Source organism: Papio anubis, chromosome 13, assembly GCF_008728515.1.
Source record: "Papio anubis isolate 15944 chromosome 13, Panubis1.0, whole genome shotgun sequence".
Taxonomy (NCBI): Eukaryota; Metazoa; Chordata; class Mammalia; order Primates; family Cercopithecidae; genus Papio; species Papio anubis.
The window spans coordinates 75189949-75334127 of NC_044988.1; the positions used below are offsets into that span (position 1 = coordinate 75189949).

The 144179-nt window shown below is 39.3% G+C and overlaps 2 long non-coding RNA genes across 2 annotated transcripts; one reads left to right on the forward strand and one right to left on the reverse strand.

Annotated features, from left to right (window-relative positions):
* Positions 1-19191: 19191 nt before the first annotated feature.
* LOC103878172 lies at positions 19192-47362 on the reverse strand. The gene is made up of 3 exons (XR_638200.4): positions 47321-47362; positions 44200-44364; positions 19192-19879 (listed from the first exon to the last, which is right to left on the reverse strand). It is a non-coding gene; the product is annotated as an uncharacterized LOC103878172 (long non-coding RNA).
* Positions 47363-47405: 43 nt separating this feature from the next.
* LOC103878170 lies at positions 47406-96591 on the forward strand. Its single transcript, XR_001895687.3, has 5 exons — positions 47406-48342; positions 57543-57621; positions 62863-62961; positions 66985-67054; positions 95164-96591. It is a non-coding gene; the product is annotated as an uncharacterized LOC103878170 (long non-coding RNA).
* Positions 96592-144179: the final 47588 nt, after the last annotated feature.

Consider the following 144179-nt stretch of genomic DNA (forward strand, 5'->3'; position numbering starts at 1 on the left):
GATCTAATTCAGCCTCTGACCTGGATTCTCTGAAGCTTACTGGCAGGTCACCAAGCCCCTCTGCATTCGCTTCCCGGCTTGTGAAAGGTGATCATGTTGTTGACACTCTGGTGTTATATTTCTCGTGGAGTGAGTTCTGACTCAGAATCAGGCAACCTGGGGCTTGTTGCACACCCTTGGGCGAATTCACTATTCCTTTCTGGGCTTTAGTGTCCTCAGCTATAAAGTGAAGATAAGTAAGTCTTTATAACCAGGTGTGGAAAAAGTTAAATGAAGTTATGTTTGTGAGAGCACCAAGCTTCGTAAAAGGTAGTTGAATTGGTGTATAATAAACCTTGTGTAGGTCTTGCAGGGTTTAAGACTACGGCTCATGTAAAATTGCAGTTCATCAGAGTAGTGAGGACTAAACTGACCTTTTTCTTCTCTTGCCCAAATTCTTATTGAAGGGGCCTAGGGAGTCACGCCCTACAAACCATAAAGTCTCATCAGAAGGGTTTTATTTACCCCTACATAAGGTGGATTACTTTCCAGTCTGACTCTGGCATAACATTACATGATAGATAAAGAAGGAAATAAGAATATTTTAACCCCAAATATGTTTTCTTTGCCCTATCTTGAAATACTCCTGCAAAGCTGACTCTTCTGGGGAAAATCTACAATCTGAAGAGAATCCCCTTCCTTTTCTTTCCTTTTTACTAATCCAGGAGAGAGTCAACTTTGAGAAGAAACATTTTCAATCTGTTCTCTCTGAAGCCTGCTACCTGGAGACTTCCTCTGCTTAATGGGAACTACTGGTCTCCACAAACCCTTCTTTTAATTCAGACATTGCTTTCTATTGATTCTGAGTCAGTAGATAGTAATTTAAGTATTTCAACCAATTGCTAATCAGAAAATCTTTGAATCTGCCTGTGACTTGGAAGCCCCCACTTCCAGCTGCCCTGCCTTTCCAGACCGAAGCAATGAACATCTTACATTTATTGACTGATGTCTTATGTCTCCCTAAGATTTATAAATCTAAGCCATATCTTGACTACCTTGGGCACATGTTCTCAGGATGTCCTGGGGCTGTGTCATGGACTGTGGTCACTTATATTTGACTCAGGATAAATCCCTTCAAAATATTTTACAGAGTTTGACTCTTTTTATTGATAGTAGAAACAGCTAGCTTTAAATGAGCATTTCCTACATGCTAGCTTCAGAGTTATATTATCTTGTTCATTTTTTATATGAGTTTCATATGAGTGAGATGTTTACTTTTACAACCCAACGAGGAAACTAAGGTACAGAAAAGGTAAGTATCTTGCTCAACGTCCTGGGATTAGTAAGTGGTGGAGCTGAGGTTTGAACTCAGGCTGTCAGGTACTGCCTCCATGCTGCTGATAAATGTATTCTTTAAATGAGTATTATTTTGCTCTGAAGAATCTGAGTACTGATGAGCTTGTGCTAGAGACATGCTGCTTCCTTCCCAGTCCCTGGAGAACAATGCCTGTTAGGAGTTACATGCATAGTGTCTCCCCAGCCGTGAGGAGGGTCTTTCTGATGGTCAAGCTCGATCATTGCAGGCCCATGGAGACCCCCATTGTGGTGCAGCTCTGCATAAATCAAGATCAGCACAAGTGAGACTTCCGTTGAACTAACAAAAGAAATTGATGACAGAATTACATTGAAAAGATTGTAAGTTAAAGACACAGACTTGCTAAAGCAAAGCTATTTTGAGTTAAAAAAATGTTCATCACTAGTAAGAAATTGAAAAAAATAATTTTTTAAGGAGGCATTTATATGAGTCACAATTTTCTCTAATCCCTGTGATTTTCTCCAAATACACATCACTAACGAAATAGTTTTGTTTCCTTACCTACCCATCTTTTTCTTTTCTGATTTCAGTGCAAAGTTAGAATAGGGAAAGGAAGTGATGGTCCTTTATTGGTTTAAAAATACTTAAGTGTTTTTACGCTGTGGGAAACTTGAATTTTCATTTAAATGCAGTGGAAAGAACACTGGGTTGTGTTAGAGATTTGGCTTCCAGTCCTGGTTCTGTGTGATGTGACCTTGAGGGAACCACATTCCTTCTCTGGGTCTTCTTTTCCTCATCTGTTGGGGTTGGTGAAAGTGATTTTTAAAGTTGTCTAAGTCTGAATGCCACTTGTCAAAGTGGGTCAAGGCAAGGCAAGGCGAGTCAGTTTAGTCAATCAACACCATTGGAGTTCCCATTAAGCATCAGACCTTGTGCTGGGTGTAGGGATACAAACAGTGAAAACAAAGACACGGAACTTCAGACCAGTGTAGTTGTAAATGGGATTATATCCTACCACTGTGTGGGATTATATCCCACCACTGCCTCTCGTAGCTAGGGAATCACAGTTCCGTTGTTTTCCTTTTGTGTTCCCTTTTCCTCATGAGATTGTTGTGCTAATAAGTGAATACATGTCAAGAGATTTCCATGGTGCCCGACACTTAGTTAACATTTAAATAATGTTGGCTTTTATTAGAATTATTATTGGAGGAGGGAGGCAGCTGCTAATCAAATAATCACATATAAGCATAACAAAATCAATTTCCTAAATGTTCTAAGAGCATATATCTGAAGGATTTCCTTAGCCTGGGAAGTAGTGATTGAGGTTAAGCTCTGAAGGATAAATTCATTAGTTGAAGGGAGAGTGGAATAGAGTCCTAGGCAGGTGGAACAACATAGCAAAACACCTATAGCGGGCAGAAGCACAGACTTCTGGGAACTTAAAATAGGCCAGAACAAAGAAGAACAAGGAGAAACATGGCAAGAAAGGCATTTAGAAAGGAGAACAGGGACCATTTGAGCCTAAGATGTTAGAAAACTATTTTTCATTTGCTTACTGGAGGTCAGGGTTCCAGTTGTAGCCATGTCTCTGATGCCCTAAAGTGCTGTTTGACAGGGGTTTGGCTTCCTTTAGGGTAGAATCTAGGAGGAACCAGCTTCTGAGGGACAGTGCATGTGATGAATGATGGTTCAGAAGGGTTGTTATCACCTGGACCATCATGTACTTAGGTCATGCTTCAAGGACCAACCCAGACTATGGTCTCATCATTTCAATGCCCTCTTCAACATGCTATGACTGGTCAGATCTGGATAGAGTTGAAAGGCCAAACTGAATTTTTCCCTGTCTATAGGGAGACAAGTCTTAATGGGTCTTCAGCTATTGGGATCACATTCATTATTTAAGAATCTGAAGAAACCTGTGGATTATCTATCTAGGGAGATGCATCTACATGCTCGAACCCAAATTTGAGTGCATTTTTAGTTTGGGTTTGTAGGTCCCCATGAAACTCATTCATGGTCCCAGGTTATGTATCCTTTCATTGTGTCTTAGTGCATTTAGTGTTGCTATAAAGAAATATCTGAGGCTGAGTAGTTTATAAAGGAAAGAGGTTTATTTGGCTCATGGTTCTGCAGGCTGTTCAAGAAGTGTCATGCTGACATCTGCTCAGCTCCTGCTGAGGGCTTTTGTGTTGTGTTGAAACATGGCAGAAAAGGTCAAAAGGGAAGAAGGCATCTGCACAGGGGGATCAAACCCAAGGGGCGTCCTGGTGTTATAACAGCCCGCTCTCTCATGGGAACTAATTCATTCCCCTAAGAGCCAATCTAGTCTCACCAGAGCAAGAACTCACTCCCCTGAGAACAGCACCAAGCCATTTATGAGGGATCCACTCCCTAGACCCAAACATTTCCCGCGAGGCCCCGCCTCCCAACGCTGCCATTTTGGGATCAAATTTTAAAATGAACTTTGTTGGGGACAAACAAGCCATATGCAAACCACAGCATATTGCAAGGCAATGTCTGGCATTGAAGGCTATGAATCCTCTTTCTCTGTCTCCCTGCTCTCTGGTCTGTCCCGTCCTTTCCTTTTCTACTGTTGTTGCCTTGATTTTGGACCCTCATCACTATCCACCTCGGCTATTTTAATTTCCTCTGGATTTGTCTCTCTGCATTTAGTTTCTCCCCCTCCAAATTCATTCTCTACATAATCTATAGAAGGAAATTATATTGAAATGGTGTATGTGAGATGAAAGTTAATACAATTATAAACTTTTATTTTTAGGATAGAGCAATAAGGTTTATTATAGATACTTTGGAAGATACATGTAAGTTTAAAAAAATTCATAGTTTCAGTACCCAGAAACAACCAACGGTAAATTTTTCTTTCAGTGGTTTTCTATGGAAAATTTCTTTTTAGTAGTTGTGATCAAGCTATGTGCCTGTGTAGTTTTACATTGAAATGTTTTACTTGACATTTATTTTTTCGTTAACTCAAATGCACATATTAAAAAAATTTTTTTTATTATGGAAAGGTTTTTTTTTTTTTTTTTTTTTTGACAGAGTTTTGCTCTTGTTGCCCAGGCTGGAGTACAATGGCACGATCTTGGCTCACTGCAACCTCTGCCTCCTGGGTTCAAGTGATTCTTCTGCCTCAGCCTCCTGAGCTGGGATTACAGGTGCCCACCACCAAGCCCAGCTAATTGTTTGTATTTTCAGTAGAGACAGAGTTTTACTCTGTTGGCCAGGCTGGTCTCGAACTCCTGACCTCAGGTGATCCATGCACCTCGGCCTCCCAAAGTGCAGGGATTACAGGCGTGAGCCACCACGCCTAGCCTATGGAAAGCTTTAAACATAAACAAAAACAAAGACATTATTATAATGATCCCCTCCCCCACATACCCAACATTTACCTTCAGAAATTATCAAACTTTTATCAGTGAGCTTTTGATGTAAAACAGGTGGCCTCAAAATTTAGTGGCTTAAAATAACAACTATGGATTTAGTTCATAATTCTCTGGAGCAGCAATTTGGGCTGGGCTCAGCTGTGTGGTTCTTTTGTTAGTCTTGGTTGACCTCACTCATGCATCCGTGTACATCCCTGTTTTGCTGCCACTTAGCTAGATGACTGTCCTGGGATTGCTGGCTGATGTCAGGGGTGACAGGAAGAGCTAAGTCCTCATATCTCTCACCATCCACAGGCTATCTTTGGACTTCTTCATGCTGTGATGGAAAGATTCCAAGTATAGTGAGAGGGCAAGTATCAATGCACAAATACTTTTCAAGTCTTTGCTTGCATCTTGTTTACTAATATTTTATTGACCAAAGCAAGTCACAGGGTCAACCTACCCTCAAATAATTGAGAAATAGATTCCACTTCTTAAAGGATGTCACACATCAATTGCAAGGGCATGAGTGTAGGGTGGAAAAAAATTTGTGGCCATTCTTAAACTCGTCTACAAAAGTATTACTAATCTTAACGTTAGTACGTCATCATTTTTGATGTTATTGGTAACTTTTCGTAAATATGATTTAGATGGCTAAGTAATATGTTACCTAGTGGATGTACTGAAGGTTGCATGACCATTCCCTTATTGTCGGGTAGTGAGAAAATTGCCATTTTTTCCTGCCATTATGAGTAATGCTACAATGGATGCTTTGTCACAAAGCTTTTTCTGGTTTTAGGATTATTTCCTTAAAGTAGTCACAAAAGTGATATTACCGTGTTAAAGATTTTTAGAGCTTTTAGTATACTTCGCCAAATCGCTTTCCAAAAGGATTGTATCAATTTACCCTCCCACCAGTATGTGTGAGTACCCCACAGGGATCCTTCTACAATGCAAATCTGATTGTCTCATGCCTGGTTTAAAAACTGGGCTCTGTTGCCTTCACAATAAAGACTAAACTATGTAAGACAAAACTATACCTACTGCATGATTTTTGAATAACTAAAAGACTATTTTAGCTTGATAAGACCCTATATTCGAGGGTTATAGAAGCTAGTAGGAGACAAGACTGGGTAGGTTCAGAATGCAGTTTTCATATTTTCCTGATGGAAACCTGAATTTCCGTCATTTTCATGTTTTTTTCAATTAACATGTTGTTACATGTTTTCAATATGTAAGTATATTATGGAAGAGAAAACTGAGGGTCAGAGAGTTCAGTGCTTAAAGTGGAAACTTACTTATAGCTTTCTATCTGTGGTATCATCTGACTATTTTGGATCATATAATCTTTGAAGAGGAATTCACATACATAAGCTTAAGTACATATTTAACCAATATAAATACATTATAACATACATTTGTTTTGCTGGTTAGAATTCTCTAGCTCTTAAAAATTAAAGACTAAAATTTAGAGTGAGACAGATCTGGATTTGAATTCAGGTTCTGTCATTTACTAGAATGTGAGCAAGACTTAACATCTCTAAGGCTCAATTTTGTTATCTGTAAGATGTGGATAATAATACCTAGGTCTTAGGGGTTTGGTGATGATTCAACCTGTATTTCAGATGTCTAGCGGAACCATTCGACAGTTCTTCTTCTTCTTATTTGAGATGAATATGTAAATAGAAGGGAAAAAAAAATAAATATAACCAAAATTAGGAGTCTTTACTAATTTAAGACTGTAAATAAAACTGTGTGATTTTTTAAAAGTTACCATGGTTTGGGACCTGCTTCAGTCCACTAGTTGGAGTTCTTGCCTTTTCTGAAGTTTGCCTGTTCTCAATATTTGTGTTAACCCCCAGGGTGATGAATCGTTGGTCCTCCTTGATGCTCACTTATCCCCTGCCTGAAAAGCAGAGCAGAGACCAAAATGACTACCTTGAGGTGAAGTTCCTCAACCAAGGATTTCCTGGCAGTTCTGGCTGTTCTGGATGCCTCCAGCACCCCATGGCCAGGGAGGAAGGCAGCTATTGATAAGAGCAGGGCTTACACTTTATTATTTCTCTAGAGGAGTATGTGATGAAGCTTTCTCTGGGCCCCAAGGGTCTCAGGACTTGCCTGTTATCCCACTGCAGATAACATATCTATACATTTACTCAGGGCCACCTGGTTTTCTGCTGCTTCCTTTCTTAGGGATGTTCTAGAATGGCATCATTCAATAGAAATATAGTGTGAATCACATACATAGCTTTGAATTTTCCAGTAGATACACTAAAAAAAGTATATATACACATAGATGAAATTAATTTCCATAATGTGTTATTTAGCCCAATATACCTAAAATATTATTTCAACATGAAATCTATTTACAATTATTAATGAAATGATTGACATGATTTTGTTTAGAGGTTTTTAAATCTGGTGTATATTTTAACTCTGCAACACATTTGAAGTTGGACTAGCCACCTTTTAAGTATCGAGTAGGCACCTGTGGCTAGTGGCTACTATATAAGACAGCACAGTTCTAGAGGAAAACTACCTGGGCTCCAAGTGATACAATGCTCCAGGAGTATAGGTCTTGTAACTATTTTTCCTGAAAACCTACTTCTGCCTCCAGCTAGGCTGGGTCTGTAAGGATCTTGGTTTATTACATATTGGGTCTAGAATTTGTCCCATTAATCTATTATTTACTGTGTTTAGTTTACCAATCAAGACAATATGTCCCATTCAGTGAATTCCCTTTCAGTGGTCTCTTGTGTCTCCCTTCCTATTTTGATTGTTCCTACCCTGATATATTAGAGAAACAATTTTTTAATCTTTGAACATAAACATATAGAGGACAAGAGAGTCAGAGTCTTAATTAACTTCATTTCTCCTACGAGGCTCCTTTGCTCCTATGTGAATTTGTGGATACAAAGTGACATGTGGGAATCTGTAACCCAAATGCTGTACAAGGATATGATGGGGAATGGATGATTCTTAGCAATAGCCAGCAGTGTCTGAGCCTTAGGCAATGGCCTAGCTAAAATTTTCTGATACGTAAGTAATAATGATGTGCTCAAGGATGTGTGATGTTAGATGGAGTATAAAGGAATGATATGGAGGCACAGAGAGCAAAAAGTTCCATACTGGCAGAGACCTCCTAGAGGAGGCATGCACTGGGAAGAATTCTCAATAGTGTCAATAGGGTCATCTAGGTCCTACCGAAAACAAGAGCTTCACATGCCTTATTTCTTGCTGTAGGAATTATTATCCTTTTTTCAAAGATGAAATAGTGAAATTCAGAGAGGTTAGATAACTTAGCGAAGGCCAAAAAAAGAAAGGGCCCGGTCTGAGGGTGGGGGGTAATCCAAAGATCCTTTTCATTGATTTATTGCTGCCTTTGACTATTAGGCAGTTAAGGATTGACTCAAGGGATCACTTGGAGTGTACCTGATGAGACTTCATTAGAGAGCAAGAAGTATTTGCAGCAAACATTTATAATTTCCGAGGCCGAGACGGGCGGATCACGAGGTCAGGCGATCGAGACCATCCTGGCTAACACGATGAAACCCCGTCTCTACTAAAAGATACAAAAAACTAGCCGGGCGTGGTGGCGGGCGCCTGTAGTCCCAGCTACTCCGGAGGCTGAGGCAGGAGAATGGCGTGAACCCGGGAGGCGGAGCTTGCAGTGAGCCGAGATCGGGCCACTGCAATCCAGCCTGGGCGACAGAGCGAGACTCCGTCTCAAAAAAAAAAAAAAATAAAATTATAATTTCCTACAAAGGATATACTATAGCATATCATTGTTCTAGCTGCTATTGCAGTGAAACAAATTACTTCAAAACACCATAAAACAAACCCTTATTATGCTCATGACTCCATGGGTTAGGAATTCAGACAGGGCAGAGTGACGTTAGCTTATCTCTGTTCTATGTCATGTCAGGCCTCAGTTGGAAGACTCAAAGGCTGAGGGCTGGAATGATTTGAAGACTTATTCACTCAGGTATCTGGTGGTTGAGGTTGGCTGTTCTCCATGTAACCTCCCTGTCTCTCCAGGAAGAAAGCTTTGGCTTTCTCACAGTGTGGTGGCTGGATTCTAAAGGCTAGAATCAGATAAGAGTCACATTGCTTACCATTGCCTTGCCCCAGAAGTCGTGTACCAGGTACTCATATATTACATTCAGCAAGGTGGTCACAAAGCCCTGTCTAGTGTCAGCGGGAGGTGAGATAGACTTTGCCTCTTGATAGGAAGTGGTGAGATTCCAGAAGGGCATGTGGGATCAGAAATATTGCTGGTCCCAATGTAAGGAAAACACAATCTGCCACAGTTATTATCAGTGTTGTTGACCAATTGCTGGATAAGGAAGGAAAGATAGATCGGTAACTGGGAAGAAAATGTTTTATTGGAATGCCAGGCTTTTTTAGCAAATGTCAAAATAGTGAAAGGGAATTAATTAGGAAAATGATGGAAAGGCAAATTAGTTCAAATGCAAATGGGGAGGCTTCCTCCTGCTGAAGACCCCTTCAAGAAAGCTATGATGTCACTCTTGACTCTGTCCCCTGGCCTTATGCTCTTCCTTGCAGCCTCCACTGGCCAGGGCTCTGTGTCCTATGTCCTTTGAAAGCTCAGTCCCAGGTAGAGCCATGACAGCTTGCCTTGGGCCTACCCTCCTTTCTTCATGGCTTAACCTCAAGCCCTCTTTCACTAGAGATTTGGAATTTCATTAAATCAGGGCTTGAACTGAGAAATAACGACTGTCTTTATATGCACTGGCTCTTTACTGGCAAGCTATTATATTAGAGAAAAGATAAGGTTCTATAACACTGCAGGAATAAAGCCCAGAAAATTATGCGAAAAGCTCCACCATCCAGGATAAATGTTGTAGGAGGCATTAACCTTCCATAAAAATCCCTTTGCTAGGCAAGAATTTAAATGACAGTCAGTGTGAGAGGAGATATTTAGCCTTAGAAACATATTATACTGCCACCTCCTCTTAAAATAGCAAGTCCTTTGGTTATCAGTAGTTGAATATTGTTCATCTTTTTCAAAGACATGCTCAGAAATATAGCAAATGTGTATATGTAGTTTTGTGGGTGTACCCCATATACCACTTCATAATTCAATAAATTGTATGTACAATCTCTACTTCTATTTGGGAAAATTGAATAAGAAACTAATATCCAAGCTAAGCTGAATCAAACTCTTATTACAGGCTCCAAATTACTTGCCTTGAGGAAAAAAAAATTTTCTCCCTAAGGCATAAAGCATGATTCTACAATGAGAATGTTAGGTCAGAAATTACAGAGATTATATAAAGTTGGATCTTCCAGTGAATAAACTGACAAACCAAAGATTTTATAGAGAATTTTAAACACGTTTTCAATATACGTGTTTATATATGTTTGGTGAAAATCTCAGGTGATCTTCTAATAATGATTATTCTGCTTTAAATCTTCATTCTCTGTGCCCCAACATTGGAAGCATTTGTAGCAGAGTGAGAAACCAGACTCTTCCCTATTATCTTAGAGTCTCACTGAAGCTCTAGAGCTGCTTGCTGTAATTCCAGAGTTTGGCATGAAAAAGATGCTGAATTTCTTAATGGGTTGAGTGGGTACAAGTTGTTAATGTTTACCCTTTTGTGATCTACTATTCTTCCTAAGTGGTTGCTCCCTAGGAATTCACAAATGAGACATTATTTTTCTTTCTGTTGAGAGAACACCTTTGAAAATATTGTTTGAGGACCCAGAACTGAAACTTATAATGGATGGCTGACAGCTCCACAATTGCCTTTTAGTTCTTTTAACCATGTTGGCATATTCATGAGTTGATAACTTTAAGAGTTTTAAGACTTTCTCCAGACTAAATCACAATAAAATGAACTGAGATTAACTCTGAGAGCTGGAAACAGCTACAAAAAATGAAAATAGACTTAGAGATCTATTAGGGAAAAGTCTATATGGTTTTTCCTAATAATAAAATAATGATGCACTCTACTAGTTTGTATTAGAAAATACTTATTTAGAGTATTGGAAAGCTTTATGCTTTGAAGTGGACTAAGTAAAAAAAAAAATCTTCAGCACATCATATGTAATCCCAAATGAGATTTGTTATTTTAGGAAGAGTGAAACTATTTATCAAGGGCCACTCTGTGCTGGGCACTATTTCGTTAAATCCATTTGATCAATGGACAATGTAGGTGTTATTATCCCACCTTGACAACTAAGAAAACCAGGACATAAAGAGATCTACCAACTTGCCTAGACTTCACTTTACCTGGAGGAAACCAGAGTTTGCCACCTATCACCCCAAAATCATTTTAGATCTTTAGAATTTCTCTAAGTTTCAACATGGCCAGCCCGTAAGTGACAAACCAAGGTAAAATAACAGATTCTTCCTTCCAGTTAACCCTAATCCATTGACAAATTCTCTGAGTTCTGTTCCTACATTGATCATAAATCCACGTATTTCCTTCTGTCATCACTGGCATCATCACTGGAGTCCAAGGAATCATGATCTCTCTCTAGCCTGACCCCTGCCATGGTTCTGACGTATGCTCTCTGCTTCCTTGCTTGCTCACCTCTCATTATCATCACAAAGTAGCCAGAATGATGAGGGAAAAATGCATCTCTCTCCTGCTTGGAACTCTCCTGACTTTCTGTTGTACCTAGAACAAAATAATGAATGTCTCACCTTGGCCCACAAGGCCTTGCAGGATCTGCCCCGGCCCTCCTGTCTCTTCGCACCTCTGACAGTCTCTGCTTTGCTCCCAAGCTCCTCTCCTTACTGACATCTCACTATTTCTAGAGAAGAGCAGACTCGTACCTGCTTCTTGCTTTTTTCTCCCTCACCTTAGTATTTCTTCTCCTGGCTCCTTACATGGCTGGATCTTGCCCCTGTGGTCTCAGTTTGAAGGCCAGTTCCTCTGCGAGGCCTTCCTGGACCATCTTATTTAAAGCAACCTTCTCCACTGTGTTGTTTGTTATCACAACACCTTGTTTGCTTCCTTTGTGGCACTGGTGACAAACTGATTTTTTGGTGTATTTGCTTACTTGTGTGTTATCCCTTCTTGCCTCTTATCCTGCGCTGACTAAACCACATGAGGGCAGGAAATCTGTCAATCCATGCCTCAGTGCCAGACACATGGAAGGGATTCAATAATGATTTGATCAATCAATTAGTCCATACTTGGGTGGTCTTTCTGCTCTTAAAGGCCCTCACCATCCCAAGTCATAAAGTCTATTCAATGATCATTTACTTTTTTAGTGTCACATTGGCAAAAATATTGGAGTTGGCTTTAAGTCCTCTTGTCTCCTCTCCCATTTCCACCATTAATTTGCTGTGTAACATGGAGCAAGTCATTATTCTTCTCTGGTCTTCATATTTCTCCTCTGGTCTTCATGTTTCTCTTCTGCTAAATGAGGGGCGGAACACAGAGATTCTCTAAATTCCTTCCCAGCCCTGATTTCTGATATTTCCCAATTTCCCTACCACTGTCTTCCCAGAGAAACCTCAATTGAAGTAGCTTGGTTTTAACTAAGTCCTTACATTGAAATACAGTCTACAATTTATTCAGGTGGGTCTCAGTGTTTCTTTTCCGTTTGGAGACTTTTGGTTGATGTTAAAGGAATGTGCTAGGTGCTGATGTCTGTCTGGGTGCTGACCCTCTTACAGTGCTGCCCAGGGAGGCAGATGGGTTTATTGCTGGCAGCCACCTGTAATGGTGCGGAGAAACCCATTTGCCTCTTGCAACCCTCAGCCCGGTCAAAGAAGCACTGAGGAGAGACCAGTACTTAATACATAGCGTCCTCAGCTTCTAATTCTCATCATCCCAGGAGGGGATCCTGGTCTGAAAAAGGTGACTAGAGGCAGAGAATCCTGGTCTGAAAAAGGTGACTAGAGGCAGAGAAGACAAGTTCCTGAGTATGGGCTGGATCAGGACTGTGTGGCAGGGCCCAGTCAGCCACCTGTAGGAATCTGCTTTCTTCTGCAAGGATTGTCTGGGGATGGAGGAGGAGAGAAAGGTGGGTGTTCTTTGCTGTGCTAGATGCTGTATGTGCACTGCATCACTGAACACTGTGAGGAAGTTAGAATTTTCATGCTATCCCCATTTTCCAGATGAGGAAGTTGAGGTGTATAGAGAGGTTAAGTAACTTGCTTGAGGTCCTAGTGTTAGGAAGTGGTAAGGTTCTGGAGTGTTCCCACTGCAATCCCTACCCCTTTCTTGTCTCATTGGACAGTTTCTGGTATCACAGGGGATTCTGAACCCTTCAGAAGGAGCCATTCTCAGGAAACTGTTTGATAAGCCAGTGTGGTGGTTGGAGTGTGCTGGGATGATATTTGGCAGACAAATTCCCAAATTCACAACAACTGAGCTTTGCAACTTAATTTTTTTTTAAAAAAAATTAGGCAAATTGCATCAGATGTCAAGATAGAGACAAAGAAATGAGTACAGAGAAGAATCCTTTGCTTAACAGGAAAAAAAAAAACAACCCAATAATGTTCAAGTAAACTTTAAAAACAGAAAAATATTTTATTTATATCTCTGTTGACATCATGGCTTTTGGATATTTTAAGAAAGCTAAAATTTCCTCAAGCCAGCAAATCAATCTTCCAGAAGGTAGCTGAGAGCCAGAGGGAGGAGATATTCAACCATGTTTTGGAGTGCCAACATTGGGCCAAGCCCTGCTGGTCACTGGAGATAAAAAGGTGAAAACGACACAGCCCTTGCTCTTGCAGAGTCAGCCTGAGGGTGGAGGTCGGAGATCGACAAGTAAGTGGACAATTTAATATGCTGTGGTTCAGGCTATGACAGGACTGAGGACAGGAGCCTGTGGGAATAGGGGAGAGAAGGTTCTGCAGAGGAGATGAATTTTGAGATGGGGCTAGAGGATAAGTCAGCAACAAAGCGGGAGAGTGGACGGACTACGACAGGCAAAGCTGTGGAACCACTGGACTGCAGAGTGTCTGGGGAAGTAGGAAAAGAGGCTGGAGAGATGGATTATAACCTGCTTGTAAAGGGCTTTGAATTTCAGACTGTGGAACAGACTAGAGGGAGGTTGTTCTAACAGTCCAGGTGAGACTGAAACAGTCTTGAACTTGGCCAGTGGCAGTGCAGGAAAGAAGAGAATAGGACAGTTTTCAATTGCATAAAATTTCAATTTTCAATAGGACAGTTTTCAATTTCAATTCTACCTGTAGAATTCTTATATTAAGATGGTAGAATGGCACAAAGTAGACACTCACTGTTTGAATAAAAGCCAGGTATTACAGATAGATTGCATTACACATATGATTAGATATTTACATAGAGATACACATTCACATTCACCAGCTATATAATTTTCATGATAAATAAATATACCTGGGAATTTTGAGTTAAAATATTTATTTTCATAACAGAAAGTGAATGCAAATTATGGTGATTTTGAGGCATCTAATGCTTCGTACATTAAGATGACAAATTGTTCTTTCCAAATAATTCATATTTAGTAACAAAGTTTTCTGCTTGATTGCCTATTATTTTATTGTACTATTACAGATATTGTATTTGATCTTAGAGTGGAATTTGCTGTTCCATGTCATTAAATAAATTTTCAGGAATATATTTTATTTCATTCCTCAGAGAATTGAAGGAGTTCAGAAGCTTTGAAGCATGTGCCTGTCTTCCAGAGTGTTAGAAAAACACAAAACACCTTGTTGCAATTCCCTTTTTTTCTTTTTTTCTTTTTTTAAAAAAAGATGACATTGAAGATGGGATATGCTCATGGTGTGATGATAGGGGTGGGCTGAACTTGAACAGCTTATGACTCCTTGTCCTTCAGGGCTAGAGAGAGTCCATGGCTGCCTGCCCTCCCAGTGTAAATTAGATTCTCTTCCCTGCCTGTCCCCCAGTCTATCTCCTGGCACCCTGTTTTCATACTTCACAGTGTTTATCACAATGGTGAATTATATATTTGTGGTAGATTAAATATGGCTGCAAATTCTCATTCCATCAGGAAGAAGTGGGGTCTGTGTACTCTCCTTTGAGTCTGGGAAGGCTTCTGTGGCTGCTAGACCAATAGAATATGGAAGACATTATTATGTGGGAGTATCCAGGCTGAGATGTTAATAAACTGGAAGCTTCTGCTTCCTATCTCTTGGAAGACTTCCTGGAATCTGGAGCTCCTAAGCAAGAAGTCTGATTACCCTGACACTGCTCCACTGAAGAGTTCCTGTATAGGCTTTCTGGTCAACTGTCCTAGCTGAGCCCTGTTTTCCAGCCATCCCTGCTGAGGCATATGATGTGCTGGTGAACTGCTTTAGACCCTCGAGACTACAACATATCTGCTAGTTAAATACTGACCTTCATCCACATCATGTGGAACAGAACTGTCTAGCTAAACTCTGCCTGAATTCCTCACCCTCAAAATTGTGAGATGTAATAAAATGGTGGATGCCTTAAGCCATTACATTTTTGAGTAGTTTGTTATGTGGCAACAGACAACTGGAACAACATTCATGTTTATTTACTTATTACTATCTGTTTTCTCCTTCAGACTGTAAGCACCATGAGGACAACAGGGGCCATGCCTGTTATGTTCACCATTGTGTATTCACTTAGCCCACTCTTGGCACACAGTAAGAATTTAATAACTATTTATTTAAAGAATGAATGGAAGTTCTATGACAGAAATTGGACAGAGTAGTTAGCCTAAAACCTAGGTATGGATCCTCTACTCAGAGACTCCTTGGGTTTCCTCCAATGTGGTCTTTGTTCTGATATTAAAACTCTTTTGCTTTGTTTGCATGGGATGCATTCTGAAGCTAAGGGTGTTATTAGTTTCGATTGAGGGATATATTCTTTTTCCTAGCACACATCACATGCCCAATTTTTTTCTGGGAGCCAATGGCAGAAGTGTGAGCATTATTTGATTGTAGAATTAATTAGGAAGCAGTATCTATCTGTCTATCATCTATCTATCTATCTATCTATCTATCTATCTATCTATCTATCTATCTTCATCCATCTAATCATCTCTATATCTTTCTATGTATCTATCATCTATGTATCCATCTATCTGTCTACCAATCATAGTTTTGGTTCTGAGGCTCTGATGCGACACTTGAAAAATAGTTCTTGGGTTTATTGGCATTTGATACCTCACTGTGTACAGAGAAACGAGCGTGTTTACAGTGGAAAGAATGGCTTCCTTGCCTGACTGTCTCTGATAGCCAAGCTTCTGCTTTCTCAGTGTCCACAAATTGTAACCATTAGTAAGGCATTCATTAAAAAGTGGAATGCTGGCACGGATTGCTTTATCTTTTCACTACACAATTCTATATCTGTGCCAGCAAATCTAATTATTATTATTTTGTTTGGTTGCAATTTCACCTCCCACACCACAGCATATGGTAAACATTTGATGACTCTTGAAGCATCTTTATTAACTTCTCCAAGAATCTTTTTCATCCCCTAGATGATAGGTCTTTTGGAAAAAGCCCAGCAGATGTGACTGCTGAGGTGGCTTGACAATATCCTTCTGGATGGTTTTAATAATAGTATTTTGTTTTCTTAAGAAGAGCACTTTATAGTGAATTTAAAAAAAATGCTTCCATGACTTCTTTGGCTGGCTCTGTTTTAAATGGGCTGTCCTGTGTGTGTGCATATCATTAATACAACCCCTTGGCTGGGAGGTGGGTGTGTATTAAGACAATTGGATGTTGGACTGGATACTTACTTTCTCACAACTGAGCATTTTATATTAGGTAGATCAGAATCCTAAAAGCCCTCTTGTTTCATTATTACATATATTTTTCCTTGTGGGGATTTTAAAGAATTTGATGGTATAGTCAGAGATAATGCAAAAAGCAGTGTCTGGTAATAATTTATTAATGTGATTAGTTCTATGGAAGACTCAGGGAACAATTACTTTTAGGGGGTCCAATGGGTATAGGTCTGTAAGTGGATTGAAAAAGGGGTGCTCATGTTGTCAGTGATTTTGGTAAAAGCTATGTTGTACCAAGGGAGTCTTCACATTTCATTCATGATTGAAAGTAATCAAGGAAAGCTGGTGTTTCAGTCAGGATTCATTTGGTTATAAATGATAACAAAACAAGTCAGACTATCTTTAAAAAAGATAACATTTATTGACACATGTAATTGAAAATTCTAGTTCTTCAGGCATAGTTGAATCCAGGTGCTCAAATCACGTTACCATGTTGGAGTCATTCTAAGGAATGCTTTTTCTAAATTGTAGTACAAAAGGCCTCTAGCAACTCAAGGCTTTCGTAGCCCTTACAACTTAACATTTTAGAGAACCCAGAATAGATTCTTTTCGAAAAGCTTCAGCAAAAATCCAGCAAAAAAAATTAATCTCATTGGCCTTATTTAGGTCATTTAATTATCCCCAAACCAATAACTGTGGCCAGAAGGAGGATGTGTTCTAATTATCCAGGTCTGGGCTATATTCTTACCCCTGGAACTGAGAAGTAAGGTCAACTCCAAGTGCTGATTAAAAATGGTAGCAGAGTATTTCTTTCAGGAGAGCTTCAAGACCTATTTCATTACAATTACTTGTTAGTCTTCTGGATCCTAAGAGCAAAGAGTGGGATGCCTCCTGAATAGAGTTTCAGGTGGGAAATTTGAATCTAGACCCATTTTGTGGTTTTCACTAAATGATCATGGGTGGGTACTTTCTCTCATAGGGTCTCATATTCCTCATTTGTAAAGTGAAGAGCTTGGATGAGGTGATTCTGATAATCCTATCTGGCTCAAAGCTTCTACAATTTTCTTTACCCTTGCTAGAAGGATTATTGTAAACATTCAGGGGGAAAAAGTATGTAATGTGTTCCAAACTGGAGGGATTTCTGATTCTGATATTGATGGTGATGATGATGACAGCAGTCCTGCACTCTATTAGAAACAGCCCCCGGTCCTCACTGCTCTCAGAGACACTGCTTCAGAGCTCTTCCTCTCACTTTCCCCAAACCTCATCAGCAATGCTGGCAAGAGACGTTCTGGTTGCTGTAAGGTCACTGGGATAAATGGGAAGGTTGGCCGATTGCCCGAAAATGAGTTTGGCTTAAAAGTTTCTTGCCCAAGAAATGGAAAGAAAAAACCTGCTGGGATAGCCAAGGGGAAAGAGAAGAGTGAGTGACCTCTTTATAAAGAACTGCAGCCCTGGAAATCTGACTAATGGTTGGAGAGGGTATGTGATGATAACTCACAGCGGCCACTTGGATTTAATTATAGCAACATTTGCAGACAATAAGTGGGTCTTGAGTGAAGCCTGCCTGATGATATGGCAGTGACAAAAGCTAATCTGGATTTCTAGCCAAAAGGATGAATGAGAAATGACTTGGGAACATTTCCTGTAGAATTTTTTTTTTTTTGTTATCACCATGGCCAAATATTTATTAGGGTTCTTGGGATGAAGATGATACTGTTCTCAATTGTAGAAAGAGAAGTGGACTTGGAATTAGAAAACCTGGGTTAACTTCTGGAGATTTTACTTCTTTGCTGGACCTCATTTTCATTATTTTCAAAATGGAAGCTTTGTTCTTTGCAGTCTTGAAAATTAGTAATTTTGAGACTACAGTTTCGACTAAGGTACATTCTATTTTTTAAAACATTCTCTGGTTTTTAAACTTCTCTTGCTTACACGTAATAAAAGAAGATAAGAGTCTTGACTTTTAGTTACTCCTAATAAAAAGGACTCATAGAGGATGTAGTAGAGAAATTAAAATTCTTAATAATAAGCTGTCAATAGGATCCTAGGAGAAAAATCATGATCCGAACAGCAAAGTCAAACATTTTTCCAACTTGCTTTCTGTTTATTGAGTATTTATATGTCAGCACTGTGTTTGGTACTTTATGTACAGATCAATACTGTGGGGTAGGTTTTACTAAACCTGTTTCAAAGGTGAGGATACTGAAGTTCAGATAGGCTGAATAATTTGCTCAAAAAATTCTAGTGTTTAGAAGGAACATTAATAAATCTCTAATCTCAACATTGACTTTCAAGGCTGCAAAAAACAAAGGTCTTCATTTTGCAAATGATGAAAATGAGGCTAAGTGAATAAAGAGGAACTCTGGAAGTGAACCCAGGTTTTCTAACTCCAAGTCCAGTAAGCAAACTTATAAGGGATGGAGTGGGAATTCAGGTCAGTCTGAATCCAAGGGTTGTTCTCCTAGCACTATGCTATGCTTTGGCTCTGTTTCTTTCTCCTTACCTCCTCTCTAGGTCTCATTAAATGCAGGCAGCTTGGGAGTTTCTGGTCTTAGAAACCATCCTCTAGAAGTAGGTTTCTGCCTGGTATCTGGGATGTTTGAAATCCAAGCTTTGAGAATAGTGAAGGCAAGGCTCTTCTGCAGTTACACAGAGTGTGGAAGTGTCTTGGGAATGGGACCCTAGAGGACGTGGAGTATTGTGGTTAGTAGCTTACAGTCAGCTAGCGCTGCAAGAATGTTGGTTGGTGAGGATGTTTGCTCCTTTTCTCTTTCAAGTAAACTCCATTTTCTTATGTGTAATGGAGTTGTGCCTTCCAAGAGGATGGTCTTAAAGAGATTCTGATTATATCTCATATCTATGTACTATTCATGACTGTTAAATGATTATTTCCTTTGGCTGAATCATGCCTTGGGAATGAGCTCAACCACTGTATCAGTGAACTTTTTCTGGTTACAGACCTTTCCAAATGTAATGGCTTAAACAATAAACATATATTTAGATTATGATTCTATAGATCAGCAGCTCAGGCTGGACTCGGGAAATTCTTCTGGTCTTGGATTGCCTCAGTCTTGCATCTACTACCAGTCACCTGGGTGGCTTTCTTTTGGGGACTAGTGGGCCATTGGCTGGAGAGATGGGGGAAACCAGGCCCTATGTCTTTCATCGTCAAGCAGGATAACCTGGGCTTGTTTATCTGACGTTTGGACAGCATTTCAAGAGAGAGAGGAGAACTGTGCAAGTTCTCTTGGCTCTCAAAACTGTCTTAACATTACTTTTACTGTATTCTGTTTGCTGAAACAACTCATAAAACCCACCATGATTAAACAAGTTGGGAAATAACTTTCATCTTTTGATGGGAGGAGCTGCAAAGATACAGTACAAAATATGAATTCATACAAAGAAGCACTCTGTTGTGTCAATTTTTGTGAACAGTCTACCATAGCCATTCCTATTGATGTTGAGCTGATGAATGTCCATATAGATGTCACAGTTGCTGTAGAATAATAGCACCCTGCAATAGAAAATAGGGCATTGTCTTCAGGAATAGATGGAGCTTTCATTGCAGATTTTTGTCCTTTCTCATTTCAGAAGGAATTTGGGGTGGCTTGCAGAGATACATGTAGCAGGACAAGGTCAAAGAGAAAATAGAAGGCTTAGGATACAGGAGCGTAGTTAGTATGAGAATACACAATTTCTTGTGTAGTTGCTAGAGGTGGGCTACACATTTGCATCTGGGCTCCTCATAGCCAAAGTACAGAGGAGAACATGATCAGTTGTGTGAACCGTGGTATCCATAACAGAGAAGGAGTCTAGCATCTCAGTTCAGTGTTGGGTGTGACAGGTCAGAGGTGGTATGAGTGTAGCTTAGGGAGGGAGCTTTTCTTTGAGCCTCATGGGAAAACTTATGGGGTAAAATGGACTAAGCAAAATTTGAAAAGAGGCTGAGTCAGGGTACTCCAACTCAATATGTATATATTGAGTATATTTGATAATAACTAAAACTCACAGTCACATTTTACAGGTTATAGGTGTTTTACAAGTTCGAAAGTTCTTGTGCATCATCATCTTTTTTTTTTTTTTGAGATGGAGTCGCCGAGGCTGGAGTGCAATGGCGCCATCTCGGCTCACTGCAAGCTCCGCCTCCCGGGTTCATGCCATTCGCCTGCCTTAGCTCCCAAGTAGCTGGGACTACAGGGGCCCGCCATCACACCCGGCTAATTTTTTTGTATTTTTAGTAGAGACGGGGTTTTACCGTGTTAGCCAAGATGGCCTGGATCTCCTGACCTTGTGATCTGCCCTCCTCGGCCTCCCAAAGTGCTGGGATTAGAGGTGTGAGCCACCGTGCCCGGCCTTATCTTTTTATTGCCACTAACTAAGTTCAAGATAAGTAGGGAAGATATTATAATATAACCCTTATTTAACCGATAAGGAACCTCAGAGAGGCCAAGTGACTTGCTCAAGGTCATATGGTATAATAATACATGTTGTCTAACTTCTGTGACACTGGGTTGTGTCAGAAATATTGGATGAGATGCTTTGGAAGATACAGAGGAGTGGCATAGTCTCAAACTATGAAATATCCAGGGGGGAAAATATTTAATAATGGTAATAATAACAATAAAGGTGCTTTTTTCTTGCCCTCTTTTTAAATATGTATTATTTCTCTTAATCTTTGCACAGCCTCTTTGAGTTATTATCTCCATTTTACAGATGCTAACCAGAGGCTCAAAGAGTATAAAAACTTGACTATCTTCACCAAGATGGTCGTGGCAATGTTGGTTTGTAAGTCCAGGTCTCTCTTAGGTCAAATTATGGAGACTTCCTTCTAATGGATGCTGGCTGAGACACAGGCACACTTGATATTAGCAGGGGACACTATAAGATAGTGTATAACAATATGCAAATAGAGTCTTAGGAAATCAGAAGAAGCAGAGGCCAGGACAAATGATCTTCGCAGGGGAGAATTCATGAAGGAACACAGAATTTGCCAAAACTCAAAGGATTGACAATGATGCCCATGGGAACAGAAGACCAAAGAGTAGGCCAGGCAGGGGAATGGCACCAGGATAGTGGGTGATGTTCGTTCAGAGTAACCATGAATGAGCAATGACTTTTTAAAATTTGTTCAACTTATTGAATGAAGACTTATTGAGTACCAATGGTGAAAACAAAGATGAATTAGATTTGACCTGGTCCTCGAGAAACTCAAGACAAACATCAAAAACCATAAGGAAGGTGGTGGGAACTGAGGCAAAGGAAGTACTGGTTAGCCAAATAGTGATAGAATTGTCAGGATGAGGATCTTGAGCTTGATTTTATTGAGATAAGGAAGAAAGAAAACACACAAACAAAAACAAAAAGAATAAAAGAGAAAAAATCTATATGTAAATATAAGGATTCTGTAAGTCAGATGACAAGTGTAAGGAGAAAACAGTCTTAACATCAACTATTGAACAGTCGGAATTCAATTATTGAATAGACTGAAAACAGTCTTAACATCAACTCTGCTAGCTGAGTGTCTCGAAGAGGGTACAGGTCCAGATACGTGGGCTAAACTGTGGCAGAGAGTTCAAGCATCTTGAATGCAGGAGATGGCTGCAGATTACCTTGGCACCATCATGAGCCTTGGCGTGAAAAACAGTAGTTACAGCTAAAATATGTATTTATGTGACTTTCTTAAAAAAAAAAAGTCACATTGTTTTCTCTGATAGATGTAATACATGTGAATTGTAAAAAAATTTTTTAATATAGAAAAGAGCAGAGGTAAAAATCATTCATAACTACACCATCCAGAGAGGAACATTGTGAACCTTTTAAAGAGCTCCCTCTGGACATTTTTCCTAGTCATGTGTCTTATATAGCTGTATTCATCTATTTCCTCTTATGTGTGGATTTGAGAGTGGTAGCTCAATCCTTGCTCTTATCTCTGAAAACTTTTTTAGGAGTCTTAGAAATTGAATCGCTTGCTTTCATTAAGGATAGTCTTATTACTAAAATTATTTCTAGGAAAGGTTTAGCAATTTTTACTCTCACCATATATGAGAATACTCATCTTAATGCACTGATGCCAGTCTTGAGTTGTATCATTAAAAATAAATCTGTTCCCCAAACCCCATAAGCCCAGTATAATCATGTATCAGGCACATCCAACAGGGAGACAGTCTACAAAATACCTGATTAGTGCTCCTCAAAACTGTCAAAGTCACCAACAACAAGGAAAACCTGAAAAACTGTCACTGCCAAGAGGAGCCTAAGGAGATATGATAACTACATGCAATGTGGTCTCCTGGATAGGATCTGGGAACAGAAATGTTAGGTCAAATCAAGGAAATCTGAATATGGAGTTAATAATGTATCAATATTGATTAATAATTTGTCTCAAATTTATCATACTAATGGAAGATGCTAATAATAGGGAAACTGGGTGTGGGATGTATCTTCACAATTTTTCTATAAATTTAAAGGTGTTCTAAGTTTACTAAAAAATAAAGCATGTGCACAAGCAAAAGTGTAACAAATGAAGTCACTGATGTGAACAGATAACTATGAATGCATTTCTGAAATTTGCTAATATTACTAGTCTATACCTAACATAATGAGTCATTTGTGATCTCTAAGGTTTTCTTGAAATAACCAGAGATCACACATGAAATTGCAGAAGATAATCATATATAATATATATTGGGTTGAAAGTTTGGTGCTTAAGAACATAGAGACAGGAATCAGAATGCCTCAGTTTAAACCCTGGTGCTATTATTTACCAGCTCTATGATCTTGAGTTAGTTATCTCATTAATCTGTACCTTGGTTTTTGAGTCTGTAAACTAATGATAAAATGCTTCAGTGGGTTGCTCTGAGGATGAAATATGTTGATATTTGTACAACAATGCGAGGCAGTTAGTGTTATAAAAATGTTTAATAGTGAGAAAAAATAAATCTGTTAATTTACTTATTGAGCACCCTGTGTACCAGGCATTATGTTAAGTGTTAAGGACAATTGTGAAAAAGAGAGACAATGCTCCTACCCTCAAGGAGTTTACTGTTTAATTGGCAGAGACAGACAATAAACAAACAAGTAATTGTAGATTGCAATAGTGCTAGGAAAGAAACAACAAGCCAAAGTTACGGTAAAAAAGATGCTTTAGACGGTCGGGCACAGTGACTCATGCCTGTAATCCCAGCACTTTGGGAGGCTGAGGTGGGGGGATCACGAGGTCAGGAATTCGAGACCAGTCTGGCCAACATAGTGAAATCCCGTCTCTATTAAAAATACAAAAAATATTAGCCAGACGTGGTAGTGTGTGCCTGTAATCCCAGCCATTCGGGAGGCTGAGGAAGGCAAATTGTGTGAACCCGAGAGGCAGAGGTTGCAGTGAGCTGAGATCATGCCACTGCACTCCAGTCTGGTGACAGAACGAGACTCCGTCTCAAAAAAAAAAAAAAAAAAGAAAAAGAAAGAAAAGATTGTTTATTTATATTTCTTTGACTCCTTGTGATAATGAATATGTATTAATATATTTTTTAATGACTTAGTTTTCTTCTTTTGTCAATTGTGTGTGCCTTTTGTCTGTGTTTCTGTTGTGTGATTGTTGTTTACACTGATTTGTAAGGGCTGTTATTTATTTATTAGTGGTACTAATCTTTTCCCTAGTTTTATATTTGTTTTCTATTTTTTTGAGACAGGATCTCACTCTATTGCCCAGGTTAGTGTGCAGTAGAATGATCATGGCTCACTGCAGCCTCCACCTCACCTCACCAGTAGAGACAGAGTTTTATTACACCATGTTGCCCAGGCTGGTCTCAAATTCCTGGGCCCAACTGATCCGCCCACCTCAGCCTCCCAAAGTGCTGGAAATACAGGTGAGAGCCACTGTGCCTGGTCTATTTTTGTTTTAAAAATATATACATGCAAGATTTTAATTTTCATGAGGGCCACTTTATCCCACTTTTCTTTGAGACGTCCTCCATTACTTTTACAAGAAAAGTGTAACATTTTTCTTCAATCCCCAAACATGTTTTCTAATACATTTTTCTTTCAAATATTTCCTGAATTCGTTTTTTACATTTAGCTCTTTTATTCATCTGACTTTTATTTCTGGATAAGTGTGATGTAAAGATTCAGACTGAAATTTTTTTCTAAATCTGGTCAATTTCTTGAATAATCCTTTTTCCTTCTATTTGTGATGTTATCATTTCCTAAATTCTTTTACATACTAGAGGTTTATTTCTGTAATTTCTATCATATTTCTCTGGTTTTAAAAACATTACTGTTTTGATTACTGTAGCTCTATGGAATATTTTATTATTGATATGGCAGGTGCTACCTCCTCACCTTTTCTCCTCCAAAATGTTCAGTTATTACTACCAACTTTTTCTTTCAGATAAACTCCTGAGTTACTTTGACGAACTTCAATAAAAGTCCAACTAAGTGATTGGAATTTTATTAATGTCTTATACTATATTGAATAGAGTTTTTATGTTTCCAACACTACAATTAATGTTCCACCGAGGAACATATTACATTTGTTAATTTGTAAGATTTTCCTTCTTATTTCTATATAAAATCTTCCCCGAATAAATTATTAAATATTTAACTCTATTTTCACTTATTTGAATTGAAATGTAATTAATATTCAATGCTTATGTGAATTTCAACCTAGTATATCTACTCACTTTTATTTATTAGTATGTCTATTCTGTGGTTTCAATCATACTTGTATAGTACATCTTGATATCTGGTGGTGCAAGTTACCTTTTATTATATTTACTTTTTTTCACTTAAAAATTGATACATAATAGTTGCACATATGTAATATCGCTATTTGTTTTCAAAATAGAGATATTCCATTCATCTTTTTCTTTTTTTTCCTTCTGCTATGAGATTTGCTTTGCTGTTCTTCATTTCTAACTTCTTTTGCTAATGATTAGTTGTTTTATTTTCAGTCTGTCTTGGTATACTTTTTAAGGCTGTGAATTTGGCTCCAGTTATAAATTTGGCTGCACTGCATAAATTTTGTAATGTAATATGTCCACTATTTCTATTTTCTAATTACACTGTAATTTTGATTTCCCATTAATGATCATTTACAACATAATTTTTAAGATTTCAAAGCAGTTGTTTTTCTTTATTTGCATAAACATTCTTTTAATTTTAAATTTCATTATGCTGTAGTCAAAAAATGTGACTCGTATAATTGACACTTTGGGGGATTCATATGGTTTTTCATGATTAAACTTTGTTCCCAACATAAAAAATATGATAAATGTTTGCGATAATGGATATGGTAATTACCCTGATCTGATCACTATACATTGTGTGTATCAAAACATCACTATGTACCTCATATATACAATTGTATATACATAATATACAATTATGATGTATCAATTATAAAAACTTCCAAGGCCGGGCACGGTAGCTTAGGCCTGTAATCCCAACACGTTGGGAGGTGGGCAGATCACTTGAGGTCAGGAGCCTGGCCAACATGGTGAAACCCTGTCTCTACTAAATATACAAAAATTAGCCAGGCGTGATGGCAAACGCCTGTAGTTCCCGCTACTCAGGAAGCTGAGGCACAAGAATAGCTTGAATCTGCAAGGCAGAGGCTGCAGAGAGCCGAGATAGTGCCATGGTACTCCAGCCTGGGTGACAGAGTGAGACTCTGTTTCAAAAAGAAAAAAAGAAAAAACAAAAAACTTTCAAGAAAATTTATACATCTAGAAAAAATTAAACAGCACAAATGAGTTTGTCTGAAAAGCAAGAGTCAATCTGTCAACCTTTTCTTATTCTTACTCTCTCTCTTGTCTTTGTGTTTTTACTTTCTTTGGGGATTGTTTCCACACCTCGTTATAATGTGTTTATGCTGCCATTACTTGATTTATCAATTGTAGGTAATATTAATTGACTCTGCACTATGGACAGTGAGAATTGACATCCTTACACTATTTATTTTCCCTTTCCCAATTTCTAATAGTTAAATGAATCTTTTCAGTTCTTTTATTAATTACTGTACAATTTTACAACATTAAATATCTTTCTCATGTATAAGTTTTGTTTTTAGATATTTTGATATTATTCACCACTTATATAATCATGATTGTTCTACCTTCAATATGTATTGTGACCATTATCAGTATAAATTGGCATTTTCTCTTATATTGCATTTTCTGCCTTAAATTCTCATTTTTTGATATTATTAGTCAACTCTGCTCTTTTGTTTTTCTCTTTTTTGACCAATTTTTTTGTTAATCTCTCCAAAACATTCTTGCTGAGAATATAAATTTTATCTCTTACCTAGTGTTAAGAATTTTCTTAACATATTTTAATTTAGACTTATCTTACCTAGTGTTAAGAAGATTCTCAACACTAAGTAAAATTCTAAACTAGGTATATTCTAAATTAGGTATATAGGAAGTCTAAATTAGGTATATTTTGATAATGACATGTCTGTCATTTATTTATTTATTTTTAAACTTTGTTCTGAATTCCAGTTTTCTGCTCTATGGACATTGATTTCTTTGTTTTTGGTAATCCTACTTCTATCTGTATTACTCTACAAATCAACGTAACAATTTTAATTTTTCCTACATATAGTAATGAAGTAAACATGTTTTTACTACTCTTACCTTTTCCCCTACCCACTTTCAGACTCTGATAACACCGTCTATCAACACAGAGCTATTATTAAATTATCTTTTTTACTTTTGTATTCATTTTCTTTCAAGATAATATTCTATTTTCTAGCCACATTTATAATAGTTGGTTATCCTGAATTCTGTGTTTACTGATTTAATATAATACTCAGGTTTTTATTATTTAATACTAAATATTTAATATTCAGTTTTTTAATACTATGGAAGTCGCATTTTTGACTTCTTTGATTTAACTCTTAATGAGTTAGGGTCTATATTCAAGTACTTTTTCTGAGTTGTATCTGGGTCATAATCTCTATCAGTCCTGTTTTTGTCGAGAATATCTTCCTAGTTTTTCTGATTGACTCACTTTTAATCACTGTGTCGTTATTTAGTCATTATGTATATAAACATATTTATACACATATTTATTTATTATATTGATATATTTATTACGGAAAGTGGCTCAGGTGATTATGAATGCCAAGAAGTTTCACCATCTGGCGTCTACAAGCTGAGAACCAGGAGAGCTGGTGATGTAATTCAGTTTGAGTTCAAAGGCCTGAGAACCAGAAACTCTGACGTCCAAGGGCCAGAGAAGATGAATGTCCCAGTTCAAGAAGAAAGAGGGAAAACTCACCCTTCTTTAGCCTTTTTGTTCTACTGAGGCCCTCAATGGGTTGGATGATGACCGCCCACACTGGTGAGGGTGGATCTTCTTTACTCAAGTCTACTGATTTAAATGCTAATCTCTTCTGGGAACACCTCCACAAATACACCCAGAAATCTTGTTTTACCAGGTATCTGGGTATCCCTTAGCTCAGTTAACTTGACGCATAAAATTGACCATCAACAGTTACCATGTTTTTCCTTTAAAAAACTGTGAAGACTTTGCTCTATTTTATTTATTTATTTATTTATTTTTGGTGTTTAGTTTTAAGGAGAAATCTGATTTTATCTTTGAAAATAATTTATTTTATGTTTGGCAATTGTTTTTTCTGACTGTCAGTCTCTTTTTAATCAGTGTTGACTGGTACTTTTAAATCTTTTTATTTAGTAGACATAAATTTTTCTTTAATGCTGGAAGGCTTTTTTTCCCCCACCTTTATCTTTGATTTTTGCTCTATTTCAATTTTGTTCCATTTGTTTTGGTCTCATTTTTAGGAATATCAATTATCTGCAGATTTGATTTCTGTTCTCACCTCTACATCTATCCATCTTCTCTCATTTTATTTTCTTCTCTTCCCTGCCCTTTACATTTTTGAAGGATTTTCTAGGTTTGTTTTTAGGCAATTAATTTGATTTTCTACAGTGTCTATGATTATATTTTCTGCTTCTAATGCAGATTTTCATGGTGTTATTTCATTTCTATTTTCCTTCTCATCTCAGCAAGCTTATCTTTATGTCTCTGTATTTCATTCACCTATTTTTAAAGTTGTGTCTAACACCTGATACTCCCAATTTTTATTTGCTTAATGGTATCCGTATTCTCTTGAACCTAATTAAAAACTAAAATTTATGATTTCTACATTTCTTTAGTCTTCTGTATCAATAATTTTCAGAAGACAGCTGTTTGAATCAGTCAGGGATCTTAGTTTAACGTGGAAGAAATTGACTTTGGCTAATTTAAGTTGAGTGTATTGATGTTGGGTAGTCTCTGGATTGTTGAATAGAGGGCATGCGCTGGATAACTGAACCTAGAGGTGACATGGCTGGAATCCTGTCAAAATCACACCACAGAACTGGCCAGGTGAGCATTCTCTGCTATTTTTGCCAAGCACCCAGTGCCACAGCTTCCACCTCTGTCATTATTTCCTCCAGAAACTATGTTGCTGCCATGGTTGCCCTTCTGCCATCCGAATGGATTCTCCATTGTTCTGCTTTTTGCATTACTAGACACTGGTTCATAGTTCAGGAAGCATGCACATGTTTGGCTGAACCTAGATTACATGTCCATGGTCTAACTGCAAGTAAGTCTGGTAAGCAAGTTTCTGATCTTTTTAGCACCTGTAGTAGAAGGTGGCCTCTGTCTCCCACCAAGGCCTACAAAGAGTGAAAACATGAACAAAGAATGGACAGTCAATACAGTAGGGTCCATTATATTCTTCTTTGTATCTTGAGTGCTGTGCTATTTTTCCTTCTGTTTCAGAAACTTGTACATTCTCAAGCTTGATTTTTACATTTTTTTAAATGAGTATATTCCTTTTAACAAGGATATATATAGCAGAGCTTGCATTTGCCAAAAACAGTGAGTAGATTTCTTTGGTCCCTGGCACTGCTGGTGATTACTTTTCAAAACCTTCTTTTGCCTTTTGAAATACTAAGCATGGTGGGTAGAGTGGGAGAAAGCTTTCCCACAGGAATAATTAATATTTTTTATCCACTTTGGTTACTGTTGAAGCATCAAAGGTGGAGTGAAAAAGGAGAGGTATTTCTCAGCCTGAACTGAAACAGCTATCTTTTGGAATAAGCACATTAGGTTTCTTCTTTTAATGGCCAATATCATTCTGAATGGGCAAAAGCTGGAAGCATTCCCCTTGAAAACTGGCACAAGACAAGGATACCCTCTCTTACCACTCCTATTCAACATAGTATTGGAAGTTCAGGCTATGACAAGCAGGCAAGAGAAAAAAATAAGTGTATTCAATTAGGAAGAGAGAAAGTCAAATTGTCTTTGTTTGCAGATAACATGATCTTATAGCTAGAAAACCCCATTGTCTCAGCCCAGAAGCTTCTTGAGCTGATAAGCAACTTCAGCAAACTCTCCGGATACAAAATCAATGTGCAAAAATCATGAACATTCCTATATACCAACAATACACAAGCAGACAGTCAAATCATGAAAGAACTCTCATTCACAATTGAAATAATATTTTAGTGGGCTGTAACCTTATTTTAAGTTGAGGAGCATCTGTATTATGTGAAGTGTCTGTTTAATTATTTTGTTCACAATTCTGTCCATTTTCTTATTGAGCTGTAAGAATTCTTTATGTATTCTGAATACTAGCTGTTTGTCACATTACAAATATTTTATCTCATGATATGGCTTGTCTCTTCATTTTTTTCAAGATGTCTTGATAAGCAAAAGTTTCAAGTTTTGATGAGATCTAATTTACCAATTTATTTAAATGGTTTGTGGTTTTGTGTCCTATCTAAGAAATTATTACCTACTCTGAGGTTGCAAGGATTTTCTTCTTTGCTTTTCTTTTGTTCCATCACATTTAGGCCTATGGACAATTTTGATTAATTTTTCTTTATGATATAAGATAAGGGTCAATATTCATTTTCTCACCTAAGGGTATCTACTTGTTCCAGCACAATTTGGGGAGAAAACTTTCCTTTCTTTTTCAAATTACCTCAGTACTTTTATTGAAAACTAATCAAATATATATGAATTTATTTCTTGGTTCTATATTCTATGCAAATTGATCTATATGTCTATCTTTCTGGCACTACTACATTGTTTTGATTACTGGGTCTTAAGAGTAAGACTCGAAATCAGGTAGTGTAAATATACCAGTTTTTTTCTTCTATTTTGAAAATGCTTTTTATTTTCTAAGTCATTTTGATTTCCATATAAAATGTATAATTAACTTGTAATGTTCTACAAAAAAGTTCTGTTGAAATTTTTTGGCATTGTGTTAAAACCACAGATACATTTGGAAAGAGACATCTTAATTATATTGTCTTCTAATCCATGAACATGGTATACCTCTCCATTTATTTAGACCTTTGCTAATTTAACTCAGCAGTGTTTTGTTCTTTTTGTTATAGGAATCTTGTTTCACTTGTTAAATTTATTCCTAAAGATATTATATTTATTTGGTGCTATTATAAATGCAGTTTTGAAATTTGTATTCCAATTGTTTGCTGGCAATATGTAAAAATTCAATTAATATTGATTTTATCTTGATTTTTAAAAATTTAATTCTATAATCTGAGATCTTGATAAATTTCCTCGTTAGTTCTAGTAGGTTTTTGGTATCATCCTGAGGGTTTTCTACGTAAGTAGTCATGTTATTTGCAAATAGAGGCAGTTTTATTTATTCCCTTCTAATCATTATGCTTTTTAATTTTTCTTAATTTGTTAAATTCCTAGCACCATTAGCGTTGAATAGAATTGGTGAGAGCAGATATCAGTGCCTTCTTTCTGATCTTAAGGGAAAAGCATTCATTATTTTATCATTAAATATAATATTAGCTATACATTTTTTCCTAGATATTCTTTATCACATGGAAGAACTTCCATAATTTGCCAAGAGTTTTTGTCATGAATGGGTGTGAAATTTTGTCAAGTGCTCTTTTATTCAGAGGTTAAAATATCACAGGATTTTTAAAAAACTTATTTTAGGTTCAGGGGTACATGTGAAGATTTGTTACATAGGTAAACTTGTGTCATGGAGGTTTGTTGTACAGATTATTTTACCACTCTGGTACTAAGTCTAATATCCAATAGTTCTTTCTTCTGTTCCTCTCCCTCCTTCTAAACTCCACTTTCAAGTAGGTCCCAGTGTCTGTTGTTCCCCTTTGTGTCCATGTGTTCTCATCCTTTAGCTCCCATTTATAAGTGAGAACATGTGGTATTTGGTTTTCTGTTTCTGTGTTAATTTGCTGGAGATAATGACCTCCAGCTCCATCTATGTCCCTGCAAAAGACATGATCTTGTTCTTTTTATGGCTGTGTAGTATTGCATAGTTTATATGTACTACATTTTCTTTATCCAGTCCACCATTGATGGACATTTAGGTTGATTTCATGTCTTTGCTATTGTGAATAGTGCTGAAATGAACATATGTGTACATGTGTCTTTAGAGTAAAATGATTTATATTCCTTTGGGTATATACCCAGTAATACAATTGCTGGGACGAATGGTAGTTTTGGTTTTAGCTCTTTGAAGAATTGCCACACTGCTTTCCACAATGGCTGAACAATTTACACTCCTACCAACAGCATATAAGTGTTCCTTTTCTCCACAACCTTGCCAGCATCTATTATTTTTTGACTTTTTAGTAATAGTCATTCTGACTAGTGTGAGATGATATCTCATTGTGGTTTTGATTTGCATTTCTCTAATGATCAGTGATAATGAGCTTTTAAAAATATGCTTGTTGGCTGCACGTGTGTCTTCTTTTGAAAAGTATCTTTTCATGTCCTTTGCCCACATTTTAATGGGGTTGTTTTTTTCTTGTAAATTCATTTAAATTTTTTATAGATGCTAGTTATTATACCTTGGTCAGGTACATAATTTGCAAAAATTTTCTCCCATTTTGTAGGTTGCCTGTTTACTCTTTTGATAGTTCCTTTTGCTGTTCAGAAGGTATTAATTAGATCCCATTTATTAATTTTTGCTTTTGTTGCAACTGTTTTGGCGATTTCATCATGAAGTATTTGCCAGTTCCTATGTCCAGAATGTCATTGCCTAAGTGGCTTTCTAGGGTTTTTTATAGTTTTCAGTTTTACATTTAAGTCTTTAGTCTATCTTGAGTTGATTCTTCTATATGGTATAAGGAAGGGGTCCATTTTCAATTTTCTGCATATGGTTAGCCAGTTATCCCAGCATCATTTATTAAGTAGGGTGTCATTTCCCCATTGTTTGTTTTTGTCAAAAAAAGTCAGATGATTATAGATGTGTGGCCTTATTTCCTGGCTCTCTATTTTGTTTTATTGGCCTATAACCAAAACAGCGTGCTACTGGTACAAGAACAGTTTGACACTGGGCAACATGATGCCTGCAACTTTGTTCTTTTTGCTTAGGATTGCCTTGGCTATTTGGGCTTTTTTTTTTTTGGTTCTACATGAATTTTAAAATAGTTTTTTCTAGTTCTGTGAATAATTTCATTGGTAGTTTGATAGAAACAGCATTAAATCTATAAATTTATTTGGGCAGTATGGACATTTTAAATATATTTGGTTATATTGATTCTGCATATCCATGAACATGGAATGTTTTTCCATTTGTGTCATCTCTGATTTCCTTGAGCAATGTTTTGTAGTTCTCACTGTAGAGATCTTTCATCTCTCTGGTTAGCTGTATTCTTAGGTATTTTATTCTTTTTGTGGTGATTGTGAATGGGATTTGTGTTTCTGATTTGGTTTTTGTCTTGGCTCCTGTCGAGTGTGTAGGAATGCTAGTGATTTTTGTATGTTGATTTTGTATCTTGAAAATTGCTGAAGTTGTTTATCAGCTAAAGAAGCTTTTGGGCCAAGACTACGAGGTTTTCTAGATACAGAATCATGATCATATCATCTGCAAACAGGAATAAGTTTGTCTTCCACTCTTCCTATTTGGATGCCCTTTATTTCTCTTCCCTGATTGCTCTGGCCGGAACTTCCAATACTAAGTTGAATAGGAGTGGTGACGGGGGCATCCTTATCTTGTGCCAGTTTTCTTTTTTTTTTTTTCCTGAGAAGGAGTCTCACTCTGTTACCAGCCTGGAGTACAGTGGCATGATCTCAGCTTACTGCAATCTCTGCCTCCTGGGTTCAAGTGATTCCCCTGCCTCAGCCTCCTGATGATCTGGGACTACAGGCGCATGCCACCATGCCTGGCTAAGTTTTTATATTTTGGTAGAGACAGGGTTTCACCACGTTGGCCAGGATGGTCTTGATTTCCTGACCTCGTGACCCGCTTGCCTCAGCCTCCCAGCCTGCTGGAATTACAGGTGTAAGCCACCGCGCCCGGCCATCTTGTGCCAGTTTTCAAGGGGAATGCTTCCAACTTCTGCCCATTTAGTGTGATGTTGGCTGTGAGTTTGTCATAGATGGCTCTTATTACTTTGAAGTATGTTCCTTCAGTACCTAATTTATTGAGAGTTTTTGACATGAATGGATGTTGAATGTTATTGAAAGCCTTTTCTGTATCTATTGAGGTAACCACATGGTTTTTGTCTTAAGTTCTGTTTATGTAATGAATCACATTTATTGATTCACATATGTTGAATCAACCTTGCATCCCAGGGAATAAAACCTATTTGGTCATGGTGGATCATGATTTTTGATGTGCTGATGGGTTTGGTTTGCAGTATTTTGTTAAGGATTTTTGCATCAAACTTTGTTAAGGATATTGGCCTGAAGTTTTATCTTTTTGTTATATCTCTGTCAGGTTTTGATATTAGGATGATGCTGGCCTCATAGAATGAGTTGTGGAGGAGTTCCTCCTCAATTTTTTGTAATAGTTGTAGTAGGAATGGTGCTATCTCTTGTTTGTACATCTGGTAGAATTCGGCTGTGAATTCATCTGGCCCTGGGTTGAGTTTTTTTTGTTTTGTTTTGGTTTTGGTTGGTAGGCTATTTATTATTGATTCAGTTTTGGAGCTCATTATTGTCTGTTCAGGAATTCAATTTATTCCTGGTTCAGTCTTGGTGAGGTGTGTGTGTCCAGGAATTTATCCAACTCTTCTAGTTTTTCTGCTTGTGTGCATAGAGATGTTCATAGTAATCTCTGATTATTATTCATATTTCTGTGAGGTTAGTGATAACATCCCCCTTTTCAAGTCTGATTGTGTTTATTTGGATCTTTTCTCTTTTATGCTTTATTAGTCTAGCTAGTGGCCTGTCTTATTAATTTTTTTTAAAAGCCATTTCCTGGATTTCTTAATCTTTACTTTTTTTTTTTTTTTTTTTTTTTGCTTGTTTGATATCCTTCAGTTCAACTCTGATTTTGGTTATTTCTTATCTTCTGCTAGCTTTGGGGTTACTTTCCTCTTGCTTCTCTAGTTCTTTTAGTTTTGATATTAGATTGTTAATTTGAGTTCTTTCTAATATTTTGATGTGGATGTTTAGTGCTATAAATTTCCCTCTTAACACTGCCTTAGCTGTGTCCCAGAGATTCTGGTATGTTGTATCCTTGTTCTCTTTAGTTTCAGTGAACTTCTTGATTTCTGCCTTAATTTCATGATTTATCCAAAAGCCATTTAAGAGCAGGTTGCTTACTTTCCATGCAATTCCATGGTTTTGAGTGACTTTTTTCCCTCAATTTTGATTACATGGTTGATTTTAGAGTATGTGACATGTGGCAACAAGAAGAATGTATTTTCTGTTTTTTTTCTGGCTGGAGAGTTCTGTAGAGGTCTATCACATCCATTTGTTTCAATGTTGAGTTTAAGTCCTGAATGTCTTTGTGAATTTTCTGCCTCAATGATCTGTCTAATACTGTCAGTGGAGTGTTGAAGTTTCCCACTATTATTGTGTGGGATTCTAAGTGTCTTTGTATATCTCTAAGAACTTGCTTAATGAATCTGGGTGTTCTTGTGTTGGGTGCATATATATTTAAGATAGTTAGATCTTATTGAATTGAACCCTTTACCATTATGTGATGCCCTTACTTGTCTTTTTTGATCTTTGTTGGTTTAAAGTCTGTTTTGTCAGAAATTAGGATTGCAACACTGCTTCTTTTTCTAATTTTCATTTGTTTGGTAGATTTTTTCTCCATCTCTTTATTTTGAGCCCATGAGTGTCACTGCATGTGAGATGGGTCTCTTGAAGACAGTATACCATTGGGTCTTGCTTTTTTATCTAGCTTACCACTCTGTGCCTTTTAAATGGGGCCATTTAGCCTGCTTACATTCAAGGTTAGTATTAATATGTGTCTGTTTTATCATGTCATCGTGTTGTTAGCTGGTTATTATGCCTGCTTGCTTGTGTGGTTGTTTTATAGTGTCATTGGACTATGTACATAAGTGTTTTTTTGTATTGGCTGGTAATGGTCTTTCCTTTCCATATTTAGTGCTCCTTTCAAGATCTCTTGTAAGGTGGGTCTGGTGGTAACAAACTCCCTCCACATTTGCTTATCTGAAAAGAATCTTATTTCTCTTTCACTGAGGAAACTTAGTTGGGCTGGATGTACAATTCTTGGTTGAAGATTTTGTTTTTTAAAAATGCCGTAAATAGAACCTCAATATCCTCTGGCTTGTAGAGTTTCTGCTGAGTGGTCTGTTGTTAGCCTGATGGGGGGGTTCCCTTGCAGGTGACCTGCCCTTTCTCTCTAGCTGCCTTTAACATTCTTTCTTTCATTTCAACCTTGGGAAATCTGTTGATTATGTTTTTTGGGGCTGATCCTCTTGTGTAGAATCTGGCAGGGGTTCTCTGAATTTGACTGTTGGCCTCTCTAGCAAGGTTAGGGAAGTTTTCATGCACTATATCCTGAAATACGTTTTCCAAACTGTTTGCTTTCTCTCTGTTCCTTTCAATGATGCCAGTGATTCATATATTTGGCCTTTTTACATAATTTCATATTTCTTAGAGGTGTTGTTCATTCATGTTTATTTTTTCTTTATTTTTTTCTGACTGTCTTAATGCAGAGAGGCAGTCTTCAAATTCTGAGATTCTTTCCCCAGCTTGGTCTATTCTGCTGTTAATACTTGCAATTGCATTGTGAAATTATCATAGTGTGTCTTCCAGCTCTGTCAGATCAGTTAGTTTTTTAAAAAATACTGTCTATTTCATCTTTCAGTACCTGTATTATTTTGTTGTGATTCTTAGTTTCCTTGGATTGGGTTTTACTATTCTCCTGAATCGCAGTGATCTTCATTCCTATCCATATTCTGAATTTTACTTCTGTAATATAAGTGAATTCAACCTGGTTAAGAGTCCTTGTTGGAGAACTAGTGTCGCTATATGGAGGACATAAGACACTCTGGTCATTTGAATTGCCAGAGTTCTTGCATTGGTTTTTTCTTATCTCTGTGTGTGGGTGTCCCTTTAACTGCAGACTCTCCAGAGATGGAGAAAGCAAGGACAAGGGCTGTGATACAGTCAAGATAGCAACCTATGCCTCCTACTGGGAGCTCTCTTCCAAGGGGTTGCAGAGTTGCTACTGGATTGATTGTCCCAGTTTGGGTGGCTAGAGTCCACACCAGGAGAAACCTGCCCAGTGAGGAGATACAGGATAGGAAACCCATGTAACAAACAGTCTGGAAACTTTTCCACAGAGCTGCTGCAGTACCGGAAGATATCAACAGTAAAGACTACAAAACAGCAAAGATGGTGACCTGCCCCTTCTTTGGGGAGCTCCAGATATGGACCTGTTGCTGGCTCAGACATGCTGGTGGAGTGGGGTGCTGGGGGCCTGGGTTGGGAGGTCCTGCCCAGTGAGGAACAATGGGGTCAGGAAACTGTGAAAAAGCCGTCTGGCCACATTTTGATAGAGCAACTGTGCTGTGTTGGGAGTCTGCTCCAGCCCCTAGTCACCTCAGACTCTCCAAAGTCTGAAGGTGACAATGGCTGGGACTTCAAGTCAACAAAGATGGTGGCTTACCCCTCCCTCTGGGGGCTCTGTCCCAGGGAGGTTTGGAATTGCTGCCATCTGGAAAACACTGGTGAGGGTGGTCGTAGACCTTAGTTGGGAGGTTACATCCAGTGAAGAGAAATGGGATCTGGGACCCATGTGAAAAAGCAGTCTGGCTGACTCTTCACAGAGCTGCTACACTGTGTGGGGTGATCAATCCAGTCCCTTGGTTGCCTCGGATTTCCCAGAACCTGAAGGCATCAATGGCTAAGGCTGTGAAACAGCAAAGATGGTGGCCCACCCCTCCCTCTGGGAGCTCTATCTCAGGGATGTGTAACACTGCTACCCATGGCTGGCTGGAGTTCCAAGCCAGTGGGTCTTATCTTGTGAGGTGCTGTGGAAACAGAGCCTGAAGACTGTTGCTGCTCAACCCCCTGGATTCAGCCTTTTTCTAGGGGTATGTACAGGGGCCTAACCTCTTGCTTTGCTGGAGTTGCTGCTGCTTTGCTGGGAAACCTGGGCATCTAAAGCCCACAGGGCTCTACTTATGCCTGAGTGTTTGCTCTGCTGAGATTCCGTGTAGCTCTGCATGTCAGACTGTGGGCCCTGGTGGAATGGGTTCACAAGGGAGTCTCCTGACCTGAGGTTTGCAAAGATTTATGGGAGTAGTGTGGATCCCCAGGGTCACTCACTTACTCACCACTTCCCTGGGCAGGGGAGATTCCCCTGGCTCCTTGTTATTTGTTGCTTCTGGGTGAGCAGTCCTGCCTTGCTTTTTTCTGTTCTGTTTTCTGTCGGTCAAGGTGTTTTTTTTGTTTTTTTTTAATTAATCTCAATGTGTGTAACTGAGTACTTCAGTTGAAGGTGCTGTGTTTACTTGCCCCTTCTATTTCTCTCCATGAGAGCAGTGCACACTAGCTGCTTCTGTGGACTATGTTGGCCAGCCCCCCTTTGAATTTTTTTCTTCTTTATTTTGTTAATATGGTGAATTGCATTGGTTTTGTTTTTAAATGTTAAACCAACCTTGCGCTACTGGAATAAATACCACTTAGTCATGATATATTAACTATTCCTTTGATATATTGCTAGGTTTAACATGTTAAAAGTTTTTTGTACTTGTGTTTATGAAGGATATGAATCTGTAGTTTTAAAAATTGTAATATCTTATGTAATTTTAGTATCAGGATAATGACACTCTTTTTTTTCCTGTTTTCTGGAGGAGTTTCTGTAGAATTGTTATTTTGGCTTCCTCATATATTTGGTAGAATTCACCAGCAGGGATATCTTGCCCTGAAGACTTTTAAATACAATTTTTATAGATAGGCTTTTTTTTTTCTTTTGAAACAAGTAATTTCATTTCTTTAGTAGATATTAGGTTATCTGTTTCTTCTTGATTGTGCTGTACTAGTTTTCAAAAAGTGTGTTTATTACATTTAACTTGTCAATTTTTCTTAACTTTTTAATATTTGTACTATTTAGAGTTATAACCCCTTTTTATTCCTGATATTGGTAATTTGTGTCTTCCCCTTTCTACCACCATTTTCAACTCAGTTCAGCTAGAGATGTAGGAATTTTTTTTAAATTAAAGAGTCATCTTTTGGCTTTATTTTATTTATTGTTTATTTCCTATTTCATTGATTTTTGCTTTTTATTTACTTCTATCTGCTTTGGATTTACTTTGTTCTTTTTTTTCACTAGCTTCTTAAAGGACATTAATTACAAATTATTCCTTTTTCTTTTTCCCAACATGAGCATTTAAAGTCATAAATTTCCCTCTACTGCCTTAACTGCATCCCACAAATTTATTTCTATGTTGTATTTTTATTATCATTTAGTTTCAAATATTTTCTAATTTTTTGATTTTTATTTGACCCATGGATTATTGAGATATCTGTTGTCCAATTTCCAAACATTTGTAATATTCTTTGTAATTGTAATGTTATATTATTGTTATTGATTTATAATTTAGTCTTTTAGTGGTCAAAGAACATACTTTGTATAACTTCAGTCCTTTGAAATTTATTGAAACTTGCATTATGACCTAACATATGTTCTATATTGGTGAATGTATTAAGTATATTTGAAAATAGCATGTATTGTGTAGTTGTTGAGTGTAAAGCTCTATAAATACAAATTAGGCAAAAATGAATGACATATTCAGTTATTCTAGTATTTACTTGTTCTTTTTTCTAGATTTTAAGTAATTTGCTGAAAGGGGGGTATTAAATTCTCCTGCTATGATTGTAGAATCATCTATTTCTCCCTTTAATCTTATCAATTTTTGATTCGCTTATTTTAAAATTCTGTTATTAGGTACACACACATTTATAATTTCTATGCCTTTCTGATGGATTAATCCTTTTATTATAAAATACTCTTCATTATTTTTTCTAAAACTCTTGAGATCTATTTTATCTGCTATTATCACAACCACTGTAGCCTTACTATGGTTACTCTTCACATGGCATGTCTTTTTCTGTCCATTTACTTTCAACTTTTAAATTTATGTTTAAGATATATCTCTTTTAAGATATATCTCTTTTAGATAGAATTTGGTAAGGTCTTCATTTAAAAAAATCCGTTCTGATAACCTGTGTACTTTAATTGCAGTGTTCGGCTCAATTAACATTTAATATAATTACTGATATGGTTGAATTTAGGTAGCCATTTTATTTTTTATATATTTTGAATCCCTCTCATTTTCCCCACCCTCATCTTACCTTCTTTTGGGTTATTTCAATATCTTAATTTCCATTTTAGGATACTTATTCATTTGAAATTATACTTCTGTATATTTCAAAAACATGTTTGCTCTATACATTCCTTTCACAGTTTATGCAGTGCTAATATGATAAAAAGTAGAATTATTGTAATACATAGATAGGTCTATTTAGTTTCTATCTTACCACTCTTTAAGTTATCATTGTCACATATATTACATCTAAGTACATGGCAAATCCTACAAGAAAATGTCATACTTTTTGCTGTGAATAATCATTTGTATTCTAAATAATTTAAAAGAAGAAAGTATTTTTATTTACCCATATATTTACCACTTATATTTTCTACTCTTCATTCATTCCTGAAAATCCAAGATTTCCCTTGATATCATTTCCTTCAACTTGAAGACCTTTTTGTACAGTTCTGGTGGAGACCAATTCCCTTAGTTTTTCATTACCTAAAAATGTCTTTATTTCACTTTCCTTTTTGCAGCAAGTTTCACTGAATTTAGAATTCTAGGATGACAGTTATTTTCTTGTAACATGTTAAAGATGTTCCACTGTCTTCTAGCCTCTCTAGTTTCTGGGAAAGGTTTGTGAGAAAAGTTTGTGATAATTTCTATCATTATTCTGCTATATATAATGTGATGTTCTTTTCTGTCTGCTTTCAAATTTTTCTCTTTCTCTTCCCTGAACATCAGTTTGGCTATAATGTACTTAGATGTGGATTTCTTTGCATTAATTCTCTTTGAGGATTTTTGAGCTTCCTAGATCTGTACATTTACATCTTAAAAAATTTGGAGATGTTTTCTGGTGTTTATCTTTAAAATATTTTCCTGCCCCATGTGTCTTTCTTGGTAAGATATATTGAAATTTTTTCATAGGTCCCTGAGGTTCTGCTTATTTTTAAAAAAAATTTTCCCCTACCTCTCTTATTCAAATTAGATGATGTTTATTGATCTGTCTTCAAATTCATTGCTTCCTTTCATCTCCATTTTGCTATTAGGACCATCCACTGAATTTTTCATTTGAGATGTTTTAGTATTCAGTACTAAAATTTCCATTCATTTCTTTTTTATATGTTGTTTTTTTCTTGCTGAGGTTTTTAATCTTCATATTTGTTATATTTCCTTGACATCACTGAGTATACTCACAATAGCTATTTTAAAATTCTTTCCTGATAATTCCAACATATAGGTCATCTTGACATGGGCTTCTATTGTTTGCATTTTCTCTTGAGACTGGGTCACATTTTTCTGGCACTTTGTATGTTGAGTAATTTTGTATTTTATCCTGGATGCTGTAGAGGCATTATTATAGAGACTCTGAATTTTGTTATATTGCTCTAAAGAGTGTTGATGTTTCATTTTAGCAGGCATCTTATTTCCTTTGGTTTAAAATGAAGTCTGTAATACCTTTGCTAAGTGGAAGTTCAGAACTGAGTTTAATTCTATAATCCTTAACTGCTAGCTGCTTTCTATTTGACCCATTCATACATAATTCAGGGGTCATCCAGAAATGTGAGCTACTGAGTACAAACAGAATTTGGTGGTATTCTTTCCTGGCTTTCTTCTCCCACAACTTCTGATTGTCTACTTTGCCTGGAATTTTGCTAGTTCCTCCAGCCAGAAAAGTAGGAGACTTTTTCTTGGAATTTCAGCAGTGCTACTTTGGTCATGATTCTGGTTGCCTTTCGGGCATACCTGCAAAAACTATAAATCACTCTGTGCTGACTTCTTACTATAAGTTTGACTGCCTTTCAAAATATGCCTGCTTTTTTTCAGTTCTTGGAGCCATCAAGTATTTATATTTTTTCTTCTAGCATTTATAGATATTATTTATGGAAAGATACATTATTAGACACCCAGCCTTGAATTAGCTTGAGCTTACTTGAGTTAGCTTGACTGGGTTTTTGTTTCTTGCAGAACCATAACAGAAGCCATTAATTATGAATCCAGGATTACTATAGGCTTGGCAGAATGTTGCAGTGGCAATGGCATAGGTTTGGGAAATGGATATACCACTCTATTTAAGCTATATGACTTAAGCAAGAGTTAATGTTAGTTATCTATTGTTATATAAAAAATTACTTGAAAATGTAGTCACTTAAGATGAAAAACATTTATTATCTCACATGGATTTTGAGGGTCAGGAATTTTGGAGCTATCTAGATGGATGATTCTGTCTCAGAGCCTCTCATGAAGTTGCAGTCAAGTTGTCAGACAAGGTTGCAGTGCTACAGACTTGACCAAGGCTGGAAAATCTATTTCTAAGCTTACACACTGTTGTCAGGAGTCTGTTGGCAAGCAGCCATGTGTCCTTGCCACATGGGCCTCTCTATAGGGCGGCTTATAACGTGGCTTCTTACAGAGAGCAAGTTGTGTGTGTGTGTGTGTGTGTGTGTGTGTGTGTGTGTGTGTGTATGCAAGAGAGAGAGGCGGGGGATGTTGGCAGTTAATTCACATAAATGAGCCTCGTTTCTTATGCTATCCTTAGCAATTGCCTTTGAGTTGCTTAGAATCTAAACTACTAGGTAGCTGGTTTACTTACTGTAGCTTTCAAAGCTCGTGGTCACATTAAAGCTGTTGCATTCTTTCAACACCATTCCCTATAGCTTTAATCTGAGGTAGTTTTGTAATTCTAAGATAAAAATCTTAGAATTTATGAAAATCCTAGCAATATGGAAGAATCCTGAACATCATGCTTTGACTCACTGATATCCTAATAATTCATTTTGGACTTTTTGGAAGACACCAGAGGGCATAGCTGCATGAAAGTTTAAGAAGAGAATAGCTGGGTTGATTCTGGTACTTCTTACAATCAACAGAGTCCCCTCTCTTCCCTCTGTCCTTTCCATGAGTAATTCCCATTGTGCTACAGCGGAGAGGCTTGGATCCTGGCCTTTCCCTACTTTGTAGCCAGCCCATTTCCATTTTTTCCTGTTCTTATTCTCAAGGAGGAAGAGTTGGACTTTAATAGCTCCTGTGAGGTTCTCCTCCCTGGCTGTCCCCAGCAGGAGTATATTGCTTCTGTTCTACCTCTGGAGTTTCCTATTCTCTATCTCTTTGTACTTTTTGGATCCATATTATTTGTACTGTATACTTAGTATAGAAACTAACATTTTGGTTGTAGCTGTGAACCTTAAAGTGTATCTAAATTACATGGGCTCTCCAGATTGGGAGGTTGTTGAACATGCAGAAATATGCTTGCTTTTAACTTCCAGCACTTGTAACAATAGCAACAGCGGCAACAACAAAATTGTCACTGTGAGGGAACCTAGAGAACTCCTTGAATCTATATATTGCATTACCCCATTATATGTGAATAATGGTTCCAAAAATAGGTATCTTTTGGTATTTTGAATAGTTAACATGGCTCTAATAGACCTCATTTTGCCAGAGTATAAAGTGAAGGAAACCTTTGTGAGAGTGCCTTTGGAACACTCACATTTGTGTAAAGTAAATGAAAGAGAATCATAACGTTGCCCATGTAACCTGATGTTTTTTTCCCTGCTATTGGAGTGTGTAGCCATGGTTTTCTGATTAAGGTATCTTTGAGTTTCCTTTTCCATTTGGCACTCAGTCTAGCTAAGCTATTTTCCTGACATCTGAACCAAGTCTCCCTCTTTGTTTTTGACCAGGATGTCTGCCTATGTTTCCATCCTCAAGACTAGGCAATGAAGATACCTGGACCTTTCCCTTCCATACATATCTTTCAATTTCCGAAGGTACTACTCAAGCAACAAGAACACTCAGTGATGTGGCCAATGGCTGCTAAAGAGCAAAGAGGATGTGGGAGGAAGGGCAGGAACCAATGTGCTTCTATGCATACTCAGTTTCTCCAGTGATTTAGAGTCAGTTCATCTGAAGAGACATAGATTGTGATGGACACAACTTACTTTGTCACCTTTCTTCACTAGTATGTGTACAAACATAGCCTTTTCTGTATTATTTATGCAAGAGAGTGTCCTTAAGCTCATTAGTTACCTCTTTTATATTAAAAATTATGACCTAGTACCTTTGGCAAACAAAAAAGTACTCATCCCCTAAAGTTCTCTGATGTCTTTACTTGAGTAGATTCCATATTTGTTTTTTGGGGTCCTACAGCAGTAGTCACTAATGCACACTCTGGAGCCATTCTGCCTGGGTTTGCATCTTTGCTTTGGCACTTACTAGCAGTACAATCTTGGGCAAGTCATATATCCCCCCTCTGTGCTTTTCTAATCTGTAAAGTGGGGATAATTATGGTACCAACCTTATAGGGTTGCTATGAAGACTGAGTCAATATTTATGAACACCTTAGAACAATCCCTGGTACTTAGTGTTATTTAGTAAGGTGTTGCTGCTTCTCTTCCTCTTCTTTTACTTGTCCTTCTCTTATTCTTCTTAAGCACTCTGGATCCTGGCCTTTCCTATGGTCCTGAGATGATCAAAACATAGGGAAGAGCAGAGAGCAAGGCTGGAGAAATTATATGTCAAGCTCATATGACTTGTCTTTCCAGAAAAATATAACTTACTTATTGAGCCTTATTATATGTTAGACACTTAACATGTATTTCTCTAATCCTTACAGCAACCCTAGAAAGCAGATATCATTATTCCTATTTTGTAAGTGAAAATAGAGTAACTTTACTCAAGTTACTTTGGTAACTTGCCCAAGTTCCCACAGTGTCAGTCCTTTCTCTTTTTTCTTTTCTTTTTTTTTTTTTTCTTATTAAGGAATATCCATGGCTGGGTAATTCAAAGAAAAGAGGTTTATTTGGCTTATGGTTCTGCAGACCGTACAAGAAGCATAGCACTGGCATCTGCTTCTGGTGAGGGTTTCAGGCTGCTTCCTCTCCTGGCCTAAGGCAAAGGGGAGTCAGTGTGTATAGACATCACCTGGTGAGAGAGGAAGCAGGAGAAGGGGAGGCGACAGGCTCATTTTAACAACCAGCTTCTGTGGGAACTAACAGAGTGAGAACTCACTCATTACCATGAGAACAGCACCAAGCCATTCATGAGGTATCTGACCCAAACACCTCCCATTAAGCCCCATTCCAGTACTGGGGATCAGATTTCATCGTGAGGTATGAGGGACAAACATTATCCAAACTATAGCACACAGTTAGTAAGGGCAGTTTCGAAATTCAAAACCAGCTCATCTGACTTCAAGCCCATTTAATTTTCTCTCTGCAACTGGGATTTTTGTGATTCCTTAATTCCTTGCACTAAGATTTTCTTTTTTTAGTTTTCTTCTTTTTTTCTTGAAAAGGAGTTTAGCTCTTGTTGCCCAGGTTGGAGTGCAATGGCACAGTCTTGACTCACTGCAACCTCTGCCTCCCAGGTTCAAGTGATTCTCCTGCCTCAGCCTCTCAAGCAGCTGGGATTACAGGTGTGCACCACCATGCCCAGCACATTTTTGTATTTTTAGTAGAGATGGGGTTTCACCATATTGGCCAGGCTGGTCTTGAACTCCTAACCTTAAGTGATCCACTCACCTCGGCCTCCCAGAGAGCTGGGATTACAGGCGTGAGCCACTGTGCCCAGCCTGTGCTAAGATTTTCAAGTCCTAGGGAAAGGGATGGATGGAAAAGGCTGGCATTTGGATGAGATCAGGAGCTCTCCTTTTAGAAAGCAGAGTAAAAAGTTCAGAGTTGTGTGAACACTTGAGTGCTGACCTCACAAGTTAATAGGCTGTAGGTGGCACCAGTAGCATGATCAACAAAGCTGTAGCATTTCAGTCATTTAAAACTTAATCTTGGCTTTGGTATATTTGAGACTTAACTACGCTAAGTGCTTTTGGATATATGTCCGGGTCTCTACAGGGGAGTACAATGGATGAGAGCATTTTTATTTCTAGTAACGTTGATACAGTTTTGTCCAAATACATGGAATATTCCCACCTCCACTGGTTTCTTTCCTAGTAACAAAGTCATGGACCATTTATGGCCTCACCCACGTACCTCTCTATTGAAAGACATAAAATATGGCAGTGCATTTCTGTGCCAATGAGCAGAGAAATTGTCAGCTTCTCTTTTCCTTATTCATGTGTTTCCCAGGGTTGTCACTTGGCATTTTGGGTAATGTGCATATTGATTGGTGCATATTGACTGGGTGTTACAGACATCCTAAAAAAATGAATACATGAGATGTAAAGTTTCTCTTTACTATACAAATTTGAGGGAAAATGCTGAGTTAATGGGAGGATGCTTTGGTATAAAATAAAAGTTAACATGAGCCAGGCTGCCAGCAGAAGTGCTAAGGGGAGAGACATTTTATAATTTATCAAGTTTTAAGTCTTTGTCTCACCAATAAACAGAAGTATTATTCATGTTGATTAGCTAAAAGGTCTCCTCACAGACAAGGATCTGATTCTGAGTTCAGGGATTCTTTGCCAATTATAAGTTCAGGCTCCTGAATGGCTCTCCTTGTCCTCTCCCCTTTCCCGCCCAGTGCACCACTCCAGAAGAGGAGAGGCAGTTATATTCGTACTCTGTAATTCCTTATTTTGCCTCTTTCCCCACTAATTCATTCTGAACTCCAGACACACTGATTTCCCTTTACTTCAAACTGGTTTTACCTAATTATTAACCCAGCAGGAAGAATTAACTTGTAACTCCAGCGTTGTTTTTGTGTCTCTTGAGACATCTCAGCATGACTGAGCACCATAAAATTTGAGTTGTGATTTCTGGACCTGGAGTGTAGTTGTAGAGAAGGAAACTTGAGGGGTGGCTTGTAACATAAGGAAATCATTTTGATGGGAGTAAATGTCTGCAAGTGAACATTCGCTAATGAGGTTGAGAGTTTATTTATAGCAAATAATCACCGTTATTATTCTTTACTTGCTATGCATCACCCCAGCATCGGGTTGTATACAACATGCCAAGATTTTTGCTGAATGTTTCCTCTTTAAGTCATATGGACAAGACAATTTAAACATGTGAAAGATAATCCAATTAGAGAAGTGGGGAGTTTTCTTGATCTTTTATGTCATCAAGTTAAGAAATTAAGACAAACAGTTCATGTGTACATATCTGAAATAATAAATCTATGATCAGCATAGTCAAAAAGGGGTGGAAGTAGAATCTATTGAGAGAGAGGAATTTTGTGTGGAAGAGAATAATAAATAAAGTTATATGCTATTTGCTATGGCTTTTTAACATTAGCTGTCATATGAAATTGTTACTTGATGTCAGGAAAATCTATCCTGCTGCCTATTTGTATAAATAAAGTTTTATTGGGGCTGGGCACGTGGTTCATGACTGTAATCCCAACACTTTGGGAAGCTGAGGCAGTAGGATCACTTGAGTTCAGAAATTTGAGACTACCTGAGTAACATAGTGAGAGTCCATCTTTACAAAAAATTTCAAAAAAACTTAGTTGGGTATGCATACCTGTGGTCCCAGCTATTAGGAGGCCAAGGTGGTAAAGAAGAACATTTGAGCCCAGAAGATCGAGGCTGTAGTGAGCTGTGATTGTGCCACTGCACTCCAGGCTGGGCAAGAGAACAAGACCCTGTGTCAAAAGGAGAAAGTTTTACTGGAACAAAGTCACATTCATTTGTTCAGTTATCATCTATGCCTGGCTTCACATTATAATGGCAGAATGAAGTAGTTGCTACTACTTTACTATTTAACCTATCTGGAGCACAGATAGGTTAAATAACTCACCCAAGCACATACAGTTAGGAAGTGGTTGACTCAAGATTCAAACTTAAGCAGTCTGACTCTATAGCCTGCCCTCTTCACCATTGTACCATACTGCCCCTTTTACTATATAAGACATAAATCTAGTTGCCTTGTGGGTAGAAAACAACTTGAACTTACCACTCCATTGTTTCTCTCACCAGCCTGGCTCAGACTCTGTCTGGACAGGAGAGCAATTTAGGTGAGCTAGAGGCTACATTAGGGAAGTGACTGAAAGTACCATCAGCAGTGAAACTGTCTGCCGTGGTCTGAATGTTTGCGTCCCCTCTCAAATTCATATATTGAAATCCTAACCCTTAATGGGATGGTTCTTGGAAATAGGACCTTGGGGAGGCAATCAGGTAATAAGGATGGAGTGCTCATTATTATTAGTGCCCTTATAAAAAGACATGAGGAAGTTTGCTTTCTCTCTCTTAATCATGTGAAGATATAACAAGAAGATGACTGTCTGCGAACCAGGAATAAACCCCTCACCAGACACCAGATCTGCTGCTGGCACCTTGACCTTGGAATTCGCAACCTCCAGAACTGTGAGAAGTGAATGTCCATTGTTCATGCCATTCTATGTATTCTGTCAGCCTGAACTTACTAAGACAACATCTATTTTCTACCATTGGGTCAAGGTATGCCAGACTGAACTCTGCCTAGGCAGACATTGGTGTTTTCTTTTTAAAAGTTGACTTCCAGACTGGCAGTGCAATTGACACATGGTAGGAATTCAAAGATTGTCATTTTCCTATTAGCTTTCCTTCCTGCTATTAGCACCTTGAATTTCCACTGAGAGAGCACCTCTCCACCATAGTAATTCATGTAGACTGAGTGGGATTGACCTCACCCTAACTCCAGTGGTGGGTCCTGATTAGCCCATCAAAGTGTCCTGTCCTTCTTTCTATCATGATTGTGTAGCGATGGGAACATGATTTAAGCTGATCTAACTAGAGTAAAGCTCACCACCTGTCATGGAAATGCAGGGACATAAATGCTCTCTTCCCCATGGAAGGTGGTAATAAGAGGATTTGTAGCATGGAACTGTCTTCTCTGTGAGAGGAGAACTTGTGGTCACTAGGTAGCTGCTATGTAAGGCTTGAAGTTGGAGCTACCCCAGATTTTTACCTGGGGCCTGAAACCAGACTTATTCCTTGAACTATTTATTTACAAATTTTGTTGTTGTTGTTGTTGTTCAAGCGGATTTGGGTTTTGGATTTTCTGTTGCTGCTAGATTTCTAATTGATAGAGGCAGCAATCTAGTACAGCACAAAGAAGATAGGACTAGAGTGAGGAAATCTGTGTTTAAGACCTGGCTTTCCAATGAGCTAGTATTGTGTTCCTGCATATGGTGGCTGATTTATGATTCCTGTTTCCCCACTTGAAGAAAAAGGACAGCCCCATCTTCCTCATAGGACTGTTGTGAGAAGGAAGATACATCATTTATACCTTCAGAAATGTGTTTGAGAGTAGAGACAGTATCCCCAACAGGGTTGAAATTTTGCAGACAGAACTCAGCTGTACTTTGTCCGTTGAGATACAGCAAAGCCCTCCAGAGCTCAGTCTTGCTTCCCCGGCAATTGCACAATGGTTGGATGATGCCATTTATGTATCTGGTTTGATAGACATCTCACTTTATTAGTTTTCGAGAGGAAGGATTCTTTCATTAGTCTCCCCTAGATTTTCTACTTTGAGTCAGGAATGGAGGACAGAGTGGGTGGATCAATAATGAGAATGCTATGTTGACTCAGGTGGAAATGATCAGGTAGGGGATAGATGGCTATGCATTAGGGATGCAGAGAGGGCGCACCTGCACCTGCACCAGACCTGCGTGTGTTCCACATTTCTTTCCAGGTAGAAATTTTTAAATAATTGGCATGTTGTACCATTAGAGTAGAAAGCAGACAACCAGGCTTTCAGTCCAGGTACCATTTCTCACTGTACGAGGCCGTGCTAGTAACTAAATGGTTTAAACTTCCTGAGGCCTCAGGTTTTCTCATCTGTCAAATGGGCATCTAGTATGTACGCTGGCAACCTTACATTGCTGGTGTGGGAATAAAATGTGAAAATGTCAGTGAAAATATTTTGGATTTGCAGAAAGCCCAAGTAAGACAGTATGCAAAAATTCAGAAGCTGCACATCTTTTTAGATTTGGTTCTTACTCACTGAAACCCTTCGCAAAGGGAATTCTCGCTCTCTGAATTACACTTTCCAATAGCATATCTCACAGGGCATGGTAACTTCTAAACCACTGATGATTTTCAGGACTCAGTATGTACATGCAGCTACTATTCTCTAGAGAAGGCCTGTGGATCATCTTCATTGTCATCATCATCTGCGTATCTGCATCTTCATCACTGCATCATCACCAGCACCATTTATTAAACACAAGGTATATCAGGCATTATGGTTGGTGCTTTACATACATTCTCTAACTTAAACCTTGCGATATCCCTTTAAGATAATCATCTCCTTTTTATGTATGAGAAAATCAAGGTTCAGAGAGATTGAGTTTCCTAAGGTCACATAGTTAGTTGAGAGCTGTGCTGTAACCCAAACCCTTGCTCTTTTCACTGCAGCATATTGCCTCTACCAAAGGGAGCTTTGGAATTAGACCTGGAAGTTCTTATCTCATTCCATTGCTTCAGCAATTCAACACAAAGGCTCTGGTCCAACCCTTTTCCTTTTGTGTCTCAGTAGGTAATATTTCATCCTTCTCCCCTCTGATCCCACCCTCATTGCCAGATTCTGGAAAAGTCTGCATGTTTCTGGTCTATAGTTCAGCTTCTCTCCCCAGGCGTTTGAGAAAGGCATTCTCCACAAAAAAGGAAAACACATTTTATTAAAGCAAACATGCAGTCCTCAGCACTTTTACTTATCTTATTTATACACTGCAGTGCAGCTTTCTATGACCTAGTGATTATCATTTCCCAGAGCTATCATCATTTTAAAGCTACCTGTTCATCCCGCTTCAGCAGATGGTACTACGCTAGGAGTATTGTAAGAGCATTAAAGAAAGGAAAACAAACAAACAAAGGAAAGATCTGTGGTTGGGTCAGCCAGAGGAAGAACTCACTTGCATTGACTCCCAACACTGTTCTGCTTCAGCTGGGGCTATGACGTGTGACGTGACTCTTAGAGGCCTACCCACTGGGGAAATTTATTTAGTCAGGGGTTTTCCTTTTCCCTTCTTTCTCCCTGTCAGTTGGTGGCATACAGTTGGTTTAAAATATTCTTATATCCGATCTTCCCAATTAAATCTCCTGGTTAAATTGAAGTCATTTGTCCCTTTACTCACTCATTTGACAAAAGACTTTTTGAGCACCTACCCTGTGTAAGGTACTGTTCTAGGTTTAAGTTTTGATTGGCACAAATAGTTCTATGTCCTTGGGCAAATCCTTTCCTTTTCCAGACCTCACTTTTTCCTTCTATATGATGAGAGGGGCTGGCTCAAGTTGCTAAATCTCATCCCAGACACAGAGGGATTGGAACTTGTAAAACCATTTTACAGATAGAAAATTCTAAGGTTCCAAACAAGCCAGGCTTGTTAACAATGGACAGCATCCAAGGAGAACTCCCCAAAGGATTACCATTCAAGTAGGTGGGCTGCCCAGGCCAAGTGAGGACCAAGCTGTCCTTCTTCTCTGTTTCAAATTCCCTGAAATTCTTAATACTCTAGAGCAGTGTTGCTCAACGTTTTTTTCATTATCTCCCTCATAAACAGCCTTTTAAGACTTTTTTTTGCTAATGTCTTAAATATTTTTGCTTAATGTCTTAAATTTCACAGGGAGGGCCCCTGTGAAATTTTAATCCCACAGAAATACTGGATACCTCTTTATGTACGATGACCTTTGGGAAGCAGGGAGCAAACCATGATATTATCTAAGGTTTTTGGCCTTCAAGAACCAAATTTCATCCCCTTGGTAGTTATACTGGCCCCTACTGAGAATGCATGCCCTACAGCAATGATTTTCAAACTTGTCTTTTAGTTGATGCAAATTCTATGCAAAATTCAACATATGAAATGTTGAATGTTGTAAAAGCAGTATTTTACACAGCCAATGAGGAAACAAGTTAATATCCTGGTAGTCTCCAAAAGGGACATTGAATATAGGATACTCGAATATACCTTTTTTCTTTTTCTTTCTTTCTTTCTTTCTTTTTTTTTTTTTTTGAGACGGAGTCCTGCTCTTCTTGACCAGGTTGGAGTGCAATGGCACGATCTTGGCTCACCACAACCTCTGCCTCTCGAGTTCAAGTGATTCTCCTGACTCAGCCTTCCGAGTAGCTGGAATTACAGGCGCCCACCATCACGCTCAGCTAATTTTTTGTATTTTTTAGTAAAGACAGGGTTTCTCCATGTTGGCCAGGCTGGTCTTAGCCTCCCAAAGTGCTGGGATTACAGGTGTGAGCCACTGTGCCTGACTGAATTACCTTTTAAAAATTATAGTTTTAAGATATTTTAAAATGTATTTTGAGGAAAACAGTTTAAATGAAACATTGACAGAACCCCTAACACACTGGCACACAGTTTGAATACCATTGCTCTATTGTCTTCTGGAACATGGGATTTAGAATCAGATGGGATGGGTCTGAGTTTATTTGCTGTTACACCGACTACCAGCTATACCATCCTGGGCAAGGGTTAGAGTTTCAGTTTCATCATCTGTAAAATGGGTATTTGAATGAGAATGTACTTCACAAGATATCTATGAGAACTGAAACAGATAATCAACTGTGCCTGGCACATGGTAGACACTCAGTAGAATTTAGTTATCTCATGCCACTCTTTGTCTTTTCATTTTCTTCCACTGATTATAGCAACTTGTGCTTGAACACACAGCAAACAATAGCTGCTAAGGAACTGTGGCCAAATAAAATAAGGAAGGACTCCAGTATCACTCTCAATGACTCTGTTTTCCCTTTCCTGGACATAGAACAGGGAAGGGTATTATTACGCTGCCTGAAATGATGTTAAACTGGCGTGAGTCCTGACTTCTTTTCTTATGAAACTGGTGGATCCGATTTTTAACTCTTCATATCCTGAGTAAGGTAAATGTTGTAAAAAAAAAAAAAAAAAATTCATATCTCATTAAATGGAGACCACCTAGTTTTATAAGGGAAACAGCAAATGTCGTTTTATAACAAACTTTCTTTAAAAAGTGTGCTCTATTTTGAGGATTTAGCAGTACATATATTTTTTTTCTTTTGGACATATTAGTTGTCTATTTATGTACATTTATGGATTTGTTGTGTTTTGAGTGTAATAATATCCATTGAGTATCAATGACCATGTTCTCTTCAAATTTCTACTTGGGGTTGTTATCCATAAAGGTGGGAGATGACTTGCTGGGATTTGACACCAAGATCATTAAGAGTACTACCAGATATCAATGTTGTAAGGAGAGTTCAGGGCTGTAGTCTAATCCCATTTGAATTATTTCTGGCAGTTTTCCATGGTCATCTGTAGAAGAGGCTATGGGAGGGGTGTCATGTAATGTGCGTTCTTTCAGATCCATCAATATGAAAACCAGAAATGGTGATTCCAGTGACCCTAATCCCCACTGTAACAAGTTTTCAAGAAGAAAAAACTAGGGAGAAAATGGAAAAAAAAAAGCACAACAGGTTCACTGCATTAACCTTAAAATTTCTGCTAGGGGAAAAATATAGTATTTCTTCTCTTGTATGTGTGTTGACTCCAATAGTTGATAAAACTGAAGTTCTACATCATAAATTCCCATTTGGACATTCAGTTCTGAGAACCTGCATCCAGCAGCCTTATCACTTTGAAGTAAAGTCACAATCACTAATGGAATCTGCTAGCTTTTCACACACTGAAATTAGCTTTGATTCTTCCCCCCAAAACATATGTTTAAAAGCAACATGCGCATACTGTACACTGACCCATCAAAGCAATCAATGCCTTGGGGGAGGCTTGTGGACTCACCTATTGGGGTTGAGGAAAAAAATGTATTTCTTTCAGGAGGAGTAATAGGATTTCTGAGCTCTCTTCTGGCCCCAAAGAAGGGAGCATCTCCTTCTTCCTTCCCTATGAAAGAAGAGAATGTAAATGCCATTTTCCTTTGCGACTGTGAATAATAACATTTATGCTCTGAGATTGGTTTGCTTCTTTAATATGAAAAATGATATTCTGTTTGGATGAGACATTTCCTTGAATGCTTAGCATAAATTGAGCCCTTAAGCTTTTAACAAGAAATTCTGGGCTGTCTTGCCTGAAAACTCTGAGTAGATCTTGGAAACATTGCAGGTTTCTTGATTTGAAGCAAAAAAACTAGCCTTTTTCATGAGATTACTAACAGCACCCTTTGTTTGATATTCAGGAAGAGCCATCCAAAACAATCCTTGTTTGTATATCATTTTTTCTCTATCTTTGTCGCATTCTCTCGCTCAGATTCTATTGCTCACTTGGCTCTTTCTTTCTTTGTCTCTCTCCTTAATCACACCCTTGAGTGACACAGACCCAGTTAAGGTATTGCAGAGCTGAGAGATATATATGCTGGAGAAGGAAATGCATTTTTCGTCACTCATAGTGACAATTAAAATGACAACAACAAGGCCAGACTCCTCCATCATTGTTTTTTTTTAAATACTGTCAGCATCAACTTTGCCAGAATTATTCTGGCTGATGCATGAGTGGACTTAGTCATTTTTTACATTGTGTGATGCAGAGCTTCAATATCATTTCAGAGAATAAATTAGCCTCCATCTCATTTAAACCAGCATCCTAAAAATCCTTCTCAGCAACATGCTATTCTAGCCAAGGAAGGTGTATTTGTATAGATATAAAATCTCTATGAATTTTGGCTGGGATGTTTGTAGAGATGTAAAATCTTTCTCTTTGTAGCATAAATGATGCATTAAATTATGGTGTCAAGAGATCAAAGGCATTTTGGTGTATCACATTTGGATTTTCTAAGAGGACTCAGTGGGTAAGCTGTAGCCACTCAGATTGGGACTCTAACATATACCTTGATCATTCTTCAGTTCTGGAGAATACACAAAGGATGGCAGAAGCACTTGGAACCCTTCCAAGGGAATGCAAATACAAATGGCTAGTTGTTTCACAGTGTGTTTTGCATTTCTGTACTGGCAGGATGTATTTCCATGCTAGACAGAAATTTGGTTGAGCCTCTTTGAGACAGACTGTCCCTGCCTATGACTTGGGTACCCTGTTCTGCTGCTTCTCGTTTTGATGCCTACAACGGATAGTCTGCTGACAGACTAAATGGGGTCCAAAGAAGACCTGTATTCATGTCTGCAGCTGCCGGAGACCTCAGAGTATTTTATTGTTTGAATGGTTTTTTAGAAGGGGAATGAGTTGGAGAGATGACTGCCAGGCAGAGGCTGATGCCACTGAAATCTCACTTGGAGAGGCTGAAGTCTGATTTTCTTATAACATGTAACCTTCTGAAATGTGTGTGTGTGTGTGTGTGACCCAGGGGCCTATTTCAGAAGGTTACATGTTATATGTATATATATGTATATGTTATATGTATATTATGTATGTGTATATATATATACACATATGTATATACATACATATATACAGAAGGTTATATGTATATATATGTATATGTGTGTGTGTGTGTGTGTGTGTGTATCTGCCCTCCTGGTTGGTCTTCTTTTACACTCATCTCTGCTCTGGCACTTGTATGACATTGCAGACATTGGTTCGTCTCTCTCTCTACCAGGTGTGTGCTCTCTGAGGGCCAGGACTGTGTCTTACTCATATCTGTGCCCCAGTATCTAGCACAGTGCCTGGCACGTTTTAGGTGCTTAGTTAATACTGAATAAAATTTTACAGACCAATTTACAAAAACTCCTTGAAAAAAAGAAGTATGATTTTGTATACTTGTGTCATGCCTTCTCCAGTCTTAGTTCAGGTGCATGCTTGGAGAAAATTTAGAAACCATGGCATAGAGAAGAGTTATAAATCATTTAAGTAAAGTCAAAGGATGTTGAAAAACCCTGAGAACTCATCAATCCTAATTTAATAGGAGTGAGAGATGTTTCACGTTTCAGATTCTGGCTTTCTGGTTTTTGAGGGTAATGCCGTGTTGACCAATTGTTCATGCCCAACACTTTTCTTCTTCCTTTTTCATCTGTGAATAGAAGTCTCATTGATGTTGGGAGATGTTCATGGATGTTGAAAGCATTTCACTTTGTTGTCTAAAGAAGGCTTTGTCCTAAAGGCATGAGATTATTCTTTCACATGAGGTGGAAAGGAAAATAAGAAAGCCTCCTTCTGTCCTTGGGTTCACATTGTAGGAACTCTTTCTTGCAGCAATAAAAGCCTTTGGAAGAGACCTTTCATTATAAGGGTTTCATGTTAAGTACTGCACATGGGGACAGAAGCTAAATTCCAATTTACTCAGCTGTATTTCCCAAGATTTGTTCCCTTGCAGCATAGGAGCTCTGTGCAAGCTCCATCAGGCCACTGCAGACCAAGTCAGAGGATTTGAATATTAATGCCTTTCAGGTTTCCTTTTAGAGGAAGCCCTCTTAGTCACAATAGTGAGACCCTGCCTGCAAGTCTATGACTGAACGCAAGAATAAAGAGTTCAGAGTATATCAGTAAAAGGAAGAATCAGGAAAATGAACACAAATCATGTCCAACAATCCAACATGTCTCACCTTTTATAAGGATGTAGAGAATGCTGTTTAGAGGAAGAGAGATGCTCATTGCTTAATGAAGGCTTGTCATTTAGGAGCCAAAATAAAATCAGTTTCCCATGTAGTCAGATACATTCTTGATGAGATTCCGAGTCTCACAAAAGAATTTGCAGATTCTTTCCACTCACATCAAGCATCTAAATGTTGATCTGGAGAAACAAAGACATGGAAAAAGAAAAATGAATTTGTTGTCAAATTGAAATACCACATTTTTGTATTGCTGGCTGATGTCTCTGTAATTCTCATCTGCCATTCCTTCATCATATGTAAGTGTGTGTGTGTAATTTTTCCCTCCAAACCTGCAAAACATTGCAAAACTAGATTTAAATATTTCAGGCGGACTGTACCCAGCATTTGCATTCCTCTGACTCATTCAGAGAAAAGACATCTGAGCAGAAATACAGCAGATAAAAGAGAAACCATTAATCCAAGGAAGATTACTGGCACAGAATCTTTATCTTGTATCCTTCCTGAAATGAGACAAAGATCTCACTATGTACATCCCTCTGGCTTAGCTTCAGATAGTAAGCAATATAGAAGTATAGACGTGGTCCTTTTTAAAGGCACACTGCTGTATTTGTCTGAATTCTGAAGCATCATCTTTCTGTTCGATTCTTGCTTTCTTGAATGTCTTGCCTTCTTTCTCAGCATCTTCTGCCCTGGCTTTCATTCCATATAGTGTAGCTTTCTAACTGGGATCCCTGCCTTCCCCAGGATGTTAGGGTTGACTATTAAAAGACTATTACATAACATCCAGGGTAGTACTAAGTGCTTGAGCCATGAGGCACTACAGCCAGAGCCTTAACTTAGTTCACTTACTGTAGGAATCTAGGTATAACTTTACTTTCTTTATCTGTTAAATGGACAAATACCTGACCCTTATGCCATACTTTAGACACAGAAATGTTGGGTTCATTTGAGAAAGCTTTGGGAGTAGAAGTGATGTAAAAATGCAAGCTATAATATTTTAAGTATAATATTAAAAACAAGTTGAATACAAAATTAAATAACTGTTAAGCATATCAGCCCAATTTACTAAGAGCATTAAAATCAGTGTTTCTTAGGAAAGAATTCTACTGCCTTCTTAGTTAAAGCCAAATACAGTAATCATTGCCATTGCCATTTTGAGCATCTACTGCCCTGTGCTGGGCATTATTCAGGAATCACCTTATTTAATTCCTACAACAACCCTGCAAAATAAATGTTATCTATTAACATTTCTATTTTGCAGATGAAGAAATGGAAGTTTCAAGAGGGTAAGAAATTTGTCCAAATGTTCATAGCTAATGGGCATCTGGATTTGAGCTAAGGTGAGTCTAGGCTCTAAATTATTTCCAATATTTTATTCTGCTACTACAGTTTGTAAGAGTCCAACAGGTTAATACTCAACTTTGATGTTTCTTCATTTATATATTTCCACTCCAGATGGATGAGAATATGTGCAGTTACAAATGTATTACACACAAGGTGGTTTAATAAGCAGTTTCCAAGTTTAACAGCCCTCACTGTCATTTCCTGATGAATCGCCCTAGTCCATAGATCAAGCTTAATGCCTCTCAGTCTTACTGACAACCAGGAGCACTAGGCCTCACTCTATAAACAGAGTGATGTCCTTATCCTGAGTGTCCCATGATGAAGGGGATGTTAAGTCTGAATTTCTCATAGAGAAGTGACACTAGTCTGAGATGTCTCTGGGCACTGCAGTTCTCTCCATCTATCAGAAAGGTGTTATCAAACAAGATGTGTTAAACCTTCAGATACTCCATGACTTCTACAATGGAAGGGATGATTATGATAATGATGATGATCATAGAGAAGGGGTTAGCAAAGTGAGGAGCTAGAGAATAAATATTTCAACATTTGCAGGCCACATGGTCTCTGTCATTAACTACTGAACTTTGTCATTGTATTGTAAAAGCAGCTATAGACAATACATAAATGAAAAAGTATGGCTGTGTTCCAATAAAGCCTTATTTACAAACACAGGAAGAATGCTAGATTTGGACTGCAGGTATAATTTGTTGACTTCTGACTTAAAGGAATTTGGGCCAATTATTTTGAGCAGGAATGATAGGAGTTATTCATTCCACTTTTATTTTAGTGGACTTCCTCAACCTAAGGTAAAGAGAGAATGAACAGTACACAGTATTCCCCTCTGGTCATTGTTCCTTTCTAAGATTACTAAAAAATATAAGTCAGGATGATGACAATGACGACAATAATGATGGTGATTATAAAATAATGATGCTATTCACAACCATCTGAAATTGATGTAAGCAATTCTTTCTATCTCTAGCCATAATTGGAAGCCATACTCTTCTCTGACCCCTATTCCTGCTGAACTGCCAATGGTCATTGGCCATTTTAAAAATAATTTATCTCCATGTTGCAATGATAGCAAAACCTACTGTATCCAATTAAATCTCCACTTACGGCAGCCTAGGGAGTGTGATCACTTTCTGTAGATAGATCCATGTCCCTGTGACCTTATCTTCCTATACTTTGCATTTAGCTATGAAATTAAATTGCAGGAAATGATACGGTTTTGAATCATTCCATTCAAAAGGCAGAAGCCAAAAGTTCTCCTGTGAGTGACAAACACATGGACTGCTTTTTAGATGGGAAACATCGGTACTTTAAGTGGGCTCTGTAAACTGGGCCAGAGGTTCAAACATCTCCAAGCCTGGTGGGGTTTGTGCTTTCAGATTCGCTCCAGCTAGATTTTATTTCCAACAAAGGCTCTTATTCAGATAAAGGGAGTTTGCCTTTCTTGTTTCCTAGGAGACTTTTTTTTTTTTTTTTTTTAATAGTTCCCTGGAAAAGATTCTTCTTGAGGCATTCTCAATCTAACTTCCTCTTCTGGTTAGGAAACTAAAGAACATTAAAACTTGAGGTTATGGAGAGTTATGCCAACTGGGACTAAGCTGTGATTATTTTGTTGATTTAAACTGACAGAAAGGTGAAGTCAGAATAAAATCTTGTTTCTCTGTAATTTAGAGGCTAGGAACCATGATGGCTTTTTCCCCCCTAATAATGTTCAAATTATCCATTCGGAGTGATTTGATTTCAGTTTGAAGCTGGAGATCGCAGTAATAATCTTTCGCAGTATGAAGCACTTATTTACGAAGTGGTCTTTGCCATTTTTAATTGCACTTTCCCCTCATGCCCTTATTAATTATCTCTCTAGTTCCTCTTAGGTCTTGTCACGATGCCAAGTATTGAAATAGAAAAGGTTTATTTATTTCCAAAGACATGCAAAACAGGACAGGTTTTACATCTTGCTGTTTTGACTCTTAAAAGATCATTCTTGCAGTGGGCAAAAAGGTGCTCCACGTAAATTGGGACCCCCCCTGGATTTTCTGCTGGTAATGCACCCTTGGGACTGTTGCTTGTGTGGGGCATCCTTTGAAACCTCAAAAAGCGTTGTATTTTATGCATCTAGTGAAGCTGGAGTTCCCAATTAAAATGTTTCTTTGCTCAATAATGGTCAACAACTCCCAAATGCTCCTGGGATTAAATATTATTTCCTCTCATATGACCACAGCTTTGTTTTCTTCTACTTTCCGCTGCTTAGTCAAACATGCCTCTTCAGTGTGCCCAAACTATTCTTAACACTTTTCTGCCTCTGTGTTCATGTCATTTCCTCCATTTGGGATGTCTTTGTTCATGTCTTTGTTTTAGTCTGTTGAACTCTTACACATAATCCTTCAAATATCATCAAATTTTCAATTTTTCATAGAGCCTTTTATCAACCCTCCTCTGCCTCTGCAGAGTACTTGAATTATACTTCTTTTGTCCTACCTGATATTGTATATAACCATTAGTAATCTTGTCTTAACTGTCCCAGCTTGATTGTAAACTCTTAGGACAAGAAGGTATTGACTTATTTTATATTCCCCCAGAACCCTGAATGTGTGTGTGTGTGTGTGTGTGTGTGTGTGTGTAGTGGGTTTCCTACTCAGGTTTGATGAACTCAACTACAACAAAATATTCTAGTTCAATTCTTGAGGATCTATTCTAGAGAAGGTTGCTAATAAAAGAGCTCCTTTGAAAGGACAGATCTGATTGTCCTACCTGGGCTTTGAACACTCCAGAGAATTAGGTGAGGTCTAAAACAAACTGGATCCTAAAACTTATTGTAAGCAGCAACACCATGGTTAGATCCTATTCCCCAGCTCAAGGTGACAGGGGCATGAGAAAATGAGATAATTATTGACAATAAAACAAAAGAATCTCTGTGGCTGAAAGTATGAGCTGAATATATATGAAGAGCTTATTTTCTATCTATAAATTATAGAAGGAACATTGAAGTTATATCTGTATCTTCTTGAGTTTGACTACAACCTTCTTGTACAAAAATATTATTTGTTATGAGAGTTAGAGATGAGTGTTACCCAGAGAGGCAGCTTTTATGTTTTGCTCTTTAAGAGTCTTTCCAATTCTCAAACTTACCCTTCTCTAACTTGTAGGGCAGTTGAATGTCTTCTAACTGAATGATCTCAGCAGGACATCCTGAGCTTCTAAGGAGGTTAGCATTCCAGCAAACATTTGGCTTAGAGAATTCCTAAAAAATATGTACTCTGAAGGCAGTTAAAATTTAAGGAGCCAATAGAAACTCTGTGTGTGTGTGTGTGTGTGTGTGTGTGTGTGTGTATTTCAGCCTCTGGAATGTGACAGCTAGTATTCTCTCTAGTAATTTGTTTTTCTCTCTCACACTGATTACATACTCAGATTTGAAATGTAATAGAGTGCATATTATGTTATTCTCAGAATATTTGAAAGGAAACCAAACATTCCTTCCTTCATGAGTCAGTTTTCCTAGTTGTGGTGTAAAAAAAAGTGACCTCTCAGAGAAGCCGATGAAATGACAGATTACTTTTTGAAAATGGACTTACGTTTTCTGCAATATTCTAAATCTGAATCGCCCGCTGAGTAGCTTTCCCTTTTGTGTATATATTTTAAAGTGCCAGTCATGGTTGAATGTTAATAATCAATCTGGCCATTGATCTTCAAAGATACAGAATGTCTTTCTAAATGTGCTGACTGTTGTGTTTAATACAATTTTATTTTTGTTCTTGGTGAAGAGAGGAAGGAGAGGTCAGTCATATATTTGTGGGATTTGTATGTTTGTTCTTGACATTTGAACATTTTTGAATCTTTCCTTATCCATTTAATCTTTTATATGTCAAATATTTAATCTGCGCCTCTACTATGTGCCAGGCGCTGTGCTAGGAGCTGGGAAGTGTCTGTGAAGCAAAAGCAAAGTCCTCATAAGAGACAAATAAAGAACAATTTCCAAGGGGGAAAAAAGCTTCAGACAGTCCTCCGATAACTGCCCTTTCAGAGCCACTGTTGTCTGCTACTGGCCCCATACAAACCCTCTTCCCTCCTTTTATAACCCCACAGCCCCGGAGACCTTTGTGTGCCTTAGAGGTCAGCTCACAGATGTGGCCCTGGGACGCGCTCCTCTTTATCTATATTGTACTTACAAGAGATGGAGGCTCATGGGTCTTTTCTAATTTTTTTCCTTTTTCTTTTTTTGATTAGCATCTGCACAAATGGCCTCAGTTCATTGCTTTAAACTAACTAATCCGGCTTGTTAAGACAGAGATTGTCATCCACAAGTTGTTATTAGCAGGCTTCTAAAGGAAGAGGGTCCCAGTCAAAGCAAGGCAGGCTTTGGAGAAAGGTTATATAATATAATATGTTCTTCAGGCGCCGTATGAGAGGGAGACAATGCTGCCTCCCAGGGCCTGTTCTCAAGAGCTACTTTACAGGCTTACATAGTCCTGCCTATTCTACCTCATGAAAAGGGAGATCCAATCATTGCTTTCTGGAAACTATTCTCCTCATCTCTTTGGCTGTCATATGTATTTAACAGTAGTGCCCTCAAGGACAATGGGTGGGGGGTAGTAAGCATGCTAGGGGCTCCAGCCTACAGCCTGTAGTTTTTCATTTCACGTTGCTGGGTTTGCTAAGAATGGTCTTCTTTGTTTCCATTTTGAGTCATGGCTGAATTCTTATATGTTGTCTGATCTTCAAGCTGAAATACCCAAGGGACCAGGCAGCTGTGAATCAACCCTGTGCGTGTGTGTGTGTGTGTGTGTGTGTGTGTGTGTGTGTGTGTGTTTTCTAGGAGGTACTATAGCAAAGAAGACAGTATACTTTTCCTTATTTCTTTAAATCGATAGGGATTTGGAGGAAAAGACTTTAATAAAATAGAATTGTGACTGATTATTTTCCCCTTTCCGAGCACTGCTGTGAAATCAGAAGGTTATGAATAGCATGAGGAAAAAAAATAATAAAAAAACCCTTTTCTAAGGCAGTCCTGTGGGTTTAAGCCCAAACCTTAGTTTTATAATAAAAGCTCAGTGTCTATATGCTAACCTCCACCTTATGAGATGGATCTCTTTTCTGATGGCGGAGTATAAAGAAATCTTCCACATGCTTTCACTTATTGGGAAGGTACACAGTTGCTTATCTGTTGTTTTTCTTCCACATAGTCTACATTGTGATTTGGAAATTTGACATCATGTATTTTTTTTCCCCAGGCCAGATGTTTTATCCTGCTGTGTTAAGTCATCTTGACATGTTGCCATGAAATGGAAACAACTGCTCGTTTTAATATTGCTCCATATCTTTATTACAAGGTACGTCTCATGCATCTTAATTCCTCATATTTTCCCTCACTGTCATTCTCTGATCTTCTTCATCCCAACCCCCCTTTACTCCTGAAGAAGGCATATTGTAATTGTATGACAGTCGTGTCCCAGTAGCTAAAGAGGTTCTAGATAGCATAATGAATATGCAGCGTATTATCTCCCAGGATGTGTGCCTGTGTCTTTAATCACAGCTGGAATGCAAAATCGAGCTCCACCTTTCAACTCTATCTCCATCATGCTGAGAGAGTGAGAGAGAGCGAGACGGAGACTGCTAGACAGCTCGAAAGAGATTGCAGCTCAGATGTCCTGAAAAACAGCAAATCCCTCAGACCTGGCAGATTCCGTTACCATGAGAACTGCAGATATTTCCATTGTGATGGTTCGCTCCAACAGCCATCTGTTACACCCATTTGATTAGGAAGTACAGTTCAGCTTGCATGGGATTTTCATCACACCTTATCCCAGGGCAGTATATAGAGGCGCTTGCTTTTTTATATGCTAAACTCCAAGGCTTCAAAGTACTGTAATTTACCGAGGCGGAGGGCATTTAATGAAATGGTATGAGAAGGTCACTAAAGACCGAAGTGCCGAGAAGAAATACACACAGGAGATGTAAGAGAGGATTAGACTCTACAGCTGAAATGCAACCAACTCAGAAAATTAACCATGTTTAGCCAACCCTTCCCTTGGTAGAGAAAAGTAAAATGAAGGCCTGGGATCTGAGATCTTGCATCCCAAAGGGTGGAAGATGTTTTTGTGCGGTCATGGCATGAGTATCACTGGAGCAGTAATTCTTTCTCAGGACTCAAGGACAGTCAAAAGAAAGGGAGAGAGGGGTAGTGCCTCAAACACATCTCATCAGTGGAGATGAATCCACTGTATAAAGATTACATTAGCTCTAAAAATTTTATGATGCCATCTAACTTTTCCATAGACACAAAACGACCTTAAAAGTTCCTTGAAGCAGTGCTGTAATTTACAGATTTAAACCAGTTATTTGGACTAGTTGCCCCTCTGTGTATTTTTGTGGGGGAGGAAATGCTGATGGTACATCATATAGACATAAAAATAGGAATTTCCTTCAATTAAGATTCTCCGAATACCCTTCCCTGGTGGTAGGCATTCTACGTCCAGGCTTCCAAGAGGACCGGCGTGGTCTAGGAGGAGCTACCTAGAGTGTCTTAAATTGACTGGAGCTCCTGTAAACCTGGGAAGCTAATTAAATGCTTACACACCAACATGAATTTGTGATTGCCGCACAGGGGCCCTTGATGTGGCCTCCCTTTGTTTTCCAGCCTACATTTTCTAGGATGGACTCTGATAGTATATAACTCAGGTTGCGTGAAAGCAGCCAAATTTTCCAAACTTGCTAAGTTCGCAAGTCTCATTATATCACATTTTGTCTGTTGGTTTGGTTTCTGGGTGACTGTTTCTGAACAAGGGAAATGCTCTCCCTATCTGATTGCACTGAGGGCTAAAGCACTTTTCATCTACTCTCCTTCCTGGCCTGGTGTCAGATTGCCATCCAGGTAGGCTAGGATGTCAGAAGAAACCAGAAAACTCATTCCCTGCTTTAATGCCAAAGATGTTTTTGTGGTGTGAAAGAAAACATTCTTCGTGGCACTTGTTCAAGATGGTAAGGCAGACATTATTCAGGTGGGGCTATGGTGATGGATATAGGGTCCACTGGAACAGGGTCTTGCAGTAGGGGAGAGAGATTGGGCTGGACTCCGACTCCAACAAAGAGGAGTGGGGATTTATAACCAAGGAGCAGGGTGGGGGTTGGTAGATGGAAAATTGCTAAAAGGAAAACATGAGGGATTAAGGGGATTCTTGCTAGACTGGCTCAATAGAATTCTTGCTGAAGGCAGACCAGGGTGATGAGATGTAGGGGGTGGTCAGAAACAAAGGGTAGGGATTTTCAGTGACTGACTTAGCAGGATTCCTTCTCAAACTCGATTCTAAAGGAGAGAGAGGGAAGTCCACTGTTGCCCTAGTCAGAAAGGATTCAGAGGAGTCTGACTCAAGTTTGGTCACAAAAGAGAGCCTTTGTCACTGACCAGATAAAATCAGTAAGGAGGACCATGGAGATTAAAAATCAGAAGAAGATGTTGCCCTATTTTTTTGTTGAAACATAGTGGATTCTTTTATTCTGCAGTGGAAAGACTCAGACTTCACAGATGAGGACCTGTGTTTTCCTTGAATGAGGAACCAACTAGTTTAGCCAGCAACTGAAGTCATAAATGAATCTCCATCCCTCCTTTGCAAGTCGGAAGTTAGGAGGCTCTGCTCCTCCATCCTAGCAGCAATTGCCTAGCACTGCAGATCCTCCAGTGGTGTTGACTTTCTGTCAGTCCTACACCCTGGAGATTGCCCTTTCTCAAAGGTTTTGAGGCAGGGCTCTGGTTTTATGGACACAGCATCTATCTTTGAAAGGCAGCAGATGCAATGAGGGCCTGAATCGAAACAATAAATACCATTCAGGTTTCCTGCTCGGAACTTCTTATATAGTGGTTCCTTTGTTAGAGCAAACATGGACTAAAATGCCTTCTCCCTTCCTCCCTGCTTGCTTCAGCTCCTCTCCACAGCTAGGATCTCAGCCACCTTTGGAAAGCAAAGGTTAAGTACTCAAGGCAAAAAGTGTTGAAACACAAAGGACAGGAAATCCAAAGTATCCCTTACTTGCCAGAAAGAGAGTGAGTAGGGCAGAGAGCTTTTGGGGAGGGGGATGAATTTTAGTTGAAGCTGGAAGAGAAACAGACCTTGGAGGGGAGTGCTAGCTAGAAATATTCTCCTCCGAGCTGGGATGTTAACAGTGGCACCTTCTGACTTAATGTGGCATCTTTCTTCATCGTTATCAATCTCATGAGAGCTTTCCTGCCATCTGCACCATTCCTGCTTCAGGCTCCCATATGAAAGTCCAATCTGGCAGCATAAATACTGGCTAATGAAGAGTAGATGTCTGACTGCCTGAGAGAGAAGCGATCCTGTGTCATTGATGGAGCAGAATTCATTCATTTAAAACAAAATCTGCATTTACACAGTCATTCAAGAAGAAATTCTCTCCCCTTCTCTCTCTCTTTTTTCTCCTCCCTATACTCTCTCATCCTCCTTTTTTATTTTCTTCCTGTGTCATTCTACATGAATGGAGTTCATGCAAAAGTCAGCATAAAAATGGTCTTTGCCCAGAACATTATACCTTGGAGATTAAAAATAGGAATGCGATGTGGACTTGCCGACATGTGGTGGGCTATTTTTTTCCCCTTCAGTGGGAAAGCTATAACTACATAGATTAGCAAAACTTGTGCAAGAATGGATGTAAAACAGATTTATCTCTGTGTCAGCTTTATCTGATCCATTTGGTCTTGCAGAGTTTGGATGGCTTCCTTTGTTACAATAACCAGCTTTCAAACATCTATATCCTCAGGGTATTAAATGTCAGCCTCCCATGTACCAGTCAAGGATAGAGGGTTGACAGTCTGTGGGCTGGAGGAGTACTCTTTGTGTCCACATGAGAGGAGTCGCTCCTGCACCAAGGCTGGCTCCTGGTATGACCTAGAGGAACTCCGGCAACCTCCCTGCATCACAGCATCACAGTGGAGGGCTGCCGAAGCTTGCAGTGGCCATTAATATCCTTTTACAAAGAATTCAAAAAGATTTCCTGTCACTGACAAGGACAGATTTGTTAGAGGTCTCTCAAGGAAATGGACAATAACTAATTAATTGAACACTCCATGACTTTCTGTACTGTCGTTTTTCATTTATCTGTTCTAGTTTCTCATCATGCAGGTCTAGCTCTTCTTTTTCTTTCATTCCTTCCTTTATCTACCTCTTTCATTATTTCTGTCACCCTCTCCTTTCCCTCTTATCTCATTTTCTCCCAGATCTCTTCTCTTTCTCTTTTATATAATCTTTTCTTTTAAAAAATCCCTAGTAGGGTACACATAGGCAAAGATTTTATTCAGGAATATGGGTACATTGTCTCTGAGTCTGATAACTGTCATCTTTTAGGGTTGGAAGAGGCCTCAGAAGTTTCCTCTTTGTACTGGATAGATATGTAATCTTCAACATCCTTGACAAGGTATTGCAAAGGTTTTGTTAAAAAAATCATACCGTGCCTAAGTGGTGCATTATTATTATTATTATTACTATTATGACTATCCAGGAATGATAAACTATGTATACTGTAGAAAATAAGGAAACATGTTGTCTCAATTTACAGAAAAATTATTGAGTACCTGTCTAATTAAATGGCATTTCATCAGACCCTGCAAGCAGTTCTGTGGATCTTGAATGCTAAATGTAGATATTGCCTTATCCTCATAACTGTGCTGCCTAGCTCACTGGGTTGGAGCAAGGTGCCAGTGAACTCAAGGTCTCCTGCTCCTCTGTCACTTCTGCACACAGAGAATTGAAATTCCTTAGTATGTACTACCTCTGTTCTTACGCCTGTCTATGTGAAGAAACACAGGGCATGGAGTGAGGTTGTTGGAGAGAGAGTTTTAGATAAAAGCAGACAGACCTGGGATTCAGTCCTGGCTCTACCACTTTCTTTGTGTATGTATTCTTTAGCAATCAGTGGACCCCTTCGTGCCTCAATTTTGTCATCAGAAAAGTAGGGATACGAGTATCTCAACTCACAGTAAACTCATGGTGTGAATCCAATGAAGTAAGTCTTGAAGTGTTAGAAACTGAATGCTGACTCTAGAGTGACCAACTGTCCTAGTTTGCTTGAGAGTGACAGGCTGCTAGAAACACAAGACTTTAAGTGCTAAAACCAGAACAGTCCTGGGAAAATTGGGGTGGTCAGTCATCTTACTCCGGGCAACTTATCCGCTTTGGAGGACCCAGACACAGCTTCAACAAGTACCCCAAGGGGTCATGGAACTTTCTCTGTGGTTGAAGAAGGTCTTGTTTTCTTCTGTGGACTAGTTGCCTGCTCTATTGTGGATTTATGTATGGATTCTTTTTCTTTTTGATTTCTAACTTTTATTTTAAGTTCAGGGGTACCTGTGCAGGATGTGCACATTTGTTACATAGGTAAACATGTACTATGGTGCTATGGTGGTTTGCTGCACAGATCATCCCATCACCTAGGTATTAAGACCAGCATCCATTAGCTATTCTTCCTGATGCCCTCCCTCCTCCTGCCCCCAGCCCTCTGACAGACCCCAGTGTGTTGTTCCCTGTCAAGTGTCCATGTGTTGTCGTCATTCAGCTTGCACTTGTAAGTAAGAACATGTGGTATTTAGTTTTCTGTTCCTGCATTAGTTTGCTGACAATAATAACTTCTGACTTTATTCATGTCCCTGCAAAGCACAGGATCTCATTCCTCTTTATGGCTGCACAGTATTCCATGGTGTATATGTATCACATGTTTTAATCTAGTCTATTATTGATGGGCATTTAGGCTGATTCCGTGCCTTTGCTATTGTGAATAGTGCTGCAATGAACATATGCATGCATGTATCTTCATAATAAAATGATTTTTATTCCTTTGGGTATGTACCCAGTATTGAGATTGCTGGATCAAATGATATTTTTGCCTCTAGGTCTTTGAGGAATTGCTAAACTGTCTTCCACAATGGTTGAACTAATTTACACTCCCACAATGTGAAAGCATCCTTTTTCTCCTTGCCAGCATCTGTTATTTTTGACTTTTTAATAATTGCCATTCTGACTAGTGTGAGATGGTAGATCTATGGATTCTTACCTCCAGTTTATAGAAAGCTTACTCACTACCGTTATCCTCAATATCTCAAAGGGTAGCATAAAACTTAAAAATAAAAGTATGAAGATGTAAAACGAAACAAATTCCTTCCTCCGAGTCAGAGGTTGTTCATTTTCAAAGCCCAGTACACTTATTATCCCATTCATGAGACTTTCGCCCATGCCCATCTTTTAGCATGATTCAGTGCTTTCTGAGAGTAGTGTATTAGGTTATTGCCTTCCCTCCAGCTTGATTTTTAAACTCTTTGAAGGCAGAGAGCCTGCCTTATGTTTTCTGATAAACCATTGAATAAGTGAATCAATGAAAGAATTAATGATTTATAACTTGGAAAATGAGTCAGAGGGAATAAATGAGTGAATGAGTGAATGAATGCATGTATAAATGAATGATTTTTCTATGCTTATTAATCAATTACATGTCTTTTTAGTCTTGATCTGGCCCTGTTGTGGATTTTACATGTCTAAAATTTTTGACCTTCAAATCTCACATACCAGTTCTTGGCTTCAGCTGCCATATTAAATTCCTAGTACCTAAAAGGACCCAGCTCATTTTGCGGGCACCACTCACTGATAAGCTGAGAAAATATAACTTATTTTTTCTTTATGATTTTTTGAATTAATTTAAACAACCTGCCTATGTAAACAGAAAAAATTATTTAAACTACTCATGAGTCTAAAATGGAAAGTAAACATTTATCTTGTCTATTTCCCCCCGTACCCCAATTTTATCCCTAAGAAATTCAAGTTTCTGCTTTTGGATTTTTGTTGGCAACAATTAAAATTGTAAGTCGTAGAATTTTATGTTTTTAATATATCAACATTTTAGAGTATATTTTGACATCCTGCTATGGAAATTTGAGGTATTTGGTTATTTTTAGTATTGTACACTTTCCCTCCCCTTCTTTATCTCTTGAGATTTTATTGATATTCTAATGGTTAGCTTTATACTTTTAAAATTCTCCATTCTCTGTTTGATGACTTGTATTTAGACATTATCTATGGAATTCCCACTATGTAGCACATTTACATTTATTTCTGCATTTCCCCTTTGTTCTAGATTTTTGTTGCACTTATTTTTGTGTTGTCAAGTTTTAAAATATTTACATTCTGTTGTCACTACAATTGTTTTTGGTAATGCTTTATCCATGGGTTAATTGCAATTATTAACCAAGGAAAAATAGTACTTATAAAACTTATCCCTGCAAAGAGATTGGATCCAAAGAGAAAGGAATGTAGTCCCAAATCACTCAACAGATCCCTAAGACACAGAAGCCAGAGTTTTCTCTCTTCATTTCTTTGGAGCTTGCTTTCTTCTGGGTCATTTTCAGATGTTATCTTTTTTCTCAAATATTTATCTCCTCTCATTTTTCTTATTCCAATTTTGTTTTACTGGAGTCCTTCATCAGAACTTTAAAAAATATGAAATATAAGGGAGCAACATTTAAAAATCTTTGAATATCTAAAACTGTCTTTATTTTTACTTCACTTTGGCTAAGTATATATTTCTAATTTCAAACATCCTCCTCAGAACTTTGAAGGAATTGCTCCCTTATTGCTGTTGAGGAGTATGCTATCACTCTGATCTTGTTACTCTGTAAGAACCTCCCTTCTTTGTGATAATTTTTAGGATTTTTGAAATTTCACCAAGATTTGTTCAGATGTGTATTGTTTCTGTTCACACATTAACTTGGTAGGTCTTTTCATTATTATTATGTATTTGTTTTAGAGACAAGGTCTTGTTCTATTGCCCAGGCTGGAGTGCAGTGATGTGATCATAACTCACTGTAACCTTGAATTCCTGGGCTCACGCCTCAGTCTGTCCAGCAGCTGGGACTACAGGCATAGGCCATCATGTCAGGCTAAGTTTAAAAAAAAAATTTAGAGACAGGGTCTTGCTATGTTGCTCAGGCTGGTCTCAAACTCCTGGCCTCAAGCAATCCTGCTGCTTCAGACTCTGAAAGTATTGGAATTGCAGGGGTGAGCCACTGCATAGAGCGGAATTACCTTTCTTTACCCCTAGGATTCCCACTCACCTTTATTTCTTTTATTATTTTTCCCCCTCTATGGTTGCAATTTTCTGCTTCCAGGACTCAGATGTATGTTGCCTTCCTAGCTCTATCTTCCACAAGCTCATATTTTCTATCTCTTTTCATTTTTGCTCTTTTTCCTGAGAAATTTTCTTTATCCAGTCTTCAGCCTTATTTGTTGTAATCATCTATTCCATACATTGAATTTTTTAAAGTTCAGTAACCATATTTTTAATTTCCCAACATTTGTTCATGTACTCTGATTACTCTTATTTCATAGAAGCTTTTATAATCTATTCATTTTTTTATGTATGTTCAACACCCACTCAAATATCTCTAAAAGAAACATCTGAAAACATTTAATAATTATTTTCACTTTTCTGAATGATTTTTATTTCTTCTGATGTCATATTGGGTTCATCTTGTTTTAATGTAAATTGATTTCCTCAAATGTCTTGTGATCCTGATTATAAATGAAGGAGTGGTTTGATTCATATCGGTAACTTACATGGGATTTTCTCTGCAGTTTTTAGAAGTCTGTTTTCTCAATAGGCTTCTCTTTTGATTGGGAGGTCTTACTTAGGGCTCCAAAAAGGTAAATAGATTGGCAGATTTTGAGATAGGGTTCATAAACAAACAAGAAGCATGTAGATTGGCAAACTTCTCACAATCTCCAAAGTAACAGAAATTTACTCTGCGATTAGAAAACTTTAGTTTATTTTACTCCTAAATGGAGCTGACTTGTCCTATCTCCCATCCATCTGGTCTAATGTGGAAGTGTACAGTCATCTATTCAAACTCTTTCAGGCCCCATCTCCTGTACTAACTCCCTTTCCAGTCACATTTCTAATATTCCTAGAGAGAAGTTGTCATGCTTTATCCTGAGGGCATAAAATGCTGCTGCCATTCTCATAGGCTCTGTAAGCCTGAGGACACAGCAAAGGTCTGATTAAGACTCACACTCCTATTGTAATTCTGTTGTTTATTATCCTGATAATGAGTCCTCTGCCCATTCAGGCTCTGTCATATGCTTGGGAAGGACTGCTTTGATTGTTTATTTTTAAGCTATGGTTTTCCCAACTCTTATTCTTCATTGAACTTGTCCTAGCTGCTTTATATTTTACAGGATTTCTTCAATATTTCTTGTGACAGCTGGCTTCCTTTATATTTGGTTTCATAAGAAGTTTTTTTCTATCATATCAATATATCAACATGACCTCAGTAAATGGGAAGGTGATGCATGTGCTGGGTCTATCAGTTGGAAATGCAAGGCAGAATACAATTTTTGAGAAAGTGTGTATAGAGTTGGTAGAGTGCTTGATGAACTTAAAGATGTTCCTTTTTCATTTAAATGACTTCTTCCCTTTGGCCAAACATACAAATTCTTCATTTCATTGTAGACCCGGCCTCCTTTGCGTTCTACCTCAAAGGCCCAGATGCCTTTGCACTTTCTCTCTGAAACTTCTTTTGACTTCTTTAGCTCACCTAGAGCCTTTCTGGAGCTCCAGAAGCACTTCATGTCAGGGTCAGCGAGGTGAATGCACAAAAATTTTTTATAGGTTTTTCCTGTTTGTTTTCTATCCCTAAACTGATGATAAAACCCTTTAGGACTGACCCATATATCTTTTTTCTTGTGTATTTGTGTAAGAAACTGTGTGTTTTGGAAAGAGAGTGGGATTTAGAGGGTGAAAGGATGTGGTCTGCTAGCCCCACAGAGCAAGGTTACTAAATACTTGTCGATAAATTAAGAAACAATGAAAATTCATTCTCACAGGAGCTTGACTATATACTGTTTCTTTTCCATAACCTTATTTAGGAATGTGCTAGAAATGTGCTACTGAAACCTTGATAGAAACAATTTTTTAGTCTCCACAATTTTTAAAAAACATTGTGAAATAGCCCATTAGTGCCTGAGAGGTTTAGGTTTGTAATACATAATTAGGCATTTTTCCCCGCAAGTCTGAAATCACATATTCATGGGAATCCGACATCCCTGTAATCTTACTCTTTTCTTCCTTGCACAAGGAAGGTTGAAATATTAATTGCTGCATCAGCCACTTTAAGATTTAATATATATTTTTTCCCAGTCTAGGGACTACGTACCTCCTATGTGATTTCTAAGTCTATTCTCACAGCTGTCTGAGAGATAAGCAACTCTATGTCTGTGGAAGTAATCTATAAATCATATTCAAATTCATGTGTCCAAATGATCCTTTCTTTAATCTCTAAAATAACTCTACTGGAGACTTGCTAGTGAACTTCAATTGAAAACATTGTGTTTTCCACCTACTCATATTCCTGTCAAATATGTTAGTGTCAGAAAAAGAATAGAACTGGTGAAATAGACCTTCAAACTCTGCTGGCTAGAGAGACTGCATGGGTACAATGGGGCACCTGTTTCAAATCAGTAAACCTTGGCTTTTGAAAGCAAACTAGAAAAATAAGGATGAAATAATTTGATTGCTGCTAGAAGAGACATCTCTTGCGAATTGTTTTTGTCATGCCCTTGCTCTCAAAGAGAAAATGTCTTGATTGTAATAATTAGTTAATATTCCTAAAATGTGCCAAAAAGAGGGTATAGAGGTGAGTTATCATGTGAGTATCAGAAGGTACCCATGGCTTACAGTTTGGTTCAGTGGCATTTCAAGGTCTGCACCATCTGAGCCATTCTACCAACCCAACCTTCTCGCCAACCTTTAGTCCTAGTGAGTTGTAGTCATTCCCATTCTCTGCAAATGCCATGTTCTACATATTCACACTTCCATGCCTTTCCTCCTGCCATTCCTTTGCCTAGAATACCTGTATTTATTCTTCCTCCATCTTCAAACCTTTTCTAATGAGCAAGTAACCTCGCTAAGACATTCTTCAAAATCAAAGAACTAAACGATTTCTTACTAAAATTCCAATTTATTCCTAATAGTCTATCAGCTGGATAGGATACAGAGAAATATTTATAATTAACATTTATTCAATGCCCACCGTGTGCCAGACATTAGACTAGGTCATATGTTTGGAACATTATCCAAGTCAACTATCATACCTTGCACATTTCCTAATTTGTGGAAAAAGAAACAGAAGTTATCTACCTAGTAACTGGAAAAACTATTATATGAACTCATGTCTATCTGTCTCCAAATTCCATGCTCTTTTCCCTACACCAGGATGTTCATGCCAATAGATTTACAATCTAGTTTCGGTGTGAGATAGAGACAGAGATATATAGAATCATATATCACTACGATCTCAAAGTTGGGAAGATTTTTTGACATCATATAGTTCAGCCCTCTTTTGGATACTGGATATTTTGTATATCATAAAAATGAAAAAATAACTTATATCAGAAAAGCTTCAGCAACTGGAATTCCATACTTGTCATATTGGATAAATGGACGTGGGTGAAACTTTAAATTTGTCTCTATTGAATGCCATATTGACAGCTTTGTCTCTTTCACCAGCCAGTTAAGAAAATTTTGTAACTTTATTTGGTCATTCAGTATTATAATTTTCCCGCCAAGTTGTGTATTTTCCCCAGAGTACTATAAATATTACCATTCTGCCATTGACAAAAATATTCTTGACATAGACTCATGAGCATACCACTAGAGCTCTCCTACCTGGTTGACAACAGTGCAATGATTGGCATCCTTTCTAGATAATCAAATGATTATCTAGAAAGTTCATCAAAGGTACTTTTGCTCATAAATTTTTGGGAAGGAGAGACTTTGTTAAATACTTTGGTGAAATGCAGAGCATTGCATTTATTCTATTTTCCTATTATACCTTTCTAAAATCCATGAACAGGAAGGAATTAAGCTAGTCTGGTGTGACTTGTCCTTGATGAGCTCAGGTTGGCATCACAGCATCTTTTCATTTATTTCCAAGTCTGCATAAGCTGCCTATTTGCTAATCGGTTCTAGAGTTTGTATAAAAAATGATACGGATGACTTATGATGCTCAAATTCTTGCAATTTTGAAAAAATAGGACATTGAAAAAAAAACAAGAAACAGTGACTTGGTCACAAATAGTCCATAATAAAGCACAACATTGACTGACATAGCACTTGTGGGAGAATAGCAGGGCACAGGGCAATCAAGAAAGTCTTCATGGAAGAAGTAAACTTGGGAGGATGCCTAGAATTGAGTTAGGAAGTGAGAAGATTACAGAGAATTCCAAATGATGGAAACAGGATGAGCAAAGATACAGAAGTTTCAGATATGAATGAGTTTGATGTGTTTGTGGGTGCAAACATTGTTGGTGTGACTGGAATAGTGAGTACCTGCTGAAAAATATTGTGAATACAGCAGGATAGGCAGGGTGAATCTTGCTTGTGAGATGGCCAGAGAATGCTGCTTTGAATACCATGGTAGGATAAAAGGCATTGAAGGTTTTTGAGCAGAGTGACCTCACAAAAAGTAGCGTGAAAGTGGATGCTGCTAGCAGCTGTGTGCAGGATTGTACCATGTGGAGAAGCTGCTGGAACCCAGGGGGTTTAATTGGAACGGACACAGTGATCCCAGCATCAGGGTGGAAGAGTCTTGCCTTGTGTAGGGATATTGGAACTGAATAGGAATGAATACAAGAGCCACTTCAATCAATGAAAAAGAGGCCAGATTGGATGGTTGACTAACTCTCGGTGATGGAATTATTGAATGAGGGAATATGAGCAATGAAGGGTAGTGATGAGATTACCTTCATTCTTCACCATGACTATAACTCTTCTTGTCTTGGTGTTTGGGAAGATTCTGTTGTCATAAATAGAAATTCTGTAAGGGGTTGGAGTGGGCACATACACTTTGGTTGCAAAACTGGGTTAATTGGAAATAAAATCCTATATAGAAATGTTACTTTCAGAGGCCTTCTAAATACCCCTCTACCAAAACTTACATTTGGAGGTGAATCCATTGTAAGTATCTCTTTAAATATATATGTAGGAGCAGCAAAATAACTTCCCACATCAGCTCTTTAGAGGAAATAAGAGGCTCTGTAACCATTGAGGAAAAATGCTTTCACCTTTAAATTATATTGTTTTAGAGGTTAAAAGTATATAATTTCCCAAGGAACACATCGCGATTCAACCTGCTGGGAGGCTATTGCTCAATTACTCTCAGCAGTGGCGAAGGTGCCTACAATTCTTTCAGCTCTGTTTAAGCTGGTGGGAACAGAGGTTGTCCAGGCTGCAGGCTGACAGGGCAAAGGGGCCTAACGGGGTATGTGGTTCTGTCCCTTGGGCCATAGTCCCTCTGCTTATATGCTAGGAGCCTGCCTAATCACAGGTTGCCTGCACAGGTGGCCCTGGCCTCTGTGCCCCAGGCCTGTTAGTTAATTTGTCTGGCTGGCATGTCTCTGAGCACGTTCGTGTACCAGGCTCCATCCCCAGGATGTGACCAAGTGGAAAGATCCATGTAGTTTCTCATCTCCGTGAAAAGAGGTCATTTCTGGGATTAGCTGATTGAAGGGGCCATGGTGGCTGCTGGGATGACCCTGCCCTTGCAGGTGTGGACTCTGTCACCTTCAAGCTGCAAAGGCCTTGGTGAACAAGATGAGCTGCAGAGTGGCTCAGCAGGCTTCGGGCTTGTGGCCTGAGAATACATCTTATTAGAGATACAGCTATTTGTTATTGGGCATTGTGAGGGGTTGTGGCCATTTTAAATTTTCGTTACTTTAATAATTTAGAATCTGATGTTGTCAGAGGCTTCCAGTGTGACACAAGGGGGTAATCCCCTGTTTGCATGTACACACCAACGTGTAGATCATCAATATAGACAATGTGCTTTTCTGTATTTTTCCTACGTGTACCATGTCTTGATGTTCCGGTAATTTTAAAAAATGGAACTATTGAAACTCACTGAACAGGATTTTAGGGCCGTCTTTCTTGCTACTACACTTCCTGAATTTTTTCAATTTGAATGTGACTTGGCATAAGCAGAAGCAGTGCTTGACTTAGGCAGAGGGTAGTGGAGAGACTTAATTGGTAGCTTCAAAAAGTAGTAGAGAGAAGAAATCACCCAGTAGTAGAGAGAAAGCAGGGGTGGTGCAAGAGCCTGGGGAGCTCTCATCCCCTCACTTCCTTCCTTTCAGGCCATCCATCCCTCCCACCAGCAAGCCTTGAAAGATTGCTTGTTAAGGCTCCGGAGAAATGAGCAACCAAAACAAATCCACTGCAATCAATTCTAAGGTTGATTCTGGTCTGCAGTTTTAGATTTTGGGAAATGATCACTGGCTCAGGTTAGAGATTTATAAACAGGCCCCAGTGTCAGTCAAAGGCAGAGCATCAAGAAAGGAAAATGCTAGAATCTTTGACTCATCAAAGAGAATTGGTAGCTTTTCCAGCTCTCCTCTCTCTTTCTCAGCATCTCTGTTGGTAACAAGGAGAGTTTGTAAATTGTTTTTTAGCTAGTGCATTTGAGGGCAGGTTGAAGGGAAGTGACACATTGACAGGTGACTGTGGGAACAAACCTGGAAAAGGATGGTTAAAAAAAGTAGCTGCTGAAAAAGAGGGCCTCCCAAAATCCCTTCAAGGTTTAATTGCAGGTGTGCAGCTGACCCATGTAAACTGGAAACTTCAAGGGAAGTGGCAGCATATCTTCTTCCCTTTGAAAACACAACAGATCTTAAGACAGCCTAATAACAGAAGCAGCAGCCCCAGCCCCAATTATTCAGGGCCGGCTTTGATGGTATTGCCTGTGTGCACTCCATCTGCAGTTTGGTTTATGCAGCTCTATCCTCCACTTTGTGCAGGCTTCCTACATCATCATCATCATCATCATCATCATCATCATCATCATCATCATTGTCATAATAGCAGGTAGCATGTAATGATGTTTATGCTGTGCCAGGTGCTACACTCAGGGATTGTTTTTTCCATGAATAAACTTATGGGGCATTTATTGTTATTATTTCCCATTCTATAAAAGGGGGAATATGAGGCTTATGGTATTAAGTGCTTTGTTCAAGTCACACATCTAGTAAATGATTGAGTCAGGGTTCAATTCAGGAAGCCTACCTCCAGAGCCTCTATGCTGTAAATGAACAGATGGGTGGCTGAATGGATGGTTAGATAAGCAAATGAATGGATGACTTTCAGTAGGCTCTCAAGCAGTGTTCTCTTTGCCCTGGCTTAAAAATTCATAAAACCCAGGGGAGTGGGCTGTAGCATCCCTCTGCAGTCCTCACCAGTGGTAGGCATTTGTTTCCTGTTTGGGGTGTGTGTCCCTCGCTCAGATGCTCAGCTTTCCTGGGGCAGGTTACTGATGCCTCTGGTGAGCCCCATCACAGCCCTCTGTGGTAGCACTGGGCAGGGTATCTCTCAGAGGTCCCAGGAACCCCGGGGAGAGGAGCATCCTCAACCTCATGTACCTTAGGTCTTTTGGTGGTACTTAAATTCAGAGGGACCAGATCAACTACCCCTCTCCATGGGCGGAAATAGGGAAGAAGGGGAGGCAAGTTCTCTGCATTAGTATTAATTGCTTCCATTTACAAAGGGAGTAGTATGTGCCAGGCAGCATGCTAGGTTCTTTTTTATATTATTATTATACTTTAAATTCTAGGGTACATGTGCACAACGTGCAGGTTTGCTACATATGTATACAGGTGCCATGTTGGTGTGCTGCACCAGTTAACTCGTCATTTACATTAGGTATTTCTCCTCATGTTATCCCTCCCCCCTCCCCCAACCCCACGATAGGCCCCAGTGTGTGATGTTCCCCACCCTGTGTCCAAGTGTTCTCATTGTTCAATTCCCACCTATGAGTGAGAACATCAGCATTCTAGGTTCTTATGAGTGTTGTCTCATTTAGTTACTGTAACCCGATAAACTACCTACTTTATTACTATTGAACTAATGAGGGAGCTAAGACCCAGAGTTAGTTAATTAAGATATTAACAACACAGAACAGCAGCAAATAAGTTTTGAGCACTTATTATGTTCCATGCTGGGATTTTTCATACATCCTTCCATGTAATGCACCTAGTGAACCTCTGATGTCCATTTGGTTATTTCTTCCAATTTTACAGGGAGGCTCATTTGCTCCACATTGTTTAGTGCACACATTGAATGTGTGTTCATAGCATGCCAAAAAAATGACTTAAGATGTGGCACCTGCCCTCTTGGAGCTCCCAATTCAGATGGGGAGAGGAAACTCTTTTATATGGAATAATTCAGGCTGTGTTTACAGATGGGTGTAAGAGTAGGCTGAGGCCCAGGGTGGCTTCAAGGAAATATTTCTCTCTAGGAGAAGGAATGGGTAGGAACCTATGGAGATTGTTAGTGAAATACCTCATTTCAATTATGTTGGAGGGGTTGCAGCAAGACATAGGACCTCACAGTTGGAGGTCATCAGCATTTGTAAGGCATTTCCCTTCCGAGGGGGGCAGTTGTAGATATCAGTCTAGAATGGCTGAGGTTGGCTATCTTCCTAAGGAAAGAGCTGGGGTGATGGTCCTCAGATATGTCACTTAATGAACATTAAAGATGTTCACATTGAATTAAGAAGAGCAGTGTGTGTTCTCAGGTGTGTTGAGAGTTCACTCTTCAGTCACCTTTCTGATTGGGATAAATCGTTCATGGGGCTTTGGCTACAACCTGAGGAACTCACTTTTAGGATTCTCTGGGTGTGGAGTTAATGTCGTCCAGACACCTGTTTCTCCTGATTTGAAGACACTGGGATCTGAGTAAGGCAGAGCACTCTTCAGAGAGGGGATTTTTGCCATTGTAAATCTGCTTCCACTGCCTGCAACGGTCAAATCTCCCCATTCCCTACCAAGCCAGAGGGGTCATGGAGCTCTGGGCTCAGATATAGTAACTTGGGAAATAGCCCACCCACATGTGGATGTGATAAGAGAGGCAGAATCTGGGGCAGAAACCAAAATCCAGGTTTGGAAACCATCCAGTGGGTCACTCCCCTGAAGGAGCTGCCAAGAGAAGTTGAATTCACAGTGAAAACAGGAGCAATGGGAAGAAAGTGAAGCATTAGAGTAGGATATTAGAGATGGACACGGAGGACTTCCTGGATTCAGAGAAGGCAGTTACAAGGATTTTCTAAGGCTCATTTGACCTTGGGTTTGGACAAGGAGAGATCATAGGACATCAATTTTTCCTAAAATAAAATGTCCCCTAAACCCTTCACTAACTTGGGAAACTCTTACACATATTTTTCTGTCTCATCCACGTTGAGCAATTCGGTTTCGGGACAATGCTGTCTTATTTGCTATACTTTCATCCAGCTCAAGGCATGCTTATTGAACCAATTATAAATTTAAAAATATAGTTGTTTTGTTCTGCCCAATTTTTCTGTGAACCTAAAACTACTTTAAAAAATAGTCTATTTTTCAAAAAGATCATTTTAAAAATGAGATTAGTTGAAACAGCAGCTCTTACAAGCTCAGAGTGCATGGGCAAAATCATATTTTGGAGCCTGGAAAGCTGAGTGGACCCACTGAGTCCCCTTAGGTCCTGGCCCCCGTGAAGTCCAGCTGATGTCATCAGTCTCACTCTTTAACGTCCCTGTTCTTTAAATTCAGTGGGGTTTGAGGCTGCTTCTGTCTCCTCCATCGGTGGAATGCGCAGATGGTGCTGGCAGCTGCTCAAGTTGGTGCTCCTCCTCAATGCTTCTTGTTCCTCTGCTGGGGGACACTGCCTGTTGGGCCTCGTGCTGGCAGAGGCTGGAGAGCCCAGGAGGAGGGCAGCTGGGGAATCTGACTTCTATGGCTCTAATGAAAACTCCCCTGGGTGGCCTGGAGGAAGTGTTCTGACCCTCTCTGAATCACCCGCACCGAGATGGCCATGGCACTTCTGACTCCACAGAAAAGCCTGCAGGTCCAATTTCCATCTTCAGGAGGGAAACATCTCCTGCTTCTGCCTTCAGAAAGCCTTTCTCTGTGCTTCTTTGTGAGCCATTTCTGAGAACTGCCTGCATTCTGTTGCTGGTAATGAATTGATTGAGAAGATTCTTTGTTGATAGTCCAGCTTCAAAAGCATGCAGGCTGCTGTTTTTCTTGTTTCTTCCTTCCAACGGAGGAGATGCTCCTACAGAGGAGTGGGGAAAAACAAAAATGCCCTTTGTATTGACTTATAAACTCACTAAGCTTTTTGTAAAGGGGCCATAGTATCACTATTTTGTGGGTAAGTTGTGTCATTTCCACATGTTTTAACTCTGTTAAATGGGGAGTGGGTAAATCAAACCATTTTGTCTGTGAAGGGTAAATTATGTTGTCAATGTTTATAGTTTTCTTTTGTTCAGATATTTATTTAATTGTATTTCTGCAAACATTCATTGAGTGCTTAATATGCGTTAAATGTAGATAAAATGAGATCCACAATTTTGAGGATCTCGTAGGCAGCTGAAGGAGAAATAGGTAAACAACTGTAGTTTCTAGGGGAACTGGGCACCAAACCCTCTGATACTGACTATATATGAGGTCATATTCCCTTAAGGGCACGATGCAGGTCTAAATTGCCTTTATATGCCCCAAAACATCTTAGGTGCCTCATGCATTTAGAAGGTGTTAAACCAGCGTTTATTGAATGGATAACTAAATGAATGAATTGAATTTTGAATCCTATCATTCCCATATTCTTGCATGCTTTTTTTCTAACATAAGGATAACGTTTTCTCATGAGCTCCTTGGTTAACTTAAATGCTCCTTCCCTCCCTCCCCCAAAAAGGATGTTCAACTTGTTACTGTTTGGAGTTTTAACGAAAGCACCTAGTCAGGCTCACACATGTAATCCCAGCACTTTGGGAGGCTGAGGTGGGAGGATCACTTGAGGTTAGGCATTTGAGACCAGTCTGGCCAACATGGTGAAACCCTGTCTCCACTAAAAATACAAAAAATCTCCTGGCCTGATGGCATATGCCTGTAATTCCAGCTACTCTGCAGGCTGAAGCACGAGAATCACTTGAACCCGGGAGGCAAAGGTTGCAGTGAGCTGAGATTGTACCACTGCACTCCAGCCTGGGTGACAGAGTGAGACCCTGTCTCCAAACAAACAAAAAGCACCTAGTCAGATGTGGATCTTGCTTACCAAAGCTGGGGAGAGTGGCATTTACCTTGGGGAATTTTCTATGGTTCAGGGGCTGGATTTGGCGGATTCAGAAACTTAATACTTGGTCAGTAACTCATCCAGAGGAAACACCCAAAGTGGAAGCCAGATGGGGCAGATGGATTGCAAAAATGGCCCCAATTCTTGAGCCCCCAAGTTCCTACCCTTAGCAATGTGACTTTGTAACTGCTCCTATCAAGGGACGGAGCCTGTTTCTCCACTCCTTGAATTTGGGTTATCCTGTGGTTTGCTTTGGCAAAATGAATGAAGTGGAACTGATGGTGTTCTAGTTCAACCTAGGCCTCAAGAGACCGCTCAAGCCTCCACTCTCAGATCCTTGCCACTGTGATGTGAACAAGACCAAACCAGCTTTTAGAGCAGTCACCCCTGCTCCCACAGTCACCAGCCAGCCAGCTGCCAGAAGCCAGCCAACCCCTAGGCAGCCAGCCCTCAGCTGATCTACCGGGAGACTGCAGACCACATAAGTGAGCCCAGCCAAGATCTGCCAAGGTTGGCTCAGATCAGTAGCACACCCAGCTGACCTACAGACTTGTGTGCAGTAATATGTGCATCTTGTTTTAGGCCACCGAGCTTTTAGATAGTTTATTATGTAACGATAACCAACTTATATACCAGGATTCCCAGTTCGTCATTTATGTGTGAGAGAAAACTCAAGTCTCTTGTACCAACTGACTGATGTTCACTGACTTAACCAGAGGTCTGTCTCCCAACATCAGCTCATGGGGCACCACAGGACAAGGAGAGTTTGGAGAGTCAGGGCTTAGAACAAAGGGAAGACTGGATTGGAAGATACCTGTGTTCAGTGGCCTTTAGCTCTGATGTACCCATTTTTACAACAGGAATGCTGAAAGTTCAGCTGGACATAGCAGCGGGATTCAAAGTCAGACACTCTGTAACACCTGGAATCTCAGAAAGAGAAAGGTCTATAAAAGCAACCATCTAACAGGTGCCAGATCCAGGGCCAGGATGGGGACCCTGGGCCAGGGCTAGGCAGATACTGGAGATGCTCCTCCTAATTTTTCTTTATTTTCTATGATGACCTTATAATATTCTGATTTCTGCTTCTTGCCTCAAGACTATAATATCACCAATATAGTGAAGTCTTACTCTCATCTAGAAGCCAGTCAACATGGTTAAGGTGCCTGTAACTATGTGTTTATTTTATGGTTTAACTCCAAGAGGGAACTTCATTTTCCTTATTATTGAACTCTCTGAAGCCTTCACCATGTTGCCTGAGATGCTCTGGCCCAGCCTGCCTTCTAGAATTCTGCTGCTCCTCTAGCACACTACTGGGCCATGAAGGGTTAGTTACTACTCTGGGACAAAATAAATACAGAAATGGAAAGTGAGCATTTAAAAAAATTTATAACAACTTAGTATTGCTGTAACATACAGGACTTTGATTAGTAAACGTGTCATTGAAGAGGTTATTGACAGTTGAGGAGTTATTGAACTTGTACATTGAGTCACAGGTGGTACAAGTTCAGATGTAGTAGGACCATAAACCTACTGCAAAGGATTGGCAATAAAACACACACACATGCACACACACATACACACACACACACTCACTCAAACTAAACTGGGCTTTCACTAGAGAGAGTTTGAAAATGCAAACTCATCTCAACTTTCAAGTCTTAGCTTAGCTTTTTTCTTCTGTGAAGGCCTGAAAAATATTCTTTATGCTCTCTGCCCTTTGTACATACCTTCATTAATAAAATTATTTTCTTATATAATGATTCGCATTGATCTCTAGACTATGAAGATATAGACAATGATGAATTATCTTGGATTTGCATATGGGGCATAATAAAATTCTGTAACGGTTGTTGAATGACTGACTGAAGAGAGGAAGAAATGCAGTTTCCCCTGCCCCTACCACCAAGGCTTCGTCTCATGGATATTTCTCTGCTACTCTGAATTCTGAAGAGGTGGAGAGGTGTTGTCTTAGATTTTGTCTTGTATTTAGATGAATGGCCCCTGTATTACTCAGCATGATTGAGCATGACAGAAACTAAGTTAACTGGCTTAGACAGAAAGATTTGTTGGCTCTGATACCAAACCGTAGAATGGATGGGCAGGGGTACAGCTGGCCTTAGGGATGTCAGGAACCAGGGGCTCAATTTCCACCAGGTTTCTCTCTCATGCACTGCCTTTACTTTTACCTTACGCTGCATGTTAGTTTCTGTTCACCAAGTTTTGGGCACAGACAGGTGCTAGCTCACATCCTCTTAGCTTTGACTCCAGGGTGGAAAAAACTCTCTTCTCTTAGTTCCAATTTGGAAAGTCCTGGGGAAGGACTCTGATCAGTTTTTCTTGCTTTCTGTGGCTGGAGGTGGTGTGGGGAGTATACTAAATAAAGTGGAAGAGGTGGAGAAGGGGAGACTCCATTCTCATTCCAATGGGGAGTGCTGTTCCCAGAAAGAGGGAGGAATGTTAGGCAGACAAAAGGTAACTGCTCATTACAGCCAAAGAGCATTGATTAGCACAGATTCCTGTCTGAAGAGAAAGCCAAGTCTTGTATTCATCCACTTTTGATGTCTTCCTCCACAGCCACCCCTTCTGGGTCAGGACATCATAGGCTTTCCTTATCATCAGCATCATTATATTTATTTAGTGAGCACTAGCTATATGCTAGGCACCAGACCAGGCGCATCATATATTATCTCATGTATTTCTACAATAATCCTATAAGGCAGAAATTCTTTTCCTACTTTGTCAAAGTTCAGCCACATTAAGTAATTTACCCAAGGTCACATACCTAGTAAGTGGAGAATCTGCAGTTTAAGTCCTAGTGTGACTTCAGAGCCTGTCTTCTTTCTGCTACTTTATTATAGCTTAGGATTTGTGGAGCTCTAGGATGAGAAATACTCCTAATAACAATATGTAATTGAACTCAGAGACTTTTGCCCTCCAGCCACGCCCTCTAAAATCTCCACTGGAAATTCTCTGTCTGTGATGATTTGTGAACATGTTTTATGAAAACTCCGGGCACAAGGAACAGCGTTTGGAACAGATTTGGAACAAACAACTCTTTAAGCCTGTTTACCAGTCTAAATCTGCAGGTGGTCATAGTTGGCTAACTGGCAAAATGAGTGGGCGATGAACCACACTGATTATTCATTTTTGATGGAACCAATTATGGTGTCCATGATTATTATTTTTTTAGAGTGTTTGGAAATGCCAATGAAGAAATGCCATAAAAATGTGTTATCTTCCCAGGAGAATGTTCTGTGTTTATCTCTAGGCCACTACAGAGACTCAATTTTGGTTGACAATAAAATAATAAGAAGAATAATGGCAATAGTAAATGTCCATAGTCTGCCACTGGTTCTTATTTTCCTCCAGTAGTGAAATCCATGAAAATAAGGTAAATTTTAGTGTTATTTTGAATAAAAGAATCAGGATATCCTACAGCCTCTTATTGTGATATGTAAATATTAACAGTGTTCTTGTTTCAGAATGAATGAAGTTGATTCCTTTTACAACATTGAGAGTAATGATGAGTGTATCATTCATCCTTTGAATATTTTTCCGCCCCTGTGAGGAAAAGATATTGTATGTGAGGGAAACCTGCATGAAGGATTTCCTGGATTGGTGTTTGGTAAGGGATTAGAACAGAGCCTGGCACACAGTAAGGACTATAAATGTTGGTTAAATTAAACTATAGTACTCGACAGTTTATAAGTCCTTGCGTATATGATACACTTTTTAATTCTTGCAACAACCGTGGGAGTTGGTATGACAGTGATTATTATTTCCACTTTACAGATGAAGAAAATGTCTTACAGAGAAGTTAAAGGACTTGCTTAAGGTCACCCAGCTAGTAACTAAAATAGATTAAGGCATAATTCAGGATGCTATTTCCCTTTTTGGTGCTCAGGCCACTTGTTCAGTAGTAGCCAAGATTTGGTTTTCACGGACCAGTTTAACAATTGGGGGAAACTATGCAGTTTATTCCTCATTTCTCCTCTTCCCTCATTTCATTCTGGGCCCATCCCAGGCCTGACCCGTGGGCTGTACCAGCTCCTTGCTGGCTGGCTTCCAGTTGACCAATGGGAGTCCCTGGCAGGAGACTGAGTGGTAACAGGAGAGAAACTCTGCTGCAGTGTGGCATGTCAGAGGTACTGATACTCCTTCAAAGCTATGGCTTCTGCTGGTGGCCCCTTCTCCATGGCTCCAGCACTCACCAGGCTCCAGTGACACAATTTTCTCCCCTTGACCCTTCTGGGCATCTCGTTGCCCTTGTTTATTCTCCCACCCCTCCCAGCTCTGTGAGTGGTTTTTTCATTAACGTCTCTTTATTTGAACCATCTGGGGTGAATTCTGTTTCCTGCTGAGACCCTGACTGTTACAAAGACCAACATTGACTTGCTTATTTTTAGATTGCCAAGTAAGGGCGTAAACAAATAAGCAAGACCCAAACAAAACTGCTGTCTACTACTGCTCTATTTATCTTACTAAATGAAGATACTTTAGCACTGAAAAAAGGAAGAAGGGAATAATGGTAGAAAATCTAATTATATTACTTTATTCTTATTTTATTATGACCTACATAAAAAGTAAAACCTTTATTAGAAATTGGATGTGGTCAGTGAGCCAATGTTTGCCAGTAAGTGGGTGTGCTCGCTTGATCACTCCAGCAATTTGTTCCCCTGATATTTAACAAAGTTAGAGATCCTAATATAGTATACATGCAGTGCCCAATACTTACGGTGCACTTATGGAGTTCCATAAATGCTCCATGGACATTTTTTTTTCCAACAAAGCTGCACTGAACATCTATTCTGTGTCCTTGCCAAAACTGGGAATATACTGATATATAAGACATAATCCCTCCTGCCATCACAGTCTAGTTAGGGGGAAAGACAAGAGGCAATTGTAACATACTGAGAACAATGCTATGAAACAGGTCAGTAGAAGGCTGAAGGAGCATATCACAGAGACAGCAACTAATTTGGGGGTTTTAGGGGTGGGTGCTGATGTTTAGACCAGGTAGCATGTGACTGGAAGCTCTGAAGCATTATAGGAGCTGCCTAATGGACAAGGGAAAGGGCATGTCCAACGAAAAGCCTGGCTTGAATGAAGGCATGAGTACATGGCAGAATATGGTACCCATGGGAGTGTGTCTTGAAATTAACTTGGGGATGCTGAATTTTAGGGTTGAGAGTGAGTTGCAGAAGGGAGGCAGAGGATGAGGGAGCTTTAGATTCAGCACTGAGAGATTTATCTTTCATCCTGAAAGCAGATGTAATTTATTGGAAGGTTTTTTTTTTTTTAATTAAGGGATATAACATGGTCAAATTGGCATTTTACAAAGATCACTAGTTGTCACTGAAGAGATAAATTGGAGAGGACTGAGATTAGGCATTCAGATTCTAGTTAGAATGTTACTGCAATGTGTTAGAAAATTTAAAAAAGTAAGGTTCTTGATTAAAGTGACAGAGTAGATATGATATTCCCAGGCAAATCCCCTCAAATCCACCTGCTGATCAAGGGGGAGGTCAGGGAGAGGCTTCCTTTGAACTTTCTTCTTAGCTTTAACCTCCAATCTGCCACCTAGTAACCCTAGACCCCACCAGTCTGTGAAAGGCCGCAATTAAGAAGTTCCCACCCTCTCATGAGTGTTTGGATTTGCACGGAGTTAGGAATCTCACGAATGCTATGCTTTTACAAAGTAGTGCATTGGTGAAATAAAAGGCAGACTTTATATACCAGGAAATATCTCTGGGCAAGTGCCACTTCGTTTGGTGACTACTTTGCCTGTGTGTTTATACAATGAGGGTCCGAGGTTTTGGGAAATCTCTGCTCGGTGTGTGTGTGTGTGTGTGTGTCCTATTCTCCCCATGTCCTCTTGCCTGCTATCACCTTGGAAAATGAAACCTTGCTTGCCATCTACTTAGGAGCAAACCTTCCCGTTGCAAAGTTGGACTCAGTGAATTTTCAGATACTGCTATGTGATTGGGGATACATTTCTCTGGCCTTTTTGTCAGGTTTTTCATTCTAAAACAATGAAAATTTTATACACACACACTGATCATTTTTATGAGCTCTGTAGCATGGGGAGTTTCAGTTTTATTTATCGCCTGTATCACTTTGTCTATGTCTTTATATATGTATTTTAGAAATTTTCTTAGTAGTTCCATGGGAAATGGAATCCTGGTTTATGTAAGATAAACTCCAGCATCCTTCTTTATTGGGAGTGAAGCACTGGGCAGGTTACTTAACCTCTCTGAGACTCAGTATCTTCATGGGTAAAATGAAAGTGTCTTGTAAACTCTAAAGTGCATCCTGAAAACTATTGTTTTTGTTATTATTATTAATAACGCAGTTTGAATATATTTCAAATATCAGGGTAACCTTTGTAAATCTTTCTTACTGTGGTTATAGTGAATCTAGATGGCTCTTAGAGATATCAAATCTGCTATTTTTTTTTTAGATGAATATTAGAGGAACTGCTCTCAACTGAGTAGGACAGAGTATTTGTTGATTTATGTGTTTAAGTTCTTGAGAAATTTCTACTGTAGTTTCTGCCTATAGCTAGCTACTCTTATTAATAATTTATTATGAAAAACAAAAATAAACTTTTTAAAGTGCTTGCTTGACTGCTGATATTGCATTTTACATGATCAGTTAAACTCATCTTCACAATTACCACAAGGGTTAATTTAGATGACCACCATTGTTCCCATTTTGCAGATGAAGAAATTATCTTGAATTCCAGCCCTGGCTGACCTTGTTGACTTCAACATCCTTGCTTACATCCCTTCCCAGAGGCTAGTTTCACAGTTCCTCAGCCTCTTAAAATTTGTGACCTTCAGCTGTACTCCATACATCAAATCTTTTAAGCTAGAAAAAAACCCCCAGAATTTTAGCCATTCAGAACAGGAAGTACCCTTATCGATCATTTAATTCAACCCTATCATTTTTCAGATAGGGTGAGAGAAGAAGGGACTTGACCAAGTGAGTTACTAGCAGAGCAGAGAATAGATCCCAAGTCTCTTTTTTTCTGTTTGGGGATTCTTTGAGCTGCACCACTGCATCTTCCCAGAGAGACTTCTTCTCTTACTATCAACATTAGCATGTAACCATGTACATAAGACATACCCAAAGCGGTGGCAACTGTGAACTTGAATCAAAACGTGAAGTTTAGTTTCAATGTGGAGAATATTTTCATGCTTCTGTTTTCTTCCTGTTTGATAAAAACTCAGAGACTTGATTTTAGTTTACATCAGTCCACAAGATTTTCTTAACCAAATAAGCATTATTTGAACTTACTCTCTAAGAACTTAAGACTAGAATGAATTCAGTTCAGTTTGAGATACATTTATTGGAGGCCTACATGTCAGGTACTGAAAACACATTGCATGTGTTTTCCAGAAACTTACACACCTGGAGCAGAGAAAGAGATGTCAGGAGTTAAATGCAGTACAAGGTGAGAAGATGGGTAGCAGAAGTATGCATACAGTGTTCAGTATTGCGTAGGTGCCAAGAGGGAGGGGTCACCCTGGCCTGGAGAGGCTGTGGATGAATCACAGAAGAGGTGACTCTCTTAAACCAAATTTTAGGGGTAAATAAATGTTTCCCAGATAATTGAGCTAGTAGTGGTCCTGATGAGGGATAATGGAGGTGAGGATTAAGATGTATCCATTGGCTTGTGCAATATGGAGTTCACAGGTGTTCTTGGTGAGAGTGTCTAGGGTTGAGTTGAGGAGTGAATGATAGAATCTAACCACAGTGAAAGTGGACAACTCTTTCTAGACACGTGGTTATAAAAAGAGGGAAGGAGAGGGCGGTAGCTACTAGATAGGGATATGGGAAAGGGAGGGACATTAAAGTTAGGAGACACTTGCTCGTGTTTCCCAGGAGTAAAGGAAGGATCCAGGAGAAAGGAGGATCTGGACCATCACAGATTGAAGGACCACTGGTGGAAAGGGATAAGATGAAGAACAACTGGAAGAATGTGCCTGGAGCGGTGGGAGGAACGTATCTTCCTTGGGAACTGGAGGGAGAAGTTTAAGAGGGAGTGGGTGAGTCAGATGGTTGTTGGTGTAGACGAAAGAGGATCAGGAAATTCAGGCTGGCTCACTTGTTTTGTCTGTTGAATATTGTCTGTGAGATCATCTGAAGGAGAGAGATGAAGGGAAGACATAGGGGGCTTCAGGTGAGTGGAGAGGTTTGGAGCCACCATTGAAGGGGCAAAGAAGGAACTGGTCACAGATGATTAAGAGCAATGCCTGTTTAGGCACACTAAGGGCTCAGCTGATGTTAAAGAGCTCAGACCTCTCCTGGCAACAATCTAAAGAGCCGCGGCACCATCCTGGATGCCACTGTGGATGGTGTCTAGAGTGAAGGGTTTGTTGTTCTATTAGGGTCTCTATAAATTTGTATGTTTGGTTTAGGGTTTTATCAGTGTTATTTTCTGAGCACTTGATTCCTCATCTCTTTTTTTCAAAAAAATTTTTAAAAAAATTTCCATAGGTTATTGGGGAACAAGTGGTGTTTGGTTACATGAGTAAATTCTTCAGTGGTGATTTGTGAGATTTTGGTATGCCCATCACCCACACAGTATACACTGCACCCTATTTGTAGTATTTTATCCTTCACCCCCCTCCCACTCTTTCCAAGTCCCCAGAATCCATGGTATTATTCTTATACCTTTGTGTCCTCATAGCTTAGCTTCACATGTCAGTGAGAACATACTATGTTTGGTTTCCCATTCCTGAGTTACTTTACTTAGAATACTAGTCTCCAATCTCATTCAGGTTCCTGCAAATGCCATTAATTCATTCCTTTTTATGGCTGAATAGTAGTCCATCATATATATATATGTATGTGTATATATGCATATGTGTGTGTGTGTGTGTGTGTGTGTGTGTGTATACCAGTAGTGGGATTACTGAATCAAATGGTAGTTCTACTTTTAGGTCTTTAAAGAATCTCCACACTGTTTTGCATGGCAGTTGTACTAGTCTACATTCCCACGAGCAGTGTAGAAGTGTTCCCTCTTCACCGCATCCACGTCAACATCTACTATGTTTTGGTTTTTTGATTATGGCCATTCTTGCAGGAGTAAGGTGGTATCACATTGTGGTTTTAATTTGTGTTTTCCTGATTATTAGTGATGTTGAGCATTTTTTCATATGTTTGTTGGCCCATTTGTGTATCTTCTTTTGAGAATTATCTCTTCATGTCCTTAGCCCACTTCTTGATGAGATTTTTTTTCTTGTTGATTTGTTCGAGTTCATTGTAGATTCAGGATATTAGTCCTTTGTCAGATGTACAGATTGTGAAGATTTTTTCCCACCCTATGGGTTGTCTGTTTACTCTGACTGTTCCTTTTGCCATGTAAAAGCTCTTTCATTTAATTAAGTCCCAGCAATTTATATTTGTTTTTATTGCATTTGCTTTTCGGTTCATGGTCATGAAATCCTTGCCTAAGCCAACGTTTAGAAGGGTTTTTCCAATGTTATCTTCTATAATTTTTATGGTTTCAGTTCTTGGATTCAAGTTCTTAATCCATCTTGAGTTGACTTTTGTATAAGGTGAGAGATGAGGAGCCAGTTTCATTCTCCTACATGTGGCTAGCCAATTATCCCAGCATCATTTGTTGAAAAGGGTTTCCTTTCCCCACTTAATGTTTTTGTTTGCTTTTTTCCCCCACTTTTGTTTTTGTTTGCTTTGTTGAAGATCAGTTGGCTGTAAGTATTTGGGTTTATTTCTGGGTTCTCTATTCTGTTCCATTGGTCTATGTGCCTATTTTTATACCAGTACCGTGCTGTTTTGGTAACTATGGCCTGATAGTATAGTTTGAAATCAGGTAATGTGATGCCTCCAGATTGTTCTTTTTGCTTTGTCTTGCTTTGGCTATGCAGGCTCTTTTTTGGTTCCATATGAATTTTAGAATTTTTTTTTTTCTAATTATGTGAAGAATGATGGTGGTATTTTGATGGGATTTGTAGACTGCTTTTGACAGTATGGTCATTTTCACAATATTGATTCTACCCATCCATGAGCATGGGATGTGTTTCCATTTGTTTGTGTAGCCTACAATTTCTTTCAGCAGTGTTTTGTAGTTTTCCTTGTAGAGGTCTTTCATGACCTTGGTTAGGTTTATTCCTAAGTATTGTATTTTATGTTATTTTTTGCAGCTATCACAAAAGGGGTTGAGTTCTTGATTTGATTCTCACCTTGGTCACTGTTGGTATATAGAAGAGCTGCTAATTTGTGTAGATTAATCTTGTATCTGGAAACTTTGCTGAATTCTTTGATCAGTTCTAGGAGCTTTCTGGAGGATTGTTCAGGTCTTCTAGGTAACTGATCATATCATCAGCAAACAGTGACAGTTTGACTTCCTCTTTACCGATTTGGATGGCCTTTATTTCTTTCTCCTGTCTGATTGCTCTGGCTGGGACTTCCAGTACTATGTTGAAGAGGAGTGGTGAGAGTAGGCATCCTTGTCTTGTTCCAGTTCTCAAAGGGAATGCTTTCAACTTTTTCCCCATTCAGTATTATGTTGGCTATGGGTTTGTCATAGATGGCTTTTCTTATATTAAGGTATGTCCCTTGTATGCTGATTTTGCTTAGTGTTTTAATCATAAAGGGGTGCTGGATTTTGTTGAATGCTTTTTCTGCATCTGTTGAGATGATTATGTGATTTTTGTTTTTAATTCTGTTTATGTGATATATGACATTTATTGACTTGCATATGTTAAACCATCACTGCATCCCTGGTATGAAACCCACTTGATCATGGTGGATTATCTTTCTGATATGTTGTTGGATTTGGTTAACTAGTATTTTGTTAAGGATTTTAGCATCTGTATTCATTGGGGATATCGGTCCTTTCCGGGTTTTGGTATTAGGGTAATACTGGCTCCATGGAATGATTTAGGGAGGGTTCCCTCTTTTTGTGTCTTGTGGACTAGTGTCAATAGGACTGGTAGCAATTCTTCGTTGCATGTCTGGTAGAATTCTGCTATGAACCCATCTGGTCCTGGACTTTTTTTGTTGGTAATTTAAAAATTACCATTTAGATCTCACTGATTGTTATTGGTCTGTTCAGGGTATCTAATTCTTACTGATTTAAGCTAGGAGGGTTATATTTTTCCAGGAATTTATCCATCTCTTCTAGGTTTTCTAGTTTATGTGCATAAAGTTGTTCATAGTGGCCTTAAATGATCTTTTGTATTTCTGTGGTGTCAGTTGTAATAATCCTGTTTCATTTCTTATTGAACTTATTTGGATTTCCTCTCTTCTTTTCTTGGTTAATCTTGTTAATGGTCTATCAATTTTATTTATCTTGCCAAAGAACCAGCTTTTTGTTTCATTTGTTTATTTTATTTTATTTTTTTGTTTAGATTTTATTAATTTTTGCTCTGATCTTGATTATTTCCTTTCTTCTGATGGATTAAGGGTTGTTGGACAAGGCCTTTTATCGTTATATAATGTCCCTCTTTGTCTTTTTAAACTGCTGTTGCTTTAAAGTTTATTTTGTCTGATATAAGAATAGCTACTACTGCTTGCTTTTGGTATCCATTTGCATGAAATATCTTTTTCCACCCCTTTACCTTAAATTTGTGCAAGTCCTTATATGTTAGATGAGTCTCTTGAAGGCAGCAGATAGTTGGTTGGTGACTTCTTATCCATTCTGCAATTCTGTATCTTTTAAGTGGAGCATGTAGGCCATTTACATTCAATGTTAGTATTGAGATGTGAGGTACCATTTATCGTACCATTTGTTGCCTGTATACCCTGGTTTTTTGTTTTTTAAATTGTATTTTTGTTTTATAGGTTCTATGAGATTTATGTTTTAAAGATGTTCTGTTTTGATGTGTTTCCAGGATTTATTTCAAGATTTAGAGGTCCTTTGAGCAGTTCTTATACTGGTGGCTTGGTAGTGGCGAATTCTCTTAGCATTTGTCTGTGTGAAAAAGACTGTATCTTTCCTTCACATATGAAGCTTAGTTTCACTGGATACAAAATTTTTGGCTGGTGATTGTTTTGTTTGAGGAGGTGCACCAATCCCCTCTAGCATGTAGGGTTTCTGCTGAGAAATCAGCTGTTAATCTGATAGGTTTTCCTATATAGGTTACCTGGTGCTTTTGTCTCATAGCTCTTAAGATTCTTTCCTTCATCGTAACTTTAGATAACCTGATGATAATGTGCCTAGATGATGATCTTTTTTTGATGAATTTCCCAGGTGCTCTTTGTGCTTCTTGTATTTGGATGTCTAGGTCTCTAGCAAGGCTGGGGAAGTTTTCCTCGATTATTCCCCTAAATATGTTTTCCAAACTTTTGTTTTTCTCTCCTTCCTCAGGAACACCAGTTATTCTTAGGTTTGGTCATTTAACATAATCACAGATTTCTTCGAGGCTTTGTTAGTGTTTTCTTATTCTTTTTTCTTTGTCTTTGTTGGATTAGGTTAATTTGAAGACCTTGTCTTTGAGCTCTCAATTTCTTTCTTCTACTTGTTCAGTTATATTGCTGAGACTTTCCAGTTCATTTTGCTTTGTATAATAAGTGTGTCTATTGTTTCCTGAAGTTTTGATTGTTTTTCATTTATGCTATCTATTTTCTTGAATATTTCTCCCTTCACTTCTTGTATCAGTTTTTGGATTTCCTTACATTGGGCTTCACCTTTCTCTGGTGCCTCTCTGATTAGCTTAATAATTAACCTCCTGAATTCTTTTTCAAGTAAATCAGGGATTTCTTCTTGGTTTGGGTCCATTGCTGGTAAACTAATGTGATTTTTTGGAGGTATTAGAAACCTTGTTTTGTCATATTACCAGAGTTGGTTCCTGGTTCCTTCTCATTTGAGTAGGCTCTGTCAGAGGGAAGGTCTAGGGCAGAAGGCTGTTTTTGAGATTCTTTTGTCCCACAAGGTGGCCAGAGCTGTAGTGATTGTTGTCTCTTTTCTGAATCTGGCCACTCTGTACAGAAAACCCCCAGTACCAGCCCAGAGCCTGGTAGACTTGGTGCTTCTCATGTACTGCTGCTACCACCATGATGCTGTCCACTAAAGAACACTTTCTGTCTTGGGTCTACCAGGCTCCAGGCTGGTAGTGGGGGGTTGTCTGTACAGACTCCTGTGATGTGAACCATCTGTCGGTCTCTCTGTCATGGATACCAGCACACTATTTGGGTTGTCTCCTGGGTCCCACAGGAGCAATCTGCTTCCTTCAGGGGGTCTGCGGGTCCTCTCAGGCTTCCTGATTTATGCCTGCAATCATTCTGGAGTAAAAATTCATGATGGGAGCCTCCACATGCTGCTCTGTTCATCTATGTCAGAGCTGCAATGTAGTCCTGCCTCCCATCTGCCATGATCCCCTCCCTCACTTTTGATTCTTCATCTCTTGATTCCTCTCCAGATGCTTTTATGGTTCTACAAATCGGGGTTGCCCAGGACAAGGATAACAGCAAGAAATATCTCAAATTCCCTCTAAAAGCTCTAAGATCTAATTAGAACTTATATGGAAAAGCCATATTCCTAATAAAAATAAGATACAGAAACCTCCAAGTTGGCACTGTAAGAAGAATTTCTTAAAAAGGAAGGAAAAACGAATTAAGAAATCTCAGCCTTTTTTTCCAAGCTTCACCTTCCTCCTGGTGCTTCTCACGTACTACTGCTGCAACCATGATGCACTAAAGAATATTTTCTGCCTTTAACATTTGGGGTAAGTATCTAGGTAAAAGACTCATCCATTTGTCCAGCTGAGTCGTACAACAGCAGTTGCATGGAGACAGCAATGGGAAAATAGAGAGAGGATTTGTGAATTTACATCTTCATTTAAGTTACACATTTCTGGCTTGAAGAACCCATAGGAGTTTCTGGGCATATGTTGCTTCCATGCCTTCTACCTCAGCTTCCTCATCGGTACAATGGGTTAGTAAAAGTACCTATTTCACAGGAGTAGAGTGAGGGTTAAACAGAGAAGGCTCCATATAAGTTTGCTATTATTATCATTATTAGAGCAAACTCATTTGTTTCCATCTTGCTTTCCTGTCTGCATTTTAAAATTACCTTGTTCCCATTGTAAGAAACATACAGAAAATACTTCTAATTTAGTTTTAGATGTGAGCATTTTGGTCTAGAGACACCTTTTAATCATGGAGGCAAGGGTCATCTCTTTAAATTTCATTTTGCCCTTTTACAGAGCTTGAGCATGCTCAGAGGGTAAATAGAAACCTCTTTGGCTAATTTTTGGAAGCAAATGCCAGAGCCAAATGATGAGGATGATGTGGGGACTGATCCTCCCTTTGAGCCAGGATAGTTGCTTCTGATAACAAAACACTTAGAGCTCTATAGTTTATGTAGTGTTTTAAAAAATCCGTGTTATTAAATGCACACAGATTTTTAGTTATTATTCTAATTTTAAGGGTATGAAAACTGAGACTTACTCCATATCTACAAATAGGCAAGACTTGATCAAGGTCCCCTGATTCCACATCCCATACTCTTTGTACTCTCCCTTACTGGGTAGAAATTTAATGGGAAAGCTAGTTTTCCCTTGAGGTCATGGAGACACAATCTGGCTACTCAGTGCATTCCTTGTTTGAGGGTTAAGAGAAATGCTGGCTAGTGTGAAGCTCCTTCCTATATATTTTCTCAAACCCTCATTGGGGAAGATGAGTGAAACACAGCCTACTTGATTGTTTAGAAACCCACAAGTTTCTAGTAAATACCATACATTTTCTTGAATTTTTCACATGTGTGAACTCTTGATGGGTTGGGAAAAGTAGCCTTGGAGTTAAAAAAAATTCCTATCCTTCTATACCTTATTACTCCCTTTAAGTTTTACAGAAGTATCATTTTCAGTTTTAAACTTCCTGATTTTATAGCATCAATAATTTGGTTTGAGTCTATTTTTATCTAGTAATTTAAAATACTTTAGATATAAACTTCTAGGATGTTGACTAAAGAAAGAAGGAAATGTGGTGGGAGAAATGAGTCTGTGGTAAGGGAAGTTTGTAAACCATCATGGGGAAGCTTAAAAATTCTGCAGCCACTCTAACTTACTTCCCATCCAGAAAAATAGTTGGAAAGAAGCAGCTGCAATGTTCTGCTAAGCTGATTATTCCAGGACAAGCATCATCACCTCGTTAACGTCATACTTTCCACCCATCTCCTCTCTCCCTTCTTTGTAGCACTCTTTCCTTCCTTCTGTTCTTTTACCTCCTTTCTCTGCTCCAACACCTTGGATATTGTTTCTTTTCCATGAGTGTTCTCTTCAGTAAAATAAGCCAATACCTAACAAACAGCATGAAAGAAAGAAAATTGCTTAAGGAGAAAAATACAGTCTTTGTTCAGGAGAAATAGTGATTTGTTTCCTGGGAGAATTATAAAAAAGAGGCTCACAATCACTTCTTTGCAAAGTTGCAGATCAAGGTTGTGTTGCTGCTTGCAGATAATTTGGAAGCAATGTGTAGGTTTGAAAAATGACCCATTCCTTCACAGGTGAAACTTAGACTATCCCCTTCTATCATAATTATCGACAGATTTAGATTGAAGTGATTGTGGAATGCGTTGTCCTTACAGATATTCAGGGACATGACGACGAGTGACTCTGATGGGAATGATTGAAAACGGTACAGTTCACCATCACAGCCCCTGAAATGGCTGAGATATGCAAAAGTGCTGGTTTGATCCAAAAGGTATAAATAGCACTAGAAGGGGAAGGCTGAGCAGGGCTTGCAGGCTGCTGTGTTGGAGGAACAATTTGACAGAGACAGAGCAAGATGATGATAACTTGGAAAAAGGATAATTTGTCATGATTACCTCTTTCCCCCTCCTCCCTAGAGAGAGTAGCTTGCACCCATTGGAATTCATGTGTGGGGGAAAAAAGCATTATAACCAAGAAAACATATCATTTTATATTTTCCTTTTCTGGGTCTACACTTTGGGTGTATAGAGTCATCAGATTGTGAAAGTTCTGCTAAAAAGATGTGGCATGTTGCAGGATTTCTCTAAGGTTTGAGACATTTTAGTTCCAGTAGCTTCTTTGTTAGGAGGTGCTGCTCCTAGATGCAAGTACTTTGGATTTATTATCGCTTATGCAGTCATCAGACAACCTAGCCGCCTCCACCAACTTTGCTACAAATGCATTTGCCCCATAAACTCAAATGGTGCTAACTGCTATCATGGGTTTGAAGACAAATCCTAAAATTTTTGTAGCAAAAACTTTGAATAGCCTGCCTGTTTTTCCTTTTTAAAATAGCATTTACTATTTTTAAAAATAAAAGTAGCACATATTCAGTGTAGCACTTTTTGAAATATAGAAAAGTGTGAAGATGAAGAAATAGAATATTATTGATAATTCCATCACGAGTATGTTAAGACTCCCTGCGGACCTTGGAGTCTTCTGCCTGATTCACGATAGATGTAGTTTTCTTCGTTCCACCACTCCTCTTCTTTTCTCTGCTCATAGTTGCCCTTTCTCTCTTGTCACCTGTCTCCTTTTGTGTCTGTGATTTTGGTTCATTGGCTCTGCCTTTGGGGTACTCACTTACTTCCTTTGGAAACTGCACTGGGGGAGCACGGTGATAGTTTCTTTACGCCAAAACTTAATGGGCCACGGGAATATTTTACAGAAAAACAACTCCATCGATTTCCAAATGTAAGGTTGCTCTAGAACAGCGTTTGGAGATTTCTACCCTGTGGTAAGAAAATGCCTGCCCAAATCCATCACTCTGGGAGATGAGGGTGGGTTACAATGGCAAACCCTGGTGGAAGAAATGGGGCTGAAACCAGGGTTGCCAGATTTAGCAAATAAAAATATAGGATGCCCAAATGTTTTTTGAGGCATACCTATATTAAAGAAAATTTTGTTGATCTGAAATTCAAATGAACTGGTCACCCAATATTTTGTCTATCAAACCCTAGCTGAAATAGTAGTTCAACCTTCAGAAAGGCAAGGGATTATGGAACAGAAAAAGGTAACTAGGGAAGGTGGCCTCATCTCACTTCAGGGCATTCATGGAAGCCTTGTTCATTTCTAGACATGGACGGCTCCCCCCACCGGGCCTAAGTCTGACCTGTACTCTCCTTTCCCTGCCCTCAAATGGTCAGCTTCTGATGGGGATTCTGATGCCTTAAAACTCTTTATCCACCATTGCCACCCACCCCTGTCCAGTTCAGGCCGTTGGTGATCACCTGGACCACTGTGATGCCTTCCTAGACCAGCCTCTGTATGAACAAAATGAAAGCTCCTCTGACGCAGCTTTTACCATGCTGCTGAGAGCTCTTTCTAAATGTAAATCTAGGGAAGTCTACTCCCTCTGCTTAAAATCTTTCAAAACGTTCCCAATGCTCTTAAGCTCTCTACTCTAGAAAGCCTGGGCAGACTTTCCTGATGTGGCCTCTGTCTTCTTCTTCACCCTCATGCCAGGTTTCTCCTTATTCCTTTATATTCATCCTAATTTTCCCTCCAGTTCTCTGAATAAAATATGTTCTTACTGGATTGTAGACAATTGTACATTAAAAAAAAATCACTCAAAAAGCATTCATTTCTTCTCTACCAAGTGCCATTCATAGAGGTGAACAAGATGTGGTTCCTATCCTCATGTAGGTGTAGGCCAGGACTCAGCACTCAGAGGTACACAGGGGCTGGGACGGCCATACTATGCGGGAAAAGAGTGGGTGAAACATGGCTTTCTTGCTCTATCTTACCTTTTCCACTTTTGGTAGAAACATGAACATAAGAAACATTTTGTTTTTCCTTGAACTGTACTATTAAAAAGACGATAGCACAAGCTTAATGATAAATGGAGCTGACCTAGGCCTCACTGCTAGGGGCATGTCTTAGTCCATTCTGGATTCTGTAACAAAGTTACAGAACTGGGTAATTTATAAATAATAGGAGTTTATTGCTCATGGTTCTAGAGGCTGGGAAGTTCAAGATCAAGGTGCCAGCCGCTTTGGTGTCTGCTTCTCATAGATGGAACCTTTTTGCTGTGTGCTCATGTGACAGGAGAGATTAATAGTGTCCTCACATGGTAGAAGAAGGACAAAGGGGGCTCCCTAAGCTTCTTGTATAAGGACACTAATCCCATTCATGAGGGCTCCGCCCTCATAACTTGGTGGCCCCAAAGGCCCTCACCTCTTACCATTCTCATATTAATAATAATTAATTGCCATTAAGTTTTGACATATGAACTTGGGGAGATACAGTCAGACCATAGAAAGGCACAAGAAAAAGTGATAGCAACTGCGGTAAATCAGACTCCATTTAAAGGGGCAGTCATTACTCAGTTCTAGTCAGTTGTTACCATGAGGGTATTTCAAGAGAAATCAGAAATCAGAATTTTAATGTGAAAACCTTCATTAATGACAGTAATTAAAAACAACATCCACAAACCCACAAAGCTCTGAGAGCCAGATTGAATGGATCTGTGGGTTTGTTTTTTTTCTCCTGAATATCTAGTATGAGAACACTGCCGACTGCCTGGTTCACTCATCACATCCAATTTACTTAGAAAACCCTTACTCATTCTTAAATGTATCCAACACCCCATTCTACCCCATAAATATATAGAATTATTATTTCTCAATAGAGAAGTTACTTCTGACAATAACCTTTCTTAGCTGCTGCCCTTAACCCTTGGCTATGTCAAATTCCCCTCCAGGGTGTTTCTGTAATAGGAGGCACTACAGGAAGCCTTTCTTTCCCTGTCCTAGCACTTATCCCACTGTGTTATAGCTGCCTAGGCAGTTATTTCTCTTCCCTCATCGTCTATAGTAACCTCCACATGGGCAGTAGCTCTGTGTATCCTGCTGCCTTCTGTTCTTACGTGCAGTATTCCTGTCTCCAACCTGCTGTAACTTCTCTACTACTCCGTTAGGAGTTGGGCTGTTCATTTATTTGCAGGATTCTGCCCACCCCCTCTGCCTTTTCCTCATCTTCATGCTCCAGGCTTGGGTCAGCCACTGTGCTCTACAAGATGTGGGGGGTGGGGGTGGCTTGAATCCTGCTTGCTTCTTGCCACAAAGATCAGAGTATGAATTATAGGCAGATCTCTTGTTGGACAGAAGTATGGATGCTCTGGCACTGTGTAACACATCCAAGGTGACCCTTCTTTCTCCCACCAACTTCATGAGTGCTAATATTTAGCCATTCTGCACCTAAGATCACCTGGCTTCATAAATGCTCCTCAGTATTCAGCAAAATGTACCAAACACTTTTGATATGTAAGGACGATGCACTCAGAAGGAAGTTTTATGACAAAAGCTACTTCAGGTAAGACCTTGATGTTATTCTAAGTCAATTCTTCATAGTAAATATTCTACTGTATTTGTTTAGAAGCCAAGCTTTTTTATCCCCTTAAAAATGTATCCTTTGTTTATCAGTTCAATTTCTGATGTTCTGTATGAAGACTGAGAAGTACTTTACAACGTGTAGAGGAAGGAGATAGGGTTGTGTGTGTGTGTGTCCCAGTGTCAGCTTGGCAGGAGATCTTCTGCTGGTTGCATCTAGTCTCACTTCCACAAACATGAGGATAACCACTACTGTGTCTTCTGGGCCCTATTTTTTACTCAGTGCATGGGTGCATGTGTGTGTGTGTGCAGGTATGTGTATGTGAGTGTGTGTGTGTGTCCCTACAAGTGATCTGGGCCATTGAATGAAGCATTTTTGACATAGAGTGGACTGTGTAAGAGGCTGGGAAATCTTTAAGGGCAGAAAGGAGGTGAATATCTCATGAGTGATGCACTGGTTTCCATTGATTGGTAGTTGTTAGTAGATAACAATGGGGAAGCCAGGTTTTCTTTCTGCTCCCAGGCTGACGATGATGATGAATGGCTCCTGCTGGGGCACATGCCTGTGGTCTCTCCATCTCACTCATTCTGTCTATGTGATTCCTCCTCTTCCTTTCTCTTGGCCCGTGGAGACTTTTATCTAGTCTAGTGGCAGAAACAATCTCCTCTCAATGTCTGCTCTCAATCTGTTTTACACCTAGCCCAGTGGCTTTTGAACTCAATATTTAAGAATAGTCCCTTGTGGTTTTCTAGTTCTTCAGCGTGTCATTTACCTCCAAGCAGTAGGTGGCTCACATCTAGGTGTCTAGGCAAAGAGGGGATGTCCTTGGAAAAACAGTGAGGAAATTCCATGAAAGCAGACATGAAGGAAAACACACTAATTACTACTTCAAATTATTATTATATATTATGTCCCACTTGCTTGTAAATACATATGCAAGATTTTAATAGGAGAACATCTGTGGAGGGTAGACTTTAAAAAAATTCAGACATATTTGCTAAGCTGACTTTAAATCAAATAAGGATGATAATTTGCATCACCCTTGGTTTGCAAGGTGCTTTTACATGTGATGTTAATCTCATATCCAGCTTGTGAAACAGGCAGAATCTGCAGTGTTTTTCTGTTTCATGAAAAAGGATCAGAGAGGTTACATAACTTCCACAGAGTTGCAAAGTGAGTACATGTCAGCAGACCCAGGACTTTGGACTCTAGTCCAAGTCTCATTCTGCTACCCTAAGACTGCTTCAGTATGATTTGGAAGGGTTAGCCCTGTCACTGAGTAAGCTATGCCTCATAAGTGCCCATCTGAGCACAGGATGTTTCTTTATCTATGGCATCGTACATACCATCCTTTGTCCCACATACAGTCAGTTCTAGATGGATAAGCTGCCTTAAGTGATCTTTCATGACGAGGCCCTCTTGGTCTTTTTTTTCTACCACAACTTACAGGACTGCTGAAAACTTTGACCTATTTCATAGATAAGTATTTAATTATTAGTTAATCCACCTATCAACTATTTATTGATGCCTAGTCGTGGGTTAGGCTGTGGGGAAAGAAATGTATTATTTGTTCTTTGGCCAGAATGCACAGAAATGAGGAACAGCAAATGAGGCTTAGTAAGTGGCTGACTGCTGGTTGCAGTGATAGCGGTGTTTTTACAGTGTTGTGGGAGAACAGGGGCAGGACCATTAACCAAAACCACGGCAGGGAAAGTTTTAATGGAGTGAACTGAGAAGTTGATCAGGCTGGAATAGGGAAAGGACATTCTAGCAGAGGGGTAGCCTTAAAGAAAATCATGGAAGCCTGGGAGTGCAAAGGCCGGTGTGACTGGTGTTGGGGTGAGGGGTAAGTGATGGGACAGGAGCCATGGAAATTGACAGAGGTTGGATTGTGAGGGGCCCTAGAACCTAGACTATGTCTGAACTTTATGCCGAAGCTGGTGGGAATTGCTTAGGGATGGTAATAAAGGGGGTGATAATAGTAATTTTAAAAAATCTTTCTTGCAGCAGAGGATGATTTAGAGAGAAATGAGACTTTAGGCTGTAACATCAGTTAGGAGGGGAAGAGGGCCTAGACCTGGGCACCATCAAGGCTGTGGGAGAGGTCAGAGATACATTTGTGAGGTGGTTAGGAGAGGTAATTGACATTGGTAGAGATGGATGGGTTATGGTGATGCTAAAGAGAGGAAAATCCTTAGGCACCATCTAATTCTGGACAGGTAGAGGATATGGTCTCTCATGAGAAAGGGAAGCCTTGGGGGAGGAACAGGTGATGAGCATGAGGATGATAGTTTGCATTACCCTTGGTTTGCAAAGTGGTTTTACATGTGATGTTCATTTTATACCCAGCTTGTAAAATAGGCAAGATGGGTAGGGTTTGGTCAGGTACATCAGAAGGTTCCATGGCAGTATTTAATAGGCAGGGGGGAATGGTGATCCAGTGTGAGCAGAGGTACACATTTCCAGCCCTAAATTCACTCACAGGGAAGCTCTTGTTGCCTCTTCTGCCGTCCAGTGATATCAGCCGGAGATCTGAGAGGGGATCCGAACTAGTAGGAAAGAGATGTTCTCAGCTGCACTCTAAAGGTTTGTCTTTATGCTACAGGATCTTCATCTCATGCGCTTAAGACCTGGAGAGAGGAAAGGTGAGAAATTTGCAAAGCAGCTGCAATTAAAATCAAGAATTAAAGAATAATGTCCTTGCCTGATCTGTTAGGGAACAAGAGAAATAACTTCAAATCAAACCTCAGTTGATCCAGATCTAAAATAGATTTAAATCAGTTCTCCAAAGCCTGGGCAGGTTTTTAAATCAAAACCTGTGTTTCAGGTTCCTTTTGTTAAAGAAATGCCCTTACTTGATGGAACATCAAAACCTCATTAAATTGCAAACATTGGACTATAAAAGATGGAGAATGAGCAATTCTACTTAGCTGCTGCAGCCCTCCACACGGTGCCCTAGAAGGACAATGAGTTCCAAAGGTCAGGGTTACACATGGCGTGGTAAGTGTTTTTCTCCTTCTAACACTCAACAGACTTGGAAAATGGCCAATGTTAGAGACACAGAAAGAGAGAAGGAGAGGGGAAGAGGGAGGGAGGGAGAGAGGGAGAGAGGGCGTTGGGGAAGGGGGGGAGAGAGAGAGAGAGTGAGTCAGTGTCAGTCTGTAGTCAGGCTTCTTCAAGAACGAAAAATAAACTTTTTTCCCCCCCTGCAGAAAAAAAAAATTGAAGAAAGGCAAACCCTGAAGAAAAGCAGACAGCTGCTAACTAGTTGTCTAGCTGTCTATTTGCGGACACTTCCTTTCATCTTGTCATATCTTTTGTGGTGTTTGAAATGTTTGGAGCTTAAGAGTGGAAGAACACTCTGTGGAATCCAAACTTTTATTAAAAGAAAGGGAAAGGGAGACAGCACAGTTCTGATAACAAGTGAGTATTTCAATGTTGGGGCCATATTTTGCCCAAATATCAAGCCGAAGAGCCCTCTATTTCTAGCTAAATGAAGCAGAAAACATATTTTGATTAAAAATACAGAAGGAGATAACGTGTAGGAAACCAACTTATTTTGTGGGAAGGCTGCAGAGGGATACAAATGGACCTTAAGAAGGGGCCAGGAGGAGAGGGGCCTCCTTCTCAGGCTTGGCCAGGGTCCCTTTGTGCTGGTTCATTGGAATGCTAATTTCTGCTCCATTGTCCCTGAGAAGCCACTCTGCTTTCTCGCACTGGAAGCCCTTTCTCACTCTCTTGTCTTTGGTGGTCTTCACCAGCTGCTTCTATTAGCTTAGAGCCTCAGGAGATTTTATTTCCATGAATGTTGTTTTGTGCAGACCTCTGTTTCTATTTGATCGATTCATCCATTTGATTCTCATTCCTTCTTGCATTCATCCTCAGGGGTTAAACCACCAGATTATGGTTTCCTTGTCAAAATTAGAAACCCAAAGTGGACTGTCACAGGGATCCTGGGGATTTTGTCTTTGACATCCATTTCGGAGGAAATGGAGATTGAAATCTTAGCAGGAGAATCTCTTCAGGGACTCTGATTTTTCTTTAAAAGGAACCAAGTCCTGAATTAAAATAAATACCTAGACTTCAGATGAGGCATCAGAGAATCAACAGAGGGCCTAAGTCTTTGTTTCGCTGGCTGTCTGTGTGCACCATAATTAAGGGGAAAGAGCTTAGGGAATTATCCACAGCTCAGTTTTCATAGCCAGTTTTCTTTTCAAATTGGATACTTAACATATCACTCAGAAAATGTATTTCAAAGACTTCGCTAGGTGCCTGTGGTATGCTGTGGCATTGACAGATGGGCAGAAGCTGGAAGGATGGGTGGGTTGTGTTCCTTCGTGTCCTAAAATACCAACAGCTGTTGGGCTGTACATTTCAGTGCTACTTGGGGCTTTATACCTAGCATTGGAGTACGTTGTGCTCTTCTCTCGTTTCCTCTACTACATGAGGAGGCAACTGGTGTAGAGTGACAAGGTGGGAAGAACCAAAGCCGGGTCTACCAGATCTGACTTCTGCCACCCCTCCTCTCTGGGCCTCATCTGTAAAATGGGGTAAATCTGCTCTGTGGTTGTGAGAATTATATGAGATCACATATGTGAAGTTCCAGGGATCTGGAAGGCATTTGAGAAAAATTAATCACATACTCTTCTATCTTTCACCCCTATCCTCATGGAAGATTGCGAAATGACTCTAAACTTAATAAGCAGTTTAATGCTGTCCCTCAAATGTGTCATGCTTCTTCCTGTCTCTATGATTTATTTGGCACTGCTGCTCTTCTGATTGGAATGGTCGTTGCCTAGATTCCCCCCCCATGGCTGGCTCCTAGGCATCATTCAAGTCTGAGCTCAAAGGTTGCTTTTTCCAAAGGCTCTTCTTGCCCTGGTTAAAAATAACCCTAGGCTACTATTCACAATAGTAAAGACATGGAACCAACCCAAATGCCCATCAATGATAGACTGGATAAAGAAAATGTGGTACATATACACCATGAAATACTATGCAACTATAAAAAGGAATGAGATCATGTCCTTTGCAGGGACATGGATGAAGTTGGAAGCCATCATCCTCAGCAAACTAACACAGAAACAGAAAACCAAACACTGCATGTTCTCACTCATAAGTGGGAGTTGAACAATGAGAACACATAGACACAGGGAGGGAAACAACACAAACCAGGGCCTGTCGGGGAAGGGGATGAGGGGAGGGAGAGCATCAAGACAAATGACTGATGCATATGGGGCTTAATACCTAGGTGATGGGTTGATAGGTGCAGCAAAACACGATGGCACACATTTACCTGCACATTCTGCTCATGTATCCTGGAACTTTAATGTAAAAGAAAAAAAAAATAACCCTAGGCTAGCCCCTGAAGTTATCTAGGTTTTTTTTTTTTTTTCCTAGTACAGCAATCTCAAGTGTTCTTTTTTTTACCTTGATGCATATTATCTGCTTCTCTCTGCTAGAACATAAGAACCAGGAGTATATAAACTTTGTCTCATTCACTAGAATACTGTGTGGCGCAGATGTTTATGTACTTTGGCCTGGTGCTGGCTGGGGTTATGGGCATGAATAAGACCCAGATCCTACTCCCCAGGAACTTTCAGTCATGTAAAGAAATAGTTTATAATGCTCACAAGATTCTTGTGACTATCTACTTTTGGCTTTCACAGAGTAGGGAGACATAGACACATACAATTTTATATAGGAATCGAGGCCAGTGCCTCAACAGAAGTGTGTTCTAGGTGACACAAGAAAGATTTGATGATTCTGCCTGGATGTGCTAAGTAAGGTTTCCAGGAGGAGAGGTAATTCAGCTAGGATTTGCAGGATTAACTGGAGGTCCTGGTTAGGTAGACTGTGGTGGAAAGGCATTCTCAGCAAGAAACCTGGAGCTACAACACAGCACACAGCATGTAGTGGGACATAACTTGTTCAGGTTTTTATATTAAACCTGTAAAATTTCAGCATACTGGCTTCTGCTCTGCATTCCAGCCTTTTAGGATTATTTTCAATTCTTCATCTTGACATCTGCGATTTTAAAAATCTCTCCTGACTTGGAGTCATCTGAAATATGTCCATAAAGCCCTGTAAAACTGGCCAGTAGCTGGAATTGAAGGGGTAAGAATGGAAATGGACATAGAAGGGAGATATTTACCCAAGAAAGGTTTAAAATGGAACCAATCATGGTGCAGGAGTGTGGGGTGAAAAGAGCTGTGGGCCAGAAGTTAGAGGACCTGGTCCCTCACTCTTTCTGTCGCTTGTGTGGTCTTAGATTATTTAATGTATCTAAGCCTCAGTTTATTCATCCATAAAGCAACAACAACAAGAACAAAATAAAATAACAAAGTGTGACTAGTAACACCTGGTAAGATTGGGAATCACAGAAAATGAATTTGAGCTTCCAAGGAATCTTCACTGCAATTTAAGTGATGCTAAGGGCTACGAGAATACTTGGAGGTGCTAGGATTCGATGAACTTTAAATGCTTGTTGTTATTTGACTTCTTTCCTAACCATTTTCAGGTTTAGATTTGCAAAATATTTTCCCTTCTGTGTTTTTCCCAATCTCTCCTACATTGATTTGTAATCAATCATGTCTGTTTTTCCATATTGTCAGCCAACAGTTGAGCATGGGATATTTCTATCCCAGATATTCCTCCAAAAAGCTAATCAAATAATACCAGTTTTTTGCTCAGACAGATGTTAGTGAAGATTAGAGAGAGTCACTGAGAATCATGCCCTATGTCAGTATGTTGAATCCATTTTTCAGAGTTTTCAGGGTATAGGTCTGTCTGTCGCCACTAGATGAGCTGGGGTTGGGCCCTCTACTGGCTGGACTGTTGGCATGTGTCCTGTGAACATTTTAAGGAACCCTGGGCATGATCTGATCCACCTACCTCATTTTACAGAAGAAGAAGTTGAGGTCCTAAGAGGAAGGAATTCATTCAAGCTTTGACAGTCAGTAAATGAGCTAAAACAAAGTGAAACAGATAACAAAGCAGGAGAAATCGCCTGTGACATAGACTTCCCTATTCTATTTTATATGTAAAATCTGTGTAAAAATTATCAATATATGAATTTGTCTCAGACAGGATCAGGCTGACTTTTTTTTTTTTTTTTTTTTTGAGACGGAGTCTTGCTGCACCCAGGCTGGAGTGCAGTGGGCGATCTACCGGCTCCTGCAATCCGCCCGGGTTCCGCCATTCTCCTCCAGCCTCCCGTAGCTGGGACTACAGAGCCCACCACCTCGCCCGGCTAATTTCATATTTTAGTATTAGAGAGCCGGGGTTTCACACCCGTGTTAGCCAGGATGATCTCGATCTCTGGCCAAGTGATCCGCCCGTCTCGGCCTCCCAAAGTGCTGGGATTACAGGCTTGAGCCATACAGCCAACTTTTAAGTACACTAGAAGGTTTCTAAAAAGTAATTGAGAATGACAGGGCACTTGCCCACAGATGGAGAGAAAATATTTGCAAGACATGTATCTGATAAAGGACTGTTATTCAAAATATACAAAGTACTGTTAAAACTCAGCAATAGGAAAAGAAACAACCCAGTTAAAAAAATGGGCAAAATATCTGAACAGACACCTCACCAAAGAAGATACACAAATGTCGAACAAGCATATAAGCACATGAAAAGATGTTCACATTATATGTCATTTGGGAACTGAAAATTAAAACATTGAGATACACACTTTTTAGGGTGACTAAAATCCAGACCACTGACACCACCAAATGCTGGGAAGTGGTGGAGCAAGAAGAACTCTCATTAGTTGCTGGTGCGAGTGCAAAATGATACAGCCACTGTATTAATGGACTGTCATGTTGCTAATAAAGACATACTCGAGACTAGGTAATTTATAAAGAAAAGAGGATTTTTTTTTTTTTTTCCGAGACAGAGTCTTGCTCTGTTGCCAGGCTGGAGTGCAGTGGCACCATCTCAGCTCACTGCAGTCCCCGCCTCCTGTGTTCAAGGGATTCTCCTGCCTCAGCCTCCCAAGTAGCTGGGATTATAGAAGTGCCACCACCACGCCCAGCTAATTTTTTTGTATTTTTAGTAGAGATGGGGTTTCACCATTTTGGCCACGCTGGTCTAGAACTCCTGACCTCAAATGATCTACCAGCCTCGGCCTCCCAAAGTGCTGAGATTACAGGCATGAGCCACCATGCCTGGCCAAGAAAAGAGGTTTAATTGACTCACTGTTCTGCATGGCTGAGGGAGGAGCCCTCAGGAAACTTATAATCATGGCAGAAGGTACCTTTTCATAGTGTGGCAGGAGACAGGATGAGAGAATAATAGCCAAGTGAAGGGGGAAGCCCCTTATAAAACCACCAGATCTTATGAGAACTCACTCACTATCACAAGAAAAGTATGGGGAAAACCACCATACTGTTGTAACAATCCCTTTGACACTTGGGGATTATTACAGTTCAAGATGAGATTTTGAATAGGGACACAGCCAAACCATATCAGCCACTTTGGAAGACATTTTGGCAGTTTTTTTACAAATTAAACATACACTTACCCTACAACCCAGCAATTGTGCTCCTTGGTATTTACCAAAATGAATTAAAAACTTATGTTCACATAATAACCTGTACACAAATACTTAACACAGCTTTATTAATAATTGTCAAAACTTGAAAGCAATGAAGCAGTTAGTGAATGGATAAAGAAACTGGTATATCCAGACAGTGGAATATTATTCAGTGTTAAAAAGAGATAAACTATCAAACCATAGAAGAACCTTAAATGCATATTACTAAGTGAAAGAGGTCAATCTGAAAATGCTACATACTATGTGACTACAACTGTATGACATTCTGGAACAGATAAAACTCCGGAGACAGTAAAAAGATCAGTGGTTGCCAGAGATTTGGGAGATGAGAGGAATGAATAGGCAGAGCACAGATGATTTTTTGGTCAGTGAGCTACTCTGTATAATACTATAATGGTAGATACATGTGATTATACACATATCAAAACCCATAGAACATATAACACCAAGAGTGAACCCTAATGTAAATGATGGATTTGGGATGAGAAGGGTGTATCATTGTAGGTTCATGGAATGTGACAAATGTATAATATCATTGTGGTGTGTGATATTAATAGTGGGAGAGACTGTGTGGCTGGGGGCAGGGAAGAGGAGAATATGGGAACTCTGTACTTTCTGCTCAAATTTGCTGTGAACCTAAAACTACTCTAAAAAAATAAAATCTATATTTAAAAAAGCAATTGAGAAAATGAGGGCAAAAAGAAAATAATAACAGAGAAATAAGTTCAAAACTTGGGTAAGGTTAATGAATAAAATGTGTGGACATTTGCTAGAGGTGGGGTACACATTTAATTTCTGAGCAGTTAAGGCAAAAACAATAATAGTATCCATAAGTGAAAAGCAGTTTAGCACACTTAATCCTGGGACTAAGAACAGAGAAGAATTTCTCTTATGTTTCTTTTTACCAGGGACAGGATAAAGTAGAGAACTATGTCCTCAAAAACTTTTGCTAAGTAACAACAACAACATAATGAGTTTTATAGGGTGGAAGTCTTGGCTTTATAAAAAATACTTTCCCCAAAAGGACCTACTCTGAATGACCACCAGGGGTGCTGTAGTCTGGCAGCATTGCTGTTTATTGCTGATGACTATACCACTTCACAAATATACCATGATTATTCAGTTGCTTGTTGAACATTTTGGTTTTTCCCATTTTGGGATATTATGAATAAAGTTGATATGAACGTCCGTGTACAAGTCATTGTGTGGACATAAGTTGTCATTTCTACTGCTACTGCCACTAGTGGGTTGTGTCCTGTGTTAAAGGTAAATACCGCTCATATGCAGTGCCCCTTCCTGCCTGCTTTCCTCTTCCTTTTTCTTTTCTGGAGCTCAACTCAAGACAACTCCTCTTGTGTTTCTGATTCTGCTATGGTAACACATACTCAGCTAGTGCCTCCTCTTTATTGGGGCACATCATTCTCTCTGTCCCACCTTTTTACTGAAGGTCTGAAGGGCTCCCTTAAGGTGTGCCTGAATCTCTAAGTTCTCAGTTTTGGCTTTAGGGGAAACTTTGCTCTAAAACAGCTTTTCCGGCCGGACATGGTAGCTCATGCCTGTAATCCCAGCATGTTGGGAGGCCGAGGCAGGCGGATCACCGGAGGTCAGGAATTTGAGACCAGCCTGGCCAACATGGAGAAACCCTGTCTCTACTAAAAATACCAAAAAAAAAAAAAAAAAAAAAAAAAAAAAAAAAAAAGCCGTGCTTGGTGGTACACATTATTGTATTCCTGTATACTATGAACCTGTGTTCCCAGCTACTTGGGAGGCTGAGGCAGGAGAATCACTTGAACCCAGGCAGTGGAGTTTACAGTGAGCCGAGATCACACCACTGCACTCCAGCCTGGGAGATGGAGTAAGACTTCATCTCAATAAAAAAACAAAAACAAAACAAAACAAAACACAACTTTTCCCAGAGAGAACACTGTGGGTTATGTACTGCTTGCATTGTTTACTAAACCCCACCTGCCTGTTATTTTCTCTTATAAAATCTAGTTATTTGCCTTCATTATATTTATCACAGGATGTAATTACACACAACTTATTTATGGTTTATTGATCAATGCATGTCTCTTTCACTAGAATGCCATTTTATTAACCACTATGCACCCAGCACATGGCATGGGGCTTTGGCTTGAGCAGACACGTAAACGTATTTGTTGAATGAATGTGGGGGTTCCAGCCATTGTCCTGATGGGACTTTGATAAATGTGACTCTGATCCAATATCTGTTATTACACATGTCAGGCTAGGATGGCTAAAGGTACTGTTCCAACATGTAGGTGTCAGCACCCTGATCCTGTGAGAAAGTTTGGGGTCAATTTGCTAAGGACACTCAGGTCTTCTTTCCTTCACTGAATGTACATACAATGCAGAGATCTTCAAAACACCACTGGTGCTTTGAAGTGATATACCTTTGCCCTTGTGTGGATGGAGACTTGAGACCCAGAGAGGTTTCCCTAAGACATCAAGGTCTTTCCAGTTCAAGCATAATGATTTTATGCTTAATTTGGGTTTTAGAATTAGACTTGAGTTTGACTCCCAGGTATATATCACCAAGTCATGGTGTGATTTTGATCAAGTAACTTAACCTCCTTGAGCCTCAGTTTCTAGTCTAATGGGCCTTTTGGTATTGACTATAGCTGTTATGCCTCTGCAGGCCATCTCCAAGCCAAACAGCCTTTTGTATTGTTTTGTGTTGTTTTGCTTTGTTTTTGACAGGTCTTATTTTGTTATAGGTTTGAGTTTGCTGACCTTACCGGTATGCTCAACTGAGTAGTCTGGTTTTTTTCATTCTCAGAGTGTGAAATCTTGAGCTGAGAGCAGGTAGCCCTCAGGATGTGGTCTGGCTAGTACAGAGATGAGCAGGGCTGTTTCCCCATTGTTCTAGGTGCTAGTCTAACATTGAAACTGAGGGCTGCATCATTTTTTGTGGCGATCACGTGGCTCTGCTGATTCAGCTTCAGTACCTCATCAACTAATATCCCTACATTCACTCTTTATGTCAGCCATTATTATTATTGTTGTTATTATTTTCAATTTTTAAATTCAGTTTTCAGTTCCCTTGCCATCCTAGTGAGTCTAGAGATATAGAGTCAAACTCTTTTGGTTATTTTCTAGTTAGTTATGAATTTATCTTATTGCCTTTTGCTGAAATTAGTGCCCTGCTGTCCAGGCAAAAATAAGACTTAAACCACCAAATTGAATTATTCTCTTGTTCTTTGCCCATTCACCTCTATGGGAGGATCCTTAGGGAAGGACCATTAAGCAACATTACTGAATTATTATTATGTGCCAGGTCCTGTGTCACATTCAGTCCAGAAGACAGAGAAGTGGAAGATTACAGTGCAGTGTAATCAGTGCAATGACAGAGGGAAGTCCCCTCTGCTCAAATAGCGGAGGAGAGGTCCCAAACCATGAAGACCAGAGAAGCAAGCCAGCTGTCCGGGTCCAGGCTGGAGATATGTTCAGGCTTGATCCCTAGAAAATCTGTGTCTAGGTCTTCAAATCCTTAGCATTTTGAGGCTTATCCTCTTCTTGGTTTTCCTGTACCATTCAGGTAGTACTATATCGAGAGGAACTCTACAATCTGATGATTCATTCATTTGTTCATTCCATGAATATTGGAGGACGTTTTAGTATGGGGTTGTACAAGGGAACAAATGAAATAAAATCTCTGTCCTTGTGGGCATGCCATTCATGTCTTTGGCTTGAACTACTTGTTTTAGGCCATTTCATACTTTACTTCTTGACCTGTGTCCAATATTGTTGGTTTCTGACATCTTGGCTATTTGCTTGCTCATTGCTTTAGCTTAACCTTATAGCAAAGACCTGAGACTGCTTCTCTGGATTTTCCTCACTGATGTGACCCAGACTCTTTCTCTGGATATATATTAGTAGATGCTAAATGTTTAGAACAGCTTTCAGCACATTTGTAAGAAACTTTGTAAGTGCTTGTCATCATCATAATAATTATTATTTTATGTATAATGAAAATTATATATATCCAGGGAAATAAAATAAATAGTAGGAAAATACATATACACACACACACACACAGATACACACACATACATATATTCAGTATTTTCCCAAGGTCTATATCCCTTAGAAAAATACTGCTCAGCTTGATCAGAGCCCTGGGACCTGTTGCCTTCAGTCATTTGCTTCTCCTCTGGGTCCCTTTAGGTTCCAGACCTTACTGGGTTTGTTTTAGCTACATAGGCCAAAACTAGAGAGCTGAGAAGGTGAGTAGGTCCAGTCAGGTGTGATTCTTGATATCAGAGCATATTTTGGTTCATGGCAGAACTCTGTGTTGCAAATAAAGAGAAAAGTTGCACCTTACTGGGAAAGGGAGCTAGTGAGAGCCTTGTCATGTTTAGGACATAGTTAGGTGGCTGAGATTTTGGGCAAGGATCTGGGTTCAGGAGAGAAATCAAGCCAGAAACCTCTCATATAGCCTATGACAAGTAATTGTGGTGGTGGGAAGGAAAATAATAATAATAATAATTATTATAATGACAAGCACTTACAAAGTTTCTCACAAATGGGCTGAATTTTGTTCTATACATTTAGCATATATTAGCTAATTTAATCCTTCTAGGGATCTGTTGCGGGAAGTCAGGGACCCCAAACAGAAGGAACGACTGGAGCTGTGGCAGAGGAACATAAATTGTGAAGATTTCATGGACATTTATCAGTTCCCAAATAATACTTTTATAATTTCTTATGCCTGTCTTTAATCTCTTAACCCTGTTATTTTCATAAGATGAGGATGTACATCACCTCAGGACCACTGTGATAATTGTGTTAACTGTACAAATTGATTGTAAAACATGTGGGTTTGAACAATATGAATTCAGTGCACCTTGAAAAAGAACAGAATAACAGCGATTTTTAGGGAACAAGGAAGATAACCATAAGGTCTGACGGCCTGCGGGGTTGGGCAAAAAGAGCCTATTTTTCTTCTTGCAGAGAGCCTATAAACGGACATGCAAGTAGGAGAGATATCTCTAAATTCTTTTCCTAGCAAGGAATATTAATATTAATATGCTGGAAAAGGAATGCATTCCTGGGGGGAAGTCTATAAACAGCTGCTCTGAGAATGTCTGTCTTATGCAGTTGAGATAAGGACTGAGATACGCCCTGGTTTCCTGAAGTACCCTCAGGCTTATTAGGATTGGGAAACTCCACCCTGGTAAATTTGTGGTCAGACTGGTTCTCTGCTCTTGAACCCTGTTTTCTGTTGTTTAAGATGTTTATCAAGACAATACATGCACCACTGAACATAGACGCTTATCAGTGGTTTTGGTTTTGCCCTTTGCCCTGTGACCTTTGTTGGACCCTTATCAGTGGTTCTGCTTTTTCCCTTTGTCCTGTTCCCTCAGAAGCATCTGATCTTTGTTAGACCCTTAGTAGTAGTTCTGCTTTTTGCCCTTTGAAGCATGTGATCTTTGTGCCTACTCCCTGTTCTTACACCCCCTCTCCTTTTGAAACCCTTAATAAAAACTTGCTGGTCTGAGACTCAGGCAGGCATCATGGTCCTACCGATATGTGATGTCACCCCTCATGGCCCAGCTGTAAAATTCCTCTCTTTGTACTCTTTATTTTTATTTCTCAGCTGGTCAACACTTATGGAAAAAAGAAAGAACCTACATTGAAGTATTGGGGGCGGGTCCCCCAGTAGGGCTCAATTCTCATTTTAAAGATGCAGGAACTGAGGAATAGAGATGTTAAATAACCCAAGGTCCCCCAGTTAGGTAGGTTAAGATATGGAATTCACATGGATGTCTAGGCCCCTCTTGAAGAAACAGGCCCTGTTTCTAGACCTTAGAGTTGAAGTTGCTGAATTGCTCCACTGGTTACAGTCTGGGCAGGTGGAGGACTTTGAGCTGACAGCTGGGCAGGGCTGGTTGTTTGGGGAGGATTACTAAGGTGGGTCCTGAATGGGAATTGGAGCAAAGCGTATTGGGGATTTAGTTGGGGTCTGAGTACAAAACTGCAGTGATCAACGTTTCTCTTCATGTTCTTCTCCAGTTAGTTATTGCTGTAACACTCAAGCATCTTCTGTTTTCTTGTCTATGGATGGGCCACCTAATAACCTGCATTCTCATTAGCCTTGAAATAATTGCAATCATACTGTCCAAATCTCTTGCTTTTCTGCACTAAAAAATAATTTATGTAAATGTAGTGCTGTCTAATCTAGTAATGCTGGATATTGGGGAAGGACACATAGATTCAAGTGATACTTCCACAATCGTAATACCACTTTCATAGCATTCTTCAGTATATTCTTTGCTTTAGTCTAGACTTTTCCAGGGCTCTTGCAATGGTGCAATTCATCGCTAGATGCCAAGAACCCTCAGAAGGATCTAAGATCATGAGATGATACAATTGAGGACAGACATCTCTACAGCAGAGCTAAGCACTCTCTGTGTTCCTTTTGTCCCTCCTGAAAATGTGCCTTATGCTTTTCATGATTGGCTGTTATAATTCTGTGAGAATTCTGGAAAATATGTACTGTTATGGTGTGGTGTGGTAGGGAGGGGATTTTAACCTCTATAACCTTTGTTACATCTGTTTGTTGGAACTTGGAAGAAGGCTTGACATAACCTGCTGCTATGGTTTGTAAAGGAGGATCATGAAGCCAATAAGGATTCTGAAGAGTCCATGAGCCAGACTAGTTTTTGCTTTTTCGTTTGTTGTACTGGAACCTGAAGGAGAACATGACTTCAGATGGAAGTTCTGGTAGTGGAAATGCTAGGGAAGGCAGAAGCTGAACTGATAACAGCTTCTCTTATGAATGAGCAAGGCGACTTACATTTGCATGCTATATAATCTTAAACCTTTTAGACAACAGGAGCCATGCTTTGTGCTTCTTGGTTCCATGGTATCTTGACTTCTCAGGAAATATTTTTTTTTCTTGAATTTAAGGGTGGGCTTTCTTTTTATATGATAGTTGGGTAAGATGACCTGAGGGTTTTCATGGATTTCTCTATGGGTGAGAATAAGTAGATGAGTGAAATGAAACCTAATGCTCAGCACATAGTAGAGGCTCATTAAATATTTGTGAATAAAAGCCTTTTTCCTGGCTGCATGTAAAGTTATAAAACTGAGGTCAAAAGGAGATCTGAGACTTATCTTGTTTAAGCAGTATTTCTTTCCTCCAACCTTTTCTGTTCAATAGAGAACCCTAAATTCCTCTAGTAGATAATTCACACAGTCTGATAAACGGCTCCTGGTCTGGAAGGACACATGCAGTGTTCTCCATGTAAGTGGGGGTACTTGACTTGGTAAGCATTTGTAGGAACTACCCAAGAATGTTTGGACCAGTGCCTCAGCAAAATCCCTATTGTAGAGAAAGAAAGACATACAAAGATGCTGTCCACAAAGACTTACTTCCCCATTCCCCTTCATTCCTGCTTGAACTGTGGATCCTCCATTTCCTGACATGTGAGAAGTATAAGCTGAATCCATAATCAGCTCTTAATTCACAGGTCTGCAGCTGTTTTCTCTACTGAGCTCCTAAAACTCTTTCTTAGTCTCTTTCATTGATGGACATTATCATTAATATTTTGTACTTTCTGGAAAACAGCTTTGCTGTGTTCAAGAGACTTGAGTTTGCAGTTGGACATACATGTTTTTGAATCTAGTGCACTGTGACTTTGAGCAAATTATTCTTTGTTTCATTATCTTGAAGAGTGGAAGCAATACCACTGTACTGAGTTGCTGTAAATGAAAAAGAGATGATATGCAGTACAGGGCACCTGCTGAGCATTCAAGAAATATTTGTCCCTTCCTTCCTTGTTGCTGCCTTAATTTTTATTTCCTACCCTGGCATTCTGCTTCTTTGTCATTTTTTTAAGGCAGAGTTGAGCATAACGAGCCTACATAGAGCCCAGTTGCCCTGTCTTTGGGTCTTGATTGCTTTTGCCTTTCCCCCTATAAATGAAGCATCACGTCCTGGTTCCTTGTTGATTTTCAGAGGCACGACTGTTTGACAAACCATTTCAGGTGCTGTCTGCAGGCTGCCTAATGAGCCCTCATCTTTCACATCACTGACTGTTCAACTGATTTAGGGAAAAGTACCCCCCGCTGATGTGTAAGAAACAGATGCAGCATAATTGTTCCATATCTCTCCTCCTTTTCTTTTTCTCTATCTCCATTTCTATGCACATTTTCCCAGGAGATCTAATAGTTTCCATTACCATTTCTCTACTGGGAATATATTCTAATAATGCAATGTTTTTGCTAATCAAAGTACTATATTAGTTGATATTTATGGATGTTTTTCTTAATCTAATGTTTGTTGCTGTTTCATCTAATGCTTATTATTTAATGGCCTGGTTTCCCATTTCGAGATTGCTTTAAACCTTGAATGTACTTTTAGCTGGCCTTTGAACATCACCTCTATTTCTTCCTGGTTTGGCGGCTCTCCCCTTCTTGCCTTTCCTTCTTAAGGCAGTAAATAGAAATGCTTGTGTGCCTGTAGTTTAACTGGTGCATAAGTGCCTTTAGCAGACTTCTCTAGCTATGTGATTCAAAGCAGCAGCACTTAAATAGAACCTATGAGTCTTATTTTCAATCTGATTTCCCTCATAGACTTGTGGTTTGTATCCTGGAATAGCAAAACACACATTCGAATCATGGGTTCCCAGGGCTGTATGGGACCTGAAAGGAGGTCTAGTTCAAATCCCTATCTGATACTTTTCTTGACTTCCTTAGGCAATAGAGAGGTATCAGAACCCCTCACCTGCTTATGAGGTGGACAAACTAGGAAGAAAAGTGTGGTACTGAATTCTGCAGCCAAACTTCATTTTGGTGAATATATCCGTGGTTGTGTTAATTTCAAAATAGCAGGCTTTTTTTCTTTGTTAAATTAGAATGTGTTGACTGCCACGAGTGCTAGAGAATTGGTGGTCCCTTGGTAATTTGTGGATAAAGCCTTAATACTCTGTCACAGATGTGTTTCATGCTTATGGTAACAGTCTTCCCCAAGGTTGCAGAAGGAACTTGGACATAGTGATTCAATTAATCCAGTTTTGTAACTAGGATGAAAGAATTGAAGAAAAAGTCAATTGCCTCTGCCAAAATTTAGAAACTTGATGCTAAGGAACTGCTTAATTGCAGTGGTTATCTGAGACATAATTATTTAAACCAGGGATTCCCATCTTTTTTGGAAACGCATTTCTATCCTGGCCTCTTCCACAAAGGATTCGAGGCAGCTCAAATATTTTGTTTCATTACACAGCAACCCTTCTCCTCAAAGAACTGAATGGGATATATTTTTTTTCAAATTCACATAAATTAAATTATATTTTGAACGTTTTTCAAAAATTAGGAAGGGGAATGTAATAGGAAAAGCTTTACAGTTGGAACCAGAGAACCTGGGCTCCATTCCCAGTTTTGCAGATTAATAGCTGCATGGTCTTGGACAAGTCATTTTTGTTTTGCATCTGTAATATGGGGAAAATAACATAGATGATATAATATTAACAGTTTCCATATATAATTATTAATATAGCTCCAGATTCCTCTATAATCCTGCAAAGTATGTTTGATGCCCCCTGTTTTAAAGGAAAGAATAATGAAGGCTTAGCGAGCTGATATGACTAGTTCAAATGAGCCCAAATAAGCACAGGAATGGCAAACATAGATTTTCATGGCTTTTTCCATAATGCCAGGACGTCTCTAGGTAGAAGGGAGGACCCAGATGAATCCGATTCTGTTCATTGTTTGTTTTTCATGGTTATGGAGAGGTGGTCAGTGAGCATAGCTCCTTAGTGAAGGGATAGCCACTTAGTAATGGGACACTGGGGCTGCTGAGCCCGGCCTCAGTTAGGTTTACATTTTATAAGCTTTCTGTAGCTGCATAGCTTGGTTCTTACTTGTACAACTCAAGAAAGAAAGGTTTGTGATAGAATAATCTCGGTTCAAGTCTAGCTTTGCTTGCATTAGTTATCTAAACATAGTGGCTTGAAACAACACGCATTTACTATCTTGTAGTTTCTATAGGTCAGGAATCTAAGCATGGCTCAGTTGGGTCCTCTGCTCAGGGTCTCAAAGGCTTAAATCACAGTGTCTGGCTGGCTGCATTCTCATCTGGAGACTTGACTGAAGAAGAACACACTTCCAAGCTCATTCAGGTTGTGGGCAGAATTCATTTCTTGGTGGACTATGGGAGCTGGGGGCTTCAGTTTCTCTCTGGCTATTGGCTGAAGGACATCTGCAGGTCCTACAGTTCACCTGTGGTTCCCCACCATGTTGACCTCTACCTTGGCAGTTCACAACATAGCAGCTTCCTTCTTCAAGTCCAGCAGCAGAGCCAGACTGAGTCTACTAACAAGGTGAAGTCTTATGTACAGTAACCTCATCACAGGAATGACATCCCACCCCCTTTGCTGTATTATATGGGCTAGAGGAAAGTCCCAATTCCTGCCTACACTCAAGGGGACTGCCAAAGCTGGTTTGGAGTTTCCGTGGAAGCTGTAGCTTTTAGGAAAAATCACTAACATGGTCTTTTGGCTGGGAGGTTTCTTTGTGGAGCTTCAAAAGAGCAGTTCGGGGGAAGGTGACACCTGCCTGGGTGATCACATTAACCAAATCTGCTTGAGGCATCAATGTTGAAGCCAAATCTTGTTACACAGAACTGATGTTTGGTCAGTCGCTCACTGTTCTTGAATTTTCTTTGTTAAATTGGGATCTTAATTACTTACCTTATGGAGTTGTGGTGGGATGGTGGATGTCAAAAAAGTTACTTGGAAACAGCAACACAACACATTTACTAGTCACCTTTCTGCCTGGAAGATGCAGGATCCCCATCCACACCAGCTGCTGAGAGTTGGCATGGTGCCAGCTTCCTTTCTAGGAATTCATCTGCCCCAACCACACAAAAATAAAAATGCAAATACCTTCTGGTATGATGAAAAATAATGCAATGATTTTCACATTTTGGATGCTTAAAAATCAACAGGGGCCATTGTAAAGACTCTTCCAAGCATCTTTAAAAAGGACTGACATGTCATCATTTTGCTGGGAGTTTTCATCCTTTTCTCATTCCACCTTGTAATTTTCCTTCTGGACCAGTTAGCAAAAAAAAAAAAAAAAAAGGCAGCAGTAAAAGAAAGCCTTAAGAAAACACTCCCATGTCTCATAGTTAGCCAGAGGTTTCTGAAATGGTCATTTCCTGTCTAATTCTGGCCTTGTATCCTTATTCAGGTGCCTGAGTTGGGACTCCTTGGTTAAGAAAGCAGGGTCATAATGGTATCGTCTGTAAACATATGCTCTCTTTTAAAGGGATTCTTATGATTACCAGAATATTTATAATTTTCACCTAAAGGATTGGCTGAGTAGGATGGTTTAGTTTTTGATGGTTCCAAATCTCAACATGTTTCTGACAAATGGTGGATGGCCTTGTCTTTAGCAGTCACTCTGTATAATCAGAAAATTAGGTGGTTGGCTCAATTTAATTATTAGTTTTCTGTATTCCTTCTGGGGTTACCATTAATAATGTTCAGCAATTTTAAAAACAATTTTTATTGTACTTTTGTGTATAATGCGCGCTAACTTTCACTACTTTTGGCTCACTGTTACATTTGAATGACCCAGTTTTGAGGAAGATATTAGTACCTACACTTGGCTTCTCCAATCCCTCCATAATCCATAGATTTACTGGTTTTCTGTATGCATGGAATCACCCATAATGCCCCATCCAGTTATCTAATTGTAGGTTTGATTTCTTTAAGATTAACCTTAACAATGCAATCACTAAATCAGGAGAATACCTAAACAAACACAACAGTATTTTAAACGAATCTTTTTTTTAAAAAATTTGCATTTGGAAACTATTCTCTCAGAAAACTTTTCTGAGCACCTATTCAGTGCCAGGCATTCTGCTTAATGTTTGAGTATAAGAAGAAACACAATAATCATAGCATTGGTTATAAGTTCTTTGAGGGCAATAGCTGTGTATTAGTCACCCTTGAATATGCCACATACAAGTACTTAAAATATACTAATAATCATGCTAAAATAAATAGTTTTAATAAATAATTATTAATAAAGTACCCTGGAGCCATATGGCTTTAGTAGTGAATCATTTCAAGATTTAAAAGAACAGATACACACATACATTATTTCACATAGAAAATAAAGGAACTTTTCATGTAGAAAGCATTTTTTGTTGTGGGGGAGGTAACGCATCTTCTGAGCTCTTTTCCTACATTTGTGTGAGTTTTTATAGGAGGCAAGACCCACATCCCATAATATATTCTCAGATGGTCATATAATTGCTCTCCTTAGATATAGAAACTGGGCCTTGTGCAAGCTGCCATCCCAGGGTTTTGAATCTGAATGAGTAAGGCAAAGAAACAGTAACAGAGCAAATGTTCTGAAATGGTAGGAGTGACTCCTGGACCCAATGATGGTACTGCCCATGACAGCATACTAGCTGTGGGCTGGCATATTTGGTTTCCCTTGGTTTATGGGCTTGGTCTTCTAGCTTTGTAATTTATTATTGAGTTATTCACTGTCTTACTAATCAAACCATTCTTTGATGAAGTTTCCCAGTGTGTCTGTTATGACAGTTCTATTTGATAATACCTCTCAAATACACTTAAGTCTTAAACCAGTTTCTTCAAGCGTTTTTCCTGTACCAGATATTTGAATGCACTTTCCTTCCTAGTTACTTTCACCTGGAAATATTTCTGTTATTTTCAACCAAGAACCCTAACTGGTGTAGAAATTGTCATAGGAGAGGATTACATGCAAATGGTTCTCAGAAGGTAGGGAAGTGTGTGTGTGCATGTGTGTGTGTGTGCGTGTGTGTGTGTGTGCACGTGTGCAACTAGAATTGTTTATTTGCCCTAATTAGAAATGAGGGCGGTGAAGATCCAGATTGTCAGGGAAACTGGCAGTGCCTGGCATACATTTATGAAACAGCAAATTATTATATATCTTGTGGTCATGTAGAATGAAGTGCCTAGTGGAGGCTTTAGGAAATCAAGGGGCCATAACCATGAAATAGCCTGGCATGGAGAGGATAAGGAATGCCAGAATGGTCAGAGAGAGTAGGTGCTTCTAATAGCTCTGAGTAACTTAAAGAAAGAGAAAGACTTGTTCAAATGTCTTGGCTTAACAAATAAATAGAAACCCAGGAAATGTTAATATCTGTGCCGAAGAGTTGTCTTTCCTTTTGCTAGTTCAAACAAAATGTGGTTTACTGAGGTGCAATGTCAGTTGAATGCATAGACTTAACAGGTGTATTATGTGAAAGGTATGGAAAAGAATGATACCTGAAGACTTGGAAAGGAGATCCCATCTCCCAGCTTTCCTTGTTAACCAAAAAGCCCATTCTCTCTTACATAATAATGCTAGTAATATCTTGCTAAATGATACTGTAACTTCTTTACCAGAGAGCATTATTTTTTAAAGGAAAGCCAGTTTGTACTCCTGTCCTTTTTTTTATTTCTAAACAAACTAAAAGAATTCAGCACATCTCAGAAGACAACCCAGAAGAAAAAGACTTCAACACCAAAATGACTGTAGGACTTTGCCAATTTATATTGGCAAGACTCTGAAGAATGTGTATGAGAATGCTTGCCTGGGTGTTCAATCAGGGAAGGAAAATCAGAACTTTACATAGGGCTGAATACTTTGAAATGGGTGTGCTTATCAGAAATTCTGAATTGAGTGTGCCATATTTAGCAGATGGAACAGTTCTATTTGGTTGGTTGACTGAAATCAAGATATTGTTTTGTAATCTTGTTCCATATTAAATGAAGCTTACATACAGAATTTTCTTTACTTATTGTAAGACCAGGGATCCTGATGGGAGAAAGCAGCATTTACTGATGGTGAAATCAGCATAGGAAGATTTGGAGGTGAAGAGACTCATTCATGACACTTAACAACTAGAGGAGCAAGAACAGAGGTTATCACCATTATCGGAATCTGCAGGGATCTTTGGTTAGTGAGTAGGACCAAAATGGAAGGCAGCACACTAAAGTTCTTGACTTGTATGATTGAAAAAAGAAAATTCCCTGCAATCTGATGAACTATGGCCTGACATGAGCTACTAAACAGATCATGTCCAGTAACCAAATCCCCAGGCCTGAGTAAGGTCATGACATATTTTGATTAAAGAGGAGACTGCATTCCTGGAATGGCATAACCCCACAGTCACATCACAGCTATGTACTGGGAGTCTTCCTCCTAATTTTATCCAAAGGGACCTGCCACACTGTGATGGTAAGTATTGAGTGTCTACTTGATTGGGTTGAAGGATACAAAGAATTTTTTCTAGGTGTGTCTGTATGTTGCCGAAGGAGATTAACATTTGAGTCAGTGAACTGGGAAAGGCAGACTCACCCTCATTCTGGATGGGTACCATCTAATCAGCTGCCAGAGCAGCTAGAATAAAAGCAGGCAGAAGAATGTGGAAGGACTAGATTGGCTGAGTCTTCTGGCTTCCATATTTCTCTCGTGCTGAATGCTTCCTGCCTTCAAACATCAGATTCCAAGTTCTTCAGCCTTTAGACTCTTGAACTTACACCAGTGGTTTGCTAGGGGCTCTCTGGCCTTCAACCACAGACTGAAGGCTGTACTATCAGTTTCCCTGCTTTCGAAGTTTTGGGACTCGGACTGGCTTCCTGCCCCGTCAGCTTGCAGACAGCCTACTGTGGGACTTCACCTTGTGATCGTGTAAGTCCGTTCTCCTAATAAACTCCCCTTCATATATTCATATCTATCCTATTAGTTCTGTCCCTCTAGAGAACGCTAATAGACCTTGTAAGATGTGTGTATTAGTCAGGATTCTCTAGAGGGACAGAACTATTAAGATATATCTATGTCTATATAGATATCTATTGATCTATCTATCTATATAAAGGGGAGTTTATTAAGTTGTATTAACTCACATGATCACAAGGTCCCACAATAGGCTATCTGCCAGCTGAAGAGCAAGGAAGCCAGTCCAACCAAGTCCTAAGGCTGAAGAACTTGGAATCTGATGTTTGAGGGCAGAAAGCATCCAGCACAGGAGAAAGATGTAGGCTGGGAGGCTAAGTCAGTCTAGCCTTTTCATGTTTTTCTGCCTGCTTTATATTCTGTCTGTACTGGCAGCTGATTAGATGGTGCCCACCCAGATTAAGGGTGAATCTGCCTTTCCTAGCCCACTGACTCAAATGTTAATCTCCTTTGGCAGCACCCTCATAGACACACCCAGGATGAATACTTTGCATCCTTCAATCCAGTCAAGTTTACACTCAGTATTAACCATCACGAGTCCACCCCTTGTCAACTTGAACCCATACCCATCTCCTGAGATCATACATAATCTTCAAATAAAGACAATAATAGGTCATAATTATGCTTAATAACTGTACAACCAGAAATGCACCAATCTCAACTCAAATGCTGTTACATAAAGTTAACAATGCTTAAATGCTGATATGAAGTCAATAAATCTTATGTCACATCATAAAGGAAAAAGGAAATAAAATGAAGATTTTTTTTAGTACAAGTGTATACATGCACAAACATGTTTTTAACAAAAGAAGGAGGAAATACTCATGACAATTACAGTCGTCGTTTCTACAACTGGTCACGTGGTTGTAGCTGGTATTGATGACTACTTTCTTCTACTACCCATTCTGTATTTGCTTTGCCTTCAACAAGCACCTCAGCTGGTCATGTTTTTTTCCTGGTGGAGTGACCCAAACCTTCATTCCTGAAGGCCCTGGGCCATTTGTAGTCCTGCCTGGCTTGAGCTGTTGTAGTTTCCCATTGACCTTAATCACAGGGCATAGTAATGCTAAGAGACACCCTAATGGATTTCCTGTATTCCATGTACACTCTTCCTTACCTCCATTGTGGAGTAGTAGACTGTTTTCAATTTGATAGTCCAGGTCAATCACCCCAGCTAACACTGTAACTGCCTTCTTAGCCTGTTGACTTAAAGGTAGGAGGAGCCCAAAGTGTCCAGGTGGCAATCTTAACTTCCAGTTTAATGGAATTGTTGTTGTGTCCTCCTGGTGGCAGTGTTCCTCTCTCTGGAACTAAAGACCTCTAGGCCAGCAGAACATACAGTCGCAGGAACAGAAAGCAAAAGTTTTGTTAGTGGATCATTAGGGGTGATGATGAGTGGTGCTGCTTCCACTTTCACCCCTTGATTCCTGGACCTGTGAATACTGGCTATGGGATAAGCAGTACCATATAGTGGATGCTGATTCAGAGCATACATGGCCTTCTGGAGAACTTTGCCCCAGCCCTGCGAAGTATTGTCACTTTGTTGGCATTGTAATTGTGACATCAAAAGGCCATTCCACCATTCTATCAATCCAGCTGCTTCAGGATTATGAGGAACATGGTAAGACCAGTGAATTCAATGAGCATAAGCCCACTGCTGCACTTCTTTAGCTGTAAAATGAGTGCCTTGGTCAGAGGCAATGCTGTGTGGAATACCATGAAGATGGATAAGCATTCCATGAGTCCATGGATGGTAGTCTTGGTAGAAGCACTGCATGCAGGATAGGCAAACCCATATCCAGAGTAAGTGTCTATTCCAGTGAGGACAAACCTCTGCCCCTTCCATGATGAGAGGTCCAATATAATCAACCTGCCATCAGGTAGCTGGCTGATCAGCCCCCAAAATGGTGCCCTATCGAAGGCTCAGTGTTGGTCTCTGCTGCTGGGAAATTGGACACTCATTGGTGGCTGTAGCCAGATCAGTCTTGGTGAGTGGAAGTCCATGTTGCTGAGCCCATGCATAATCTCCATCCTTGCCACCATGGCCACTTTGCTCATGGACCCATTGGGCGATGACAGGGGTGGCTGCGGAAAGAGGGTGAATGATGTCCACAGAATGGGTCATTCTATCTGCTTGCTTATTAAAATCCTTCTCTGCTGAGGTCACCTGTTGGTGAACACTCACATGGGATACAAATGTCTTCACAGTTTTTGCTCACTCAGCAAGGTTCATCTACATACCTCTTCCCCAAACTTCTTTGTCACCAGTTTTCTAGTCATGCTTCTTCCAAGTCCTTGACCATCTAGCCAAACCATCAGCTCCTACAGCCCATGAATCAGTATATAATCACACATCTGGCCATTTCTTCTTCCATGCAAAGTGCACAACTAGGTTCACTATATAGAAGGAATATACTGTACAGTGACTGTACAGTTGGAATATACAACTTCAGGAACTAGAAGAATTCTTATCTTGGCTCTATGAGTCTTAGATAAAGGGACAATATAGTAGAAAAGGCCAAATGGAAGTCTCTGAAATTCTCCTGTTCTGCCAAAAAAAAAAAAAAACAAAAAAAAAAAACTTAAAGCAATATTCTATTTTTGGGGGGAATTTGTAGTGATTAGTGCTTCCATCAAAGAAGTAAACATTGTGGGGATGGGAATTCTTGTAATATTATATTGATTTCTCCATGTATGGTCAATGCACAATATAAATATATTTTTGGAGTGACATAATACTAATATTATAAGAAAGAAAACTATAGACATTCTTACTATGTATTTGATACAAATATCTTAAATAAAATGGTAGCAAACTGAATACAGTAATATGTCAAAAGAATCACCCCTAATTACTAAGAGTGATTTATTCTAGGAATATGAAGATAATTCCTTTATTTATTCCACAATAAAAACAAGTTGATTAACATAGTACATCACAACTCTAGGCAAAACAACAAGAGCTACACTATGTTAGTAGGTAGTAAGAAGGCATTTAATAATATGCTATTTCAGATTTTGAAAAACAAACTAAGAGTAGGATTTTTGCAATGTGCTGAAAATGAACTATTTAAAAATAATCATGATGATACTTAATAGTGAAATATTAGGCTTATTGCCACCAAGATCAAGAATGAGATATTTTTACACAACTTTTTTTCTGAAAGTTCTGGACCACCCAATAGGACATCAAACAGAAATAAGAAATGTAACTATTGTGAAGGAAGAGACAAAGACATGATGATTTTCATGAGTTTATAGTCATAGAAAGCCTGGAAATATCAACTGTAGAACTCTTAGAATGAACGAGTTTAGTAAAATCACCACATATGAGATAAATATATAAACATTAATAGATTTTATGTAGTAAGTAGAACAAAAAAATTTTTAGGTGATGTGATAGAGAAAAAACATCTAACTTATAATTGTGACAACAATAAAAACAGTGTATTTTTAAAGCATGAAGAAATTTAAAAATTGTACAGAGTAATGTAAAGAATATTTTGATAACTAGAGTGACACAGCATGTTCTATAGTGTTAAATGAGAAGACTGACTAGCACAAAATTGTCTTATTCTCTTAGAATGCCGTACTCAGTTCATTCTAAGTCTTTTCAAGTGGGAGATAAAGATTGGGTCTGATCATAAACCAGTCATCATTACCTCTTTGCAATACAAGTGCCATAATATAACCTATGGATAATAAAACACCATGACTCTGCTAGCAGTATAGGGAACTGTATGCAGGACCTAGACATTCAATTGAGATACAGCTTGCAAAAGACATGTTAGGAAGACAGAAAAGACTTGGTAATCTTCCACTTGAATGCTCCCATTCCTTGTCAGTGCATCACCACAGGCAAGCAGATACCCACTACTGCCACTCAAGGAAACTGGTAAATACTTGGGAAGCCTCAGTCAGTTTGATATCCTTAGGTAGTTACAGCTGGCTTCATGAGTGGTCACACGGGGAACGACACTCAAAAGGGGCCCACAGGCTGGTTGTGGTGGCTCATGCCTATGATCCCAGCACTTTGGGACTTTGGGAGGCTGAGGCAGGAGAATCACTTGTGCCCAATAGTTCAATATCAGCCTGGGCAACATAGCAAGACCCCATCTCTAAAAAAAAATGTGATGGTGCATGCTTATAGTCCCAGCTACTCAAAAAACTGAGGTGGGAGGATCGTTTGAGCCCAAGAGTTTGAGGCTGCAGTGAGCTTTGATTGCACCACTGCATTCCAGTCTGGGTGTCAAAATGAGATTTTGTCTCCAAACAAAAAAGGTGGGGTTCACACTTGGTGTATTGCTTTGCTGTTGCCATCTTGAAATTCTTAAGAATTTTTGAACAAGGGGTTCTGAAATTTCATTTTGCACTGTACCTCATAAGCTATATAGCCTGTACTGCACACTACAGTAAAACATAACTTGTATGAAATGTCAGAGTATTCATATTTTTTCTGTCCTCAAACTCAGCTGCTACGGGACAAATTCAGTTTAGTACTATCTCAGTCAAAATTATCCTTTTAGGACCTCCTAACAGAGGTACTTCAAGAACAGCAAGGAGTTCATGGTGACTAGATGGGGTAAGAATAATAGGCAGAAGGTGCTACCAGAGAGGTAGATTGAGGTTAGACTCTGAAGAGGTTTGCACACTTTGCAAGGAGTTTGGATTCTATCCAGTCGACAATGAGGATGATGTGAAATAGTTTTTAAATTATAAAAATAAAACACAGTAAAATTGAAAGAATTTTAACATTGAATGACTGTATACTCACCATCTAGATTATATCATTAATATTTTATCATACTTAAAAAAATCATATAGCTCTAAAAGATTTTCAGCAAGGAAGCAGGATCGATTCAAAGGATATGGAAGATGTGTTGGATGCAGAGAGGTGGGTGGAAAGGTGACCAATTGGGAGGCTCTTCCAATATTACATATAACACAAAATCACATGAATAAAATGATTTCCCTTAGCTCAGAATACTCATATTACAAAGCATAGTATTCAGAATGCTTTATTACCTCCTGATATTTTGGTTTTCCAGAGTAAAATTTTGAAGCCTGTCTGAATTTTGTTTCTTTCAAGATAACAACCACCCCTCTTCCCTTAACTATATGATTAACAAAAATTCCAGATATCTAGGTTTGGGCTTGTTTATATTAGTTTTTCTGGGTCAAATATTTTTTTAAAAGTCAATTTTTTTTTTTTTTTTTTTTTTTTTTAAAGCTCTGGGAAGTTTTCTTCAGTTATGTCTTTGGTTATTTTTTCTTACTCAAGATTTCTGAAATTATCTCATCCTTAGATTATATCATACTTTTCTTTTTCCTTTTCTTTATTTACCTAATTAATTAAAAATTATTGACTTCTCCTTTGAGTTCTTAGAGACTTCAGTTTTCCCTCTATATGAGTATCTTGATTTATCACAACACCAATTCTATTTCTAACAGGGATATCATTTCTGTTATTGCTTTCTACTGTTACCTGGCTCCTGTTTTAATCTCAGTTAACTCTCTTGCACCTTATCCTGTTATCCTTTTACCTCTCCTTTCTTTTTAGTCTTTTATTATTACACTTATTATTTTCATTTTACAGAAGTCACGCCATCTTGAATTCCTTTGTAAATTTATTGTAATATAATAAAATTATCTTTTGGTTTATACGTTATTTTTCAAAGGTATCATGTCTTCTTGGATTACTAAGGATAATGCTATCCTTCCCTCTAGCTGCAATTTTACTTCACATGCTCTATATTGGATTTTTCTTTTATTCATCTGCACATAAGGGAATATCTCTCTAGACTTGTATTTGAATAGGCAGAATGCATGGATTGGCTAATGACTTTATTGGCTTCTTGGGTACAGATAAAGCTATTCTTACATCTAGAGCTATGGGCACACTGTTATGAACATATTCTGGTCCACATACCATGGATATTATTCTTTTACTGACTACCAGTGATATAGATTGAAGTGAGATCATATACTGCACAACCACCTAGTTCTCTGATTCTGTGAACCAATGGAGTACATAAAAAATGGCTTTTTCCATCATATACTGTCAGTATTCACCTCATAACACGTTACCTACTGAAATGCAATGGATCACTGATACACCCCATAAGTCAAAGAGAGTTAGATTATTAAGCTGCAAGTCAGTGACCATATGTAATATTATATTGCCCAGCTTACTATCATATTGAAAGAAGACTTAGTGAGTATTGATGATAATGATTTTGATTATATAAAACAGATACTTTCTACCATGTGTAACTTTAATTTGGCTCTTGCATTTATGATTTCTGGAGTTATATTCTTTGGTGTGTGCTGAATCTCCTTAGATTAACTCCCTAGGGGAGTCTAACTAAGGTCAGGAAACAGATACCCAGTGGGATTCTTTCTACACATGAACATTTCCCTTCGCTGTTTTGCAAGTGAGGGTTGTCTCATCTACCTTTAAGATTTCTTAATCTTAGCTGTGCTGAAAGATTCCCAAGTGTGTGAAAGTTGTATTTCTGATTAATTTTAACATGCCTGTTTTTTGAGTTGACATCAGATGTGCCACAGGGGTGGAGCATGTGTAGTAGGTATTTGGGTGGGGGTATAGAAAACTCAGGGTTTTGGGGTCAGGGGAAAGAAAGGGAGGAGACTTAAGGGAGCATATGTAACTTGGATCTCAGAGCTTATGGTGTTCATTTGCCACTGGGACAAAGAAGGCTTAAGGAAGGACAGTAATGCAAGGCAAATTTATTTAGAATATGTAGTAAATCCATTTTTTCTCTCATATGGCTGTCTGAAGAGCTATTTGAAAGAGATAAGGTTGTATTAATATTACGATTAAAGATCTTTCCTAGTTCCTCATTTCCTAGAAGACAAAGTACAAAGTTTGTAGCATGTCATTTATGGTTCCTCAGAGTTGAACTCTACCCATTGTTCCCCTGTATGCCTGTGTTATACTTCAGCGGCTCTAGGTATTCTTGCACACCTCCATACTTTCATTTATGATGTCCTTTCTGATTGGAATGTCCTCTCTTCCCACCTTCATCAGTCTTCATTCTGTGTCAACAAATAATGGCTCCAATGCCATTATTTCAGCAGTCTTTCAATATTTCTCCACTTAGAGTTATGTATTTCTCTATGCTTCTATAACATGATGATAAGAGAAATTAATTAGAGTTGTGTCCATTTGTCTCCTCCAATAAATTGAGTGTAATCAGAATGACATTTTGAATATTTGCAGTAGATATCAAAATAACTGATACCAATTTCTTCAGTGAATATATATTTATTCAACACTCACCATATGACACACACTGTACTTGGCCCTTGGAATATAGGAATGAACAAGACAGAAAAGGTTCCTGACTTCATGAAGGTCACAGTTCAGTGATGGGATGATACATGACAAATAAATAAATAATTCCAAATGGTGACCCAAAGTAGCTGCTTACAAAATGTTTGATGAATTAATTTTTTGGATGAATATTTGGTACTATCAGAGAATAAAGAAGTACAGTTTTTGTAGCAGTTACTTATGGCTTCAGAGCATTCAATACCCACAAAAGTCTGGGCATTATATGACAATAAGCATTTTTTAAGCTTATGTGCTTGTGGGTCAGCTCAGCTGATCTAGGCTGGCTTCACTCATATGTCTGTAACTGACTGAGTATAGCACATCTAGATTGGGCTTGGTTGGTGTAACTCATCTGTCTTTTGCAACCAACAGGATAACTCTGGCATAACATATAAGAGTGCAAGTCCCAGTAAACAACCCTATTGCAAGCCTTTGCTTGTGTTGTGTCTGCTACCATCCCACAGATCAAAGTAAGTCACATGGTCAAGCACCCAGTTAAAGGGTAAGGAAATATAGCCCACTTAAAGGGAGGGCACTACAAAGTTACATAGCAAAGAACTGTAGATTTATAATTCTATAAATTATAAAATTTATAAAATTATAAAATTGGGGAGGAAATGAAAAATTGAAACAATAATCTCATTTGCCTCAGGTCTCTTAGTATGTATGACATAAAATGATAAGAAAGATTGGAGCCTATTAAATCCTCAAGCCAATGCTTTGGTAACTCTCTTTATCTTTCCCTGTCTTTTCTGTATCCCTCTCTTACCCAACCCTTCACCACTACCACATACTTGCTCATTCGTTTGATCTTGGTTCATTTATGTACTCAGTGATGCTATGGTTTGCAGCATTTGCATTTCTTGCTTGAAATATCTTTCCTCCCCACTGTGGGATGTGTGTGTGTGTGTGTGTGTGTGTGTGTGTGTGTGTGTGTGTGTCTTGGGTTGCTTCAGAAAAACCAAAATTAATGCCAGACAGAAGTTTGTGTATAAATACCATATTAGTTCACTCACTCAACGGGGAAAAATCTGAGGTGAATCCTTTACAATGACCCCAGAGTTCTCCAATGGAATCAAACTTCTGGCTTGGCAAGAAACCCTTCATTGGCTGTCTCATGTCTCTGCTCCCCTATACTTACATTCACATCTTTGTCTTTGGGTCTGCTTCTGGGGGAAGCCAAGTAAGAAAACATGTACTGAAAGTCTACTATGCGTGGAAGGTACCTGCAGAAGTCCACTCTTACTCTAGTAAGTGAATCCTGAGAAGTTGTATTTGTTACTATGTCACTTTATTAAAAAAATCAAATAGGTAATAGAAAGAATGTGAGCTTTGTAATCAGACAGACCTGGGTTCTAGCACTTTCTCCACAACTTACTTTCCTACCCTTCCTGAACTTCAGTTTTTTTCATCTGTGAAATGGAGATAATTGCCCTCTCCTAATGTGAGGAGTAGATGCAATAACACCAGTAAAGTGCCTTCTACAGTACCTGGCACATAGTAGTATTTAGTAAGTTGTAGCTGTCTTTATTGTTAAAGCACTAGCTCCTTTCAGATAATAGTAAAAATAACATTTATACGATGCTGTGAGTAGGCATTATCTTATCACATGTTCATTATAAGTGTATGAAGCAGGTATTATTATTTTCATCAGACACATCTTACAGAAAAAGAAGCTAAAACTCAGAGAAGCCAAGATACTCTGTATCACTTAGACAGCACTGGTATCAAAAACAACTTTTCTGACTTCGGGATTTGTATTCTTTCCATTATACCTTGTCTTCCTTCAGCCATTTTAGTTATTTATTCTCTGCCTTGCCTCATCTAAGTTCCTTAAAGATAGGAATAGATTTATTCTCCCCATGGATACTGGGGCTCCACTCAGAGAACTTGGTTATTGAGAAAGGAATTAAATAACTGTCGGGGGGAAAGACAGCTCATAGGAGAATGTGATAAATCCAGCCGAGAAAGCACCAAGGGCAAAGACACAAGCAAAGCTGGTACCAGAGGTCAGGCCTCTAGGCTGTTGCTTAATAAAATTAACAGCTCATATTTGTCTAGCATTTTACTGTTGTCAAAGTAATTCCTGATGTTTAATCTTACTTGATTCTCGCCACAGCCCTGGGATCTGAGGTGACTTCCTTTGTCAGCATTCTTACGGCAGGAAACTGAGGCTCAGATATAACAAAGGATTGACTTAAAACAATCCAGCTAGTAAATGTTGGAGCTAAAAGATTTGGGAGAGTTTGGGACCCAGATCTTCTGTTGCCAGCTTCCAGGGTTTAGTAGGTAGAACATTTTCTTACCCCTTAACTACAAAATCATGAGTTTCTCCACTACAGCGCTCCACTGGACTCTAAATGCAACTTCCCTAATCAAAATGGAGAAGTCACTTCTCTTGATCTAGTCCTAGCTTTTTGCCAGAGTAATTTTCCTTTTTGACTTTTCCCTAGCTTTAGTCCCTAGTCAAGGTCAGAACAGTCCTCACAGGGGGCAGGAAAGAGGCCACAAGGAAGGTCTTGGCATGAGCACAGATCTGTCCATTTGTTAATGAAGATCAGCTGGGCCTCCTGAGCCTCTCCTCTGCCAGTAGCAGGGAGGTGTCTTACTGAGTTAAAAGCATAGCTTCAGAAGAGACATTTCTCACCAGGACCTAGTGTGGCTGCCTGGGCAGGGTGGAATCCCTGAGTCTCCTGAGAAAAGCCTTCTATTTGTCTATTGTCCATCTGCCTCTTGTCTACCCACTGGGAAGCACAGCAATGAAGACAGGGAGGAGGAGGACCAAAGCTGCCATGCCATGCCTCTTCCACATGAGAAACAGCGCCCTGCTTGTAAATAGCAGAGGATCTGGGGGAAGACCAAGCTTTGGTAATACATCAATCCAGGGAACTTTTATATCAGTTGCAGAATCTGGGTGTTTATTTTTCTTTGCTTGTATTGCAGATTTATTACAAGCTGAGAAAAAAGCAGACCTCTTGTTTTTTTCAGCTGGCCTCTCACTGTCTTCCCCAAAAGGTCTGGGTTTCCCTCAAAGCTACCAAGTGCTAATTTGAAAAATATGTTGCTGACAAGCAGGAGAAAAGCAGGCATCCAATGTGAAATGCCCTCTGGGGCATGAGGGAGCTCCCAGAGAGAGAGAGAGAGAGAGAGAGAGAGACAAAGATACACACACACACACACACAGAGTATGTGTGCGTGTGTGTACATGCCAGGGTTGTATGCACTCTGAGCAACAGAAGGAAAGGAGAGCAGAAAGAAAGATGGGCTGGTGGACCCTAAGACATAGGAGCCCACATGCAGTTGGATAACATTGTAAACTGCTGGAGAAACCCTCCATTGCATTTGAAGCATACACAAATTTCATTGTTGGTGTTATTCACTGCATCTCTCAGAGTTCCCTACAGGACACTTCATAAGATAAATTCATTTTAGAATTTAGTACCAGGAAATATTTGCTGCTTCTGAGGAGCTCATATGTTTTCTCCTCATGAATATATCACTAATTAGTTTCTGATTTTGCTTTGTCTATTGGGAAACTTAGGGGAAAATTTAAAAACAGCTATGGTAGGGATCCCATCACCTGCTTAACAATATTCTGTTTTTCCCTTGACTTGTCTCTCTTATTCTAATGCAATTTCTTTTTCTTTTGTTGTGATGATTTAGAAACAAATATTTTTACTATTTTTTGTATGTTATATGAATGGCTTTAAAATCTTCGTCTAATGAGGTAATATATAAGTAAATAAACAAAAATAGATATGAATAAGCCTTGCTAGAGCAACCTTTGAGTGGGCAAATTAAGGGGATAAGTGAGCAAAGGCAGGAAATCCCAAAACTGACTTCAGGCTTTTCCTCATCTATATCAAATGCCATAACCTCATTTCCTAGCTTCTACCACCCTTGAGAAAGACACTACAAATGGAGACAACATTCAAGAAAAAGCTAAGAGAAGTGGCCATAGTGTATGGCTGCTAACCTTGTGCTCTTCTTGTCAGCACAGTGCCAAAGACTAAGAGCACAGAACTAAATGAAATGTGAACATTTCAGCGAACTCTTCCCCTGGATTTGTCTCTGGGCTTTCTTTCTTTTATTTTTTAATTATACTTTAAGTTTTGGGATACATGTGCAGAATGTGCAGGTTTGTTACATAGGTATGCACCTGCCATGGTGGTTTGCTGCACCTGTCAACCTGTCATCTACATTAGGTGTTTCTCCTAATGCTATCCCTCCCCTAGCCCCAAACCCCCTGATAGGCCCCATTGTGTGATGTTCCCCTCCCTGTGTCTATGTGTTCTTATGGTTCAGCTACCACTTATGAGTGAGAACACGAGGTGTTTGGTTTTCTGTTCCTGTGTCAACAAACATGAAAAAAGGCTCGTCATCACTGGTCATTAGAGAAATGCAAATCAAAACCACAATGTGATACCATCTCACGCCAGGTAGAATGGTGATCATTAAAAAGTCAGGAAACAACAGATGCTGGAGAGGATGTGGAAAAATAGGAACACTTTTACACTGTTGATGGGAGTGCAAATTAGTTCAACTATTGTGGAAGACAGTGTGGTGATTCCTCAAGGATGTAGAACCAGAAATACCATTTGACCCAGCAATCCCATTATTGGGTATATATCCAAAGGATTATAAATCATTCTACTATAAAGACATATGCACACATATGTTTATTGCAGCACTGTTCACAATAGCAAAGACTTGGAACAAACCTAAATGCCCACCAATGATAGATAAAGAAAATGTGGTGTATATACACCATGGAATACTATGCAGCCATAAAAAAGGATAAGTTCATGTCCTTTGTAGGGACATGGATGAAGCTGGAGACTGTCTCTGGGCTTTCTGACTTCCTCAGGGCAGTCTGCTTTTTTAAAGTATTGGAAATAGCATTGGATTTTAAGGCCAAAGACTAAAAAGTTTCTCGCTTCAACTTTGAGGACTTGGGCCTGACCTTTCTGACTTTCTGCAAAGAGGAGAAAATAATAACTTCACAGGATTAATTTAAATATCAAGTGAATATGAAGGTGAAAGTGCTATGTAAATTAAGCAAATCTCATTACATATCATCATGAATTCAGGATTCTTTACATTTTTACCCCCTTACCATTTGTGATCTTATTACACAGCATGCCCCCTACCATATCTATTGGCCCCTGTGCACCAGTCATTTTTTGGCCATGCGTCTGCCTGGGGTGCCTGTCTCCTCCCTTTGCTTCTGTGATCAACTCCTACATAACCTTTAAATTTCAACTAAAAAATCACTACCTCGATGAAGTCATAGCCCTGCTATTCACAAAGTAAATGTTACTTTCTCTCTACTCGTAGTCCACACTTGGTTCATGCTGTTAATGCTGCGCTAGTTGTATTGCAGTTGGTTGTTTCCTGCCTGCCACCTCTCACTGGCAGGAACTGTCATTCACCTTTAAATCTCTAGCACGTTGAGGCACATCCAGCTTCCAGATGTTAAAACAAATTGAAAACTAAACATAGGGTTTCATACCTTTGAGTAGAGAACAAACTTTTCTCAACATCCATCTGTACCTTAGATATATTTTGTGCTGTGAAAATGCAAGTTGATAAAAATGAAATGCCAGGCAATAGCATTGAAATGGACTGTTTCTTTTGTGACTATCAAATGGGGATGAGTAGATGCTCTCAATTTCCTCTTAAAACTAAAAAACATTCCTGATTTCCAAGTCTAAGGCCACATTAATGCATGACTGGAGCATTGGGGACATTTTATTGTTAGAAAGGAAACAAGGCAGGTTGGACCGTGTTGGGGACAGCAGAGCAGAGAGATTTGGAGTTCAGGCTGCGGCATCAACTGGGTAGGTTAATTTCCTTGTGTTCCCACATTTGAAAAACAGGGATAATGATAGCAATTACCATTTTGGTTTGTTTCAAGAATTAAGTGAGATAATACATGAAAAACACGAAGTATAGTGTCTGGCACGTGGTAAGTGCTCAACAAATGTAATTTCTTCTCATAATTAAATTGCAATCTCATTTTCACATAGAAGGTCTAAATAGTCCCTGAGCTTTCAGAGTTCTGACAGCTCAATTGTTGCCTTCCTCCCTTCTAAGTGGACCTGTGTGCTTGCATTATGTGAAAAAGAGGAATCTCTGCTGGGCTGCAGTGGCTGCCGCAGGAGTGATGGGGTCTGCAGGTACTCTGACTGAAGGCACATGGCCCAGCATCGCTCCATTCATACCTCATCAAAAGCATGAACTCATATCTGGATGCAGCACCTGGGGAGGAGCATCGACAAAGAGGCCCATGTTCAGAAACATTTCCCTATCTGTATCATGAAGGTGACAATCCCTATGTTATATAGTTTCTGGAAAGAACACATGATATAAAGTATGTTAAGTCGCCTCATAAATAAAAAAGAAAGCTGGCTATATCTTTGTTATTTCATAATAACAACCTATAGCTGAATTTGATCCCATGGACAACAACATCAAAACATTCAAGTGTACTTAAATGGCTATCCACATTATACTAGTAATAGCCATCAAGCCCACGTGTGGGGTATAGTCCCATGCACGGAAGAATTGTGAGAGAACATAGATTTCAAGGGGTCTTTCAGCACTTTGTGCTAGGCATGGAGTTTATCTAAACAAAAAGAGGGGAGAAATTCCTCTAGGCTGCAAATGAAACTTGGAGTAATCTCTCCCCGTTGACAGGGAACCACTATAACCTTTGCTGACCTAAGAGAGCTGCTCCTTGCATTATGGAAGGTTGTCACAGAAATATTGCATTCACTTAGCCAAGGGAGCTGCATCAGCATTTTAGAAGATTGCTGAACTCAACTATTTAGAGAGCCCTATGTCTTCTCCCGGACAGGATACCACAGCAGTGGTGAGGATGAGAGGGAACGAGACTGTTCGAGCAGGGGCATGGTGATTTAAACTCAGCCCCTGCTCACTTTGATAATGGGCATCAAAGCAGGAAGGATCTTGTTCTAATTTTGAGTGTTCTTCATTTGGGAAATAGCTATATTCATGAAGATTTGTGTGCAAGGCAGATTTTTAGAATCAGATGATTTAAAAGCTGTTTGGGAAGACCACTATTTGAAGGAATTCATTGAGGACTCTGGGAATCTTTTTGTGATGGCAGTTTTAGATGCTTTGTAAATTTGATATTTTGTAAGTTGGATTGTTTTTGAACAGTGGGCAATACTAACAAAAATGTGCTTGTTTTAAGCTTTACTACGTATCTTGTAAATATTTGCTTGCTCATATTACCTTTCCTTTGTATAGAACTTTGTCAAGTATTGCAAAGTTCTGGATTTCACTGACAATTAATTCAATTAAAGAAGCATGAATAGTTTGCTCTGCTTCAAGCACTGTGTAAATCCAATTTTTTGGCGTATTACAAAGCAAAGGGGTTGGAAATTGATGTATATTTCACATATCTACAATATCCATGTCTCTCAGCATTCCTTTGAAGGGTGGAGCTAGCTGTTAAATATTCACAAAATGTTTCTATTGAGACAGCTAAAGAATATGAGGTGTTTATTTAACATTACTTAATTTAATATATTGGGAAATGAGTTTGCCTATAAGCTTTGCCTTGTGCCTCCATAAATGGAGGATCTATATGCTACCTGTTGTTGTTCTGGATATTTCTATATTCTTTGTCTTATTTATTTATCTGTCACAACAGATATTATTTAATGTGCTTTACAGATGAGGATCTGAGGCTCAGAAAATTTAAATAAATTGCTTGATACCAGCAGTATAAATTTGCAGATCTAGGACTTAAAAGTGATTCTTTGAAGATTTGTTTTTTAACATAATCATATAAACAGTCAGCAAAATTAACTAATGGTTTGAATCAAGAGTGAAGGATATGGGAGTAGAAGGAAGAATTTTAAATTAGTGGCTGAAGATATAGTTGGCAAAGAATGGAAAAGCTTCTTACTATGGATATCATAACCATATGGCTACCATTTATCAAGTGCTTACCATGAGCCAGGCATTGTGCTAAGTGTTTCTCATTAAGACTCACAGAATTCCCAGGAAGTACTCCCTTATTATCCAATTGTACAGATGAAGAAATTGAGGAACTGAGAATTAAATGGACTTGCCTCAGGTCATACAAGTTAATAAGCAGGGGCATTTGGACTCAGACCTATTTCTATCTCCCTCTAAAGCTCATTCTCTGTCTATAATACTCTGCACTCACTATCCAAACTCTTGAAATGTAAATGCTTTTGCCTGTCAATAACAACTTAAATTTAGGCCCCAGTCTCAGGATTGTCAATAATATATAAGGTCACAAAACCATACAACAATGTACTTTGAAGCCTAACAACCAACATTTTCTTAATAGAACAAAAAAATCTTCTTTGTTGCTATGAAGGTAGTAAAAATATAGAAATTATCTTCCCTAAGATGCTGCAGAGGCTTAAAATATGGCAAGATATCTTTTTAAGAATATGTTTTTATAAAAATTATAAGAACACAGTTAAAGTAGTCAAAGAATTTTACATAACTTACAATAGAAAACAGCCATCTCTGGCCTCCCATCCCCTTTCTGTTCCCACCCGTTTCTACTTCCCAAAGCAGCCACTTACATTTATGTTTGCCTCCATGTTTTAAATATAATGTATATACTGTCATTTCTTTTTTAAGAGGTATTATATTAGTTTATTAGGGCTGTCATAACAAAGTACTATCACAGGATCCTTGGGGTATTGCTTCACCAGCTGGACACCTCTGTGGCCAGTGGCACCTTTTGCCTGAGTATTGCTCATGCCCACCAGGCTCATTCTGCCCACTTGGCCCAGCAGGCTGTGCTCGGCTTGTGCTGCCAGCCTGGATTCCACACCTGCCAAGGGTGAGCCAGGTGTGGAGAGGCAAGGGGTGTGTGGTGGAGTGGTCATGGGGTCCAGCCACTGCACACAGCCAGGCATGCTGGCTGCTGTGGTGGGGTAGGCAGCTCCAGACACCAGCACAGGTGCCGGCTTCATGCAAGGCTGCAGCTGGACCAGATATACTGCCCATGGCTTCTGTTGTGGGCACCCATACCTGGACAAGGGGAATGCGGTGGAGCCCAGAAGCTGGGACATGCCAGGAACCACAGATCTCCAAAGAGGGTGTCATAGACCTGGCTTGGGGCACCCCTAGGTCTGGGCTCTCAAAGGGCCACAGCTCTTCTCTCCTTCTTGTCACCCACAACTTGGTGAGTGGGGTGGGTGGGTGTGTTTCAGCCTCGTTTGTGATACAGCTGTTTTCCAGGGTCCCAAGTTCTTGTTCTGCATCCAGGAAGAATGAGGTATGCGGACAACTGGAAGGTGAGCAAGTTGACAGGAGCTTCATTGAGTGACAGAATGTTTTCAGGAGACCTGAAGTGGGGTAGCTCCTTTCCACAGGCAGGTCATCCTGTCAAGTCTACAGCTCTCAGTGGAGAGGAGACCCAGAGTGGGTAGCTCGTATTCGCGGGCAGGTCATCCCATCGTCTTTGCAGCTCTCAGCACAGAGGAGACCCGGAATGGGTATCTCCTGTCCACAGGCAGGTTGTTCCAATATCTCTACAGCCCTCAGCAAAGAAAAGACCTAGAATGGATAGCTCCTATTCACAGGCAGGTCATCCCGATGTCTCTACAGCCCTCAGTGGAGAGGAGACCCAGAGTGGGTAGCTCCTATCTGCAGGCAGGTTGTCTGGTGGTCTGCCTGAGTCTGTCTGAATCCAGTTTTTATGGGCTTCAGAGGGGAGGAAGTTGCCTGGTGATTGGTCTGTGGGTGGGCCCAGAAAAAGCACCATAAATTCTCATTCTAGTCTGCAGAACTGGCAGCCTGGCCGCAAGGCTTCAGACCATCCCTGGCTTGAAAGTAGGGCTTCACCAGGGACCTACCCCTTTTTACCCAGGAGCCTGTCTGCCTCCTGCCACCATCTATATGTCATCCATGGTGCCCAGGCTGTTCATGCTGAGGGGCGCCTGCAGGCCTGCACCAACCCCCCCTCAGCTTCCCCTTGGCCTTTCTCCCATGTCCATTGGTGCCCAAAGCTTGGAGGGGGCCGAGGTGGCAGGGGGCTGGTGTGTCAGCACCACCCCAAGTGCGTTCACACCTGGCCAGGTCATGACAGCACCCAGGCTTGGCCACAGCTTTGCTCCAAAATTGGAGCAGGGAGAGGCCATGCAGTGGGAGTGGGCACTTCCGAGTCTGTGGGGGCAGGAGGGGCTTCCCAGGCCACCAAGAATGCAGGGATGCTTGGGTCTGCAGCTGCAGCCAGGCAGCTGCTGCTGTGCCTGGGAGGGTGGGGCTCCGGCCCCTCCATCTCAGAAGGGGGTGGAATTCCCACCGGCTCTGTGGAGCATGCAGCCTTGACTGCACCTTCCCCACTGCAGCTCGTGTCATGCAGCAGCTGCTCTAGACGGGTCACTGCTGCCATCAGTACCACAAACTGGGTGGCTTAAACAACAGAAGTTCATTGTCTTACAGTCTGGGGGTTAGAAGTTCCAAATCACTTGTCAGCAGAGTGGGTTTCCTCCAGGGCTGTGAAGAAGAGTGTTCCATGCCTCTTCCCTAGCTTTCGGTGGTTTGCTGGCAGTCTTTGGTGTTCCTTAGTTTGTGTTTGCATTAACCCAATTACTGCCCTCATCTTCATGTGGCTTTCTCTCTGTCTTCTTTATGTGGTCTTCTCTCTGTATGTGTCTATCTCTGTGCCCAAATTCCCCCTTCTTATAAGGGCACCAGTCATATCAAATTAGAGCCCAACCTAATGACCTCTTTTTTATTTGGTTACCTCTGTAAATATCCTATTATTATTATTTTTTATTTGAGGCAGAGTATTGCTCTTGTTGCCCAGGCTGAAGTGCAGTGGCGCAATCTTGGCTCACTGCAAACTCTGCCTCTTGGGCTGAAGCTATTCTCCTCCTTAGCCTCCCTAGTAGCTGGGACTACAGGCACTTGCCACCACGCCTGGCTAATTTTTTATTTTTAGTAGACAAGATTTCACCATGTTGGCCAGGCTGGTCTTGAACTCCTGACCTCAGGTGATCCACCTGCCTCGGCCTCCCAAAGTGTTGGGATTATAGGCGTGAGCCACCATGCCTGGCAAAATATCCTATTTTTAATTAAGGTCACATTCTGAGGTCCTGGGTGTTAGGACTCTAATATATATTTTTCTGGGACACAATTCAACCATACAAGTTATCATCCATTATATTCTTACCATAAAATATGAGGATTTAGTTCTTATACTCCTTACATCTTCTTTTCATTCACTTTCCCTTTTCCCACCTTCTGATAATCATTTTTTTTGTTATGTCAAGATTCAGTGTTTACCTTATTATGACTGTATAAATATTATTTACATCTGAGTCATGTCATCAGTTTGATTAAATTTCCTTTCCTGTACACTTGGTTTTCGTGGAATTATTAATGGTCTTGTGTTCTTGTTTGCTTAGTTTCCTAAGCCAAAAGAGATCAGCTTCTAGACTATAAAAGGAATTCTTGCAAGGCAAAAGGAAAATATAGGAAATGAAAAACATGGGCAAAGGTGTGAACAAGTAATTCAAAAATAAAAAATCTCTTATGATTAGCAAGCAGATGAAGAGATACTCTAACCCACTGATGACTAGAAAAAGGAAAATATAAAATATTACTTTATTCCTCTCAGTAAAGTCAGAATTGAAAAGCTGGTTAGTGCTAAGGGTGGCAGGTATATGATAATCATACGGGAACTGCAAAGTACCATGATGGAAGTGTACATTGGGGTAGCAATTCTGGAGAGCACTCTGCCACCACTTAGTCAACTCCATTGCACTTCAGAATCTTCATCCTACAGAAATTTCCTACTTTGTTTCTGGCAGTTGGAAATTGGAGACAATCTAGTTTTTGATCAATAAGGGACCTGGTAAATACATGCAGTGGATATACATTAAGGAATTCTTGTGAATTAGAAGCAATGAATTAGATGTATACACAGTGCCATGGTTTGAATGTACCCATCCAAAGTTCATGTGTTGTAAACTTGGTTTTCAATGGAGCAGTGTTGGGAAGTGGGGCTAAATGGAAGGTGTTTGCGTTATGGGGGCACCACCCTGATGAATGGATTAATGCTATTATCAGGGGAGTGGGTTTGTTTTTGTGGGAGTAAGTTCCTTATTAAAGGATGAATTTGGCCTCCTTATGCTCTCTTTCTTGCCTTCCCTTTGCCTTTCTACCTTCCATCATGGGATGATGTAGCAAGAAGGCCCTTGCCAGATGCTGGCCCATTGATCTTGGACTTCCCAGACTTCAGAGCTGTGAGAAATAAATTTCTGTTTATTGTAAATTACCCAGTCTGTGGTATTATGTTGTAGCAACACAAAACAGACTAAGACACAACAACAATATGGATAGATCTAAAAAATAGCTGGGTAAAAAAAGCAAAAAAACAAAAACAAAAACAAAAAAACCCAAATACCAAAAACAAAAAACCCACCAAAAACAAAAAGAATTAAACATTTA